The 144,179-nt window shown below is 38.2% G+C and overlaps 4 protein-coding genes across 5 annotated transcripts in view; all 4 read right to left on the minus strand.

Annotated features, from left to right (window-relative positions):
- Positions 1 to 7,751: 7,751 nt before the first annotated feature.
- Positions 7,752 to 33,625, minus strand: gad1a (glutamate decarboxylase 1a). Its single transcript, XM_079618697.1, has 17 exons — positions 33,482 to 33,625; positions 32,067 to 32,202; positions 29,961 to 30,020; positions 28,225 to 28,377; positions 26,433 to 26,675; positions 26,263 to 26,353; positions 22,038 to 22,150; positions 19,551 to 19,666; positions 15,937 to 16,016; positions 15,803 to 15,857; positions 14,863 to 14,979; positions 14,701 to 14,765; positions 12,675 to 12,753; positions 12,330 to 12,479; positions 10,552 to 10,659; positions 8,986 to 9,075; positions 7,752 to 8,235 (listed from the first exon to the last, which is right to left on the minus strand). Exons 2-17 carry the CDS (start codon positions 32,155 to 32,157, stop codon positions 8,062 to 8,064), a joined length of 1,785 nt encoding a protein of 594 aa, XP_079474823.1. The 5' UTR covers positions 32,158 to 32,202; positions 33,482 to 33,625; the 3' UTR covers positions 7,752 to 8,061.
- A 5,900-nt stretch (positions 33,626 to 39,525) lies between these two features.
- sp5a (Sp5 transcription factor a) lies at positions 39,526 to 42,508 on the minus strand. Its single transcript, XM_079618712.1, has 2 exons — positions 42,146 to 42,508; positions 39,526 to 41,254 (listed from the first exon to the last, which is right to left on the minus strand). The coding sequence occupies exons 1-2, from the start codon at positions 42,194 to 42,196 to the stop codon at positions 40,196 to 40,198; spliced, it is 1,110 nt and encodes a 369-aa protein (XP_079474838.1). The 5' UTR covers positions 42,197 to 42,508; the 3' UTR covers positions 39,526 to 40,195.
- Positions 42,509 to 44,607: 2,099 nt separating this feature from the next.
- Positions 44,608 to 113,686, minus strand: LOC307002319 (myosin-IIIb-like). Of its 2 annotated transcripts, none has more exons than XM_079619834.1 (11): positions 113,606 to 113,686; positions 109,842 to 109,953; positions 107,136 to 107,298; positions 105,892 to 105,972; positions 100,946 to 100,997; positions 94,500 to 94,551; positions 93,198 to 93,291; positions 64,654 to 64,754; positions 64,115 to 64,161; positions 62,619 to 62,779; positions 44,608 to 45,106 (listed from the first exon to the last, which is right to left on the minus strand). In XM_079619834.1, exons 2-10 carry the CDS (start codon positions 109,920 to 109,922, stop codon positions 62,647 to 62,649), a joined length of 804 nt encoding a protein of 267 aa, XP_079475960.1. In that variant the 5' UTR covers positions 109,923 to 109,953; positions 113,606 to 113,686; the 3' UTR covers positions 44,608 to 45,106; positions 62,619 to 62,646. The 2 variants fall into 2 exon arrangements, with proteins under 2 accessions (XP_079475960.1, XP_079475959.1); XM_079619833.1 differs by lacking the exon at positions 113,606 to 113,686 and adding an exon at positions 113,065 to 113,173.
- Positions 113,687 to 140,984: 27,298 nt separating this feature from the next.
- The window catches only part of LOC307001208 (myosin-IIIb-like), a gene marked incomplete at both ends in the record, with an annotated part of 18,970 nt that continues 15,775 nt past the window's right edge, over positions 140,985 to 144,179 (minus strand). Inside the window, 4 exons of the mRNA XM_079617429.1 lie at positions 140,985 to 141,025; positions 141,953 to 142,082; positions 142,873 to 142,961; positions 143,249 to 143,402. Coding sequence (XP_079473555.1) covers positions 140,985 to 141,025; positions 141,953 to 142,082; positions 142,873 to 142,961; positions 143,249 to 143,402 — 414 coding nt within the window. The remainder of the gene's footprint in view (positions 141,026 to 141,952; positions 142,083 to 142,872; positions 142,962 to 143,248; positions 143,403 to 144,179) is intronic.

The raw sequence follows: 144,179 nt of genomic DNA on the forward strand, positions 1-144,179 counted from the left end.
GCAAGTTGTGCCACGAGACCACTTTTTTCCCAAAAGCTATATTTCTGAAACAATTTATTTCAGATCCAAAGTTATTGTTCTCAGGGATGCAGCACATCCTGAAATATATGTACATCTTTAAGTTGAAGGCATTACTGTCATGGCCTCACTTTAAAGTCACTTTGAGTAGAAACTGGCACAACTCACCCCACTCTCCCCTACATATTTTCACCTACTGGCTTTTTTTTTATAAGACATTAAGTCAAGTCAAGTCATCCTCATTTATATAGCGCTTTTAACAATGTAGATTGTGTCAAAGCGGCTTTACAGTGATAAACGGATAATTTAAGGTAGGCCTAACCAAAGTCCTTTTAGGCAAGTCGTGCCACACGGCCGCCATCTTGGCAACGCCTCCGGGCAGCTGTTACGGACTAACAAGACCAGGCTCCTATCTAAATGAATGGGCAGAGAGTCCGTACTGCACTTTCACTGGTCACCGGGACATAAAAACTGCATGTATAGAAACAGCAGTAAAATATGATAAAAATCGCTGAAAAAGTTTGATGACTTTGCCCCAAAATAAGGTTTAAAACGCCTTTTTTTCCACAGGTTATACTTTTACTACGCATGCGCAAGGGTTCACGACACCAACAGACAAAACCTCAACTGTGCGCATGCGTCAGTGGAACCAGACGATAGGCTTAAATGTTTCCCGGCTTGACTGTTAAAAGCAGATGATTGGCTTTCCAGCGGGAGGGGCGGGACATGTGCATACAACCGCCATCTTTGCCGTTACGGGTTTTCCTTATATAGTTGTATTGAGGAAGTGGCATGTCTCTTATATAAATTGTCTCTGGCCTAACATAGCTTTTATAGCTTTTTTGGCTTTATAGCGGTTCTTGAATCAAGATATTTTCCAGATAAAGTTAGTTTTGATTGATTCACTTCCGTCGCAACGATCATTTGTTATTAAATTAGAGAGACTAAGACGACACCGTTCTCTCTACACAGACTTTAAACGCGAACCTGTGAGAAACACTGATGGCGCTCACGTGTGCATCAATAATTAATTCTAGAGTTATGCGCATTTGAATATATGTGCGCATGTTTGTAATTCGCTACAAACCAAGCCTTAACATTTTATACAGAACTTTATCACTACGGGGGATATACGCGAAACCGAAATTATCCCGACAATGCTTTATCTGTAGAGTGGTAAAGGGATCCTCCATAGGGAGAGGCTAGTTGGCACTTCAGCACTGCGTTGTCATCGGGTCCAGGCGAAGGTCCTTCCTCAGATCTGGATACGGCCTGGATCCGGCAGGCTGCGGGAAAACCTCGGGATAAACGAAGACACTAAAATTAGCGTAGATGCCATTCTTCTTATGATGTAACGAGTACATCAGGATTTAAGGGAAGTGTTCCCAGTTCTGGCTGACCTAATCTATGCAGCCTAACATTGAGTTATAGAAGTCTATAATGCATTATGTGAATGCTAAATGTCTTTAATCTAGCTTTGAACTGACAGAGTGTGTCTGCTTCCCGGACAATGGTAGGAAGACTGTTCCAAAGTTTTGGTGCTAAATAGGAAAAGGATCTACCGCCAGCAGTCGATTTTGATATTCTAGGTATTATTAAGTCAAGTAAAACTGCAAAAGGACCAAATCTCTGTATGTAACATCATTGGCATAAATCCACTGGCAGTGTACATATGATATAACTTCAAGTTTACAAAGTTACAGTAAGTGTAAAAATGAAAAGGCCCACCTAAACAGGAACCCATTAATATAATGAACACAAATAAAATAAAATAAAAATGTTTTATTGTAGGCTAAGTATTGCAATTCATTCTAAGGGAAACATTGAACAGAAGTCCTCAAAGGCACTACGGTACTTTTATAAGGTACTTTTAGGTTATTGTAAAAACAGACATAAATTGTAAAGAGGCAATCTATTTTGGTTTGGGTGGTTATCTTATGAAATGGCAAAAGCGCATTTGTGTAAAAGTTGCCTTGCGGTGTCAAGACAGAGCAGACGGCTGGTATGTGTGTGTGTGTGTGTGTGTGTGTGTGTGTGTGTGTGTGTGTGTGTGTGTGTGTGTGTGTGTGTGTGTGTGTGTGTGTGTGTGTGTGTGTGTGTGTGTGTGTGTGTGTGTGTGTGTGTGTGTGTGTGTGTGTGTGTGTGTGTGTGTGTGTGTGTGTAAAAGAACAGAGCCAAGTTTATTCTTTCCAATGCGGCTCTAAGTTCAATAATGCTTGTAATTGGAATAGATGTGAAGAGGAGCTCTGCTAAGACTGAAGGTAATGTAAGAGCTTCTTTGGCTGCTTTCCACAAGGTTCCACATGGCTAATCCATTTGACATTTTGGGGAAATAACATTCATAGGTGTACCAGCAGTATTTCAAACAGAAAGAGAACAAAATTGAGTTTCGTTGTTTTAAAATTCGCTGTTAGAAAAATTAAAATGCTGTCATCATTCATGCTGTCAAAATGCTGACTTTCGTTCATCTTTGAAACACAAATGAAGAACTTTATAATAAAATCTGAGCGATTTCTGTTCCTCCATTGACAGCTATGCAACTACCACTTTGACGTATTAAAAAGTTCATAAAGAGATCGTAACACTAATCCATATGAATTGAGCGGTTTAGTCCACATTTTCTGAAGAGACTCGATCGCTTTATATGATGAACAGATTTAATTTAGGCTTTTATTCACATAAACATTAATCAACTCACACATCAGTTGTGGTAAATGGAAGCTCAGGCATGTTTGTTCACGAGCAAGTTGGGTTGAGCTTCTGTTTATGTCCATTGATCCATGTTTAAATGTGAATAAAGCTATAAATTAAATCTGTTTATCATATAAAGTGATCACTTCTTTTCAGAAAATTTGGACTAAATCGCTAATTTTTTTAAGGATCAAATAAATTTTCCTTTTTGGGTGAACAATCACTTTAATTTTATACACGCATTACTCTTTTAAAAAACACATAATGATATATCGACATAAAATAATATGAAAAATTATCTTAGGTTTACTCCACCTGGAAACTAATTTGGGTTTCACTGGGATAACACATTCTGTTGTCTATAAGTAACATTGGCCCTTCATGTCTACTAACTATCATTTTGAGTGTTAGTAGAGCATTAGTAGACTGGTAGGGTTAGGTAAGTTAGCATGTAGTTGCAAAGTTACTTATAGTCAGTAGAGTGTCTGTTGGAGGAGCAACACAATAAAGTGTTAGCAGATATTAAGCAGACAGTCTATTAATACTCTAATGAGAGTTAGTTGACATGTAGTTGCACAGTTACTTTATAGTTAACAAAATGTTCAAAAGGGACCATTAAAATAAAGTGATATTTTTCACATCACTGTCGTAAAGTCAATTGCGGCGCGCCGGCGCCCTCCTCCCCCTTTCTACCGCTGCTCATGTGCTTTTGTTATGGTCGGAGCCGGTGTGGTGAACAAATGAGTCCCAGACGCACCAACTTTATAGTGTGGAGCTATGTCTACCGAGGTGGGTAATACATCATACACAGTATCATAAAGCAGTTCGTGTTTCTCGTTCTTTCTCACTCGTTCTCGCTTCTCACGAGACTTCCTATTTTCAATTTACCGGGACGTTAGTCCCAATGTTGCAAGGCTGGTTTTCCACCTGGGAACGCTGGGGGGAGCGGGGAAAGTAACCATTCTCACCAGAACAGAGTATTTAACCATCCAAATGATTTTTGAACGGATTTATTAAGTTGAAAAAGTTACCAAGTGCACCTTTAAAGAGGTAAATGAGCAAACCTGCTCCCCAGACGGCTGGAAACACTTCACTGCTGAGATCACTCCTGCTCAGGGTTAATACTGTGAGAAGTGAAGAGTGACAGAGGAGATTGAGGAAAGAGATGCTGGATATAAGATGAGATACTGAGTTTCTTTTCTTCATCCTTAAAGTCCACGTGAACCGGAAGTTGCAAACGACTTTTCTCAAGTGTTGTGACGCATTTATTTATTTATTTTATTTTAAAATGTATTTAACAGGGACCATGCAAGCAAACATAGTTACAATACAAAGCCTGCAACTGATGCGCAGCATATAGAGTTTATAGCAAGTGCTAATTTTCAACTCCTGTCCCTGGAGTGAAAGGGAATATTGAACAGAGGGCAGGGTTTTACTTCAGCGCTCCTCCTCTCCATCTCTCGCCCATATCAGAGTAACGGTTTGAGGGTCGTGGTTAAGCGATTAAACAACCCAAGCCGTCAAAACCTACGTCATCAGAAAAATAACCATTCCAGACCCGGAAGTAACTTTTCAGACTTTGATTAAAGATAATTTGATTAAAGATGTATTAACTTGCACGGATTAATTGTTCACCACAAGACTAGTAATATCCACTAACAAAGTAAATAGGGTCAATTTTGATTTCATGCCGACTTTAAAGGGATACTTCAGGATTTAGCATTAAGCTTTGTATCAGTTCAAAACCTGTAGTATTTTCAAATTACTGTGCTTCACGCCCTCATATCCCCTGAGACAAGAGATTTATGTATTTTTTGTATGTAAAAAATCCTCAGATGACGCAAAAATCGTCATTTTGCGTCCTCAGAGGCTTTTTTGGTCAGAGGCTAAAAACTACAGCCAGTAGAAGGCGCTAGATCCGCATGTTTTCAACCGGCCCATAGAGGGTGGGATCTCACTCACAGAATGTACAAATAGTGTCAGCCATTTTTTTTTGGAAGCTAAGCTAACAGGCTCTTGTTCTGTGGAGAAAGCGGAGTAGTAGCGGTTACCATCCTCTTTTTCCCAGACATGTCCGGCCGTCGGGATTCGGCTTTTGCTTTCTGCTGTCACCATTCATTGTTTACATGCACACCTTTTGTTTCCATCTAACTAAATTTATTCCGATTGGTGAAACTGAATGTAGTGTTTACATGAACGCTAAACAAGTGATGGGTTAATGTGCGTTTTAACATTGCTAAGAAAATTCCCGCTCCTCTGTGAGAGATTCTCCTGCGGCCGTCAGTCTCGTCCTGCTCGCTACAGTAAACATCATGAATGGCGACTGTAGAACGCAAAAGCCGAATCCCGGACATTTTGGGTGGTCTCGAAATCCCGGGCAGACTCGTCACGGAGACTCACTAGTAGCCTAGCCTTGTTGTTTAACTGCGCTAGTGCGCTCTCTTGCCGGTAGGCGTGGCCTCGTAGGGCAGCGAAGCAATTGCATTCTGGGAGTTGTTGTCTTTCATCCACATGAGCCACAAATACATTTTCTGGCTTTTCTCAGTCTAAAAGGCTCCAAATTAAAAAATAATTTCACATTTCTACTACATAAATGACCCATTTTAAATACACATTCATCTTTCCAGAGGTGAAGTATCCCTTTAAGCAAAACACTTTCACTTACGGCAGAGAGCTTTCTTGAAAAGCTGGCTGAGATCTGCTTTCTGAATAAGGTAATGGTGCGTTTTGTAGTGATTGCATTTCGATTAGTGAGTTGCATTAAACGCTGCAGCTGTGTCTCAACATTACATCCAATGGCTGTGAAATCCACAGATAATCCCTGTGAAATGAGCTGGAACATGGGAATTCAGAAGCTTATGCAGTCTAATGAGTGAAATGGCTTTTCATCTGTTACAACGAATGATGTCCTCGCCACTACTGGACCGTGTCTCTGAAGGGACCGATCCAACGGCACTCTTCTTCAGAGAAAACCATAATCACACAGAACACGGCATTCTACGTCTCAATAAACACAAAACAAATCAACATTTTTTAAAGCTGAGTGTTTATTTGTATTGGTGACAGTGAACAGCAATATTGCACATATACTGCAGGCCATTTAAAATGCACATCTTTTGGCTAGTAAACACTCAGGGCCTTTAATAGAGATCTTTAGCTTTACATCTACAGTGCAGACTGAAGGAAGCGTACACAAAATAGTAGCATAGTTTGTTGATTCAGGAATGTGTTTGGCCAATACCGAAGAAATGAAACCTAATTACTAATACTACAAATAGCAGCTAATAAAATACATTTCCCTTTCTGGAATGTCATGTTGCTGTGATTCTCTCTTAACCAAATAAATACTTAGACTTTATTGTTAGCATTCTTTCTTTTTTTAAGTGTATTAATTGGTTGTAAACCATTCACTGCACTATGGTTATAAAATGCTCTGTTATATTGATATCATAACACATACATGTTTTAGACTAAGTTAGATACACTATATAGCCAAAGGCACTGGTGTTGGGTACGGCGAAGTGGCGTTCACATCTGGGATTTTTGTAGACCCATCAAAGTCTTCTTTGTAAACCATATTTATATGGACCCTGTTTTTGGCACCAACATTTCTCAAGAATGTCATTGTGATGTAGCGTTAAAACGTCTTCACTGGAATTACCGGAATAACCAAACCCATTAACCCTTAAATGCATGAAAGTTTCGCCAATCATTATTACATATTCGGGTCTTTAGTGACCCGATATATCACAATCACGCGGATGGATCTCTAGCTGCCGCAATAATATAAAACTTTCTTGATATTTTAGTAATTACAGAAGTTAACTTCTTGTTAACTTTTGGAACTTGGACGGGTTTGATTCGAGCAGATGTTTTTTACCACTGTCCTCGTCAGAGCTCATTTCCCAGTACATTCAGCATCTGGCTTCAGCAAAACTGTCATTTTCAACATCTTCAAAATCAAACATTTGATCGCTGACAGCTTCTTCACCAGGCCCACCATCGAGAGACCGTGACACTAATATTTGATTGCATATTCAGTTATTCGCTGAGCCTAAGAAGGTTGATGTCTAACTTTAGCGAATGAGTCCCGGGTCGCTAAAGACTCGAGGTGTGGCTTTAAGGGTTAACTAGGATCCACATACTTTTGGCCATATAGTGTAGTGTTACATATATGTAGACTGACAATGAAATGTACTTTTTGTTCCATGTCTTTGGTTAATAAAGTAATTAAATTTCTAATGCACTGTTTTAAACCATATAGATAAATATTGTCTCTCGAAATACAAATGAAAAGGCTATAAACAGAGGAGTGATCTCGATCACACAATCATTCTTGTGAAATCTCATCAAATATCCCTATTTAATTACCACTACTCAAACATTTCGTACTGTAAAACCATGTTATATATGTTTGTCACAAACAATCACTATTTGCACAAAGAGTCTAAAAACACAGCGTGTCATACAGTGCTTAGTACAATGGTACACACTTCAGTTACAAAGAAATGACAGTATGCATCTGACTAATGACTTGGATGGTCCAGGCGGCTGTTCGATGGTGATACACAGTAGTACCGTGTATTAATCTAAAACTCTTTTTTTTTATTGAGATATTAGACCAGTTCTGGATTTTAAATAAATGTTCCTGGTTCAAAAGTTATGCACTATTTCCACAAAACACATTTATTAGATTCATCCCTCAGTTTATAAATGTTGTGTTTAAATGAATGCACTTGCAATAGAAGTCTGTTGGGCAAGACATACAGGTTTTAAAGCACAAATCTGAACCTATTATTATTTTTGTTAATGTGCTTATCTTAATTATTATGAACAAAATGTGAGCTGTGAGTTGTCTAAATCGTATGTGTGAGTATATATGTTTAATGCAGTGTGGTATTATGACCCTGATGTAATGCCTTGCTCCTTATATTTCCATGGTAAAAGCTATAGTGTAAGCACTTTTTTTTTGTTTCTTTGTACAAATTGATGGACAAATTATTTCTGAATTCTGTGGTAATCAACCTTGAGCGTTCCTTGTTGTGCAGTTTATTGTGAGGATAGTTCCAGTTAAAAGAAAGAACAGAACACAACAGACAGACAGACAACTGGGAGAAGTGAAGAGGAGAAGACATATAATGTCATTCTGGTCCTTCATTATGAAATTAAAGCTCAGAGAGCTCCTCGCCTTAACATTCTGGAATGTTCAATTTCCTAGTGGAACATTCTAGAACATCTGCGAGTTTCATTATTCCAGAGCGCTTCACTGGTCTAATACTCTGGAATGTCTTCTCCATTTCCTATATTCCTACAGAATCTACTAACGTCTACTGGGCTTCCACCCTGCGCACTCTATAAATCCTGCGCCAGTCTTTCTATCTCGTCTATCAGGAAGTCAATGTCAGACCTGGTCACAGCCGCATTGGAGACGACCATCCTGAAGAAGTTGACCTTCTCCCCCTGAGGCTGGTAGCCCACCATTGTTGTCCCACACTCCATCATCAGTGCCTTGATCTTGGGGGCAACCTAGATAGAAATCACAAGACGGAAGTTTATGAATTAATGAATACTTGTATTTTATAGTACTTGTAATTTTACTTGTATTTTGTTGTACAGTATTATGGGAACCATGCTAAATTAAGTGAGTTCTTTGTGGTGAAATATGCAGCGTACCGGCCAAAAGTTTAGAATAATTACTTTTTTATGTTTTTGAAAGAAGACGTATGCTCACCAAGGCTGCATTTATATTAGGGCTGTTAAACGATTAATCGCATCCAAAATTTGTTTTTGTGTTTACATAATAAATGTGTGTGTACTGTGTTTAATTATTTTATATATTTAAATACACACACGTTCATGTATATAAATATATAAAATAATTATACGCAGTACACACACATTTATTATGTAAACACAAACTTTTATTGTGGATGCGATTAATCGTTTAACAGCCCTAATTTATTTGATTAAAATTACAGTAAAAACAGCAATATTGTGAAATATTATTACAATTTCCAATATGAGAAGGCTCACGTGACACTGAATACTGGAGTAATGGGTGATGAATTCAGCTTTGCCATTTCACAGTACTGATGTTTTACTGTCATTTTCATGAAACAAATGCATCGCTGGTGAGCAGAAGAGACTTCTTTCAAAAACATTTAAAAAATCTTAATTATTATTATTATTCCAAACGTTTGGCCAGTAGTGTACACATTTGTACCGTATCAGTCAGTGTATATAAGTGTAGGAGTGAGTCTTTGAGTATCATTTCACCTTATGAAGCCGTTGTCTTTTCTCCTCTCCGTCTGGCAGGAGTCGCAGGCTTGGAGGAATGTACCAGAAACACACATTGGTGTGCTGGGGCTAAGAAACACACAGAAAGACAGCACACAGCATTTAAGAAAACGGGACATCTTCTGGGCAGCAGGGACAATTCTAGGATTTCAATATTAGGTGGCCCCAAATGAGGGTATGGTTTAAAAAAATGATAATTTATATTGTTTGAATACTAGGGTAGGCATCATACAATACAGTCGGTTCTGCACTACCTATCAAGTCAATACCTGAATATTGAATTCATTTCTAATCATTTTAAATGACCAGCTAATTTTCATTAATGTTCATTGAGAATATAGAAAAACTTTATATTACTGTAATATGTGGGTAATTTTTCACAGTTTCGCAGACGAGGCTTAAGATAGTCCCAGACTAAAATGCATGTTTGAGCTGTTTTAACTGAAAGCAACTTGCACTGACAGATCTTAAAATATGTCAGCGTCATTGATTTGTCTCAAGATGAACAACAGTAATGTTTTTTTTCTAAGGCATGTTTATAAAAGCTACTTAAACGTCCTAATTGAACAAGGCCTAATCCTGGCTTAATCTAAGCCCGGTCTGTGAAACCGGTCCATAATGTTTTAAACACTATCATTTTTTAAACTCTACATTTGTGCAGTAAAATTAACTTTAAAGAAGATATACATCTATACTTTTCATTCATGGAGATAACATGGAAAATGTGCCATGCTTCAGTGAAGGATTTCTGCCACCTGCTGGAAAACAAAGACTTTTAACATCCTGAAATTACTACTATAACCAGTAGATGGCAGCAGATGACCACTCATGAGCTCATGTGCCATTTCAACTCCCTTTTATATTTTTTTTACGCATGTTTTGCTTTTGGATTTATAATAAAAAGAATATTATAACAAATTTGAGCAATTTTATAGCATCGAAGTATGAAATAACGCGCTGAATAACAGACAAAAATACGGGGATAAGCTGAAGCCTGCCACCGGTTTCATAAGAGTTTTAAAAGGGACTGAAGTGATCATGAATTAGTGTACATACGCTAACTAATTAATCACAAACTTTTAGGGGGGCTGGGTGGAAATTTAAGGGGGCTAAAGCCCTCCTAAAATGGGCCTCTGCTAAGCAGACATTTGTCAAAGTATTCTTTGAACAAATTATACCTTTGTGAATCATAATAAACACCTCATTTTCTTTGCTACATTCTTTGCTTCTGTGCAATGGGAGTGTTCATTTTCAACATCTCTAAGGCCGTCTAAGGTCTGATATGTACTAGTCTACACAAGCACATGGACGTAAACACTTTGAGCAAAACAAATGCCATATTAAACGTGAATTATGCAGGTTTTTTACCTTGACGTCATTAGGAATAGTTATATTACTTTTTTCGGGTTGAATGGTGGTCGTTTCGCACCCCCCCCCCCATCGCATGGGAGCGGAAAAAACACACTTACAACTTTGAGCCGCCGGATGCGGTGTCAGTACTATAGTATAATAGACCGTGGTAAACTCTGTTGTGTTTTCACTCACCTCCCCTTGAAACACCATCTCATATCCTTCTCGGTTCTTGATCTTGTGGTAGAGATACTCAGACAGCTCCAAACATCTGTCAATGTGTCTCTCAAAGCCAATAGTGCCCTGTTAAAGACCAAAGATCAATGACAGGACAGCTGATATTCATCATCCATCCATCTATCCACCCATCCATCCAACCGTTCACCTATCCATCCATCCTATCTATCTATCTATCGATCCACCCACAAATTCATCCATCATCCATTCAACCGTTCATTCATTCAACCATCCCTCCACCCATCCCTCCACCCATCCCTCCACCCATTCATCCATCCTTCATCCAGCCGTTCACCTATCCATCAAGTCAAGTCACCTTCATTTATATAGCGCTTTTAACAATAAAGATAGATTCAATTCAAAGCAGCTTTACAGTGACAATAGGAAATGACAGTAACAGAGATTGTTTTGGCTTTACAGCAGGTCTAGAATAAAGTTATTGTCCAGCTAAAGTTAGTTTGGATTGATTCACTTCCGTTGCAAAGATCATTAGTTATTAATAGTTATTATTAGGGGCCGATTACACAACACCATTTCAACTGAAACCTTCAATGCGTTCTGGCCACTCATTCGCACATCCCTCCCTCCCTCCATTCATCCATCCATCCATCCATCCCTCCATCCATCCATCCCCCCTCCCTCCATTCATCCATCCATCCATTCATCCATCCATCCATCCATCCATCCATCCATCCATCCATCCATCCATCCATCCATCCATCCATCCATCCCCCCTCCCTCCATTCATCCATCCATCCATCCATCCATCCATCCAGCCATCCATCCCTCTCTCCCTCCTTCCCTCCATCCATCCATCCATCCCTCTCTCCCTCCCTCCCTCCATCCATCCCTCTCTCCCTCCCTCCCTCCCTCCATCCATCCATCCATCCATCCATCCCTCCACCCATCCATCCATCCCTCCATCCCTCCTTCCCTCACTCCCTCCATCCATCCATTACCTCTATCCATCAGTAACAGTGCTTGCTCATTTAGCCCGGCTTCCAGAAATGAAATATGGACTCGTTTTGTGTTTGAGAAAGGTCTTCAACATGTCAATACATACATCTGCTTTTCTAGGGTGCCCTGACAACTATGGTCACAGGGGTCATTGAAGTCTATAGTTTAAGGGATCATTTCTTTGTTAAAGCCTTACTTTCCATTTAGATTAAAGTGTTCTCTCCTTGAGAGAAAAACACATCTTGATGTTGTGAGTTAAGGAACAAGTGGCATTATTGGAGATTGACTGACTCTTCGACATGTTGGCGTCTGGACAACAGACCATGGAGGTGTCTTGTGACCTCGGCTCGGAGGGCCACTCGTACATGACTCAGGGTCCTGGTGGCAGCCGTACAGACCATGGAGGTGTGCTACTGCCTATCAATCCAAATTAATGTTTATCTATTTCTTAGCCAACCAGAATCATTCAACCTGAAGCAATGACGTAGCTTCGACCTTGAAGGGTATAACTGCTGTGATCTTTGTCACTGTAAGAGGCCTATACGAACTCCTTGAGTCTTGAAGCCGACTTCTGCTGATGAAACTGCAAACTCTCTTCAGTAAAACTTTTCTTTAATTTATTATAATTCTGACTCTTGTCATTAATTGACTGCACTTCTGACACTGGGTCTTGATTAATCATATCTGGTCTTTGAGTCTTTGACTGTAAATTTTAGTTTGATTCATTCATGAATAACACACTATCAGACACTGAGGATCTCACGAATGTGCACACACACCTTTGACTTCCACATGAGCCAGAATTTGAAGATGTCTACATGACGGCCACACTGTATGGCCTTGTCCCCCGTGTCATAGGTGACATCATACTGTTTATCCGGCTGAAAGAGATATCCAGCACACATGGAGTTGCAGCCCTGTAGTAGACCCTGTTAAACACACACACACACACACACACACGTGAACACAGTGAGATAGCATGAGCACTTAGCAGAGATGAACATGATCACATGTAAATGTCCTGTCTATCGCTCTTTTACTTTCTTGTCTTCAGAAGATTTTCTGTTCTATTAGTATTGAGACTCATTCATTCTGCTGCCCCCATTCCTGTCATCCTCTCTTACCTTCTCCCGGACCAGAATGGCGGAGCACTGCAGCGGGACGCCCATCATCTTGTGCGGGTTCCATGTGACAGAGTTAGCTCTGCAGAAACAACACTGATCAGAACACTGCTGGCACACAGTTTAGTTGCTTATAGAGGCAAGAGCATAGTAGAGTATGTACTTAACAGGTGTGTAGCAACCATTATAACAGTTAGGGCCCTGTTTTAACGTTCTGGAATGCAATTATCAAACGCGAAACGCAAGTAAGTTTGTGGGCGGATCTGTTGCTATTATACCGGCGGGATAAATGACTCTTGCGCCTGACGCAAATCTAAAATGTGTTGGTCTGAAGTCGCTACATTATTCATAGGTGTGGTTTGGGCGTAACGTGCAATAAACCAATCAGAGCGTCCTCTCACATTCCCTTTAAGAGCCGGCGCGCTTGTTCCATGGCGGATTGCTATTTTAACGGCGGATTTGCCCGGCGCACACAACTTACATGATGGTAACGGTGATTTCAATTGTGTTTCCTGGTTCTTGACGGATAACCCACTTTGTCAGATGTCCTTATATACCGATGTGTCTCACACTATTGGACAAACAGGATTGATCCGTCATTACTACAATTAGCCTGAATAATTTGAGTAAATGTGTAAGCTAGATTTATGCCTATTTTTTCACATCTTCATGGACACCACAATGATTTCCCTCGTGTGGTAATATTTTTCCTTGTAATTATGTATTATTTGCATAAATTTGAACTGCTGCGTCTGTGTAGATGAGAGAAGCAAAGTGTATGTGTGTTGTACATTATGGTTAAGCATGCACCCTTAAAATAGCATCTAAATAACGCGCCACTGACTTTAGACTAGGTTTTTCCTGGAATTGTTTTCTGGAACTGTAAAATAGCAGCAGGGAACGTTTGCGCCGGAACACGCCACTTTTCGCTGAACCGCCCCCCCGTTCATTCCCTAATTAACCGACGTGCGTCTGGAGGGAAAAGTCCGCTGTGCGTCGGGTGCAAAATAGGAATGATACATGCGTCGGCGAACAAAGTCATTTGCGCTGGGTGCAAGATAGGGCCCTTCAAATTTTCTAAGTCTGCCCCTCCCAGTTTTAGGAATTCCTTTTATTATAATTGAATTGTGTTTGACTGCAGTGCAAGGATGTAGCTGGCTCATAAAACCAAGGACTTTAGGACCAAACAGAAACCTCTATCAACTGGTTGAATTGGCAGTGGACAGCTGTTGTGAAATTAGTACTTTTTACAGTAATAGTATACTTGAAGGAATAGTTCACCCAAAAAATTAAATTATGTCATCATTTACTCACCCTCAAGTTGTTCCAAACATGTATGAATTTCTTTGTTATGTGGAGCATAAAAGAAGATATTTTGAAGAATATTTGTAACCAAACAGTTGTGGGCACCAATGACTTCCATTGTATTTGCCTTTACATTGTATTTTTCTTCCATACTATGGAAGTCATTGGTGCCCACAACTGTTTGGTTACAAATATTCTTCAAAATATCTTCTTTTGTGTTCAGAATAAGAAAGAAATTCATACAGGTTTGGAACAACTTGAGGGTGAATAAATGATGACATAATTTTCATTTTTGGTTGAAACATCCCTTCAAGTGCAAACTGAATATGATATTTTTGGACTCTTAATTACATGCTAATTGTAATTAAATTAAAATGAAGTTACATTTTTTTAAAAATACAATTAGCATTTGACAAGCTTTTATGGTAAACAAAAATATACTTTAATGTAATTTCTACTATAATTTTGTCATATATTTAAATATATTTAACTACACATTTGTAATGATGAAGTTGCAATCTAGTAGACTACATTTAAAATATATTAACTTTAAATGTAATATTGAATAACACACTACAGTTAAAATTAAAACCAAGTACTTTACATGCACTTTAGTATGTTAGTCAACACATCAAAATAAGGGTACTTCTATAAAGCATCACAAATGATTATTAAAACATAATTATTTAAAATGTACTATACAATATTCATGTATGTATGATACCTCTCAATGCCGTTGAGCTTGTGTCTATGTTTCCTGGACATCAGCAAACCTCCACCCCACGCTCCCTTAAAAAACACATTCACACCATCAGTTCCAAAAATAACGTATTCACAGCATTCAATACGTCTGTTTAAGAGAGTAAAGAAATCATCACAACCGTACATCCACATGAAGCCACAAGTTGTATTTCTCACAGATGTCAGCGATCTCATTGATTGGATCAAAGGCTCCATACACTGTAGATCCAGCTGTGGCGTTCACAAACATCGGTACAAACCCCTGGACAGCACACACACACACACACACACACACACACACACACATACACACATACACACACACGCACACGCACACGCACACGCACACGCACACGCACACGCACGCACACACACACACACACACACACACACACACACACACACACACACACACACACACACACACACATACACACACATACACACACACACACACACACACACACACACACACACACACACACACACACACACACACACACAGTTTAACTTCATATTAATTTTGATTTAATTTTTTTGACCCATCTTCAGTAGGACTTAAGTATTACACACTACAGTTAAAATTAATATCAAGTCTTTACATGTGCTTTATGCAAGTCAACACATTACAATAAGTCTTCTTCTAATTAAAGCATGACTAAAGGTACTTTAAAGGTATTTAAAATGTACTTTAAAGTAAATAAGTGCACTTTTTAAGAAGCACAGTCATAAACATTTTTTTTTTCTTAAAGACACTTAAGTGGCCTTTTATTTCGTTATTATTATCTGCAAGAACAGTTTTTAAGATTTAAAGTAAATTACAAGTAAATGTACTACAATTAAGCACACTTTTTCTTCACAAGTATAGACTTCAAGAAGTGCGTTGCTGTAAACATGATAAAGAGAATGATTGTATGTGGTAAATGAAATGAGAGTACACCACAGACACGTCAGGAGGACTTACATATTTAATAAACACTCCATGAATCAGCAATGATTATTGCAGTCAGCAGATTATCACGTGTCTTTAGTGAGCTGACAGAGAGGTGTACTGAGGACTTTATTCATGTGAACGGGACACTCACCTTCTGCTTGGCGTCAATAACTTTGGCCTCCAGATCAGCCGGAATGACTCTACCTCTAACAAAGAGACACAAATGTAACACACACTCTCGCTGATGAGAGGATCCACAAACACACAACACGCACACACACTTACCTATCATCTGTTCTCAGCAAGATCAGATTCTCTGTGCCAAAACCCAGCACTGCACTGGCCTTCTTTATAGAGTAGTGGCTCTGGGAACAAGATAGTAACAGACTTGTAAGAGTATGATATATTTTATTTGTTTTTTTTTTCTTAACCACAAAAAAAAAAAAAAAAAAAAATTTATGACTTTCATTCTTCTGTGGGACCCAAAAGTAGATCTTCTGCAGAATACCCTGGCGCCTCTATTCCACACAATGAAAGTGAATAGAAATGAGGTCCGTCGAGCTTCAAAACTGACAAACACGACCCATGAAAGCAGCGTCCAGCAGAGCTCTCGCACCTCATCTGCATTTGCACACATTTAAATATGGTGACGCATCACTCAGGTCGGACATCAATGATGATCCGTCAAGGAACCGAGAACGTTTGATGTCATTGATATCTCAATGTGTGGACATGAGATGCGAGAGCCGCGGCAAATGAGCTTCACAGAGAGCAATGCTGGCCTTTTGATCTCACAAAACGCTAGCTTATGGTTTCAGAAGACTTACAGTCAGTGGTCGTGTCACACTTTCTCATTGTCCTTCATTTTGATGGAGATGGCAGTAAAAATTCCGTCATAATCAATTATTACCCGTCATTTTAATTTTAATTTTCATATTTTAATTATAATAAGGCATTGAATAGCTTTCGTAATGTTTTCATTCACATTTTTTAATCATGGTTTTACAGGATGAGCATATAAGATAGATTATACATTTAGTTATTTATGAAGAGAACTGATTACCACGCATCATTTTTCACGTTCAACACCACGCAAAGCAGATTATTGTTTGTTTGCTTTTTCCGCAGTGACAGCCACTAAAACACGACCTTTGTGCCTGAACAGGAAAATAGTAACAACACAATATTGCAAAATACAATTACGATTAAAATTTGAACAAAAAAACTTACAAAATGAACTGAACTAAACTCTAATCGACTTTCTGTATCCGCCTGAAGTCAAACCTTCCTCCTGGTCCGCATGGTGACTGGATGATGACATTCACTATCTCTATCACTAACACAGTTCACTTGAGTGAATGAAAACGAGTGAGCCAATGCGGATGCTTTTGCATAGTTTGTCCTTGCTGTTTAATAATTATTTGAAACTGAGCAAATTAGCAGCTCCAGTAGTAATGAAAAGATTTATCTTGATATCTGTAATGGAAACTGTGTATCAACCTCCATTAAACAATTGAAGAATCAATTAAAAATAAATGTATAGCTGTATGATATTACGCTGTAGCCACATTGGACCAGTGGTTTGGAAAATGTATGGATGATTTATCTGTGGGGCGCCATCTTCTGCTCAAAGGGCATTATGGGTATTCTCTAGCGTTGAGCGCATATACGGGCCATTCTACAGAACTGGTGCAAACTGCTGTCCCACAAACAAAAAACACATTTAAAAAGAATTTAAGTATTAAAATTTTAGATTTTTACAAATATCCTTCTATTATCTACTGAATCCCACAATAATATTTAAAATATCAGTAAGCTTAATATCTATAAAATCATCATTTATTGGGTACTTTTAATTGGAAGGGGGCTGTCCCGAACCCTAACCACAAAATTTCAACTTGTGAAAGTGATATTGAAATGTTTTGGTTTTTCAAAAAAAAAAAAAAAAAAAAATTGCATTTCTTTTTGAAGTTTTTAAAACATTTTAAACGTTTTGAACATTTATTTTATTTTTTATTTTTAAATCATGAAACTTTATGTAAAAAAATGTGTGTGTGATCAACTGTTCAGAACTGAGCTAATGAACCATGTGCTGATTAGCATCTTTGAACTAGGCTCAAAAGCATCTAAAATTGTCACTACCGAAAACTTTATGACCGAAACATGTCATCATTGTTTTGGTATAGTGACAAAAGGGAAACAAAATCATTTATTTGAGGGAAATAAACAAAAATGTACTACAGTTATGCAAATCATTAATATCTTAGTATGTTTTAGCAGTGTTTTAGTATGTGAGTTCAAATTCGCTCGCTAGCATTACTGTCACTAAATGTGCCGTCACGACCGACACATGCATGTTTTGTCTAAAATAAAGTATACTGAATTATCAACCTAGATGTTATTATAGTGTTTGGTTCAATGTATATTCAAACTAATGAATCCTTAACTTTGAAATCAGTATGATTAACTTAATGCCTTTTACAAAGAAAGATTGGATTAAAAATACAACAAATCTTATAAATTACACTTGAAATATTGTTAAAATTGTAATTGTTATAGATTTACCTGAGTAAACTTTTTTTTTAAAATAGCAAAAAATATATTTACAAGGTAGATGTAAACAAAATATTAATAGGCCAAAATAAGCCTTCTTATTAAATTATTTATTATTGTGTTTCGGTAGTGACAAATTTGGGGAGAGAAAAAATATTCCAAAACTTTCTGAAAATACAATATGATAATTAACTGCACAATTACTTGAAATGTGTACCTTGGATATTATACAATTTGCATACATACAACATTTGTGAAAAAAGACAAAAAAAATTCCAGATATGTAGTAGTAGCTTCCACATTCGACCACTCCAGACACGTCGACGTGCGCCGCTCACAGTAAGAATAAATGATGCCACAACATTGCGCAGCTTCTGGTTGTGAATCCTCCGTGATTTAAATTCCCAAAGGCTATCCTTTCACAGGTGATAATGTGTTGGTTTGTGTTTTTTATATGTATTTACTCAATATTACAGGTTTTTATGGTAACTTTTTAATGCCGTGTTAGCTGATGCCTTCGTCTTGTTGTATCGTGTTTGTATAACAAAATCATCTGCTAAAATCTATTGAAGATATAGATATTCATTTATGCGTCTGACTACGATTGCAGACGCTCAGTCAACTTGATGTCGAGTGTTCATGGACCGTTCCAATATGGCGGACGGTTTAAGTGTGACGGCCCATTGATACAGCCGCTAATGAGGCATCTATGTATATATATGGTGGAGCGTACATCGGTTGTACACTTGTTATTGTGGTGCATTGTGGGATTGAATGAGTGCACTCGATAACGTCCAACACTACAAATGGCTGTTCCCTCAAATAGTGCCCTATTTAAGGGTATAGGGGGGCATTTTTGGATGCACCCGTTGTCTGACGTTTGTCCTTCATCCTCCACCACATCCCTATCAGTCCCTCATTTTTCCCCAAACATCACAACTCTTTGGCCGTTTGAACTGAGATCAAAGACGAGACAAGATAATAGCTCATTAATATGCACACTCTCCACCAACTGGACAGGGTGGGAATTACCTTTACAAGTTACAGTAGATCACCCTCAGTGTAATCTGTCAAAATCATGGACGGTCTTAAGATTTGTCTCTCAATGGTAACATTTTTTTTTATCAATGACGGGAAAATATGTTAAGTTGTATGGATATATGTATGTATATGTTATAAGTTGTATGGACTACTTTCATAGTACTTTATGGTGCTTATTTTATCAGTTTTGTAGCTCCCTTGATTCATTGTATGGAAAAGAGAAAGAGAGAGAGAGAGAGAGAGAGAGAGAGAGAGAGAGAGAGAGAGAGAGAGAGAGAGAGAGAGAGAGAGAGAGAGAGACCTACATGTTCTGAGGTGAACAGCACCAGTCTGGGAACCGCTGCCATGCCTTTGATTTTCACCTCAGGATAGTGTTTATACCGCGCCACCATCACGCTGTACATGTTTGAGATCGCTCCTCCTGCAACAACAAACATTTTGCTACATTTAACCGATGAGTAAGTCTGTAATTAACAATGTGTGCTAATTATCTCAAGAACCGACAGACACATTTACATGTGCCTTTACAAATAGTTGATATTATCAGAATTATTGTGTGACTGGATTTTATTGGGTAAAATTTAAATTTGTGCATGCATGTGCTTATAATTGTCTGCAAAATTAGTTTTAAAGGGCCCCTATTATGCAAAATTCACTTTTACATGGCGTTTGAACATAAATGTGTGTTGGCAGTGTGTGTACACAACCATCCTATAATAATAAAAAACCACATAAATCATAATCACTGTCTCAGAACAAGCCGTTCTCAGATTCAGGGCAATGTGACGTAGATTTGCACAAGCCCCGCCCACAACTGTTGATTGACACCCGCCCTGAGTGAGCTAAACACAGTCCGTCATTGTTTCGACGCCGGAGCAGCTGTAGACAAGAATGTCTTCTTATAGTATTATAGTAAAAAGTATTCTCGTCGCTTGATAAACTTCAGGTTCAGCCACTGTAGTCACTTGGACTATTTTAACGATGTCTTTAATAACTTTTCTGGACTGTCAGAATGAAATTACCTTCAGCCTATGAAGGCGTGAGCCAGCTCTCATATTTCAACAAAAAAATCTGAATTTGTGTTCCGAAGATGAACGAAAGTCTTACGGGGTTGGAACAACAAGAGGGTGAGTAATTACTGACAGCATTTTTAATTTTGGGTGAACTAACCCTTTAAAGGTACACTATGTAATGTTTTGCTCTCTAGCAGGATAAAAAAAAAAACTGCAAGCATTTTGCAGAAGAGCATTGTGCTTCGGCTCTGTGTGACTGTGCAGATGAATATGACCCTTCACAGTAGATAATGCTTTACAATGAACTTTGTTAGAGAGCAACAATTTACCTGTTCAATAAAACACAATACTCACTGGTTGAGTAATACAAATTCCATCATCTCTCCGTCACTTTTACAACATTTCAAATCCCTCAGTTCTCACCATCTCTGAAAAGCCAAGCCAATGTTGGTTCTTGTTTTATTACGAGATCTGTCGTGTTCTCATTTTGCCAGCAGACTCTCCTCCGTACAGCGTTTGTTTAAAACAGCTGATTCCCCGGAGGTTGGAGATTTTGCTCTACGTTAACCTTTCTTGCCGGAGCAGCTTTTCTCGATTCACGGATATGACAAGACACGCACAGGCGAGTGACACATGTACGCAATTTCGAGTGAAAACCAAGGTCTAAAATACAAACACTTACCATAATAAATCATGGATCTGTCACCATTTTTAATGTTTAGAGCCATTCATCAATAAAGGCTTTTTAACTTTTTTTCACATATTTCGAGTGCCTTGGAGTTCCTAATTTAACTAACTAGATTCTGTATCCCATCCAAAGAGCACCGAGATTTTACACCCTGAAGCAGCACTTCTATTTGCATTCTTTGCTTTGATAAGACAAAAACATATTTTGGACAAATATGTATTGACTCAATAAAATTTTGTTAAATTCGAACGAGAATTTTTTTTTTTCTTTCTGTTGTTTAAGGGCCCTTTCACACCTACCTTGTTTGATCCGGATTTTCTGTCTTTTCAGTTTGATCCGAACCAAAATGACAGGTATGAAACCTCCCCCGGACCACAGTCCGGACCAAACAGACGAAATTTGGTCCGATGAAAAGAGGTAGTCTCGGTCCGGATCAAACTGAACAAAGGTTTGGTTCGTTTCTAGTGTGAAAGCATTTTCTGTAAGGTTCGGACTTTCAGAGCATTTGCAGGAAGTAATAATGGTAATAATGGTTCCCGTGTAGCCGAAGAGACAAAGATAGCAGGAAAAATTAGCCGTGGCAGCACATGGGGAGAGGAGGAGACAAGGTTTTTAATTGAAATATGGTCTGCTGACATAAGAAGAAGTCAACTGGAAAAACGCTTGCAGTCTTCTCCTCATTTTCTGCCGGCGACGATCAAATATTCGCACGACGAGGACGTTCATTTGGCGAATTTGAACTAGCCTCGTGTATAGTTGGCGCTGCAGGCAGTAATACCATAATAATAACAATATAGATTCAATGCGTCTGTTCATTTATTGTTGTCAAAGTTACCCACCGATTTGACAACACGCTGACGTCAGATGCACGCCCGTTTACCAACCAATCATCGTCGAGATGCAGCCCGCACAGATGATGACGACAGGACGCAAGCACGTCATGTGAAGTTCTTTAGTGCGCTCGCATAATTGCAGTGTGAAACCAAACCAAAACTTATGACGAATGTATGTAAAACAAACGAATGTATAAAGTGACATGAACTTTGGTTCAGACCTTCAGGTGTGAAAACGCCATAAATGTATGTCCATACCTGGTGAAAAAATTCCATCGCCCTCTCCATTTGGCCAGCCAATAATCTCTCGCATTTTCTTCAGGGTGAGCTGCTCCATCAGTACAAACACTGGTGCAATCTCATATGTGAACCTGTAAACACACACACACACACCTCATTTTCTACTTGTCCATTACATTAATGAGCGTCTTGACAGCAGGAGGTAATTCACTAACTACTGTATTTATGTAAGTCTGTTCAATCCATCACAGAATCATTCTGAGGCATCTTCAGCCTTTTAGCACCAGTCAATAATCCTCCGCGGTGATTAGTAATGATGAGCAACTCATTAGTACATGCAAATGTCAAGTGCTCATGCATTTCTGTCTAATCAATATAAACAGTACTGACATATAATTTACAGACAGCGGGAACATGTGCAAACATGAAAGGTGAAGTCACATACTAGGGGAGACCGGGGCTAGTTGTCACATGGGGAAATTGACACAAGGATGTAAATTATTGTACGAATTATAGTAAATACTAGTTGCCTAGTTGAAAAATAGGACATGAACGCCTTCTCAAGTCGAAATTTTAATGCGATGAGCTCGTAATCACGACTTCAGAAGTAGGAAGTAGGAAATGTCCGATAGCACGTGAAGGCAGCATTAGTAACAGTGAGGTTTACTGTCAAAAGTGCAATTCTCCAGCAGGTTTTTCTTCTTCTTGGATTTGACATTTTTTGTGCCATCTTTTTAGTATAATGTCCATATTAAATGTATTTTTTGTAAAAGCTGTTTTAAAGGTAGATTATATATGTCAACATTAATGCGTTAACGCTGCTTGAACATACTTTCGTGCTTAAACGGACAAAACCAAATTATGTCAACAATCCCATTTTGTCGAGTATCCTCATAAGCACAGTTTAAAATGAGCTAAAAAGTGTTAAATGAACATGAAGAGTTGTGAGAAAATAGGATGTGTGTCAGATCCGTGTCTTAAAGTGACAGCAGCCTAATAAACCTGCTGCTGTCTGTCATTAATGTTAATCAAAGAACAAAGGCGTTTCTCAATATACAAGTACGCAAAGTTCGGATTTGAGTCCTTGGTAATTCGGACTTGCTGGTTATTCTCCAAATAAAAACAGCAGTGTTCTTGATAGCGTCACTTAGCTCTCTCTGACTACTCCGGTTTCCTAGTTTTAGGTAACAATAAAACTAAATATGTTATAAAACACCACTCTGCCTTTTCGTTTTCTTAAAAAAAAAAACTTAAACATATTAATAGCCACACAAATGTGGTTCAGGCAACGCCTGCATTGATTATATTCACTGCTGCATGTCTATTTATAACAAAGCGAAATATAAAACACAACCCTGCCTCTTTTCGATTACATTTGAAAAATATTAAACATATTAATATGTTGTTCAGGCAATATGGGCGGATCAAAAACACATCCGGGGATTTGAACTATAAATAAGCTGTTGAACGAACTTAAATTAAGTAAAACTTTTCCACGAAATCGAATTACATTTTTCCAACAAAATCTAATTTGTCTGAAAGGATTTGTTGTAATTTTGTTGTATGAACTTAAATTAATTTAGTCAATCCTGCTAGATAAAGTTTAGTCAGGTTAGTTTTTGTCCTGACTAAAATTGCCAACATTATAATTTTAGCTAATTTGACTCTACAATCACGTCTAATGCTAGATGGTACTAGTGTTCTATTTAATTAAAACCACTTTTTACATAGTAATATTAAATATTACTGGTGCAGTTCTGCAAGTGAGGTTTATTGCAAATAAAGTGTAGTGCCCACAACCCTAAACACAACTCGTCTGCATAATGGTAACCAAAAAAATTCAAAAACATTACAGAAAGTCCTAACTGAACATTAAACACTAACATTAACTAACAACATCTTTCCATTTACTGAAAAACACATAAAATAACACTTTAATCCCCAAATGTATGCAGTACATTGCAAAGCAAATTTAAATATATTGGGTTGATTGAACACAATTAAATTAAGTTGTGACAAAATATTAAACAATCGTGTTACTTTTGCTTATTTTAACTAATTAAATTTAACAAGACGCCAAAATTAATTTTTTGAGTGTGAATTGGAACAGTTCTTAGATGACGTTTCACAAGAACAGACAAGAACACATATGAGAACGGCCAAAGAGAAAATCACTCACTGCTCTTGACGGAATAACTTTTGTAGCTTTAATAAGGGTTAATCTAAATCTAATGTTTAGTGTTTGATTATTTGATTTCTGCATATTTACCTGACCAACCTGAAAATCTTAAAGCACTGTTTACAAGGTCAGAAACTAATGAAAACAATAACTTGTTTAGTTATATTTTAAAACCTATTAAATGTTTAAAATGATAGCTTTCAATCACTATAATGTTGAAGGGTTATAATTAATGGCTAATCCTTTGAACAGAGACATCAGTAGCAGACTGCTATCAGTGATACTGGCCTTCCTTCATAGTGCTTAATAAAAAGATGCCATTAAACACATGTTTAAAATATACTATGTTGTTTCTACATAATTTTGGAGATTAAATGTGAAAGTATTACAAAATAAAAATATATTACTTTAATGTTATGTGTGATTAATTTGCTATTATTTACAGAAAAATGTGTGATTAATAAGTTAATTATTTTTAATAGACTGACAGCACTAATACATTAAATATATATACAAATAGGTGGAAATATATGGAATACATGTGGAAATATATAAATATATATATTTCCACAAGTATTTAATGAACTGTGCTATAACTGTGACATTTTTCAATATCTTTTTATTGAAAAACAAAATTTTAAGGACTGATAAATGAGGCAAACCGTGTGACTATCCCTGGAATAAAACCTTCTGCTGCTTTTATAAAACTATTAGTTCAGTCATAAACCTGACTGTTGGCCATTATAGGCGTTAAGCAGCAGTGTCACACACTTAAAATCCCCGGGATCCATCATTCGGGGAAGAGGGAAGTCAATCGAAGGATGAGGAGTAAATCTTTTATTGATCAAAGGAGAATTCGGGCATGGACTGTGAAAGACATCATAAAATCTCTGACCCTCAGAGGTCAAGCAAGACCAGGGTATTCCCTGCCGTTGTCCTCACATCAATGAAGAATTTCCCAGCGGACCAATAAAAACACTCCGAGAGTAGAATTAAACTTCCTTTAGTTGTGTAATCTGACATTAGAGTAGATCATTCCCTCCATACGTGCCATATAACTGTCAGATATGCCTCACAGAGACCAGTCCGCTGGGACGAGTGGAGGAATGGATGGATGGTTGGATAGATGGATGTGTGTAAGGGATGATGGGGGTGTGTGTGTTGTGTCGGAGGCTCAGCTGGCACTGTGTCTCAGCGTGGAGCTGTAAATTAGCCTTGGCCAATGAGCTGTTACTCTACATTCTGGACATTTCCATCCGCACGCTGTCACATATCACTGGAGCTTCTCTGAGGAAAACTGTTATGTTGTCAGCACACTCGGGTAAGTGCCGATCACAGGACACTTTATTCCAGTCTCCAGAGGAGCAACATTACTCTTGATTTGCTTTAGGATTAGTTTCAATGTATGTTTTTGATTCTCTGTAAATGAAATGTCGCATCAGCACAGTCATGTTTTCTGTCAGCTGTGCATGATGTAAAGATGACTTTATGTTTAAACACTGAATATGCCACTGTCACTGATGTTAGTTAAAAGTTTAACGTTCAACAGCAAGCCAATGGATTTTTTTTATAGCAGATCTAAAGCTAAAATGATCTGACAAAGTTTGAATTGAAGCAGTACATTATACTAAATAAAACCCCTAAATAAAAGTGAATCTGTAAGTTTCTCTGCTTCAAGAACAGCGGCGTTATTTCCTCGCTAGTGAGAAATGTCATGTAGCTTTAAGTTGCTAAACTGTTTTACTGATCAAATTTTAGTTTGTGTGTGCGTTTTGAGTAGGAGAGAGAGTGGGAGAAAGAGAGTGTGTGCTGTCCGTCCGTACATAATACAATGTAAAGTTGTGGCAAAAAACATGGAAATAATTTGACCTTTTTATCCTGTTGTTTACTATATTTATTTGCTGGATCAGTGTCGCTGTGCTCGCATTCGTCAACCAATCAGAGTCAAGCATTCAACAGTCCCGCAGTATAATGAATGTTTATGCTGCTATACAGATCCGTCATCTTTCTACTTCATCGAAACGCTACACAATCACAAGTGAATGGAGGGAAGCTGGAACTCACATGTTAGTGTTGGCAGTAGAGGTTAGCCACTCTCCAGCTAAGCCAATGATGTCTAGACCCGAAGACAACTGGTTAAAAAACCTTGGGTGACCTGCAGGGAGAGAGAAAGAAGGAGAGAATATGATACTGGTGCTTTTTGCTACCGGTCAACAGGACTGAGCGAGCGTCACCTGTGCGGACTCCGTATTTGAGCGTGTCCCTGCAGTCCACCAGGATCTGCTCCAGGCTCTCGGGCTGATCGCACAGCTCTAGGTTGAAGCCCTCCATGCCCTCCAGAAGCTGGTGCGGATGATGGAAGTCCAGCACTTTAGTGGATCTGTCGAAGGTCTTCCGCACGTAGTTCGTGAGGATCTCCACCACCTCCAGCAGGAACTGCATGGTGTACTCCTCTCCATTCTTAGCCGGAAGCAGATCTGTGACCCATTTTGTTACACAGTCAAATTGCTGTTCTACACAAATGCTGGTTACACTTCATTTGAAGGTGTCCTTGTTACAGTGTAATTATATATAACACTTTATTTTACAGTGTCCTTGTTACATATGTTACATGTTTACAATAGTATTAACAGTTAATTATGCATAATTACATGCAACTAACCCTCAACCAATCTTACCCTAACTCTATAGTAATGACATGTACTTAATTAATATTACTCAGTAATTAAATATATAATTGCACTGTAACAATGAGACCATAAAATAAAGTGTAACCTACAGTATGGTCATTTTAGGGTTTAGTTTAGTGTTAGTTGCATGTAATTATGCATAATTTATTACTATTGTAACTACATGTAACATCAAACAAGACAGTCAAATAAAGTGGGTTATCCTTAAAATGTGGGTTATTTGGTTACACTTTATTTTAAGGTGTAATTATACATTTAAGTACTGAGTAATTAATTAATTAACATGTACTTAGGGTTAGGATTTGGTTGAGGGTTAGTTGCATGTGATTATGTATAATTTTCTTTTATTACTATGGTAAGTACATGTAACATGTATCAAGGACACTGCAAAATAAAGTGTTACATAAAGTGTAACCCACATGTTTTTGTTTTCCTGTTATGTGTAATTATATGTTATTGTTTGTTATGTGTAATATGTCATATATATATATTTGTATTATTAGTGCAAAGCAGAATATTTTAAATGAAGATAATGTTACATAAATGTAATAAAGGTCATTCATGCAAGGCATTTACATAAATGTGAATCATGGTGACATTTTTGTCAAATCTTCTGGCAGAAAGATATTTTACAAAGGAAGAAACACAGACTCGATAAACACATCAAGTTTAAGAAGGAAAAATCTACTCAAACTACAACAACGACAACTTGTGAATTTACTTTTGGTTTGGCAAACTATTTACAAACTATATATAGATGCATTGATGTAACAGTCTCTGCTTTTATACCATGAAATTTCATTTTTAACCTTTTTTCATTTATTCTAAAACACAAATAACTTTATTTAATACAAACATTTTCTTCTAATATAAAGTATCCAAATGCAAATTCTATTTTCTATACTTTTATATTATGAACAGTTCTGGAATAACCAGAAATAGTTGTTTTAAAAGGCAAAAAAGAAACCTAATCTTTGCGTTTTCTGCGCATATGGTGATTATACTATAAACCAGCATCTTGGGTTAAGTTTTAAAAAGTGAGGCTTATGTAAAGCTTCAGGTTGCCTAATAACTAGGAGGATTCTGCAGGAAAAAAAAGTTTAATGCATACATTTATTTGTCGGCTTGATACTTGACAGAATGCTATTATGCTGTTTGTCAAACCAGGCAAAATTGTGGTGCGATAGTCATATGAGAAAATATCGTTTTTTTTTTTTTACTTTTCTTTTTAAATATTTTTGTATTGTTTGTAACTGTTTTGTATTGTATTATATTGTGTACGGTCTGTTCCTGTTTCTTGTCTCTAATGGTCTGTAAATAAAGTGGAGTCTCTCACCTCTTGCGTGCAGATTGGAGAAGTCCGTCTCTGAGCGTCTGAAGCCGGACTCTCGCTCGTTGTCCCGTGTTAAAATGCTCTTGGGCTGCTGGTCGTTAAAAAACCCGACAATTCGGCTCTTGTCGTCAACATTATTGTTCTTCTGCAAAAATCCTACATTATTACACACAGAGGAAGACTGAAATGAGCGACCTCCGTTCCCAAACATTGCAGCAAATAATTGAACACGAATGAAATGTGTGTTTGAACGAGCAGTTGGGGTGTACTGTCCGACTCGTGTGTGTTTATGGCACAGGTTATCAAGGGGGAGGTCACCACTGATGACATCAGAGTTAGTGATTTAGATGCCCAATGAACCTTCTTCATCATCATCCTCATCATCATCACCACAGAGAAGCAGAAATGAGCGCGGACTACTGATGATGGCAGGGACCACCGCAGCTTATAGCCCACTAAAACCAATCAAATAATTGTACTTTTGTATAGGTTAGGCTTCAACAGGCAACTTTAAATCTTAAAATAATTTAAGGTCTCATAACATTGCATTATATAAATTTGTCAGATTAAACATCGAGACAACAGAAGCTCTTTCCATCCGCGCCGCAGATTGTTTAATTCTGCAGCTTCCTCATCCTCCTCCTCCTCCTCATCTTCTTCAGCTCAATACGGGATCATTCAAGCGGTGCTTATGAACACTTCTCTCTAGGCTACACGGCAGTGAGAGCGACGTGATGTAGGCTATGCCAAATCAACCTGTGGTAAATAGCGTAATATTTCATTTGTAAAATCGTTTTTCAGATAGGATGAATTTGATGTTTTTTATGTTATTGTAATTTTATAGCAATAGCCTAATTATTTATATTTGTCTATTTATATTTTAGGCCTACATTTTCATTAGTCTGCAGCCATAAACCGATTTATAGCACGACTAATTCATGGAAGACCATTTCTTTTGAAAGCATGTGTAATTGTGTTATCTCGGAAAAACAGAGGCTTGACGGATTGCCATTTAATAGATTTCCATGGAGCATAAATTCTCTTGGGACACAGATTTATCTGCTCACGGACAAAACAATCGTAAAATTGCTATTCTTTGACCCTTTCGAGGGGATTTTCTCTTCAAATCATGTGGTTATGTTTAAGCAAATCAACACGCAAATTCTCTAATATTCAGAATATTATGTTTCCCCCCCCCCATAGGTTATTTAGTCTTCGGTCTTTCGGATGATCAGCACGAGTCACACACTCACCCCTTTAAATTTGGCTTTAAAAGGAAACGCATTTGCAGGCTTCTGCCTCAGTTCTGCTCCATTCATGGTATAATTGAGCCCAAGGGTGTAGATTTGGTTTGAACATTGGGGGGGTTTTCATGTGATCATGGTATAAATATTGGGGGTCTTGTGGGGGGGTTGTAATGCATAGATTTAAATATTGGGGGGGTTATCTCCCCCCCAACCCCCCCACAAATTACGCCCCTGATTGAGCCTAATTGAGGGGCTGTTGACCGTCACTGGGTGACAGAGCTGAAACCATCGAAAGGGGGCGCTAGATGACACGTCTGCTCATTAAAAAGCAATTAATACAGACATAATGCACTATAATGCAAAGGTGCATTTCAAAAATAAATGGCACGTGCCATTAGGGTTAGGGTGGCACACTACTGTACAGTAGCCTATTTCAATGCGAACCCCAAACACGTCCACCAGTCACTGATTTGTTGAACAAAATCAACTTACCGCATATCTTCATTCCAAGTTTCCTTGTACATCCATGAGCGACTCCACTCCAGTCATAGTCTACGGGGAGAAAACGGCGGATCCTCTGAGTGATCTTGCTTAATAATAAAGCGATGGCTGAATAAGGTTCCCGCCTATATCCACAAAATTGAAACCATCTTCCTGAATTTACCCAAGCGGTAAATGCGCCATCCTTTATGCTACTAATATGAAATTAATGTGGGCAGCTAAACAGAATTCATCAGGCCAGATCAGGACAAGAGCCTCCATCTGGTCCCGCCCCGCCCCCGCGGCCCAAAGCCTGAGTTCAGCCCCATTTACCAGCGCATTATCTCTGTCGGACCAGACACGGCTCCTGTCCCATTCTCCTCTCAATGGAGAACTCCTCTATTCATCTCACGAGCATTCACACGTTTTCAACTGACATTTTGATGTTAATAATTGCCATGCTTGGTATAAAAGTGACATGCAGAAGAAGAAAAAAAATATTATTTGAAATCTGATGAAATTATATATTTCTAAATATAATCTTCACAAATGTCTAAAACAAAAAAAAAAAAAATACCATAGGCTATTTAAGTAACCTTTAGACTATCTAAAAGCCTATATATTTTAACCATTTTACGAACATCTCATTTTGAAAAGTTTGACAGACTTAAACATTTCAATTTCAAGATAATTTTATTGAATGAGTAGCGATGATTTTTAGGTATCCAAAATGCTAAAGGAAAATATAATAAATAAAAAATTATGTGAGATAAAGTAGCCTATTATTAAAATATTATTATTAAAAGCAAAAACTTCGTCTTATGTTTTCATTTTACTCTTATCAGTGAACTTTTTTAGAAAATAAGGCATTTCAATAACTGACTAATAACCTTTTAATTGTCATTAAATTACAGAACCTAAGGAGCCTTATAATAATGCTCATAAAAAAATCATATAGAGGTTTTTGCATCTGAAGTCTATAAATACTATATGCAAAGAAAAAGAATGAAACGGGGCTCACGGGGTGAAAGGAAGATTATTTAGCATAACCTACACGAAGTCACAATATGCCGTGACTCATTTGTGAAGAGCGTGTTTCTGTCGTAAGGAACTGAATAAAGAGCGCGCCTCCTCCACACACTGAAGCCAGCAGAGACATTAGTGCTGATTTACACTGAATTACAGATGCACTGCATACAATCACACACTACTGACAGACTCGCTCCCGTTTTCTCCTTTTAGACCGAGACGACAAAAATATATTTAATTCAATAGCCTACTGACGCTATAGAATTGTCCTGTATTCATAATGATGATATTATTAATACTAATAATAAGTCATTTTAATGGTAAATAATTTTAAATAATAGCCTACATTTAAAAAGGCCTAATATTGCATGACAGCATAGCCTACCTGTTATACATCTAGCAAGGCAAAAAATATCTGACAATATAAAGTGGATAATGAGGGATGAGAGTTGTCTCCTCTAATTGCTCTGAGCAGGTGTGTTTACTGTTTATAGGCCATCAGTGCTGACAGCGGCATCGGTCTGTCTGTCTGTCTGTCTGTATGACTGTCTGTATTTATGTCTGTCTGTCTGTCTGTCTGTCTGCCTGCCTGCCTGTCAGCCTGCCTATCTGTCTGTATTTCTGTCTGACTGTCTGTCTGTCTGTCTGTCTGTCTGTCTGCCTGACTGTCTGTATTTCTGTCTGTCTGCCTGACTGTCTGTATTTCTGTCTGTCTGTCTGACTGTATTTCTGTCCGTCTGCCTACCTGTCTGTCTGACTGTTTTTCTGTCTGTCTGTCTGCCTACCTGTCTGTCTGTCTGTCTGACTGTATTTCTATATATGTCTGCCAGTCTGACTGTCTGTATTTCTGCCTGTTTGTCTTTCTGTATGTCTGCCTGCCTATCTGTCTGACTGACTATATTTCTGTCTGTCTGTCTGTCTGTCTGTCTGTCTGCTGGCGCGGGAGGTCCGACGCTCAATGCTGCGGTGATTTGTTGGTCCTGACGCGTAGCGAATAGCGCCGTTTTCCCGCCTCACCGACAAGATTAATGACGTTGGGCACAAAGCAAATAGCCGGAGTGAAATAGCGGTTTAAGGTGATGGACCTACTTGAGGAAGGTGGCCGTAAATCTGTCGAGTTGGGATCCGGATCGCCGCCAGAGGAGGAAGAGGAGGAAGAGGAGGGTGCCGACGCAGCCATCACCACAAGTGTTCAAGTCCTCAATCACTTTCAGAGAAACTGCTCCTGTTTCAGCAGACAACACAAGTCAAGCTGATCTATATGGAGATGCATGAGGATGAGAAGAAGCAATGCTTCTTTATAGCATTATTACATTCAAGCAGATTGTTCATCTTATAGCCTGAAAGAAAACGTCGTTACGGTGGTTTCATAGCAGGTCTGTGGCACATTATTTTTTTCTTTAACATTCCAAACACTAAGTTCTGTGGGTTGCAGAGGTGGAAAGTCCAGGGGTCAGAAAGTAAAAGTCCTGCCATATGTTTATTCCACCCATGAACTCAGTCAGCTGATCTCCTGGCTGAAAAACTGCAGTTTGGGTTGTAACAATAGCAGAAGTTCTCCAAATAGAGCCATAAAGTGCATTAACAGAACCTGAACAAAGACCCATTTCAGCATGAAGGATTCTTTCAAATCAAACTATTAAAATCGTTGAACCCTGAAGGAATCCTCCTTTTGAACAGTTTACACACACAGGTTGTCGAGCCCTAAATTAGTTTTTTTTTTTTAAAGCTATAACTTCGCTAAATAAGTCAGATAAGCCCAGAACAAACAAACCCGTGATAATTATGTTTTGTTTGTTTTACTGAGAATGAGAACTACAATAAAAGTTCTTTATTAGAATCTGTGGTTCCACAAAGAACATTCAACATGGAACCTTTCCATTCCACTAGGTTATTTATAGTGGAAAGGGGTTCTTTAGATTCGGTTCTTTTAAGAACTGTTCACCGAAAGGTTATTTTGGAAACCAAAATTGTTATTATAGGATAATCACTGCAAAACCCGCGTTTTGCGATCTAAGAGTGGATCAGTGTATTTGTCAAATCATTTTAAGACGTCTGCATTGAAATAATCCCCGTGAACTGAAACAGGGCTCTGAAAGTTTCTTTCTCAGAAATGGATTTGGCTCATCATCATCATCATCATGCCAATAATAGGAATCACACATTGTCATGATTAATAGCCCGAACACGTAAGCATTGATTAAGAAATGGTGCGCATTGATTTCTCAATTCAGATGACCATGGATGATTGAAATTGAAGATGTTGGAAGATTAATAGAAACCTGACTTTATGTCCTTATGCAATATAGATTGCCATTATGAGGTTCAAACAGGCAATATATATTTTCCAGAGAATTCCCCAGACATGATACACAGTTTTACCGATTGAAGGCACTGAGATTTACTGAACGCATGACTGTGTGAAGCACCTGTTAGATGAATAATGGACGGTTTTACTTTGACATGATCAACAGAAACATGTGAAAGTAAAGAAAGCCGCTTACCTGGTGAAGAGAGATTCGCAACAGTGTCCAAAATCTGCACGCAACTAAATGTGCTCGCGCCTCACTCCTCAATCCGCTGAAACCCTCAGCGACGGATCGCGATGACCTTTCCGAGGCAGTGTGTTACTCGCTGCTGCTGTTTATGCGCAGACGCACGGCTGTGATCCTCGAACCTGCACAACATCACACTGCCTCTGAGACACATCTCATGGCAGGAGCGCTACGACAGCTCTGGCGCGCGTTCCCGCAGGACTTTGCGCTTTAATGAGAAAGCAAGTCACGAACAAACACTTTTCAAGTCGAACACAACAGCCACACACAACCCAACACAACACATGCCTGTTCAGAGGACTCTGTGTCGTTCTGACCTTGACAGATCAAGGACGACGGTGTTTGCAGAACACTAACTATCGTGTTTCATTCGTGTGTTTCAGCGCCTGTTCTTGAACTGATGGGTTATAATGAACATCCATGCTTTAGCATTGAGCTCGGAGGTTTATATGGGACAAGCCGTCCTCTTAACCTTGAAAAGACAAGCTCGTGTCTCAGAAGTTTTAGTCCTGAATGTTGGCAACGGAATGAACTGCTTTTCAGACTGATGTTGAAGAAGGATTCCACATGGTGGCAGCAAGCGTTCAATTACTGGAGTTAAACTCACTCGCAGTTCACGCATTTTACATTTTTTTCACCAATGAACCCGCTTAGATTTCCTTCAGCATGAATATCCCTATCTTTATGTGATTTGACACGCAGCAATGCATCGACAGTGTGGGAATATAAAACTGATCGTGTTGCATGAGTGTGTGCAGGTTTCAGCAGCTGGACAGCTCCCTCTCTTCGTCACTCACATCTGCACAGCGACTCCAACACAACACAACACAACACAACACACATTCATACACATTCATTTCTTCAATGGTTCCTCAACTCACATAACCCTCTTCAACGATCACTTTCTGTCGAACTCTGGCTGGTTCCTCAGAAAACCATTTGTTGTACAAGAGAATATATATTTAAACATTCTTTCTTGATAAGAGAAACATTTATTGGTCATTTTAAAACCGCAACTATATGTGTTTGCTATCAAACATTTTTGAATGTAGAAACTGGAGTCATTACAAAATGAAGAATGCTTTGAATGTTGTTTGTTTTGATTTTGCAGGTCTATGGATGTGATTAAACGTTATCTTGAGAGAGAGAGAGAGAGAGAGAGAGAGAGAGAGAGAGAGAGAGAGAGAGAGAGAGAGAGAGAGAGAGAGAGAGAGAGAGAGAGAGAGAGAGAGAGAGAGAGAGAGAGAGAGAGAGAGAGAGAGAGAGAGTGAGAGAGAGAGGCTCATAACTAGCGCTGCTGAAGATAATGTCCCACAAGTCTCCGCAAGATGGCGCTGGTATATTAATAGCTGTCCGCAAAGCCCAGTCATTATTTGCACCTGCTTGTTTTATGCAAATGCTATGTCATCACTTATATAAAAAACCCGATACACACTAAGTATGTATCAAGCAAAAACCGTCAATCCATCAATCAAACAAACAAATAAAGATTTGAAGTTATGCTTGTATAGCATAAAAGAGTGTTCTTTAATTTAGACTAAGCCATTTTTTCCATGTGCTCAAGTGCTATATGTTTTTCAGTGATTATGATATACATATATTTTTACACACACACACACACACACACACACACAGAGATACAGATACACACACACACACACACACACACACACACACACAATAGTAGTACATTAATCATTTTGTTGGTGTCTTATGTTCTTTCCGAAGGCAACTTGTTTTATTTTTGCAGTTTCAGTCTAATATAGCAGTTTATTCATTTACAGACAAACTCTTTACATTTTTTTTTAAATGAACAATGACTCATTTCTTTCATTGCACTGCACAGTGCCTATAGCAGATTGTTACTTTTTTAAAGCACAAAACCACTATCTTTCAGTGGAAGGATGCTGCTAAGTCAATTAGCTTAATAAAATGTTTATTATTTGTAATATTGCATATGTAGTAGCTATTTTAGAAATGCAATTAGGCAGTCAAGTAACATGTGTTGTTTTAAAGGAAAGAAAGAGAAAGTAAAAGAGAAAGCATGGGACGTTGAGTTAGATGTAAATGCGTTCATCTCTTGACGCAGTGTCACTCCATCCGCGATGCTCTTAAACACCCCAAACAACCTTTGATGCTCAGCTAGGCCTGGGTGTATTCTTTTATATATTTATTTCCCCCCCACATTTAATACTCTAAAATAAACAAGCACATGTTAGATTTGAAGTATGCATGCTTAAGTATGTGTGTCTAAATGGCTGATTCTGCCAGACTCTCGACAGACTCACATCAAAGGAAGATCAGAGTGTGGCATTCAGATCAGGTCACGCTGAGGCTTAAACACACACTCCCTGCAGCAAACACACATGTGCTGTTGTGATAGCCGGACCATATCTCACTCTCTGAAGGAGAGGAACAGCCCGCTCTGCCCCGTGGGAACTCGCAGGGACACACCGAGATCCTTCAGCTTTTCTTCACAATGGGACATTTCCATCATTTGAGTTATTGTTCGTTCTCTGACACCAGTCAAAACAAAGCTGACGCATTTACTAAAGCACATGTTATTTTGTGAACGAAGACCAATTTAGACACACATGGACCCTTTTCACATTTCCAGGCTTCTCAGAAGCGGAAGTCGTCAAAGCTGTGTAAACTTCTGAAGCGATGAAAAAGCTGTGACATTTTTGTATTTTGCTGCACAAGAAAAGAAAGTTTCCATAACTTTCCGGAAGACAGATTGATTGTGTTGGTCAGAAGAGAGAAAAATGTCAAATTTGTCATCACTCGTTGTGTTAGAAACATCACAGCAGTCGTTTACTAATGAGGTAATACAACACAATATATAGTGTTATACATGTGTATTAAAAAAAGAAAGAAAATATAATACTTTACTAGATTTGCAATGTTGATAACTGTGTAAATGCGTCATCGAAATACTCTGCTTTCTTTTGGCTTATATTTTCAATATAATATAATATAAATATAAGTTTCATCTCGGAAATGTGTGAATTTAGTAACAACATGATTAACTGGCCATTTTAACCAAACACAGTTATTTCTATGAGCTTCTCATGGTGTTCACAAATGAAAATTCTGCCATCTTTTACTCAACCTCAAGTTGTCTCAAACCTGTATGAATTTGTTTCTTCTGCTGAACACAAAAGAAGATATTTTGAAGAATGTCGGTAACCAGACAGTTGATGGACCCCATTGACTTCCGTACAAAAAAAAAACTATGGAAGTCAATGGGGTCCAATCAACTGTTTAGTAAACCCGAATAAGTTGGCAAAACTCAAAACATTTAAGGCAATCAATTGCCTCAAATTTTTTAAGTTAAGAAATTCAAAGTTTAAGCAAGCAGAACTAGCAGATTTTTATTTTGTACTTACACATTTTAATTGTTCTTAACTTGAAATGTTTGAGTACACTAATTCATACAATTAACTTAAAACAATCATGTAATCTCAGTGTGAACACTTTTATCAGTATAAACTTAGCTAGCTTTAACAAACTAATCTGCTAGCATACTAATTTGTTAACATATTAGCAATACTATGTTATACAGAAGCACTTGCTGTATGAGTGCAACAATATAAAGGTATTATTTGCTCTCATGAAGATCATGCTCCACTCGTCACCATGATGGTCACTAGCCTAAAACCAACATTAACAGAAATTCTTCTAAATTAGCATAACAAAACATTAATCACTACTAAATCTCCCACTTAACATTAATCTGGCACAAAAAAAACACATTATATTACCTTTCATTTTAGCATTTACTCTCCCTTTCGAGTGCCATCGGCAAAGCATGCTGGGAAATAGACATCCCAGCCGTTTCAGTTAACCTTAAGTTTGTCTAAATTAAAAGAAATAATTTCATAAAACTCAAAACAAATGAAACAGTTCAGTTTACTTAAAATATGTCAGTTCTGTGAACTTGAAAGAAAAAGAAAGTGCTAAATACTCATAAAAGTTCATTTGACTTAACTAATTAGTTTAATTTAAGTTAGTCCTACTCAAACCATTAAATTAATACTCTAAAGTAAACCAGCGCATGTTAGATTGAACAGAATTGTCATTTTTAGGTGAACTATTCTTTTAAGGCCAGACTTACTGAACATGTATTTCTGTGTGTCACTCTGGAAAGAAAGTACTTGCTACAAGCATGAGTGTGAAGAGACAACTAAGAATATCTGAATAATTTTGCATGTACAACAACAACAATAAGCATTTTCATGTTGACAAAAATAAGTATTCATTATAATAAAGTACAACAAAAAGTTGCTGCCTTAAATTTTTAAGTACAATCAACTTGGATGTTGAAGTCATTACAACTTTAAATACATTAAAATGAGTTGAATCTTGTATAACATAAGTTGAACATTGCTTAACTTATTTTGATGAGTTATAATGTAAAAACACATGTTGTAATATAATTTTGTGTATCATATAATTCAGTGTAAAATAGCTGTTTTTAACAATACAGTTTAAAGCTATTTGTTAAATCAATATATTTATAATTAAAGGTAAAAAAAATAGGGCTTTTCTTCTTTACATAATTTAGAAGGTGGTTGTAAAGATATTTAGCTCAATCATGTTTATGTACAGTATGAAGATCCAGAAAATTATTCTGATAACATAGAAACAAAATGCATAAAAACAGTTTTTATAAGTAGTACTGTGAGTTTGGAAACTAGATTTATGGCTTTCATGGAGTGGTTTTAAGAAAAAAAACAATAATAATAATAATAATAACAAATATTGTTTTCCCCCTCAGAATACAGAAAAAACATTTGAGGAACACATTACAAAACATCCAAGCAGGGGCGTAGAATTTAGTAGGGACGCTAGGGACGTGTCCCTACCAATATCCAGTGACATTGATATATATCCCTAGCAATAATTTCGATCAAAACTATATAATGATGTCCCCGTCCCCACCAATATCAAAATCAAACCTATGCCACTGCATCCAAGTGTCCGAAACTTGAACTCAAACACAATCTTCACCAATAAGAGAGTGGTTTTATGAATCCGAATAAAATGCGATTTTTATGATAAGTGGTGTTTAATAAACAAAAATAAGTGGGATATTAAAACCTTTTACAATAACTGCAACAATTATATTTGTAATTGAAATCATTAAAGCAGCATGGCACTAGTTAAGCTGTTGCTGTATATTTGCACTTATATATCTGAAGAGACAACTATACTGCTGAAAACACCTGAGTTATAGATGCTCTGAACACAAGTAAAGTGGGCAAACACTAGAGAAGCGTTTAGTGATTTGACCAACAGAGGCGCTGTTGCTGGAGAAGCAAACACATGATCTTTCGAGGTGCCAAAACACCCCTTCCAAATATCATTAATAAACATATTCATATATTCCAATGTGACTTAGCAATGCTGGTTTTAGATGTTGTCATGTGTGAAACGTTTTGTCAAGGCATGCCAGATTATATAAATTGTAAGAAAAAAAAAAAACTTAATAACCAAATGTTTACTTTGTGGGCTTTCTGTGCAACTATGTCTTTCTCCATGCAAAATGGTCAGTACAATTCAGACATATAATGAATTATTACCATCATACTCCTTCTGAAACTGCCAGAAACCATTGAGTAAAAATCAAAACGCATTGAGATTGAGGTTAAAATTGACTTGATTTGTTATCAATTCAAAACCGCATTAGGATCCGAGTGTGAGCACATCAACATCTGCACTGAAATCACATTAGCTATGCAGTGCATCTGAACATGTTATATCTGAATGGAGCAGATTTGTGCGGCAAGAAATTATATTCTATTTTATAATTAATACCATAGATGGTATTAAATGAACTTTAGATGACATGATAGTAACAGTTCGTCACGTAATTTTTTCATTCATGCGATTCTGAGAAGGTTGTGTTTATAAATTTTACATATCAAACACTGACAGCATCTGCAAAATGCTCACGAGTGACATGAAAAACAGAAAAATACAGCTGACGTCAGTTAATGTTTGCTTTATTGTCATTTTTGCTAACTTAAAAAATCATAATGCCGTCCTTTGAACTCTACGTATCCTAATAAGTGATAAATCTCACAGTGCTTGATTCTCAATCACAGACGCCCAGCAGAGTTTCACTGTTTCTCTGTTAGGCATTTCTCACACACTCACACACTATAAAACTTTGACATCCATATGACTCGCATTTTTCCTCTTCAAAAAATAAATCTATGCACTTTTAATAACAACTCCACCTCACCGTCTGATGTTTCGATGGCATGTACAAGTCATTTTCTTTATTTTCACACAATAATTTTGGAAGTTTAACAGATGGTTTTTAATAGCATGCTAAAACACCCCACAAGGAGCGAAAAACTGACACTTTCATTCAACAAAAGCTATCAATATATTTACAGGATAAAGAAATCTTCCACCGAAGACAGAGATCTTAACACAAGTCAAAACTTGTTAATGTTTAGAGTAGCTCAGGGACGGGACACATTATCCAGGGATCTTTTAGGAACGACTTGAAAATGATATTTACAAGTCCAAGAAAAAAAGACTCCCAGTCTAAGTCTCATGAACCTTTTTAATGAAAAAATAAAAGCTTGCTTTTCACTTCGTTAGGATCCTGAAGATTATATTGCACTAGTCTATGTTCATCTAAGTCCACTACACAGGTCTCAGGTCTTCTCTTTTCACGTAATCAGTCTTTTCGTGACTTTTGCTCTTCTTGTTCTGGTGCGTCTTCACGTGTTTGGCCAAATGGTCGCTCCTCATGAACCTCTTGCAGCAGTCCGGACACACGAATCGCTTTTCCCCCGTGTGAGTCCTCAGGTGCCTCTGTAACTCATCCGATCTGGTGAAACTCTTCCCGCAGAAGAGCCAGTTACACACGAAGGGTCTCTCTCCCGAGTGCCAGCGCAGGTGCGCCTTCAGGTGGGACGTTTTCCCGTATACTTTCCCGCATCCGGGGATGTGACAGATGTGCTGCTTCTTTTTCCCGGGCTCGTCGCTGGAGCTGGACGACTGACAGTTGGGACACCGGCATCTCCGGCAGCGCCGGGCCGTGGCCAAGGGGGATTTGGTGTGGAGAAGGGCTGCGATCTGGGTCTGGTACTGTGCAAAGTCTGTGTGTCCCAACACCAAACCCCTCTGGATTGGGAAGCGGTGGGGACCGAGAGGCGACGGGTGGCTGACGTGGTTTCCCTGCTGAAGGCTCCACCACGGTATATCCTCGCCCGGGTTTGGAGAGAGCTGTCTCGGCTGCTGATGGACCAGGCCCGAGTGTCCCGGGACAAAACCGGGAATGGAGGGTGGGATGGGGGCCGGTGCGGCGTAGGTGACGGCGGGAACGTAGGTTGGCGGACAGCTCGACTGTAACGACTGCATTGAACATGGCAACATCTTAACCGGAGAGAAGTCATATGGATACGTGGGATCGGCCGGAGGGGTTAACGGGAGCTCATGGTGGGAGGCGTAGGAGCCCTGCAGGTGAGATTTGGAGGATAGTCCAAAGGAGGTATTGCCGGAAAGCGCGGATTGGTGATTCGCCTCGTTACTCCACGGGTGGAAAATCCGTGACGGCGACCCGAGGGTCGTGTCGTAGGGAACTTGAATAAAGTCCGTGTGGGCGGATCCGTGATGATGACCGATCCGGTTACACGTCGCCGCTAAAAGTGCCAGAGGAGAGTGTTTGCTGTTTTCCGGCGAGGAGTTTGGAGTGCGATCCTGGACCGTGAAAAAGAGTCATGTTAAATATTTACACATGACACATGGTTAAAAAAAACACCTTTTGGCACGTTTTGCTCAATAATTCCTACACAATTATCATGCAAATGTACTTTATTTTACAGGGTTTATGAAGGAATTGAAGCAATATGCAGATATAATTTCAAAACGAGCCAAGCAAATTATTATGGACAGACATTTAATTACAATTTCTATAACTTTAGCTGCATTGGTGAAATATGTTTAGAATCGATTTCAAGTAACCATTTGACTCATTATAAAGTTCACACATGGTTTAGCATTACATTTACGATTAAAGGCTAAATTAGTTACACTTACAATGAGTTTGTTGGCTTGCTCCAAAAACCAATCTGCGATGTTTGACACACTGTAAAAAACAAACAATAAAAAACACTAAATTGAATTTGAATTGCATTCAAAATAAAAGTAAAAAATAAAAACTACAATAGCAAGTTTATTGCACTTTTTTTTTTACAACTGAATTTAATTAGAGATGATTCAAATCGAACTGTAAGTTCTGTAAAGTAATAACTTTTACAGTAAAAACTGTTAAATCGAACTGTAAGTTCTGTAAAGTAATAACTTTTACAGTAAAAACTGTTAAATCGAACTGAAAACTCTATTTAATTAAAGTATACCAATGATAACTAATTAAATTCACGGAAAAGGCATTCTCATACTTCTAATGTGCACACGTTTGCTTAATGATAAATCTGAAATCGTTTAAATAATAGTTCTTGGAATAAAGCAATAATATCTCGTTATCGTTGGTTCAGAGACACTCGAGCATCGTTTCCTCGCGTTATACCAGTGACGCGCGTCGCGCTTTACGAACGACATTTTCAACAATATCTGAAAGTTTTGACGAACCTGCAGAAATGCCTGTAGTGTGTCGTTCCTCAGCACAGCCACAGCTGCCATGGCAACACTTCCTCGAGTTCCTCAAGCTTCTCGATTTAAAGCAGCCAAATGCAATTCTTCAAAATAAAAAAGACTTGAGCGTGTAGTGCGTGTTGTGCGCGGTGGCGTCGCGTCCTCTCCTCCAGCTATCCCTGGACTATCTGAGGGAGTGAAGGATCACTTCTTTGGATTTGATAAGGACTTTGGTGGGCCGCCAGCCAGTCAGGAGTGAGATTTATGACTTTGAAGTTCGCCGCTGCCCAATCATCAAAGAAGAGCGGCTCTTTGAGAGGGGGAAGCAAATCCTCTGAATCCACACAAAGCTCCTATGGTGTGTTTGTTGGTCTGGATAAAAGGGCTGATTATTAGTGGGGGGTGGGACGGGTGGGGATAAAGGCGGGACAATTAATGAAGTAATCACTATGTGGGAAATGTATATACACAAATAATTGGATTTTCTTGATCAAAGACCCCCTCGCCGCCTGGAGACCCCCGCTATTGGATGCCGGAGTCACCCGATCCCCCTTTCTGTAATTAAGGATTTGTTGTGCGACAATGCGACTGTGTGTTATCTCCAGAGATCTCGCGCGGGCTTATGAGATAACTTCAAGAGGAAGGAACCATTTGACTCAGTATAAAGTTCACACATAGTTTAACATTTAATTTACGATTAATGGCTAAATTAGTTACACTTACAATGAGTTGGACTCCAAAAATCACAGAGAACAAGCCATATCAGTCAGTTATTATAATACACAATGTGAGCTAGTAGCCTATAGATACGTTTGCAATGGTGTCTTTCAAAATAGAATTGTTCAAATATAATCTAGTGATTTAACAATTAGAAATTGCAAGTTGTCCTGCATGTGAGAAAATGCAGTAGGCTAATACAATTTGCTCACATTTTAGATCAGGGTCCAATTCTCACTATTAACTATGACTTTGCCTCACTAAACTCATAATTACTGCTGGTTAATAGTTAGTAAGGTAAGTTGCAGTTAATAGTTAAGTTTAGGTATTATGATTAAGGGATGTAAAATACGGTCATGCAGAATAAGGCATTAATATGTGCTTTATAAGTACTAATAAACAGTCAATATCATAGTAATATGATGCTAATAAGCAACTTCTTAATAGTGCGCATTAGACCCTAAACTGTTACATTTTAATTGAATTACAAATAACCCAACATGAAATTGGGTAACACTTTACAATAAGGTTTTTATTAGTTATCATGCACTAATAATGAACTGCGCTTTACAGCATTTATTCACATTTGTCAATGTTAATTTCAAGATTTACTGATACATTATTAATATCAAAAGTTGTATGTGTTAACATTAATGCACTGTGAAGTTACATGAACATACAATGAAACGCTGGATTTTTAAATGTTAACAAAGATGAACAAATACAGTAACAAATGTGTTTCTCATGGTTATGTTAGTTAATACATTCACTAATGTTAACTAATGAAACCTTATTGTAAAGTGTTACCAAATATGTCGACAGATAACACATTTTCCCAGAGCTTTTTTAACAAATAATAAAAAATAAGGCTGTCAACAGAACGGCTCTCAAATCACATGCACTAATTGATTGTGACTAAAGAACAAAAAGAACAAGTGCTTGCTTATTGTTCTCATAGTTGAAAAGACAAATGATTTAGTAAAGAACAGTCCCACAGCACCCTGAGCGTCGACCCGTCGGGGTGTGGAGATGACACGACGATGATGACGATGATGATGATGATGATGTCTTAGTTGTGTGATTTGCAGGCTGGCGAGAGGAGGAGATCCAGTCTTTGAGAAAGTCTGAACATTTTCCAGTTCTCCTCCCTCTTCTCCACCCCGAACCAGTCAAGCTTTCAATGCAACCCAGTCTCCGACACACGTGACGCCTCCACAAACATTACAGGAACCAAGCATCGTAAACGAGTGCTCACGTGAAAATTGCTTCAAAGTTTGGCAGTTTCGAAGTTTTGCCGGCGAGTAAACTGTCATGTCAGTGAGCGCAGCTTCCAATGTGAGCAGTAGACTAAATAAAAACAAGACAAGCAAACTCCCACAGAGAGATGCCTCTAATCTATGACTTTTAAACTGTCCCTTTCCAGCAGTTTGGAGTGCTTGATGTTGAAGCAGATCAGCTCTTTTGATGGGATTAAGGTTTCTCACATAGTAACGGGGGAAGGAGGGGGGATCCCACAGGGAGGAGGTCTCAGTTTTCCCAAAGTCCTTAGAGAATCGCAAGGGGACACAATTCTGCTTATTCTTCTTAAGTCACTGTTTTAACTAAACATCTCTCTTTACATACGAGTATATTCCTGGGTCCAGATAGGTTCATAACGACCACAGATTTTAATTCGGGTTATACGGTGCGTGCAAAGAGTTTTAAAAGAAGCAGCACACGATAAATGACAAAAGTGCAAACTTGATTTGGTTGACTTTATTTCTCAGACATATTAGGATACAAAACAGCCGGTGAGATTGGATTGAGAACACCAACCCAAGCGCGCTTGCCATTCACAGGATCGATTACCAGAAAAGGGAGTTTTATATCAACACAAAAATGAGTGATGCAGAGAACAAGGTATACACACTTTATGGTCAGTCGCTCATAAATCCCTCAACTTAAAAAATAAATAAATAAAAGCGGCACAGTGAGTCAGCCATCGCTCATCTAATCATGTTGTTTGGCAACAAATTATTGTAAATATGAACAGTTCAACAGGCTGCCTTTGAGAGTCCTTATATAATTAACCATAACATGTGTTTTTCATTTTTATTCGAAGAAAACTGATAAATAGCACGTTCGCCTTTCATAATAAATACGCAAATCCAAATACTGAGAAAATAATGCATACATAAATAATCGTTCCTCATTATTTTATATGTACAGCACATTTCGTAGCAAAACAGTGGAAAAGGCAATCTGTAAAAGAAGAAAGAAAGAGCGTGATTAGTTTTAGCAGTTATACATAAAACATAAACGCACGCATTTGATCCTGTAAAGCTTGATATTAAATAACAGTGCGATAAATCTAATTTGATCAAATGGAATAGTTTATCGAACCTTTATACAAAAATATGACAAAAAAATACAAGTTTGCAGTGCACATGTGTTTGTTGTTGAGCATTATTTTTGATGGCTCATACTCGAAGAGGGGAAAAAAACACCTCAGTTTGCCCAAAAAGAGCAAAAAATATGACATTTGGTGAAGTTATATGGCCAAAAAGAAAGATGAAGTTCGGATAGCTTGTAATGTAAATCAATGAGATCTTTATAACAGACGACATGCATAAAACGCATATACATATCAGCTGTCAATCTCAACTCTCAACAACATGTACAGATATATATATATATATTGCTCACTGTTCATTTAGGTAACAAATGAAACCTTATCGTAAGGTGTTATAAAAATGTGAAGGGGGACTTATATAATTATGCTTTACGGTCTTTTACTTGATAAAAGTATATACTAACAATCAGATGACAGAAGATTGTGTGCAACAGGTTTTTTTCAGCCAAGTTTTCATCATGTTAATAATTTAGTGACCAAAGAAACCGTAGGCTTTAAAGGGTTAATGGGAGATCTTAATCAAACCATATGTAAATATTGTGAAATATCAGGAGTTCTCTGGTGACACACAACTTTAAGTGACGTCTCCTGACAAGATCACGGCGCTGTCTGCGAATTTTTGATAAAACTGTCAACAGTGAGTTTCTTCATTTGTGGCTCTTCCCCGGACAGGTCAGTGCCGTGTCTAGCTTTTCATGTTCTGTTGGACAGACAGCAGAAGAAAATAAGTGAAAATAAGTCTAAAGAAGAAAAAAGGGTCTCCACATCTGTCTCGCACACAAGAGCAGGAGAGATGGAAAGGCAGAGAAATGCTCGGGGCTACCGGGTACGAGAGCCTCTGTAATGGTGTCTCGTATGAGAAAACATCTGTGAATTTCCTCAGTGATCTACAACAAAGTCCAACTCAGAGTAGTCACTCAGCGGGCCTTTGAAGTTTCTCCCTGACAGAAAGCTGCCATTGTGTTCTGCCCTCGACGCGGTGTAGCCTGACTCTGCTCTTGCTAATTTCCAACATTTTCCCCTGAAACCTGATACTGTTGCCTGCGCTCGGGCTGCGCGTTTAAAAGGAGCGCTGCGCTGACGGGCCTCGGGTCAGGAGATGAGGGAGAGGTCGTCCCTTAACCAGCCGCTCGCCGCTGTGTGTGGCATCGCTCGGTTCCCGCGGTAATTGTTGGGGTCACGTCTGGCTTCCTCGAGCGGGATCAGAGGTTTCGGATTATACCGAGGGGGCTGGACATATAGTTCATGGATATTTACTAATTTTAGATTCAGTCTGACGGGGCTTGAAGTTCTGTGCAGATGTTTGTCCTTGGGAGAATTGTGGCTCTTTTTTTGTTTTGCCGAATTAATCAAACGCTCCAGTTTGAGTGCAGAGAGCGAGATAATTAACATTCAGATTTCATTATAAACTCATATCAACAAATTATTTTGTAGGCAAATTAATATTAAACAATGGTAGGCCAAATGGAATTAGATATAATGTTTAAACCATTAGAGCTGCAAAATCCACAAATCCCAGAGGACAAAGTGTTGCTCAGAGCTCAAGAGACTTAAAGGTAGGGTAGGCAATTTCAGAGCAGCTAGTGATAGTGTTTACACAGATATACACAGAACAGCTCCAGGTAGAACATCACAGGTTGCCATGTCGTGATTGACCCTTCGCAGGGAGTTTGATTGACAGGTGATCTGACCAATCATACTTCGCCATCCGCCATTTTGTCCGACAGCAGTCAGGAGAGTTAGTAGATTAACATGGGAGGATTTGAACTTGAGAAGCGGAGTGTACTGACGCCTTTCTGCGGTTAAAACAACATTCCTTCTGATGTTCATTCATGTTTATTTGATGCTATAAATGAACTAGAAGGAAGAGATGATCGGTTCACGAGCAGCTTTAACTGAGGTGACACAGCGATCTGGCAGACACATTAAAGAGCCACAAAACTTTTTTTTCTTTCAAAAAATGACCAAATTTGAAAGGTGAGACATTGTTTAATACATTTAATATAAAGTAAAAGTTACCGAAAAGTAACCTGGTCTGTCTCCTCTCTGCTCCGCGATGTGTTTTTCACTGCGTGACAAAATGGTGTGTGTGTGAGAGCGGCGTAGCTTGTCGGAGATAGCGACAGTAACTAAGGGGGGCGGGTCTTTGCGAACGGTCAATTACGGTTACAACGTGGCGTGAACGCAGCGTAAGCTGGATGTTTTGGTTCAGCAGGAACTGTAAAAGACGGCTGCGGTTTCGTTTGTGGCTCTCAGTGACTGACGTCTAACTCTGCATTGCATGAAACACACTGATGACGTGTGATGTCTGCGAGAGCAAGTGTGCGGAGGTGTGGAAATGCATATATGTTGACAGGCAGGTAGGACATTTTTTGGTCATTTGACTTCCACAGAAGATCTATGTACATGTTTTAATATTTAGATCACTTCTATTATTGATTGCTATCAGGATGTGAAGAGAGTTTCAACCAGAATAACCAAAAGTGTTTATGAAAAAAAAGAGCTACCCTACCTTTAATTGAGCTTTTAGCTGTGCTTCAGAATCAACTTTATCTCAAATGTTTCTCCTGAAATGCATATATGAAAATGCATGTAGACTCAAATATGTTAATAATAGTCAATAATGCATATAATAATAGAGCTGTAAAGCAAATGTAGAAGGCAGCTCAGATCATCTGGTCTTGGAATAATTTGATATTTTACAAATATCTTAATTGGTGAATCAGGAGACTTAAGCAATAGACTTCATTTGATTTTCATTTCATCTATTTGAGTAACGATTCAGATAGTAAAGAGATCGAGTTTAGTTTAGCATTTTAATGCATTTAGGGCCGTGTGTCCACCAAAGCGGTTTTAGCCAGATGAAAACTGCTAGCTGGAGGCGTTTCAGCCGTATATTTCACCGTTTTTTCAGTTGAGACTTTTGGTTTCTATAATATGGAAAATCTGCAGGAGTGAATCTGATTTCACAGATAGCTTATTTCTGAATATAAAATGTCGACAGAATGTGAAGTGCTTGCTCTGGTCCTTGTTTAAGTGACTTTGTGCATTGTTGTTGTCATCTGTTGATGTTGTACAAGCAGGATGTGGTGGTTAGTCGCTTTGGTATTTGTCCCGCCCCTCCTCCACTGTGATTGGATGGCTGGGTAAAAAGTGACAGTGATGAGCTCTGATTTTTATTCAAAGTCTCGTTGTGTTGCTGCTAATTTTTCTTTTTTAAATACACAGCGTTCCCATTGAAATACTTAAAAAAATAATCTGGCTTTGGTGAATAAAATGCTTTGGTGGACACACAGTGGTTATATTGTTTTAGTGGTTATATTGAAGTGATTATATTATATCCTAGTTATCCAACCCAGGGTAGGTTATTACAGTTACAGTAAGTATATGTTAGTATAAGTTAGCTAAAACAAAAACTAACAACATAAAAACATGTTTCATTACTAATAACAATAACTGAAATAAAATATAATTTGAACAAAACTTAAAGTTTTTATTTGATTTAGTTGCCAAGGAAACATTTCTTAATTGAATTTGGTTTAACTTGTTGCACTTACATAACTAAAACTAAACAAAATGACTTAACCTTTAAGTAAAATTAAAACCAATTAAAAATATTAATAAAAACTACAATGGTATCTCTAAATAATATAATAATATCCATGATACTGATCCAACCACTTTTTCTTTACAGCACCGCTCAAAAGTTTGGAAACATTAAAGGTTTATTAATGTTTTTGAAAGAAGTCTCTTAATCTCACCAAGGCTAAATTTATTAGATTAAAAACACAGTAAAAACAGTAATATGAAATATTATTACAATTTAAATTAATTGGTTTCTGTTGTACTATATTTTAGAATGTAATTTATTCCTGTATTCAAAATCCATTACTCCAGTTTTCAATGTCACATGATCCTTCAGAAATCAAACTTTTGACCGGTACTCTGTCCTTAAAGATCTTTTTATTTATGTATATGATGCCAGAATTGATATTTTGATAAACAGGAAAAGCTTAGCATAGAGAAGCTAAGGATTCACTCTGAAATAGGTCAATTACTGTCCACAGGTATACAGAGATGAGTCCGTCTACACGAGTCGCTGATTAGTTGTTTCTCCTGCTGAATGTACACCTCTCTCAGCGCCTGCTCAGTGGCAGCTGCGAGCACCATCTGGGAGGGCTTCGGCGAGGCCAAACAAAACAGGTTACACCTTCGGCCATGCCAAGTGCTGTCGCCTATTCCTGGTCTGCAGAAACAACAGGGGCTAATCGCAATTTCATGCTCTGATTTTCCCCAGACCTCAATCCAAGCCCCGCAGGACAAGAAACTTCAGCTCATTTTCAGGAGATATGGGCTACACGCGCTCCCATATGGCCGTGCGCGGGACAGTGTTCAGCTCATACCCCATGATTACAGAATTCAGCATTTCAGCATCACTTGTCTCTATACTTCAGTTTTGTACTATCAGTGTCTCAAAGTAGGTTTGCATACATCACAGGAGAAATCGGTCTCACCGTCTTGTCACATGTCAAATTATATATTGCGTTTAATAGCATTCATGGTAGAATGCCATTATTTATTTTTTAAATAAAATGGACAACTATGCTTATTTTACAGCTAGCATTTTATTTGTCCTACATACACACAAATAAATTACATTTGAACTATTTTATACATACTTGCACAAAATTAACTTGTTTATTAAAGAATAAAAAAATATATTTTTTTGTGTTTTTTTTTTTTTACATTGAGTCTCCTTTTTAAACAAGTAACTCTGCTGGTCTGACTGCCAATTAGTGTACAATCTGATACAAGTAATTTTCACATACACTACACCTTTAATTGATCAAATGTGATTTATAATGTTATAAAAAAAGTATATTTCAAATAAATATTCATTAAAATTCACAAAAATATGAAGCAGCACACCTGTTTTCAACCTTTATAATAATCAGAAATGTTTCTTGATCATCAAATCATCATATTATAATGTTTTCTGAAGGATCACATGACTAAAAACTGCAGTAATCTGAAAATTCAGCTTTGATCACAGGAATAAATTACATTTTAAAATATATTCACATAGAAAGCAGTTATTTTATATTGCAATAATATTTCACAATATGACTGTATCAGCCTTGGAGAGCATAAAAGACTTCAAAAACATTTAATTTTTTATTACTGACCCCAAAGTTTTCAACAGTAGCGTAACAAATATTGAAATGGTTTATTTATATTGTTTGCCCGTTTAGATTATCATAGTTTTAACTACAAAACTGTTTTTTTAAATGATTTTCATATTTTAAGAGCAAGATTTGAGGTACAGTGATAAGAATTAAAACATTTGCAATGCAGCAAAAATAAATGAAGCCACAGTGAAAAGCTCTCAAAACAGTTTTAGAAAAAAGTTGGAAATCAAGTCGTCCCGGGACATAAAAGAGATTGTCGTTAAGGAACCGGAAATCGATTGTCAAAGTATAGACTGGTTTGGAAAACCTTAAATCTTTCAGACACAGTTGAGCTAATAGCTCAGTTACTACAGAGAGACAGATGACGAACATTGGCAAGATTTAGGCATATTCAAGTCCAAATGCAGCGGGGTAAAATCTCCCACTTTTATCCCTTCGGTATTCACTCAGTGCTCATGCAAATGTGGGTAATTCAGCGGGGCATAGAAAGCCCTCAACAAATTGCAGGTGTTAGGAAGCCGAAACAAAGGCCACTACAAGCCCTAATGGCATCCACCATCATTAGCAAGTCTTTGATGTGCGTACTCCACTCACTCTTTTATCTCCTTCTCCCCCTCTCAGCCCTTCTCTTTCTACATCTTACGCTATAGCTCGCTCTCTCCTTCTGTCTTTCTCCTCGCAACCCTCTCTCTTTCCGCGGTTCTTCATTAAATCAGTCTTTAGGGAGGGCGCCCACCCCTGTACCCGACATCTGTTTGGCTCTTATGCCTGTCTGTCTGTCACACATCAGTCAGCGTAAAAGTGTCGCGCTGCTAATCTGAAAATATCCTAAAGTACCTGTTTATTCGGAGAGGCGGCAAGCAAAGACGCCAAAATAAAGTGTTTACTTTCATTCCCAGCTTTATTATCCCGCCGCGATTAGGAGGTGCAGCTCGCGGGAAGCGTTTACTAGCAAATGAACATATATGGGAGTGCGGGAGTGTGTGTTCTTGTGTATCAATAGCAGGTTACCTGCTTTACATCCCAGCAGGTTTGAAAGAGAGGCTTTGGAAACACTGCTATTCAAAACTCTTCCTTTGAACTCTAGAGGATATAGAGACAGGACAATGCTAGTCTATTTGTGCTCCCCCTTTGAAGTCCACCCTGTCTATTAGTATGAGAGAGTGTGCTGTCTGACAATAAATACTCCTCTATCTAAAGATTACGTCTGCAGAATATCTGAAAGGTGCCACATTGCTCTGCATACTTGGGAAAGAAAACACACGGTCTAGAACAAACAGTTAAAAGCGAGGGGGAAACTCTTCGGCGGAGTGCATACCACATTAAAAGAGAGCGTCAGGCGCTCCAGATGCGGAGGGCGCTTTAATGAGCGCAAAGAATAGGCAGTCCTGCGTTTATGGAGAGTTATTGAGATATTAAAGAGCACAGGTGCAGGGCCAAGCTTGAGCTTCTGACACCAGATCAGCTTTGCTTGTCAATAAAAGGACACATACTTTACGCCATATACAGTGTTTGATACAGTCTCGGTTAAAGAATGTCTTCTGGAGAACAGTCCCCGCCGTGGAGGCAAACTTCAGACGGGTTCAAAAACTAGAGAGCTTGTTCAAAATTGATTTCCATGGCAAAACAGGGCCAACATAATCTAGGGAACAAGATCTCTCTTAATGGATTCGATGTTCTTTAAAGAGGCACTCGCGGGTGTTAGAGTGACCTATTTCAGCCGGCGCTTTTCAGAGGAACTAAATATTCTCAGACGGGGAATAATGCTCGCAGAATATTCTCATTACCGCCTCATCCGAGCACAAGAAAACTGGACACGGACAGCTATGATTAGAACTAGAGCTGGTCGGTATGCACACACTGACACACAAACACTGACAAACACACATTCACAGGACTTTGTGATGATCATGTATGTATATTGTCTCTGTCACACGCATTACTGCCTTTCGAAATTAGGCTTCAAGTAATCGGTTCATTTTAGTTCAGTGTTTTAGAAGGAAGTTGCATGGAAAGTTGAGTATTAAATCGACACTTTCGGTAAAACATAACAATGAATTCTAAAACCAAAATCTGACAATGAGACATTGAATCGGTGAGGCCATTTATGAACAAGGAGGATCTTTATTCACTGTAATACATGGGAAAGCACTCGTGTTCACAGAAGTGTGCATAATGTGCCTGCTTGAAAATCACTCACAGTAATATTTGTCTTTAAAATGTTTTCCAAATATGTCACAAACTTGGCATAAATTTAAAGATCAAAATTTCCGAAAGCCTACCCAAAATTTCTGGAAAAAAAAGTACAAAAGCTGTCACTGGGACGGCACCCTTTCAAAAGCTAAAGAGTGACCTTAAAGGTTCATATTGGTACCAAAAGTGTATATACAGTATTATTATATTATAACATTTTGAAAGGTACCGTCCCAGTGACAGCTTTGTACCTTTTTTTTCTGAGTTTACCAATCTCTAACCTCAAAATAGTTCAGTGGGAAACTGCTTTATGATGCATGTAAAAAGGAAAGAGATGAGAAGGTAATAAGAGGAAGCACTTTATTTTACAGCCCCATTTCGGATGTACACACTATATACTTATTGTTGCAATTACAATAACTGGGTAATAACTAGGTACTAGTCCTGAACCTACCCCTAAAACTAACCTTAACCCATGAGGTTACCTTATATTACTCAGTAGTTTCTTGGTAAGTACACTGTAATTACATTGAAAGTGCACGTGTGAGGAGTTTTTGCTCTGAGGAAGGAAAACGGACATCAGCTAGATACAAATGAGGACATTAGTTGTAAAAATGAACAGAGGAAACTGGACAACACTAAAGAAAGATCATGAAAATTTAGATAACTGAAAAATCTATTTCTACACACTCGTCTACGAAAACAACAAAGTATGCAACATTTTGAATATCCACGGACCATTAAAATAAATAGCAAATTTAGATCAGCTGTTTTCAAATTCATCTCTTCAGGACAAGCAAATTTCCCAGCATCTGAGAGCAATGTTTCATTACCATTATTTGACTCTAATTATTAATATGGGATATGTGTAAACCTGCGTAAAATACAAGAACAAATTCATCCACTTTTTTATAGTGACAGAAATTTACTGAACAAATGCCAAATTGGCTTCTTACCAAAACGTCACACATCAGATGAGGCATCCACTCGGTGGATTGTAATTGATTAACAAAGCAACCGAAATGTTCCTCTGCTTCATCGATTTCAAAGAAACAAACCTTCATATAGTGTTTGGCATGAGAGTCTTCAAATCAAAATGACTGACAGCAGTTCTGAAGGAAAAACCTCATCAAATCAACATAAACTACTGTTACAATTGGCTACAAACAAACAGATCTCCTCACTGCAATATATGCATCAATGAATTAATGAGAACCCGATCCAGAACAGACTCAACAAACATAACGTGCCATAAACGGACAAAAAAAAAGAGATTGTACCATTACTGAACTGAAATATCAAACCACCAGAATCATTTTGATATGAAATCTACCTGCAACATGCAGACGTAACATGCAATAATACAATTTCATTCTTTGAAAATATTGGAAATGTAACCTTGCCAACTCCAATAAGGCAAGCATGCTAATAAGGCTGTTCTCTTTCAGCTGAAAGAGAGAGCCAGAAAAATATAGAGAGAGTTTGAGAGAATAAGATCAGTCTACATCTTCACTAAAGATCAGATTTTCTTCTGGGCCCTGAGGGGTCAACAACTTCAGATGAACCAAATGATATGCAGATTTCATTAAACAGCGCCACAAATTGGCTTGTGTGCGCTGTGCGGCCCTTCTCATCTGAGAGAGAGATTTGTCCAGAATTTCTCATCTAGAATCTCGTCTACACCAACATCACGGCATGTCCGCCAATGTTGTGTTGAAAAAAAAAAAAAAAAAGATTTAGAAAAAAAGTAAAAAAAGAAAACCATGTTTAAAGAACAAAGTGGAAAACAATTTGAAATGCAAGGCATTCATAACAGTCTTATCTTGCTCTCTTCATGTCTTTTTGTCTCTGTTTCTGTGAGAGGGGGGATCAAAAGCAAAGAATCACTTTTCATGTGCTAATGTTATCTGCCTCCTTGAGGAGAATTCAAATTAATGATTGTATCATTATTGGTTTGATAAACTGTGTTTAATGAAAGAACTATATCAAGGATGTGAATCAAAAATAAGAAAGACATTGTAGAGTATTCCTCAAACTTTCCATAACCATGAGAGGCTTTGAAATGCAGATATTGCCTGACGCCATGAGATAAGGTCAAATCTATCTGTGAGTGAGCAGGGCTGCCCTAAACATCACACAATATTCAAAAGGACAGTTCAATATTTGGTTCATAGGGCCTTAAAAAAGTAGGTTAAGACAATAAGGACCATTTAAAAAAAAGGTAAATAAATGTATTCTCTGATCTTTCATTGTTTATAATTCAAAATATAATATTTCATTTGGGTGAATTATTTTGATAACTTTACATATAATTAATCTTTATATATAATACTCATGTATTATAATAATCTTCATGTATTATTTAATAATACTGTCAGGTACAGGTGTTATGAAAGTAGCGAGGACTCAGGTGCAGAGTTTATGGGCTTTTAATGATAATAAAATAAAACAAAACAGACAACAAAAACTACACAGAGGGGGAAAACAGACTTGACTTGAACAACAAGACTTGGCTTAAATTGACTTGACTTGACAGAACCAGATAACAGAGAAACACACGGTGTACATACGACGACGAACCAGCACAGTACTGAAAACACAAGGAGAATAAATAGGGAGAGCAAACAAAGCAGGTTAAGAGGGAGGACAGGTGGGGCAAATTATCAATAATCAGGAAACAAGATGGGCCGGGCAAGACAAATTGACAGGAGAGGACATGGCACAAGGAAACACATGACAAGCCATGTGCTCACACCAAACAGGAAAAAAACACAAGCACATGGCCAGTAAAACAAATCATAAGCCATGTGCTCATACAAAACGAGACATGAACATGCAGCCAATGAGAACACTCAAAAGCCACGTGTTCACACAAAACATGACAACATGAAAGCACACAGGTAGTGTAAAACACAAGCATTGTGCTACACAGTACGAGACCGGCATGCCAGTTTGGTTTCGGTTCTGTCGGGATTCGGACATTCACGTTGTGATCCAAACACCACGCCCCGCACATGTAACACGGCATACAGACAAGAGAGCGCACGGCTAGAGAATGCTCGAAGCCGCACGCCCATACAAGACAGATGAACAAATGAAGACCCGTTAACAGTTTGTAGCAGTAAACGAAAGGGTGCTATATCGATCACAAGTTCAATATGGAGCACCCCAAGGCTCAGTAATAGGACCGTTGCTTTTCAACCTATACATGCTACCCTTGAGAGATATCATTAGGAAGCATGGCGTTAGCTTTCACTGTTTCGCTGATGATACTCAGCTCTATCCTCGCGCCCTGACGAAACTTACCAATTCTCCGAATTAACAGAATGCATTCTGAATTTTTCTGAAATGATCAATTCTGAAAAAAACTGAGATTTTGATTATTGGACTATGTAGATTATTGGATTATATAAAACCCTACACGTAGTAAGTAACCTAGAATACTGTCTAATACTTCTAAGTCTTCGTCGTCGGTTAGGAACCTGGGTGTGCTCTTTGATACCAATCTTTCATTTGAAAGCCACATTTCTAGCATCTGTAAAACCACATTCTTCCATCTTAATATATCACTGATTCTTGAGAGTCGGGACAAAACAATTTAAAAACAATTTTAGACAAACAATGTCAGGTTCTATGTCTGACAGAGTTGACCTGTACGATGACGGAGTTGACAAATCCACCAATAACCTCTTAATGTGCGAATATAATATTATTTGTGAATATAGTGAAGGGTTAAACTGTTATTTCAGGGTTTTATTTACACATAAATGCACACACATAGCATGCATTACATTATTTAACCATACGCATCTGACTTGTAGAGAATGGGCAGGCAGTGGTCTGCTTATTATTGTGTAACGTGTAACTTTGCCAGCACTTTAATATATATATATTTATATATATAGAGACAGATAGACAAATGAGAAGCCAGTGTAGGGCTAGGCGATATGGCCAAAAAAAATGATCACGGCAGAGGGTAGCCCCTGGTTTCCCTTATTGTTTTTTTTATTGTTTTTTATAGTTGGAAACGGTTTAATTTAAAATAGTTGGAAACGGTGTATGTGCAATATGTTTATTATAGTTTGCTTTACAGTAAGTTCAATACTCCAATAACAAGGAGTAGTTTTAGTAGAAGTGTTTAAAGGGCACATCTGTTCAATAATCAGCAATGCACACATTTTGTGTCAACACCGTCAGTTTTTCGTCAACACCGTCAGTTTTTCGTCAACACCGTCAGATCTTCGACGTTTGGATGTATGTTTTTGTTAATTTTTTTGGGAAAAAAATATTCTTCCCTCAGGTGTTGTTTTTGTAATAAAGGACCATCTGATCTACATCCTCTTAGGTTTTATTTATTTAAGGAATTTGTTTTTACAATATTGAAATTAAAATCAAAGTTTGAAAATGCAAATATTTAGAAATCTGAGTTTTCAGAATAGTGTGAAATCACAACTTAAGTTTATATATTGTATTTTGTTTACATATCAGAGTAACTAAACACTATTACAATATACTTCATAACTTTAGATTCTTGTTGGATTGGAAGAATTTAAATTGTTTACTTTTTAGTGTGTCTGACGGAGTTGACACAAATCCAGTTCTGAAGGGAAACATGTAAATTTGTTTAAAATGTGTTTTTATTTAGAACCTGTTCCTTTACATGGTTAAATAGCTAAGACCTTTCTCTGCAGAAACGTATAACTCTAATTGATATAGTGTGTATTTAAAAAAAAAGTTTTTTAAAACGTGTTTTGTCCCGACTCTCAAGAATCAGTGATTATATATATATATATATATATCAATTACGTCATATGCTCTCAATAGCCACATTTCCACTGTCGGGCCAGTGCAAGCCAGGGCTGTAAACGGGCCGTGTCGGGCTAATAGCCTCGGGCCAGTAGCACCGGGCCCCAAATCTGCTGCGTTTCCACTGTCGGGCCAGAAGCTCTGCAGCGCTTCACTAAAAAACGCCCGTAACACGCTCTCTGGAACAACTTCACACTAACTCATCATTTCACCAACAAATGGAAGTTTTATCAGAAAACTAATCAGAAAGAAATCACTGGAAACAGCATGATTGCAAAACAAACGTGATAAAAGCGATCGTTTGGTGGCATTTTTGTTGTTAACTTGAATATTTAAAACCCAAGCATTGATGTTTTACCACAGGTTTACAATAAAAAGTGATACATTGATCACAATGAATTAATTTATGTCAAACATGGCTAATGACAACTGCAGAACAGTTAGTTCATGTGTTCATGACCTCAACTAGATTGAGCTAGATTATTGTAATGCTCTACTGGGTGGTTGCACTGCATAAACAAACTCCAGCTGGTCCATAACACCTGATGTACTCGTTACACATCTATGCTAACTTTAGTCTCTCTGTTTATCCTGAGGTTTACCATAGTCAGCCGGACCCGGGTCATATCCAGATCAGATCTAATACTTGCGCCTAGAAACGACCACAACGCAGCCCTGTAGTGTCAGCAGAGACCGTGTCAACAAGACAAAAGTTATTTTTTTCACGACAAAAAGTTTTTTCCTCTGTATCAAAATATTATCAAAATGATTACCATTCACCATCACCATTTTTACAGATTCACGTTTTTGAAGTTGACATGGAGATGATAACCGTATCTTTTTCAAAACTCGTTTTTAAAAACTTGAAACATACTTAAGCGGCCCATGGGCCCTATTTTAACGATCTGAAACGCAAGCATCAAACGCGAAACGCAAGTAACTTTGTGGGTGGATCTCGGCGCTATTGTTTATTATACCGGCGGGATAAATGACTCTTGCGCTCGACACAAATCTAAAATGGGTTGGTCTGAAGTCACATTACTCATACTGTAGGTGTGGTTTGGGCGTAACGTGAAATAAACCAATCAGAGCATCATCTCTCATTCCCTTTAAAGGAGAACTCCGGTCAATTTTAACATTGAGCTCAATTTTTAGTAAATTTGGAGTGCTGTCAATACAGAGAACAACGACAAAAATCAGTGTTGCCTACACCGTGTTATCCTCTTTTTAAAATGTGCACCCTGTTGACTTGAATTGGGCACGTTTTAAACCTGCTTTTATTTCTCTTATCATCCTTAATGTGTCATTACAAGTGCCCAGCCATGTTGAGTGATTCCTTAAGAGTGAACACGAGTGAATCTGACTGCAGTAGATGTGAAAGATATGAATAAAAATGATGTTAATTCAGCCAGCGCAAATACCTGTATTTAGTTCCTGTTTACTAAAAATTGAGCTCAATGTTAAAATTGACCGGAGCTCTCCTTTAAGAGCAGGCGCATTTGTTCCATGGTGGATTGCTATTATAACGGCGGATTTGCCAGGCGAACGCCAGGAGCGGTTCACAGCTGAGGAGACCGACGTTCTCGACAGGGCCGTAAAAGACAGAGAAGTGACATTGTATGGGAGAAACCCACCCAAATAAGCTTCGGTTAAACAGGCGTATAATAATTTGGGTAAACGTGTAAGCTATATTTATGCCTATTTTTTTCACATCTTCATGGATACAACAATGATTTCCCTGGTGTGTTCATATTTTTCCTTGTAATAATGTATGATTTGCAAAAATGAAAACTGCTGCGTCTGTTAGATTAGATAATCAAAGTGTATGCGCGTTGTTCACACGCTACATTATGGCCAACATGCGCCCTTAAAATAGCATATGACTAACGCGCAACGCGCCACTGTCTTTAGACTGTTTTTTTCCTGGTCAGTGGCGGAATTGTTTTCTGAAATTGCAAAATAGCACCAGGGAAAATTTGCGCCGGAACACGCCTCCTCTTTTCGCTGAACCGCCCCCGGGAGCGCAAGTTCATTCCCTAATTTACCGACGTGCGTCTGTGGAGGGGAAAGTCCGCTGTACGCGGGTGCAAAATAGGAATGATACATTCCTATGTATCATTCCACGGTGTACAAAGTCAATTGCGCTGGGTGCAAGATAGGGCCCCATAAGTTAATAACTAATCATTTTTACAACCGAAATGAATCAATCAAAAACGTACTTAAGCTGGACAATGACTTTCTTCTAGAACAGATGAACAGCCAAAACAATCTTTGTTGCATTTATTTCCTATTATCACTGTTAAGCTGCTTTGAAACAATCTGTATTGTAAAAAGAGATATTTAAATGAAGGTGACTTAACTTGTCTTAAAATGTCACTTGCTTTTCATACATCAATGAAATTCATCTATTTTTTTAAGTGTGTCTTTAGTGTCCAAGTACTTTTGGGGGCCACTGTATGTATATGGGTAGAAAGTCAATAGAAAGTCAGGGCTTCTGAAAATAACTGCTGTTGTGTCCTGCGTGACTATTATGACACCACAGGATGCCAACGTCTCCAAAATCAGTGAGCTCTGTCATTAAATTCTTCATTCATTCATGCCATGTGACATCTGCACTGTCTGTCATGTGTATTAGGGCAAAACGTGTCTGATCTGACAGTCTGCCACAGCAAACAAGACTACAATCACAAAAAGAGGTGGAAAAAAAAAGAGTACAGAAATAAAGAGACAAAGCAGTGTGTGAGCGATTTGTTGTTTCTCTGAAGAGCAGTTTTGCTATATTTTTTTAAGTACTCATTTATCTGTGTTTGAGGACAGAGAGAGACACTGACACTAGTCCTGTGCCAAGGCCTGTTACCATTGTCAAAAAGTACAAGCTTTCTTCTGTGGCCAGGTGTATAATTCATCTTTATAAAACAGATGGTTCAGGTCTAAAGTCTGACTGGATTAATTAATTACACAATAAAAGATGTGAATTTGTGCTATATTGTGATTATATTCAAGGCTAAAAGGGTCTGAAAGCAATCATAGTATCAACTAACTTTTTTCTCAATATAAAACATTTATATATTTATACATTATATATTCAAGAAGATATTATTTCCTGTAACTCAGTGGTAAGAGCATTGCGTTAACAACGCAAGTTTGTGGGTTCGATCCCAGGGGATTGCACATACCTATGTATAAATGCATAGGATAATGCAATGTAAGTCGCTTTGGATAAAAGTGTCTGCCAAATGCATAAATGTAAATGTAATGATATAGTTCCTGACGTGTAAACGAAGGTTAGTTGGTGTCTGTGGGTGATGCTCATTGATATACAGTTTAGCAAGACTGGAATGCTGGATCGACCAATCAGCATCCCGGAAAGGAAGTGTCCATTTTACAAGAGCTGACCACATATAAACTATATCAATTAATTATATATTAATTATCTACAATATACAGTTCACTAACCAAATACTGGTACAAACAATATTATTAAATAAATAAATATGACTACTTTTAATAAACACTGGTGGTTGTTATCCTATTTCTGTTGCTCTTTTAAAAAAAGCAATAAGCTACTTGATGCTGGGCATGATTGAATCACGCTTCACGCTTATCAACACCTCTTAAAGACCCCATAAACGTCAGTCCGAAAACATTTTCATTTACTGGGATGGCATATTTTCTACTGAACAGGATGTTTGGGCTGGACAAATCAAAGGTATTGTCCTAAAATAAGGTAATTATTATTCATTTAATTGGGTTGGGACACCAATATTGGTAGAAGAAGTGGAAAAGAAGTGTGCATACTTGTAATGACTGTACTTCAAGTCTTAAAAGTATAAAAAAAAATGTACTTGCAGATAATATTAATGAAATAAAAGGCCACTAAAGTGCACTTAAAGGTTGTGTAGGTAAGAATTGTCTAAAGAACTTTTTTTCAAATTGGCTTAAACTGTCTTTATATACCAATACATAATTAAAATGTAAGTACTTTGAAAAAGAGAGTATAAAAATTGAGTGACTCTAGTGTATTTAATCTTCAAAAAACACAGCTCATTAATTCCTACCGGGACGAAACAAGTGATTGGCTTGCGCGACTGTCACTCTCCGTCGCCATGACTACCGCCGCTATTACTGGCTCTGCCCACGTGCGCACAGTCGCGCACCCGTTATAGAGCTGGTAAGTCCCGCCCCCTCCGTAAAACCCCGCTGGACCTCAAAGTTGAAAAAGCGTCAATGCAAGTGAATGGGAGAAAATAATTATTTTCTGGTCCCGTTTGAATTGTGCCATGAATGTGAACATATGTTGTCTGTGAATTTTTTATATAATCTTTCATGTTACAAGTTTGACAGTATATGGTATGATTCGTCGGCTAGCAGTTGTGGAAAAGACATAACGAGAAAGATCACATAAAGTCTACCCGTATCAAACTTCTACCCGCTAAATTATAGCATTCTTCACACGAAAGATTATATAAAAAATTCACAGACAACATATGTTCACATTCATGGCACAATTCAAACGGGACCAGAAAATAATTATTTTCTCCCATTCACTTGCATTGACGCTTTTTCAACTTTGAGGTCCAGCGGGGTTTTACGGAGGGGCGGGACTTACCAGCTCTATTAGATGGAAGTGAATGGAATTAATGAGCTGTGTTTATTGAAGATTAAATACACTAGAGTCACTCAGTTTTTTATACTCTCTATTTCAGAGTACTTGCATTTTATTTATGTATTGGTATATAAAGACAGTTTAAACAAATTTGAATAAAAGTTTTTTTAGACAATTCTGACCTACCCTACCTTTAAAGAGAGTGTTACAGTGTACAGAATGTGTACTTTTTTCACAAGGGTGTAGATGGCCTCGGAGCTATCAGATATGAACTAAAAGTAATGCTTTCATGTCATCTTTAATCATGGTAAAATCATTGTAAAGAACAACCCGCAATGGCTTATTGTCATTGCTTTTAAAGGAATAGTTCTGTCATCATTTACTCACAAAACCTGTATGAAACTCTATTTTGAGTAATGCATCCAAACAGGTGACCATTGACTTCAATTGTATAGACAAATAATACTAATATTTTTTTGGTGAACTATCCCTTTAAATACCAATAAGTTGGTGGTGTGTGTTTAATGGTGTACAGACGCAGTGGTGGGGTGTCTGTGGAGCTCTTACCAGCTGTCAGCGGTGGGCGGGGCACAGCTCATCTGGATGAGATAGTGGGAGGGGCCGTAGAGTTTGGGGAGGGGCCAGATACAACTTCCTCCTCGGGAACCGACTCTATTGTGGACAGTAGTTGATAATATTCATCCTCTCCATCCAGGAGCTTGATTTGCCTGAGAAATGAGAGAGAAACGTGATAAGAGTCGCAGACACATGAAGTCAAACAGAGCGTACGCTGTAAAAATATGCTTTATGTAATATCTAAATTAACTGGATCTATCAAGTCAAAATTAAGAATTAATATAACTGAATTCACTTAACTGTAAGGTTACAAGAGCAAAAAGTCATTTTTAAGAGTGAGATAAGGTAGTTTCTGGAGCTATGGCTCCAACATGGATTTTTTTTTAAATCATATTAATTATATACTGGTGTAAATGGCAGAGATTCGCTGAGAGAAATCTAGTCTAGTTCGGGACAATTTCCAGCCCTGCCTTGTATCACATAATAAGAAAGATGGCATATTTTAGGTGCTATTATTTCCTTTAAAAACACATCCGAGATTGCACTTTTTACGTAGGCTGTGCTTTTATGGGGTTGATAAGAAAAGTGTGTTTTTGTTTTATGAAGCTGTTGTATAACTGAATGGTCTGGGAATCATACTGTGAAGTTGATACACTGATACAGAGCTCCACATTGTGAATGAAATGAGTTTAAGAATTAATTTATGGCTGTATAAGTACATATGAATAGTAATTCAACTTGATTAAATATGTTTTTACTGTGTCCTTAGTAGTTCAATGAAATGATTCTATGGTGAGTTAAATTAAATAATTAAATTAAGTGCAAGACTTGAGCATAATCTCTCAACCCATAAAAACTGCATGCATAATAATTATAGAAGAATTCAAAAAATACTGTCTAAAAATAGCAAGACATGTCAAATTCCCTAATTACATCTAAACTAAATTGGCTGCATGTCTCGTTTCCACTACAAGATACTTTAATGACCTTTCGACTGTTACTCTCTCTCTCTCTGTCTCATGTCATTTGCATGAAACACCTAAAAATTACAGGCGCTAAAATTAATAAAACATATTGCTATTTATTATTCCATTAGCTACTCTTTAACTGTGAAAAAAAAAAACTAAAGTAACAAACTAAGAACAAGAAAGGTTTTTCGCCGGGGTTAAAAATATGAAATAAATAAAAGAAAACGCGAGCAGCGGTTAATCCTTTAATAAAGAGCGCTGATATACAGCCTGCTCGAGGTATTAGAGGAACCAGGCTTAACTTCACAGACTGTGAGGTCACATATCTCACAATTAATACATGCATTCTTATACCACGTCTTCTCTCCTCCCAAAAATAATACACATAAAAAGGCTTCTTAAATAGCTCGTATTTTCAGCTGCAAATTTGCATGAGAAGCAAACAGAGCTGTGGTCTTCTCGGCTCCCCTCCTGAGCTGGTGGGGTGTTTAGATACGAAGAAGGAAAGCTGTTATTTACCCCAGTTTTCTGGGTTTCCTCTTGCTCCCCTGATAATCCAGACTTCTCTGCAGAGAGGACACAGAACCAGCGCACGCAAACACACGCAGACAAACACACACACACACACACACACACACACACACACACGCGCGCGCACTCGGAGTTAGAAAAGCTTCAGAAAAGACAAGCGCGAAAGCAAGGAACATGCGCGAGAGAATCATTAATTTTTAATTCAAAGTGATTTTGTGTTGAATGTGTGCAGATGCTGATAATATCAGAAGTCACAGCATAATTTTTCTTGATCAAAGCGCGTGGGGCTGAGGCTGATGAGGCAGGCATCTTGCTCGGCTTTGATAAACCACATCAATTATTCACCGTGAAGGGAGACATCCTCACATGAAAGCAACAGATAAAGCGCCAAAGCACATGGTGGAGACAACAGAACGGCAGAGCGGCGTGGGGGTGGGGGCTCGGGGGTCTGGCACAGGTAGCTTTAATTGTATTATCATCTGGAAACAAAGTTAGACAAAGGCTTCCATGAAAGGCTTTGAACTCACGTTGAGATGGTTGTAATAAAGACTGTCTTCCGGGCTGTTCAGGAGCTTGGGCTGCTGTCCTCTACGCCGAGGGGATCGGTGATGCAGCTTCACCGTTGGACCTGCGGGACACACACACACACACACACACACACGGGACGGATCAGTGACACGTCTCCCATTGTGTCGCCCTGAAGGAATTGTATAAGCAGAGCAGCACAAATAAAGCTGACAGCTGCAACATAAATACATCACATGCACACGCTCAACAATAGTACTAGAGATTTCTACATTTTGGAAGAAAAAGTGAGTGGTGTCCATGCTAAAGATGTCATTGCGATACTGAGGCCGTTGCTACGCGGTAGCAAAAATGATCTGACTGATAATTAGGAGGTAGGCCTTGTTTACAGCTGGTATTAAGATGCGTTTTGGTCGATCGGATCACAAGTAGACGAGGGAGACACATTCCCGTTTACACCTGGTGTTGTAATCCGTCTCTTTTGTCCACTTTCAAACACTTATGTCCTGATTTCTTCGAGGGGTGGGTCTATGGGCGGGTAAATGCATGGGCTTTTTTTATATATTTCGGTCTTATGGACGAAATAAGCTTGTGTAATTTACATATGAACGCAGACGGAGACGACGGAAAAACATACGGAGAGCATCAGCTTTCGTTTCTGAGACCAGCCGAACGCTGTGAGTGTGTGTTAGAAATCAGGAATGGCGAGAGAACATTGTGATTGGTGCGTTTTTCATCTTCAAACCAAACTTGTGTCTCCAGCTGACAAAGTTTAAATCTCGTCTGGCTAGCGCTCTTCCCATAATGTTACTCATGAGGTCAGTAGACGGAGAGTAGACGGTGTTTTGTGTCTATTTGAACACATTCGATCACATGAGTGTTTACACTACGAAAGCAATCCGGTGTTTACCTCTGGAAGTGGTAAAGTGGACAAGCTCAAAATGTTTTACACCCCGTTTACTCCTGTATTTAGAGACACCAATGTGTCCCTGAGCAAGACACTTAACCCCTAGTTGCTCCAGAGGCGTGCGACCTCTGACATATATAGCAATTGTAAGTCGCTTTGGATAAAAGCGTCAGCTAAATGAATAAATGTAAATGTAATGTAAATTTAGCGTCGTCCACTTGTGATCCGATCGACCAAAATGCATCTTAATACCAGCTGTAAATAGTGCCTTAAGGTCCCGATATACTTCAAACTAAAGCGAAAAACTAACTGATGTTCGATAAAAGTATATCGCTGCCCTAAATGAAGAACGAAAAAGAGCTTCGCCGTGAGTATATCGGGGCCTTTGGTCCAAGTCAACAGGCTTCTCAAATGTAAGTCTATACAATTTTTTGTAACACTTTATTTAAAGATGACGTAGTTACACATTACTACATGTACTTAACAGTAAATTATGCATGATTACAAGTAACTAACCCTAAACCAAACCATATCCCTAACTAATCTCATATTATCCCGTAACTCTATTGTAAGCACATGTAGTCAATCAAAATTGCTCCATACTAATTTGAGTAAGTACAATGGCCCTCATTTATCAATCTTGCGTCGAAACGGGCGTATATGTTGGCGTAAGATTATGCTTACACTCCTCTCACCGCCTGATTTATGAAGCTGTGCGTACCTTTGAAATGCAAGTGTACGCAAACCTGCCTCTTGATAAATGCCGCGGCTGAAAACGATCGTCATTAGATTAACACGCCCCTATATATTCACGTCTCCGCCTCCCCACGCCCTCATTTTACGCCATGGACACACGGAAGACGGCAAAGAGGAGAAACTTCTCCGGTGGAAATCCAGTTTAAATCGCTGGTTGGTTGAGCAAATTACCTATCACAAACAATGCATTATTTTACAGCACGTGTTTTGAAACTATTAGCGTTGAATTTCGTATGACGTCACATGTAATAGGGTGTACAATAGTGATGATGATGTGAATAATTGCATGACAATTTGTAATATTTTTCTTATTAGTAGCCTATTATGATTTTGATTATTAATGACGCTTATTGTTATTTAGAAGAAGAATGTCTTTGTCATTATTATTATTTGTATTATTATTATTATTTAAAAGAAGAAGAATGTCAAATGTTTTGCGCTATTATCTAAATATCGATAAAAAACTATTGCGAAATGACGCGTTTCCATTAACCGATATGCAACTAAAACGTCCTTTTTTCTCGCGCGATAAGTCATTCCAAAAATCACGGCAACGGACGTTGGTTTATATAATATCACAGCCACCGCATTAGACATTATTATTATTAATGGAAGGAGACGTAGGCTGTTATCCAAGCATTAATGTCAGGGCCCTTATAGGCTACTCCGAACGATATATAAGGAGTTTCTGGGTGTTTCCCCTCATTTCTTCTCTGAGGTTTTGATTGTGACATTTCTTTGAGGTTTAGAATCCAGTATTCCTATAGGCTAATTATTGTTTATTTTATTAATTTAATAAAGAACTCTGTCTCTTATTCCAAAAGATCCATGTAGGCTACTTTTGTGTCTATTCGTTTTTCCTTTTTAAACCCGTAATTGAAAAACTAAAAATTAACGGTTGTCTTTTTAAAACGCAAAGTTGAACACCAAAAGTTTAATTTGAACTGGCAACACCAACTGCTGCGCAAAAAAGTAAATATCGACGAATTTTCAGATTTTTGTTTAATGACTTTTTGCCCCTTTATTAAACATGTAAAATATACACAAATTAATATGGAAAACATGTCGATTTTACTGGTTTTCTAAGGTCAAATTAGAATCTGGAATTGATATTTTCCCGCAGTGATGAATGAGAAGAGCCAATTGTTTTCTAATGGTGCGTTCACACCGGACGCGAATAGCGCGTCAGGCGCGAGTGATTTCAATGTTAAGTCAATGCAAAGACGCGTTACGCGCGTACGTGTGTAGCAGCAGTTAGAGAGAAATGTACCTTTCATACGGATTACTTAATCAGAACAAAATGTATTAGCTTTCGATTCGAATTTGTTCGTTTTAAAGTGGACATTTCAAGCTTTAGATAGGCTATATTTTGTTTCAGTTATCGCGCTCCAGTTCACGGAGATCATGAAACTGATTGTTTTATTTTATTTTACAAAAGCACAACGTTTTCTTGTAGTTACAAATAATGTATTATTATTTTCAGTATGACCAGAAATGATGGAGTATTTTAAATTGTTTCACTATTGATAGGAAAAAGTGTTCGCGCGCGCGCCTCCGTGCCATCCAGTGCGCGTTCCACACTCCGCTCCACAAACCCTTGGATATGCGTCAAAATCTTGTGTTTATTTGTGATAATCTTAGTCCTGTATTATTATTGTCTAACCCGTATTATGAATGTCATTTGACGAATTGCTTTGTTCCTTTTTTGGATAAAAGCGTCTTCTAAATATAGCCTAGTAATAATGATGATAATTATTATTATTTGCGGACACGGAAATAATAAGGGTTTAACCCTTATTTGCGGACACCGCGTCTTCAGGTGACTGTAAATGCGCAAAAACTGTTTCCATTGCAGTTTTGCGAAATATTCCTTTTTCGAATTGCCTGAAAAACCACCTCATGCGAGCGTAAAAACTTTTTTTGCGATAAACGCGAGTTTTTGCGAAATTGACGTGTTTCCATTGGGCGTATTTTCAATTCGCAATTTCAATTTGCACAATTTGAAGGGTAATGGAAACGCATTACTGAACCCAGTCCGTGCGCGCATGCCGGGCTTAACTCACAAAAATAAACACTGAAGTTTATAATTTCTGTGTTGTTGTTTTTTTACAGTGGGTCATAATATATCATATCTTTAGTTTGTCAGTGCGTTTTGTGGTGTTAGGAATTGTTTTTCTGCGCATTTCAGCACTAACTCAAAACGTGCGTACATGTACACCACCTCCTGAGCTGGCGTAGGATTTGAGCGTGCCGTACGCCAACGTCCATATTGATAAATCGCAAAGTCACCGTGGTTTTGGGTGTACGCCAGGTGTACGCTGGAAATTTGGTGTACGCACTTTTGATAAATGAGGGCCAATGTAACTACGTCACCTTAAAATTAAGTGTAGCCAGATTTTTTTCTTCATCCATTTTATCCAACATATTGCCAAACTCTTCCACAACAAGCCATATGATTGGAGGTGTGATTCATGACATAGCCCAACGATGTGAAGTGCACACCAAAGCTTGTGTTTAAACTAATTTAGGCATTAAAAGTAATCAAGGCTGCATTTATTTGATCAAATACAGTAAACAAATAAAATACCAGTTTTATATATATTTTAAAATAATTTAAAAATAATAAAAAATCATTACTCCAGTCTTCAGTGTCACATGATTCTTCAGAAACATTCTAGTATCCTGACTTGCTGCTCAAGAAAAGTTTTTTTATTATTACCAATAATGACAACAGTTCAAATATTTGTGTATAAACCTGTAAACCGCTTGTATAATAACTCCTGTTATCACATGAAAGTTCAAGTAGTTTTTAAATATGTACTTTTCACAATCAAACATGAGTGCCAACATCTGATCCTCCAAAATTCTATCGGATTACAATTATCGCAGATCAAACGGCGCGTCAGGAAGAGGAGAAGTCTTGCTTCCTCATGTTCACTCGTAACCTTTCAGATCTACAAACATGACAAAATGAGCAGAAATCCAGGACACCTTTCTACGCCAGCATGTATATTTAATATCTGGGCCTGTTTCATCTCGACGCGGCAGAGCTTCTCTACTCATCATCTTTCCAGATCCTCTGTAAACCGTCTCTAAAACATGTACTCGTTCTGCAGAACGCTCCGGAACAGAATGGCGTGATGGCTTTGAACAGACCGAAGAACATCTCTATCCTTCTAACACTTCAAAGCACTGAAGTTCAGTCTTTCTCTCGCTGGGTGTAATTCAGCTTTGCATAGATTTGACTTTCTGCTGCTTCAGAAATGTTTAAAGAGCGGGTGGATGTGCTCTACTGCGGTACATCGGTGCACTTATAATGACTGCACAGTTCTGGTCCACAAGTTCTCCAAATGGGTCAAGAGCACTCAGTGTCACATGAAGCTACTGCTTTTAACTTTAAATTCACATTTTCTTTCTGCAAAAGTTGACTTTTCCCATCAAGGACCTGCAACCTTCCCATATAACAGAACAGAACTGGCTCTGCAAGTCATTTCACGATTGAAAATCAAAATTCTGTTTGGACAGAAACTTTAATTTTGCCTGATGAGCGGAGATCAAACAGAGAGCATAACTGTTAAGAATAAGAATAAGAGATGAAAAACACATTTATGAACAGATTTGTTCTGACAGCAATCCAGTAATGCCATCTAGATGCTAAACACACAGAAGAATATTCCCTCCCAGCAATAATATGGAATAAAATACTGGGAAAATTGTTTAATAAAAATATATTCCCAGGGAATACATGAACTAATCAAAGTGCATCCTTTTTTAATATAATGTAAGTTGCTTTGGATAAAACCGCCAAATGCATAAAAGTAAGGTAAGTAAAAGCTATTTCAAAGGCAAAACATTTTTTTATCTTAAAAAATATTTTTTGTTATCTAGCCTGCAACTGTCCACTTTTCCCAATCCAATCAATACACAATGAATAAAATCCCTCATAAAGTCTTTCACACTTTTTATTGTTGAATATCCTCTATCTAGTTCACAAAAAATTAAAATCATGTCATAATTTTCTCGCCTTCATGTCGTTCCAAACCTGTAAGACTTTTGTTAATCTTCAAAACACAAATTAAGATCTTCTTAATGAAATCTGAGAGATTTCTGTCCCTCCATTGACAGCTACGCATCTACCACTTTGACGCATTTCAAAAAGTTCATAAAGAGATCGTAAAACGAATCTATATGAATTGAGCGGTTTATTTCACATTTTCTGAAGAGACATTGACGACAAAATCAGTCACATAGGTCAATTTGTTTAAATTGAGATTTATGCATCATCATACAACATAATTTCCATTGACGTATGGTTTATTAGGATAGGACAATATTTGTCTGAGATACAACTATTTGAAAATCTGGAATCTGAGGGTGCAAAAAAAAAAAATCGAAATATTGAGAAAGTCTCCTTTAAAGTTGTCCATTTATGTTTGTGATTGTGCTGCATTCACTCACAAAAATACATGTTTTATATATTTACGGTAGGAAATTGACAAAATATCTCCATGGATCATGATCTTTAATAACCTAATGATTTTTGGTATAACAGAAAAATTGATAATTTTGCCCCATACAATGTATTGTTGGCTATTGCCACAGATATACCCGTGCGACTTATGACTGGTTTTGTGATCCAGGGTCGCATCAAGCTCAAACGTGCTGCGTTACACGAGAATACACCTCATTGGTTCTCGCACGTCAACCGAACACGCTTGAACTAAATTAAATTTGTTCAGCGAATAAATCGATCAAGTGTTTCAGACCACTCAAACCGCTCAATTCATATGGATTTATTTTCACAATCTCTTTATTAACTTTTTGATTAGTCAAAGTAGTTGCGTATCTGTCAATGGAGGGACAGAAATTTCTCAGATTTCATTAAAAAGTTCTTCATTTGTGTTCCGAAGTTGAACAAAAGTCTTATAGGTTTGGAACGACATGAGAGAGATTAAATGATGACAGGATTTTCATTTTTGGGTGAACTAACACTTTAATAAGTTGTGCTACTGAAGCAAAAAAAGATTTCGAATGAAGTTTCATGTAAAAAGCTGAAATGTGATAAAGTGCAACTGAACTTGCAAGTCAAGTGAATGCAGTTAAACCACTGAGAGAGACAGAGAGAGAGAGAGAGAGAGAGAGAGAGAGAGAGAGAGAGAGAGAGAGAGAGAGAGAGAGAGAGAGAGAGAGAGAGAGAGAGAGAGAGAGAGAGCGCAATGCCTTTCAGTTGGATACTCTCCTAACACAGCCTTTAAGTAGTTTGACCTTGAGCTATTAGTGATATGTAAGTCCCACTACCACACACATGTGGGTTAGTGCCTGATCCTCCCCCTTTGTCTGGGAAATCAGCAGCATTTGATCCAGAGCTCTCCCTCAGGGCTGCTGCTCTTCCTCTGATAGGCCAGCATCACACAAGCAGTCAAAAGCCATCTAAACGCTCTTCATCTCGCCTAGGGCCTGTGTACCACACTTCTGGAGCACAGAATCACACCCCAGACAAAGACGGGACAACACTCCAGAAAATCAGGATCAAATGTAACCTTTTTTCTTAGAAAAACGTTACACAGAAATGTTTATTGAACTGGCCAGATCTTTAATCTGGTTTAAAAAATGAAGTATGATATGAAGCATGGGATTTATCTGCACCTTCTAATAATCAGGCAGTCACTTTATTCAAGCATAGAAACAGATGTCCGTGCGAACGTAAATATTTTAAAAGCATTTTGCTAATTTTGAGAGAAAGACTCAGTATGTAAGGAAGAGAGCATTTCTTGCACAGTTTGCTCACAGTGGCCCTCATTTATCAATCTTGCGTCGAAACGGGCATATATGTTGGCGTAAGATTATGCTTACACTCCTCTCACCGCCTGATTTATGAAGCTGTGCGTACCTTTGAAATGCAAGTGTACGCAATACCTGCCCTTGATAAATGCCGCGGCTGAAAACGATCGTCATTAGATTAACACGCCCCTATATATTCACGTCTCCGCCTCCCCCACGCCCTCATTTTACGCCATGGACACACGGAAGACGGCAAAGAGGAGAAACTTCTCCGGCGGAAATCCAGTTTAAATCACTGGTTGGTTGAGCAAATGACCTATCACAATGCATTATTTTACAGCACGTGTTTTGAAACTATTAGTGTTGAATTTCGCATGGCGTCACATGTAATGGGGTGTACAATAGTGAAGATGATGTGAATAATTGCATGACAATTTGTAATATTCTTCTTATTAGTATTATGATTTTGATTATTAATGACGCTTATTGTTATTTAGAAGAAGAATGTCTTTGTTATTATTATTATTTGTATTATTACTATTATTATTTAAAAGAAGAATGTCATTTTAATTATTTTGTCAGTCTGAATAATTTTTTGGTCATTGAAAGCCTTTCATTACTGAGCCAGTCCGTGCGCACCGGCCGGGCTTAACTCACAAAAATAAACACTGAAGTTTATCATTTCTATGTTGTTGTTTCTCTACAGTGGGTCATAATATATCATATCTTTAGTCTGTCAGTGCGTTTTGTGGTGTTAGGAATTGTTTTTCTGCGCATTTCAGCACTAACTCAAAACGTGCGTACATGTACACCACCTCCTGAGCTGGCGTAGGATTTGAGCGTGCCGTACACCAACGTCCATATTGATAAATCGCAATGTCACCGTGGTTTTGGGTGTACGCCAGGTGTACGCTGGAAATTTGGTGTACGCACTTTTCATAAATGAGGGCCAGTGGCTCTAACTACACTGAGAAAGGCCAGTTTCAGGGTATCGATGCAATATCGGGACATAAATAATTGTGATATATCGATATATGTCTGTACCAACAAAAACCTATGGTGCAATCTATTAGCTATTCGATCATCCATCTATTACATCCAGGACAAAAAAAAGTTGAATCCCATGGCGCAGGACAAAGCAAAAAAAAACTTAAGACTTGTGAGCAATTAGTTTGTCATACTTTTGTCAAGAAAATATAAAAAAATATATTGGATGAGAATAATTTCAATTATTATATACATTTCTATAATACGTGTAGCCTAAATTTATGCTTGCAGTTTAAGTGTTATCTATCTATCTATCCATCCATCCATCCATCCATCCATCCATCCATCCATCCATCAGTCCATCCATCCATCAGTCCATCCATCCATCCATCCATCCATAAATCCATCCATCCATCCATCCATCCATCCATCCATCCATCCATCCATCCATCCATCCATCCATCCATCCATCCATCCATCTACAGTATCTATCTTGACCTTCACATTATCTTAAATGTTAAGAAAAGATCTTGCCGGGCTGGGCAGAGTATTGTATATTTGATGTCACTGGATGGCAAGAAACAATGACTGGATCACACACACATCCATTAAAGCCAGTACAAGCCATCGCATCTTTCCCATTGTGCATGTTTGTGCGGGGAGGGACATCAATCTAGGAAGATTTGCACAAATATAATCCTTTATTCAGGACTTATTGATTTGTCTAGACTGTTGGGTGGAAAAAGAAGAAAGAGCAATAAAATAAATATATTTATTTTATAAGGGGTTGAGTTTTATTTTGTACCATTTGCCTTGCATTTCGTAAATGTTTGTATTTGATAGATAAAAAGGCTGAGAATTCTTCTCGGAGAGAGGTTTTAATTTGACAAGACTGTTAAAAAGCACCTCTAAATCCCCTGAAAATCAGAACGAGCTTCAGAAACTACATAAAAGAGATGCTAAAAGGGTTTTTAGTCGTATAAACGCGGGAGGCGTATTGATTCCCGTCGCTCACGTGCGTGATCACCTGACACGTCTCGGGCCGGGCCGAGCCGTCGGGGTTTGTTTGTACAGATGGAGGAGAAGGGCTGGATTGTAAGGCAAAATCATCAGCAGTGCTCTTTGATGTCTAAATGAAGCATGTGCAGACCAGACCATACACACACACACACACACACACACGCAAACACACAGATAAAAGCACACAGAGACAACACTAAACCACATACCTATATACACACACAAAAACCCCATACACACACCAACACAGGTCTGTCCTCTAAGAGTGTATGCAGACTGCATTCTTGAACCCTCCCAAACAAAGCTACTGCACAAAACTAAAGTGAGACACTCGGGAGGATTTCCAGGCCAATCTGGAACTATTCTGACATCAGGCTCTCAGTAACGTCTGATGATTGGAATGGATAAAATATAATCCCGGGTGCTTAAATTCACAAAGAACACACGCGCACACACGCGCACACACACACACACACACACACACACACACACACACACACAAACAGATGCACGCACACAGTAGCGAAAATCATAGACGCAATTATATTTTTATTAAAATTAAAAAACATAGATAAACAAATTACATTTAGCACAAAAAGTATGTATTCTCAGATTACACACACCTACACTACCATTCAAAAGTTTGAGGTAATATTACATTTTTTAAAACTCTTATGCTCTCCAAGCCTGCGTTTATTTTTTACAAAAAACAGCAATATTGTGAAATAGTATTACAATTTAAAATACAGTATCTGTTTTCTATTTTAATATATTTTAAAATGTAATTTATTCCTGTGATCAAAGCTGAGTTTTCAGCATCATTACTCCAGTCTTCAGCGTCACATGATCCTTCAGAAATCATCCTATTATGATGATTTGCTGCTCAAGAAACATTTCTGATTATTATCAATGTTGAAAAACAGTTTTTGCTGATTAATTTTTTTGTATAGACCATTATACTTTATTTAAATAGCTCTAAATATATATATAAATATCTCCACGTGTAACACACATCTATCCCTATAGTGTCTGTGGTCACAGGAAATCTGACTTTGATAAGAAGAGTCTTTAACTCAAAACAGTCACACCTCAAGAGGATGAAGGGAAATCCACGCAACTCATCACCAGGACTTAAACCATAATACCATGGATGCTAATATGCTAATAGATGGGACAGTATAAGTATCTTTTTAAAGTCTCAGTCTGTTACTGTCCCGTGTGAAAGTACATCCTGTTAAACTCTGTTAAAGTTACTCTGTTTCTCCCTGACATTAAGAGGATTTCAAAAGTTGGCACCAAGTTAACTAAACTTTCCCACGATACAGTGCTCTGCCTAATCTCACCTACTGAAAACAGCTGGAGGAATGAAGAGCGGCGTTTAGCGGGAGCTAATCAACGTAGCCAACTACTAAGAGACATGTATTACATGACAGAATTATCAGATTATGATTCAACACTGAACATTAACACAACATCTTAATTCATACTTCTGAAATAGAAACTTGAAATATTAATGGATTGATGAATCAGACTTCCTAATGCTTGCGCAAAATAATGCAACAAAACAGCGATTTAAAGTTGTCATATTGCTAGTAGGCTACCATTTGTTTATATAGAAAAGCTCTTATGAAATCAGCAGACAGATCTAGTTAGGTTAGTATTAGGGCTGTTGACTAGTTTTCCAAGTCTGCAAAATAGGGCCCAATGTGCCGTGTTAATATGATGTAATTTTCTATATTGATTTTTCACAGGTGTTTTACCTGTATTTTGGATTATGCATTGCCTTTTGTTGTGTTTTAGGGTTAAAGAAAATGTCTGTAACCTTAACGGATAATGTCCTGGCAGATTACAACTACCTATTCTGTTTTTCTATGCATTTTCTTCCTTACAATGAACCAACTAGGTAACAAGGGAAGCCAACTAGTAATTTAAAAAGAGATTCAGTTCTCAAACGATTTATAAGTTACAGGGGTGTAACGGTTCAAACTACAAGCAACTGAACAAATAAATACAATACAATAAACAGTGCTCTTCAGGAGATTTAGGTTTATCTAACTGTAGTAATAATAGGCTACGTCTATATTAATCCGGATACATTTGAAAACGGCGTTTTCGTTTAAAAGCGCTCTCCGTCCACACTAGTGTTTTCCGACGTTTCAGTGTGGATGAGAAACTTCTAAATTCACCTTTACTGGGCATGCGTGAAAGCTCACAAAAGTTAACTGAGATGATACAGATGGAAAAATAAATAATAAAGTTATCGCAAAATTCTTTTAACAGGATCATTTTATTTAGCAAAATATCTCACCATTCACTGATGCGTCCAGGTCGCACTCAGTCACCGTATGTTTGGTCAAAAACGCAACTGCTCTCCTGTATTGCCGCAAGACAGCAATTGTGAGTAAATTTTCTGAAATTGAGTAAATATGAAGAGTGTGCAACACGAAAACGGCGTTTTCAAATTGATCCGCTTTGGAGAGTGATTTCCAAAAGCAATGTTTTCGTTGACTTAAAACGCCGTCTCAGTGTGGACGGAAGGCCAAAACGGAGAGAAAAATATACGTTTTCAAATGAAAACGTATTAGTGTGGACATGGCCATAGTGTGTAAATATGTAGTAAATAACACTGCGTATAATATTCACTGTATAAATAAATAAAGCTTCATCATTATTAAAGTTTCAAAAGCTTTTTTGGATTTTGTTCTTTGATTTATATTAAAAACACAGAGAGGAGGAATATTAGTCTGTTGTCACTTTAAGAATGATGCACGGATCCAATACACTGATACACGTGTTCCTTCACGTCTGTTTACGTTCACTTAAGACATATACTATGTTTGTTTTGATACTCCCCAAAATGGGCATGTTGACAATTTTTGTGTGAATTTGTCCATTCCAGCGCAAGACTTAAAAGAGATCACAATATCTGCACGCTGTCTGAGACATGGCTTTCTGTGTGTGTGTGTTTCGGATGAGTGCACACGCAAATCTTTTGTGTCTTCTTGCGACTGAATGTTTAAATTGGCAAGGCTTAAATGAGTTTAGTTTAAAGACAGATAGCAATGTGTGCTGTTCTGGTCGCACCTGCGCTCGTGCGCTATCAACACCCGGGTGATGACGGCATAAATGACTACTCATATATGGCACTCGCATTGAACAAAGTAAGAGTGACTGGAGAACGGTACGGTTTGATTTTTACTGAGAACCGTTACACCCCTAGTGCTAGAAGCTTTAACAGCCAGCACAGTAAAACCTTCTCTGAGATGTTTCTCTTTATACATTTAATACATCTTTATTGATTCAAGTTTATGTTCAAATTCACTTCAACAATGAATTTCAAGATAATCACTGTGGACGAATCCCCTGCTGTGAGCAATGTTCCCATTAGTATGCAGAATCCACAGGTTTATTTGTGAGATTAAAGCAGTGTTTTTTCTAAAGTCTGTTGCTTATTCATTACGGTGTGCTACTCACTCGCGTGTCTGTCAGAACAGAACAGATGGCTGTTTTAATAAATAGCTGCTGTAGAAAAAAAAAAAACTCAACAAACTGTTGGATCCCACAAACTAGCCACAATATTTCAGACCAAACAGTAATACACTATATGTGGCTCAGTGAGTTCAAGTGCTCAAATTACATGGATCGAAAGTGCATCGCTCTGCAACCGAAGTGTTTTGTACCGGCAAGTTTTGGAGCATTTCTTATAAAGGGCCCTATTTTAACGTTCTGAAACGCAAGTAACAAACGCGAAACGCAAGTAACTTTGTGGGCGGATCTCGGGCTCTGTTGCTATTATACCGGCGGGATAAATTACTCTTCCCGACGCAAATCTAAAACGGGTTGGTCTGATGTCGCTCCATTACTCATAGGTGTGGATTGGACGTAACGTGCAATAAACCAATCAGAGTCTCATCTCCCATTCCCTTTAAATGTCAGTTGCGCTCGCGCCATGGCGGATTCACTTTTTGCATGCCGTAATTTCATAGTGGAAAGACCGAACGTGTCTCCAAATGTTCCACCATTGGCTCAGACCTTTGCCTGTGACTTGTCTCCTCCCCATTGTTGGTCCACTTTTACACCTGTGACGTTACATGACATTACCTCTCTGTTCCATTCTATGAAATCGTCATTTTGTCCTATGGATGTTGTCCCTACTGTGCTGTTTGTACAAGTTTTTGACTACATTGGCCCCTGTATTGTTGAGATGCTTAATTCTTCACTCTTAAATGGTGTTGTTCCTGCTTTTTTTAAACATGCCGTTGTTAAGCCTGTACTTAAAAAAACTAACCTGGATCCGCTACAACCAAAAAACTATAGACCAATTTCGAAGCTTCCTTTCATGTCAAAAATTCTAGAAAAAGTTGTAGCTGAAAAACTCACCCTTTTCCTAGAGAAACATGAGTTATTTGACAAATTCCAGTCTGGTTTTCGCAAAAAACATTCCACAGAAACGGCGTTACTTAAAGTTTCAAGTGATATTATGATGTCAGCTGACTCTAAAAAATATACTGTGTTGGTCTTATTGGACCTCTCATCAGCTTTGGACACAATTGATCATAAAATTATGATTAATAGACTTCGTGATCTGGTTGGCATGTCGGGACCAGTTTTAAAATGGTTTTCATCCTACCTGTCTGGTAGAAGCTTTAGTGTCAATGTGAATCAGATCATGTCTGAAACTGCAGAGTTGTCGTGTGGGGTACCTCAGGGTTCTGTCTTGGGTCCTATCTTGTTCCTCTTGTATATATTTCCTCTCGGTCAGGTTATTAGTCAGTTTAGCGACATATCTTACCACCTGTATGCGGATGATATCCAACTGTATTGCTCCTTTAAGGAAACTGAGTTGTTTAAATTGTCTTCGTTAATTAACTGTCTGACTAGTATTAAAAAGTGGTTATGTGAGAACTTTTTGCTTCTCAATTCTGACAAAACAGAAACACTAATCATCGCCCCTGAAAGTAAAATCCCAAAGATAATACAATATATTGGTGACTTAGGCCGTCTGTCCAACCGAGCCTCAGGAGCTTAGGTGTTGTCTTTGAGTCAGCTATGTCCTTGGAGCTTCATTCGAAACAATTAGTTAGAAACTGCTTTTTTCAACTGAGGAACATTTCCAAATTAAGACCATCTGTGACTAAAGGTGAGTTAGAGATGATTATTCATGCGTTCATCTCCTCCCGGTTGGACTATTGTAACAGTCTTTTTACGTGTTTGAGTAAGAAGGAGCTTCATCGTCTCCAGGCTGTTCAGAACTCTGCTGCAAGGCTTTTAACCCACGTTAAGAAAAGAGACCACATCACACCTGTTTTAGCATCACTTCACTGGCTACCAGTCCAGTATAGAATTCATTTTAAAATCCTGGGCCCGTATCCCTAAAGATTCTGAGAATCCTCTCAGAGAGCTCATAACTTAACCTAAAAATTCCTTGCCAGGAATTTTAGCTTAGAAGTGATTCCAGAACATTTTCAGTGAACTCTGAGCAAGGAATGGATGGAAAATCCTATCTTAGTGAGGAGGTGTGGTTGACCCCGTTGCTAGGTATGAGTCATCATTTCAAAAGCCGTGATTGGTTGATCCTACAAGTTTGATGAAAATGAACTTTTGGTGATAATGAGCAAAGGATGTACCCTCAAATCAATAAACATAATTATACACTCTAATCTTATGCAGACTGTAATTGTAAATAATATTTCACAATCAAGAAAATATCTGGAAAATGAATAGTAAGCTGTAGGGGTTATAGCCTAACATTAGAATCTAAAATATGTGAAAACTTAAGCTCATTACACCCTGTTCAAATAATGATTTGTGTCTTATTTGCTCATATTAATATCCTAGCTGGCATATTTTGTACTTTCACTCCCATATGGACCCCATTGAAAACAAGATGGCCTATCTCAAGGGGCTGTCCTTAATGAAGTAGAAATTGCAACGTTACAACTCAGTGTGGTCTTAACAAGGGTCCACGGCTCAGCTTTTATCAATGTCTGTGATTGTCCAGTGTTTGCAGGACATCTCTCCTGCCTCTGTTGGCCATTTTGTGCAGCTGCTTAGGGGAACTCCTAAGCCACTAAAAGTCCTCTTCCCTGCTCTTAGCAGATCTCGCCTTAGGAGCCCTTTTAAGCGCTAGGAATCTTGAGGAATAGCTTTTATATTAACTGGGATTTTCATGTCACTTTTAGTGGAAATTCTAAGAAAACGTCATGACTCTGAGAATTTTCTTAGAATTTGGCCGCTAGGAGCCACTTTTTGCACAAAAATTCTTTAGGGATACGGGCCCTGGTTCTTACCTTTAGAGCCTTGCATGGCCAAGTCCCTACCTACATCACTGACCTGATACAGCTTCACACTCCTACCCGGAGTCTCAGGTCTTTAGATCAGATGTTATTAGTTGTTCCCCGTACTCATTTTAAAAGTAGAGGAGAGCAGTCATTCCAGGCAGTCGCTCCCAGGCTGTGGAATGCTTTGCCTCTTGTTTTACGTTGCGCGAACTCAGCTGATTCTTTTAAAAAACAACTGAAGACTTTGCTCTTCAAGCAGGCTTTTGGTTAGTCGAGGGGTTGTTATGGTTGTTTGTTGTTTGTATTTTGGGGAATGTATTTTAAATTGTTCTTGTATTACATTTTACTGTGAAGCACTTTGTGATGTCTATCTGTGAAAAGTGCTATATAAATAAATTTTACTTACTTACTTACTTACAGAGTGCAAATGGATCTGCTTGCACGCTTTAACCTCCCGCACGAGCAGATCCGTTTACGGGACAAGCCGGATTCCACCATATCTTTATGTACACAATAATAATCTTTTACATTGTAATCCTCTTTTTTATTTTTAATATTTTGCTAGTTTGTGTGCTGCTGCGCGTCCCTATGTGTGTAATAACTAAGCAGAGTGTACGCGCGTTGTGGACCCTCCTATAGGCGCACATTACTTATTTCCTCTTTAAATAACAAAACCAATATAGCGCCATTGACTTTAGACTAGGTTTCAGTTGGTCAATGGCGCAGTCTATTTCTTTACTTCTTTATTTCATTACTTACGCGCACAATAAATAACAAAAAAATTTTTGCGCCATTGACTTTAGACTAGGTTATTTATCTCTATTTCAGTTGCATCAAAATAGCAACGCGCCAACAATGTGCCGGAACACACCTCGTTTTCAGACCAGCAGCAAATGGGCGCACAAATGGGATCAAATGCATTTGCTATAAACAACGTGGCGCAGGACGTGAAAATGATAACTGTGTCGGGCTGAAACTAGCAAAAACACTTGCGTCGCGCCTGGCGCTGCATTGCGCCGGGTGTAAGATAGGGCTCAAAGACTTTAACAGTGTTTGGCAATAAAAGTTAATTTATCTGTTTATTTGTTGAATATATACTTGTTACCCTATTGACGGGCTGCACTGAATATTTATATATCCCTGATCAAGAGCGGCGGACATGACTAATTATACAGGGCTATCTTAAGACTGAAATAACATTCTGACAATCCAACTAGCTGATTATGAACATTTGTAGTTTTGCCAAGTTAGTAGGAAGGAGGGAGTGATGTTGCATGAACGAGAGAGAGAGAGAGAGAGAGAGAGAGAGAGAGAGAGAGAGAGAGAGAGAGAGAGAGAGAGAGAGAGAGAGAGAGAGAGAGAGAGAGAGAGAGAGAGAGAGAGAGAGAGAGAGAGAGAGAGAGAGAGAGGGCTTTCTGGCTGGTCTCCAGATAGTCGGTGGGACAGAGATGATGACTATGGCGTTTACAATAATGGCCCCAAAATATAAATTCCAGATCTGTGTTGGTCTTGCATGACATGACGTGTTCCCTGCGGCCGAAACGGTCAACAGAGCAGCCAATCACACACAGCCAATGACTTCAGCCCTACACGGCAGCCTGTGTCTAACACGTGATATGATCTACAGGAACAATGTCAGAAGATGTTCAAAGATTTAAAGGTTGATTATGATTTCACTTTTCTAACTTTAGTTAGTGTGTAATGTTGCTGTTTGAGCATAAACAACATCTGCAAAGTTACAACACTCAAAGTTCAAAGCAAAGGGAGATATTTGCTTTTACAGAAATAACTTTTTAAGGACTACAACAAACGGCTACAATGAGCTTCTTAACACTAACCCTAAAATTTACATAAACCCCACCCCCGGGAACACGATTTAGATTATCATGACAGAATATGCAAATCAATGACTAGAAGATAGTTAACTCCACATCAGCAACATAAATTCATCAACAAACCATGCATTCGCGCAAATTACTTTGTATGCCGACGCATGTATAATTCCTATTTTGCACCCGACACACAGCAGAATTTTCCCTCCAGATGCACATTGGTAAATTAGGGAATGAACTTGCGGTTCAGCGAAAATTGGAGACGTGTTCCGGCGCAAACGTTCCCTGCTGCTATTTTGCAGTTTCAGAAAACAACTCCGCCACTGACCAGGAAAAACGTAGTCTAAAGTCAGTGGTGCGTTATTCAGATACTATTTTAAGGGCGCATGCTTGGCCATTATGTACAACACACACTTTGCTTCTCTCATCTACACAGACGCAGCAGTTCACATTTTTGCAAATCATACATAATTACAAGGAAAAATATTACCACACGAGGGAAATCATTGTGGTGTCCATGAAGATGAGAAAAAAATAGGCATAAATCTTATTTACACATTTACTCAAATTATTCAGGCTAATTGTAGTAATGACGGATCAATCCTGTTTGATCAATAGTGGCGAGACACATCGGTATATAAGGACATCTGACAAAGTGTGTTGTCCGTCAAGAACAAGGAAACAAAATTCTGAAGACTGAGAAATCACCTTTACCGTCATGTAAGTTGTGTTTCACGAGTGATACTTTCGCTTCAGATCGTTAAAATAGGGCTCTGAAAGTTCTTGAAGCTCCGCCCTCTGTGCCGGGAGCAGCAGCTCATTTGCATTTAAAGGGACAAACACAAAAACGGTGTGTTTTTGCTCACCCTCAAAAAGTGAGCATTTAAACATGCTGTAAAAAATATCTGTGGGGTATTTTGAGCTAAAACTTCACATACACACTCTGGGGACATCAGAGACTTATTTTACATCTTGTGAAAAGGGCATTAGGACCCCTTTAAAAAAATATTGCCAGGTACTCTCATTGCAAGCAACAAAGTTTTCTAACGCTGGCCCACAAAAGTATTTGGACACTTAAGTCACAGTTAAAAATGTTATTGATAAGATATAAAACATTAAATCAAGTGAGAACAACTGCTTTTCTCTTCATTAACTTCAGCTTTCTTCATATTTTTTTGATCAGGGTGTTTTGGTGTTTTTTAGTGAATGTATGAAGTCAGTCCTCTAGTTCACACAGCTGTCCTAGGAACCACAGGTCTAAAGAATCACATTAACCATCAACACGGTCCTCTAGTATGTCAAGCAAATGTGCTTGTGATATCTTTTTAAACGAAACTTGATATTTTGTTATCTCATTCATAAAAGGATGGCAAAGCCTGAGATGTACATTTAAAGTTGCTATTCCAAAGTAAACTTTAATGATACGATGCTTTATATACTGATGCTTTAAATACTGAAAATAAACAAAACAAAGATAGTAATTACAATAACTAGGTATTAAGATACTGAACCTGTACCTAACGTACAGTACCATGGGTATTCATTAATTTCTTTTTACTCTCAAAGTGACGCTAGCCATTGACTTAAAATTAAATAAATTAACAGCAAAATGAAATGTGTGAACTATCCCTTTAACCCATTAGTTACACACAGACACATATATATATGATTCATTAATAATGTTTGCAAGTGCTACCATAAAATCTCATTATTTTGATATGATGGCTTCGTCTAGATCAGAGTTACTTATGTAACAGTTTCGGAACAAATCAAAGAGAAGATTTTGGCTTCATCCCAAACCAAGATTAAATTTATTTGGGCACAAACTACCTAAAGGAAATGTGCACTTCCCAGAACTTAATCCACCAAACGGAGTGAAGGCACACTAACCAGGGATGACACTATCTGTTAGTGTGCACACAGTCATTTGTTTTGTTACTCATTTGTGCTAATCCTGTAAAACTTTTGATCTTGCACTCGATGATGCATTCAAATGACATGTTCAGAGGTGTGTTTCACAGCCAACACACTGAGTAAAGCCCAGATCAGACTATTCTAACACTCCCACTCCCCAGAACCCTTCAGGCCAATGTGCAGGCCTGCCATCCGCACGCAAATAAATTAGAGAAGGCAGCATAAAGTGTTTCTTTCTACAATTTTCTTTATGCCTTTCAAGCTCACTTATATATGTGGAATAACACATCATTGTCTTTATATGTCCATACTTCATAAGTGCAAGTTAGTTCTCTTCTGTTGCTCCCTCTTCTAAAAAGGATCAGACTTCATGGTTTATGAAAGCTGAGCTCCTTATGGTAACCCGCTTTATGAAGATTATGCTTTCGGTAAACATACATGTCAGTAGTGAGAAAACAAGAAAGGTAAAGTGTGATGCTGAGGGGCTGGAAAAGAGAGAGAGAGAGAGACCTTAACTTTCCATCTCTACTTTGAAGGAATATCCCGGTTATTTCCAAACTCATTGTCTATTCTTCACTTGCTGTCGATTAGGACTAGTTCTTTAAAAGAAACAAACATACAACAAGTATGAGAAGTACTTGAGCATACCTTTAAAAAAGTACTTATTACGGAAATAATATATACTTTTAAATAATATAATTAAGTGTGATCTGAATGTAATGATTTCAGACACAAGTTATGTGCAATCAAATGCATATTTTGTGTAGTTTACGTTTATATTTAATGCAGTTAGCTAAACCAAAAGTGCTATTTTGACCCAATTAAGTAAGACTTAAGTACATAATTTTATGTAACTGTCTTTTAAATATGTTTAAAATGTACTTCTGAATGTACTGACAAGCATTTATGGTAAACGAATATATACTTTAATGACATTTCTATTGAAACTTTTATGTTAAGCTCAGTTTTATCGGAAACATACGAGTGTGAATCTGAATCTAGCAATGTTTGATTGCGTTGGTTGTTGTACGTATCGGGGCGGTTCGGAAATGAAATGTCCGGTGAGTGGCACTAAAAGGTTCATGTATTATGTTTGGAAATAGCGTACCACGTACACTAAACCCTACCCTAAATCTGACCGATAGTGTTAACAAAAGCAGACATGAAATAAAAATGCATTTGCTGAAGCAACCATGCCATTTTGTCTTGCTTTGACAAGTCTTTGAACTATTTCATCGTGACTCATGTTTCACTCATGTTTTTAATATGTCAGAAAAGATTAGTTTGCAAATCATGCACTATACATATAGTATTGTGCAAGGAACTGCACAAAAAATAAGTCTTTATTAAGGTGAGACACGGCAGGCAAAAACATAGTTTTTTTTCCCCACTGGTCAATTTTGAGCTCCGTGATCGCTCTCTGCTTCTTTTAATCTCAATCTCATGGACAGTATATTTTTATTTCCTAATAAAAGCATATATCCTGAAATCCCTCTGGAATTTTTTTTTTCATCTTGTGTGTAAACAAAATGAAAAAAGAATTTCGCCTTAATTGATAATCTGCTCGTTTATTCATAATTTGTTGGCAAAAATGCAGGTAGATGCACATTTTCCAACGAGCAGGTTGCCTTTAGTACGTTAGTCAACACACCAAAATAAGTGTTTTTAAGTAGAACAAAAGATTTTTAAAACAATTATTTAAAATGTAGTTTGGATGCACTTTATTTCGATGGTCCATTTTAGATATTCTACTAACTAAGTAATTTTGCGATGTCAACTAGCAGTCATTAGAGTATTAATAGACTGTAGTAAACTGTGAGTAGACTGTTAAGTTAGGGTTCGGGTAAGTATAAGTTGGCATGCAGTTGAAAAGTTACTTATAGTCAGTTGAATGTCTGTTGGGGAGCATCAAAATAAAGTGTAACCTGTACATTAAACAAATAGTTTTAATTTGAAATTATTACAAAAACAATCATGAAAGTGTACCTTCTTTAAGTACACTTAAATAGCTTTTTATTTGATAAATATTATGTTATCTGCATGGACAGTTTTTCTTTTAAAAGGGATTTGAAGTACACTACAAAAGTGCATTTAGTACAATCACACTTTTTTTGCAGCAACAAAAAGTGAAAAATGCAAAACTATGGCACATAATCATTGCACACACTAGTATGACACTGGTGCGCAAACGTTTAGCAACCTTGCTATCCGCAAAAAAAAAAAGGTAAACCCAGATAGTATCGCTTGCTGTCTGCTTGAGGATACCTGGGAAGGACGTGATGCAGTATACAACTGAGTACATAGTACAGAATACTCCATCCCATAATGTAGTGCACTCGCCCTGTTTCCAAAGGTCTTTCCGAGCCCTACAATCTTTCTCTCACTGGAGGCTGGCAGCAGAGAGAAAGGCAAAGGCACGATCACCTCTAAATGAAAGGAACCGCAAATGTCATGAACGAGCCAGAATCTGCCATTTTTAACACCCATGTAAACTTATTTATTCTGCCAGAAATGCAGGAATATTTATACAAAATTTTAACTTCAAAATCCAAGTTAATGGATGCTACTTGCTGTAATAACCAATATGTTTGCACATTTATAATTGTTGTTATTTCTGTTTTGACCTGGAAATTAACGAATAATCTACTACTGATTTCTGGATCAATACATCACACAAAACAATAAAACATATATTTTTTGTGACATCACAATCAACATGTCTGTGGCCGCCCATGGTCTCTTTCATTTTAAAAACAAACTGGCACCCATGGCTATCACGTGACGTAAAATTATGAATATGTGTTTATACAATAGTTTTGACAAAAAGGTATATTTTTTTTATAATAAAAATACATTTGTCAGTCTATCTCTTGAAAAAAAAAAGGTTATGATTTGTGATATTTGGCTAATGTAATGCAATTTAGTGTTTAAAGTACTAAGAAAGCCTGCAGTCCTTTAAAAAAAATCAAATAAACTAAGGGATGAATCAAAATGATTGTCTGTGTCCATAAACATTAAAGGGCTAGATCTGCTAAAAATGGAAATTGTGTCATGATTCACTCATCTTCCTTTTTTTTCCAAACCCATTTGACATTTGTTCACCTTTGAAACACGAATCAAGATATTTTAATGAAACCTGAGAGACTTCTGTCCCGCCACTGGAAGTCTATTCCACCAAAACAATGAGACTTAAAAAGTAAAACAATATGAATCGAGTGGTTTAATGAAGTCTTTTGAAGAGACATGGTCACTTTATATGATTAACAGATTTAATTTATGCTTTTATTCACGTTAAACATTGATCAACACACATATATAGAGCACATGAAATACTGAAAACCGTTTGACAAGCAAAAACCATAAAGGCTTGTTCTTGGGAATCACACAATCATGTTTGAGCTTCCGCACAGATCAATGTGGCTTGTTCTCGCACCTGGGAGGATTGTGTACGGATTATTTGTAGGATTTCTTCATTAACTTTTTAAAGTGTTAAAGAAATCTCTCAGGTTTCATTAAAATATATTCTGCAACACTTTAAAACGAGATTATATTTGTTAACTTCATTAGTTATCATGAACTAAAATACTTCCTAACTATTTATATATAGTTATTGTTCATTTTAACTGAAAATCAAAAGTTAATATTGTTTCATTGACATTAACAATGAACAGTTCATTTTTATAAACAAATTTTAACAAAGATAAACACTATAACAAATGTATTGCTCTTTATTAGTTAACATTAGTTAATACATTAACTAAAGGAACCTTATTGTAAAGTGTTATCATATCTTCATTTGTGTTTCATAGATAATGAAGCTGAAGTAACCGTTTAAGATGTGAATAATCCAGCATAGGCTCTAGTGTGTGTACTACATCTACATCCTCAGCGTAGAGTTGACATCATAGCATGTGAAATGGTGATGATTTTCTGTCCAGTCAGAAGCACACACACACACACACCACATTCTGACACAGCTGGGATCAGATCAGAGACTCAGCAGCACTTAACGTCCAGTAAAGACAGCAGAAGAGTGTTTGGGTCTCAGAGTAACACACCGGCCATGACCTCCCGAACATTTGATATGGAGGGGTTAGACGGGGATAATGTGTGTGTGTGTGTGTGTGTGTGTGTCTCTAGGGTGACAGCACCAGGATGAGAGGCAGGAAGTGAGCAGAACTCCAGACATCTGGCACTGCCGTCTCCCCTGACACACACACACACACACACTCTGATCTCCTCCGATCAAAGTCTGCCCTGCTTACTCTTCCACAACACACACAGCATCCACACACACTTACACGTGTTCTCCTCACAGACAGAATCAAGTCTTTAGCTTAGCCAACAGCTCCTCTGATGAAGGCATCAAACTGTGATCTAAAACCACTCTCGGTGTGTGTGTGTGTGTGTGTGTGTGTGTGTCTCTCTCTCAGGGCAGTAGTCAGCAGTTCTGTTTTTTGCATATTCAAGGTGAGGTAATTTGACTTAAACTGCTTTAAACAGCGAGAAAGAGTCATGCTGAGAGATCTTTATCCTCCAGCACCACATGAATGTAAATATACAGTGAGTGACAGACTGAACTGTGTGAACAGCACAACTAGAGCTGGACGGTGTTGGTCATCAACTCAATTTAATCAACACTTTTAGCGCGAGTGGAAACTACTGTAGCACTAGCAGTGGCGAGGCTGGAAGTCTCCAAGTGTGTGGATACTTGTGAACCCCTATTCTGTGCCTCTATCCAATCATAATATTTAGAATATGTCATTGTACAGAACTCAACTGAAGAAGAATGAATCACTTTCCAAAGCTACATTTGAGAGAGAGATCGATTCACTATCGTCTTGTCACTGTTTATAAATTGAACAAAACTACACAGGTTTCATATCCTTAATATCAACACATAACACATTCAAATTCCACTGTGGTGAAAATCAAGCTTTTAATGTATGTCTTTGTGGTGTTTTTAATATGAACCGGGCTCTATTTTAACAATCTGAAACGCAAGTATCAAACGCGAAACGCAAGTAACTTTGTGGGCGGATCTCGCAAATCTAAAATGTGTTGGTCTGAAGTCGCTACATTACTCATAGGTGTGGTTTGGGCGTAACGTGCAATAAACCAATCAGAGCGTCCTCTCACATTCGCTTTAAGAGCCGGCGCGCTTGTTCCATGGCGGATTGCTATTATAACGGCAGATTTGCCGGCGCACGCAACTTGCATGATGGTAACGGTGATTTTGCAGTCTTCAGGATTTTGTTTCCTGGTTCTTGACGGACAACACACTTTGTCAGATGTCCTTATATACCGATGTGTCTCGCCACTATTGATCAAACAGGTTTGATCCGTCATTACTACAATTAGCCTGAATAATTTGAGTAAATGTGTAAGCTAGATTTATGCCTATTTTTTCACATCATCATGGACACCACAATGATTTCCCTCGTGTTTCCATACATTATTATGCTAATTTTATGAAAAATATTAGATATTTTTCATAAAATTAGCATAATAATGTATGATTTGCAAAAATATGAACTGTTGCGTCTGTGTAGATGAGAGAAGCAAAGTGTATGTGTGTTGTGCATTATGGCCAAGCATGCGCCCTTAAAATAGCATCTGAATAACGAAATTGTTTTCTGAAACTGCAAAATAGCACCGGGGAACGTTTGCGCCGGAACACGTCTCCTCTTTTCACTGAATCGCCCCCGCGAGCGCAAGTTCTTTCCCTAATTTACCGACGTGCGTCTGTGGAGGGAAAAGTACGCTGTGCGTCGGGTGCAGAATAGGAATGAATAGAAATGCGTCGGTGTACAAAGTCATTTGCGCTGGGTGCAAGATAGGGCCCTGCATGTGTAAATTCATAAGTCAACAGCATTGCTGAGTATTTTCTCCCTAAAACTGTCTCAAAAACACGGTTTGAAATCGCTGGTGTTTCTGACGTCACACACTACCTTGTAACCAATTAGATAAACGTGTGATCGTCAACCAGTGGATCTCTAAGCTGAGTGAGTGAGTGGAGGCGGGGATCATTTGCATATTCATACTCGACTCAGCTTGCTACATATGTGTAACAGTAGCTGCATAATTACAATCTGTAAGTACAGGCTGTTCCATAACTTAGTTACATGTTAATTACATTTTGTTACATGTTATTACAACGTCCAATACTAAGTAATTAATTCAGTAATTACTCTGTATCACGAACACCGTAAAATAAAGTGTTACCAAATGAATTAATCAGAAGTCTTGCACATTCACAGAAAATATATTGCGCATTGCAAGATAAGGTGGATATTATTGCTTAATTTATCAAATTAATGGGCTCCTTTCCATTTTTTGGCTGAGACAATAATCAAACACTCTTCACACTATCATGTAGCTTTTGGACTCATTTTAGCATTGGTTTGTAAAATGGTTCATTTCAATAATTCAACGAAACTTAGAAACTTATTACTGATCTATCATCCAACAGAACTTCCCAGAAGTCCTTCTGTTTTGTAGTCAAATACATCTTTAAATACTGCTCTTTATCGTTGTTTTTGATTCCATTACATTTCAAGACTTTTCAAGTAGTTCAAGTTTAATATTGTATTTCCTAGTTTGAAAACCTTTTCGTTTTGCTGCCAGATACAACATACCTCCAGATAACCAATCATTCATACAAAACTGTATTAATAATCATTCAAATGAATGATTGAGTCGCATACAATCAGAAGTGTTTGTGAGTCTGTGTGAGAATATGATGACGAGTATGTCATCTCAATGTGTGTGTGTGTTCAGACAGACAGGATGAGTGGGGTCACCTGTTCTCAGTCTCACAGAGTTAGCGCGGCTGTCTAACCCAGGCATGCTGTGGTGATCTGACAGTAATCCGAAGCCACTGCAGTGCGGAGTGTGTGTTACATTATCTGTCTTAATCCGGTAATCCGCGGACACACAGCTAATCTCAATCCCACCCCCGCACACACCTTCCTCAGTAATCACTCTAATGATGGACCCCGGCAACTGATCCCAGCAGCGCCGCCCCTGATTGACACACCTTCCCTCTCTCTGTGTATCTCTCACACTCACGCACTCACGCACACACACACACACACACACACACACACACACACACACACACACACACACACACACACACACACACACACACACACGCACTCACGCACACACACGTTTACTTAGCAATCTAAATGGGGACATTCCATAAACATAATGGTTTTTATACGGGTACTGTACAAACTGTATATTATCTCCCCTTTCACTAACCCGAACCTTAGACCTAGCCATCACACAAAACTTTCTGCATTTTTACATTTTCAAAAAAACCTTTAATAACTTTATTTTTATACCATATTTACAAATGAGGACGTCCCTAAAGGGAGGTTTTTGGAGATTTTGATCACTTATGGGTACACATTTGTCCCCAAAATATAGTTAAGTAGGCACACACACACACATTAGGTTTTATGTTGACCTTCCATATACCTAATTTTTATACTGTACAAAATGTATATTCTCTCTCCTTACACTAACCCATTACACAAAACTTGATGATTTACCAAAAAATGTCCCCACAAGGACAAGGATTTCAGATATTGCCATTTTACTGGCCACACGCACGCGCACACACACACACACACACACACACACACACACACACACACACACACACACACACACACACACACACACACACACACACACACACACACACACACACACACACACACACACACACACACACACACACACACACACCCCTCCCAGGCAGCTCTTATTAATGAAATTCGCAGCCCAGGGCGAAACACAAAGCAAACATATGTTCAGCAAATATGTGTGTTTTGGTCTCTGTGTCACTGTAACTGGGAGTGTGTAATAGAGTCACAGGTGTGTGCGAGTCTTTGATGTGATTGGTGTGTTTTGTTACCAAAAAAAAAAAAAAATTCTTTACAAAGACACACACCTCTCATCCACTGCCTGGCCTGAAACTGAAAGCTCAGCCAAACCATAAGCTGATATGACAGAACATGAATATGAGAGAGAGAGAGGGAGGGAGAGAGAGAGAGAGAGAGAGAGAGAGAGAGAGAAAGAGAGAGAGAGAGAGAGAGAGAGAGAGAGAGAGAGAGAGAGAGAGAGAGAGAGAGAGAGAGCGAGAGCGAGAGCGAGAGCGAGAGCGAGAGAGAGAGAGAGAGAGAGAGAGAGAGAGAGAGAGAGAGAGAGAGAGAGAGAGGTATTAAAGGACGAGTTCAGCCAAAATAAAATGAAGACTGTCATCATTCACTCACTCTCATGTGGCTCTAAATATTTGTGGCTTTCTTTCGTCCATGGAACAAAAAAAGAAGATATTTAGCAGAACATTTGTGCTGCTCATTCAGGTCAAGCTTCAAAAAGCACCATAAAGTAGTCCACTTGACTCGTGCTCTATACAATAGATTTGTGTGACGCACTGAAATTTAAGCCGTTATTCACTAAAAATCTTCTTTGCTGTCGCTCTCAGATCTCCTTCATCCATACCGAAAAAGAAGTATGTTCAATTGTATTAAATGTGCATCTGTAGTGTATACTTCTTAAAGTATATTAACTTAAGTCTTACTCTAGTGGGTCAAAAAGCAGCTAATTGTGTTTAATAAAATTTAAACTATAAAAAAACTTTAATTTAATTAGAAATAACATCAAGCAACCAATCAGAAAATATATAAGTATATTACTGAGTACTCTTTTTAAAAGAATGCGTACAGTAAGTGTACTTTTTTCACATGGGATTATTTAGTGTATTCAAACTTTGATTTCAGTGATTATCTCGTGTGTGACGATTGGTCATGCTTTCATTTTATATATATATATATAAAAAAAAGGGCAGCTTGGAGGTTTTTCAAAATTTCTTTCTTTTTGGAAGAAATAAAGTCAGTTTAGAACAACACGAGGCTGAATACATGTGGAATAATTTGTATATCTGTGTTTTTTTAGTCAATGTAAATGTGCGCTTGTGTGTGTGTGCATTTGGGACAATGAGAATGTTGCAGACACACACGTGAATGTGCGTGTGTGTGTGTGTGTGGACTCACCTTGCTTGCTCAGTGCCGATCGCCCCTGCAGCCCGTCTCTCTCTCTGCTGTCACTCAGTTTGTCAGACGCGTCACTGTAGCTGACAGACACAACCTGAAAAGAAAATGCGCACACACCCACGTCAACAGAAAACACATCAAGAAACAAAGCGCACTAATACAAACAAGCGCATCATAATGAATACAACAGCAGCAGTCTTTTGTGTGAATGAATTGAAGTGATTTATTAAGAGCCGGCTGGCTCTGAGCATCCATTAACACAGTGTTTTTGCAACAGTAAGTGCTAATGCACTGGTACCCGAGTGCTCTCTCTCTCTCTCTCTCTCTCTCTCTCTCTCTCTCTCTCTCTCTCTCTCTCTCTCGTCACGCTCATTGTAATGCAGGAAATAACGGAGGCCGTCCTGCAGACTTCCACACACATTTAATTTTATCTTTGAATAAAAGAGCTATAGGAAAGAATTAATCTGCTTAACATTTCTAAGTACACCCTCCAAAGGAGCGGGCTGTTTTAATCTTACATATGCTCAGCAGAGTTACTGGCAAAAACTGTACGTTTTCTTCATCTCATCCTTTCAACATCAAATGGCGAGCAGCAAAAATTGGATCAGACTTCAAAGCTCGGCGATGTGCTCCAAGTCACAGAGTGGCTCTACTATTTCACATATTGAATTCGAGTAGGATATCAAAGTCCTAGCAAAGAACCTCAGGTCTTTACTGGAAAAAAGGGGCTCCAACATCTGTAGAGAGAGCAGCGAAAAGACAAATCACCTCAGGGAGAAGTCAGCGTTTACTCTCTACCACGCTTTTCCAGCCTTTTGATTCACTCCTTCTCTCTCTACCTCCCTGGGTTCCTCTCTCTCTCTCTCTCTCTCTCAGTGGAGAAGTGAATTCTCTATGAGGGAACCGTCTCTTTTGTCTCAAGGACCGCGCTGTTTGATCTGAGGGTTGCTCGGTGTAATATTCAGTGCAGTGAGGTGACAGTAGAGTTCATATTAACATGAGCCGTATCAGACGGGCAATTAAAGGAATAGTTCACTTTGAAAAATGGGATTTCAAACCTGTATATTTTGAGGATGGTCATGCTCCACACAATAAAAGAGTAAACCAGTGACCAAGGGCAAAAGGACAAGAAGCACCATAGAAGCGGGGGAACCTTGTGGTGATTTTTTTGAGTAGCCCGGAAAAGAGCAACATGGCAGTTCTGCAAAACGTCTCTTTTCATGTTCCACGGAAGAAAGATAATTATACATGAGAGAGTGAGAGAACGCTATTCCTTTAAATTCTGGAGTGATCATATCTGACCTTTTCATCCGAGATGAGATTGGTGGAAGATCTTCTTTCAGGTGTGGATTGTCTGAGGACAAAAATAATCATAAAACAATCAGAATTCCTCATTAATTTCTATAATTCTGAGAAAAATATTTGGTTAAATCAGATTACGGCATTCATTTCCGTACTTTTATTGTGAATGAGTCTTCTGTGTTTCCAAAAAGTTGGTTTAACTTAAAAAAGCAAGTTACATTGTTGCCTTAAAATTTTGAGTTCATTGTAATTAAAAAATTTGAGTTGATACAATGAAGAAGAATGTTTGGTCCCACTTTATATTAAGTGGCTTTAAGTACTATGTACTTACATCGAAAAATAAGTACAATGTTTTATTGTAAAACACTTTTGCTGCTATTGAGATGTGATATGGGTAAGGTTAGGGACAGGTGTGGTGGTATGGTTAAGTTTAAGGGTGGGTTAAGGTGTAAGGGAAGGCTCAACTGTGTAATTACAAATGTAATTACATACATTAATTACAGCTGTAATAACATGCAGGTATTTTAAATATATAAGTATGTAAAAACATGTATGTACACAATAAGTCCATTGTATCAAATGATTAATTTCAATGTAAGTACATAGTACTTAAAGCCACTTAATATAAAGTGGGACCGAATGTTTAATAAACAGAAACTCAAAATAGTATGTTATCTTCACACATTAGTTATCGAAGTTTATTTGACAAAAGACTAAAAGTTGTGATAACAAATCATGAAAATATTTTTTTACAGTGTACATTGTCTGCTGGATTACATCTCCTTCAAACCATTGTAAACCTCTGTTCGGCAATCACTGTGTGGCACTGAGAGAGCCAATGAAGTCTAGTCTCATTCTATGCACAGCGAACCAGAAGAAAGGCCCAGAACATTACGAGGAACAGCTCATGTTCTCCACCAGGTCCATCTGCTTCCTCGCATTACGCTGTGTATGTCATTGTATTTTATTCTGGTCCTGGTTGTTATTCCACTAAATTATTGTTTATTTTGCAAGTTGTATATTTTAATCATAAATGTTGTTGTTCATAACAATGCTGTGTATAGCAGTTTCTGTGTTTCTTATGAGAAAAAAAAGACCCCCTGAGGTTAAAATGTTGTTTATGTGTCTATGTGGTGTTTTTAATATGCTTTAAGACAAACCATGTACAAATTCATAAGTCGACAGCATTGCTGAGTATTATCTTCTTAAAACTGCAGTGAAACAATTACAGTTTTAAAAACGTGGTTCGAAATCGCTGGTGTTTCTGACGTCACACCACGCCAGAACCACGTATACTAAATGAGGAAAGGGTGTAGAGTTACATTCAAGCTAGAAAAATCTTTTAAATGTGTAATTTCGGTGATCTAAGATGAGTATCAAAAATGCCTCAGTGTGCTCAGATTCGCCAAGACATTCTGCAAAAGCCACTGTAAACTCAGTTAACCAAAATGAAAGACTTAAAGTTCCCTATCTGTCAGTCACTTCGACGAGGTGTCTTGATTGTTACGCCGTACTAGTCTACCCAGACTTGGTTTTCGGAGCTCATGCTCCTTGAGACAGCCCTTCCCTGGCTCTCACCCCGAGGAAGTACCTTCTTCCTCCGGGACGGGGCACAACCTGTCACCCGTGCCCATACCTCTGAAACCTCCATGTCTGGCTCCTGGATGAGACGCAGAAGACTAGAGTGATAGACACTATTACTCAGGCTAAAACCCCCCTATACGAGGCGTGTGTTCTAACTGGTGTGCTTCCCGAGGGACAGACCCACAGGGATGTGTAGTCGGGTCAGTGCTTTTCTGCAGGAGAGGTTGGAGGACCGGCTGTTCCTCCTTCCACATTGAAAGTGAATGTGACTGCCATAGAGGAGCATCATGATGCAGTGGATGGTTAATCTTTAGGGAAGCACGACCTGATAAATCAGGGTCCTCAAAGGTGCCAGGTGGATAAATGCGGGATGAGGCAGACTCAGCCTTTTTGTTGTGTGTCCAGTATGTGCCCTGTTTTGGAGGAAAGCAGAAGGGGAAGGTTGTCTCAAAACAGAGGATGGCCCAGTGGATTGTGGATACAATTGCCTTGACATACCAGGCCCAAGGCATGCCGTATCCCTTAGGATTGTGAGCACACAAGAAGTATTGAATCCTCCTGGGCTCTAGCAAACGCACCTCTCTAACAGGCATCTGTAGATCAGCAGGCTGGGCAACACCCAATACCTTCCAGAGATTTTATAATCTCCAGGTTGAGACAGTTTTGTCCCGTGTGCTATTGGGTACGAACAGGTAAGTTACGTCAAGTAATTTGTAATTTGTACGCCAGGCCCAGTACTTGTGATGTATGCCCTTTAAAGGCCAGCCTGTATACTTGGGATAGGTGCTCCTTATGTAGCGATTCATTGATGGTAATCCCATATGATGTATTGTCCACGATACAGTTTCCCTAACGGTAAACCCGTTTCATCCCCTAGGCCGAGCTCCGTCTGTGCAGCCAATCGCTGCGTTTGTAGTACTTCCTCCTTTTTCAGGTAGGACCTACCGCAGGGACATCTTTCCATGTGTGGTGGTTCCCAGTTGGTGAGTCCAAGTGATGTATTCTCCATATATTAACCTCCCTTAGGGCAGGATGTGGTCTCTGTGGTGTTCTTCCTCCTATCCAGGAGAAAGAGCGCTTCTCCAGTGCTAATTCCAGTCTACACAGATGTGAGAGAAAAGGTCAAAAAGACTGGCTGAAGTGACCTATTCCCATGGTAAGTACTGTCCTCTCTGTCCCTGTGTGGTCCAAAGGACTACACTGCTTACATGGGGCGTAATGTTGGTTGCGATGTTGAGAGTACGCTTATTACCCGGGGATTGCCAACTTCTGCACTGCCAAAACCCTTGTAACACAGTTCAGCTGTTGAGTCCCCGTCCCCCTGCTTTTTTTTTTTTTTTTTTACTGCTGGTGATGTCTAATGATTTTAATAGGTCCAATGTTGTTTGGACCCCAATGTTCTTCAACATATCTATTGTTTTCTGCAGATAAAATTCAGGCTTGAAATGACATGAGTAAGACAAAATTTCCCATTTCTTCTACTTTCTGAGATAATTCTTCTGAGAAAAGACCCAGAAGTAAATTTCACATATGTCTCCTCTAGGATTTCAAAAGAGATCTTAATAATGTGCTGAAATTTTCCAAAATAAAATAAAAAAGCCTGCAGTCAAAAGTAAGAAATCTCAAAATGACCTGAAACGTTTTTTAATTCTTCTAAGACCAATTATCCCAGTTATTTTTTTATTGTTTGTTAATATTTGTGTATATTTGTTCGCACTAAGGACTTTTAGGACATAACACCTGATATAAAGTTGATGATCAAATAAAACACACAGATAACTTACATGTCCACCAGCGTTCAGCGCATTAACATCACAACATGTGCTGATGTATGAATGTTGCAGTTGTTCCAGACATGTGACCCAAAGATGCATTGATGATGAATTAGAAATAAAAAGATTCCCCTTGTGTGAAAAGCTTCATAACTTAATAACTAGATGATATTCTCAGTACATGTGACTGCCACAACATTAATGACATCATCATCATCATGTTTCTCCGAGACACCATCTGTGACATAACTATTTATTGCAATAACTCTAATGCGCATTGGAACATGTATGATTTAACTGCACAGACACACACACACACACACACACACACACACACACACACACACACACACACACACACACACACACACACACACTGACGTCAGCTGGCACTCGAACGGCGTGATAACATTCCTGTCAGCTAACGAGCATGTAGGTAGGTTTATGAACTTTACAAGGGAAAATTGGGCCAGTTGATGTCAAAATAAATCTATAACGTTCCTCTCCAGCTCTGATGAAACAGAATAGCAAAGTGTGAGGTTTGAAGTTTCACCACTGAGACTTCTGATATAAACAAGCATTGAGAATCCCCTCTGATAGGCCAACTGGCTGGAGGATACACACACAAACATACATACACACACACACACACACCCACCCAAAACACTGGGAGGGTGGATGAAAACTTTTTTCAAAACCAGTTATTACGATATGATTGTCAGCAATCTTTGCATTCTACTTGCATTCAATAACACTGATCATCAGTTCATTTTTAACACCGCAACATTCTGTGAGAAACTGTGTGCGTGCGTGCGTGCGTGTGTGTGTGTGTGTGTGTGTGTGTGTGTGTGTGTGTGTGTGTGTGTGTGTGTGAGAGAGAGCGTGTGGATTGTCGCTCACTAGTATTTCAGCAGAGGTGGAAAGTAACGAATTACATTTACTCGCGTTACGTAATTGAGTAGTTTTTTTGTGTACTACTTTTTTAAGTAGTTTTTAAAATCTGTAATTTTACTTTTACTTAAGTATGTTTACTTAAGATAGATATCCAATTAGGAAAAAATGTGGATGCAAAGTGGCTGCAAAAGGAGGAAACATAGAACACCATCCCTCCTGCAGATAAAGGTATATCCCGCTTATAACTTAAAGGACAAGTTCGGTATTTTACACTTAAAGCCCTGTTTACAGATCGTATCTGATGAAATAGAACGGTTAAGATTAAACTTTGGACAGATGCTGCTGTCGCGAGAATTTTAGGTTTATATCGCTTTCCCCCCTCACCCCCACAATGGTTGTCTATGGCCACTGGAAGATTCCTTCCTAAAACACATTAAACTTTCGTTTACAAAGACGTGAAACTCACCGAGTGGTCAGGGGTGTTCACTGATACGGTCCCCAAAAAAATCGCTGAAAAAGATGCATTCCAACAGGTTTTATCGTAGTTTTTGTCCAACTCCATGACTTGTATTGAATGTGCTGTGTGAGGTGCGGTATTACTCCGCCGCTTGAGTGTCTATTATTCAAGCTCTCAACGAAAGAATCACGGGTGTGACACGTTTGGCAAAATAGGTCCTAAATAAACCTAAAATTCTCGCGACAGGAGCATGTGTCCAAATTTTAATCTTAACCGTTCTATTTCATCAGATACGATCTGTAAACAGGGCTTTAAGTGTAAAATACCGAACTTGTCCTTTAAGGCCGAATGATTTATGTGATGCAGAGGGAATCCCGGAATCCAGTCATGAAAATGTAATTTACATAACGCAGATGTCACGTAAAACACGCAAAATGATGGATGGATGAATCAATTGAAAGTAGAGCTGTGCAATAAATCCAATCGCGACATGGTCTGTGAATATTGCAAAAGTACTGCTAAGTAAATATATGATCTGCTTGTTCTGCGTGTGTGTGAATCGGTGTGAATGAGCTGCGCTTGCTTCGTCTACTACATACTCAGGTAAGCTTGAGGCTCATGGTGTTTTCAGCCTCTCACAAACAATTTGAGGACATGAACACATGAACATTTCCAGAGCTGCTCTGAGAGAACGCCTAATGAACATTTTCAGCATTTTATTTGAGAAAACCCATTGTCAAATACACTCTGGAACAGGTCTTCACTACAACCCGCCAAAATAAAAGTTCGGTTTAACTAGGGGCAATTATGACAGAATATTACTATTGTAGGCATACAATAGAACGTACTTCTCAAAATTATAATAATAACAATAATAATACAATTTATTTAAACATTATTTAAGGAATATATTTTTTTGTCCATGGTTTAATTTAGTAAATATGTTCTTACCCAAAACAATAAAAGGATAAAAGTTTAAATTTTCATTTGATTTCCACCGCTTTTGATAATATATTTGGATTAAATCATAAAAAGAAACATTAAATTTCTGATTAAAATACATTTCACAGGACTTTATTATTCTTAACTATTTTAATAAATTATTAATGTTATAAATAAGTTGTTAATCTAATTCATTATCAATTATTGAATTTAACTGATTAGACATGTTTTATTGAAGTTTTAATAAACAAAACAAACAAATGGTTTCAAGTTTGTCATAATAAAAGCATTTGTTCAACCAAAAAAAAAAACTGTCATTTTAACTGATGATAATAATAATAATAACCATAATTTAATAATACCGTTTATTTAATAATTTATTAATACCGTAAACCCTGATATTTTCTGAGACGTTATCATACTGTGAAAATCTCATACACTCTAAAAAATGCTGGGTTGTTTTAACCCAATTGTGGGTCAAATATGGACAAACCCAGCCATATTTGACCCAAAATTGGGTTAAATCAACCCAGCATTTTTTAGAGTGTACCATTATAACCCTTAACGGGAGTACTTTTTACTTTTACTTAAGTAAAATTTCATTGAAGTAGTAGTGCTTTTACTTGAGTAGAATATTTTATCACCTTTCCCACCTCAGGATTTAAGGAATGTGAATGAATACAATGTTTTGCATCGATGGGAACGTACCGTATAGAACAAACAGACACAACAACATGCACAAATACACAATGATAACATACAAAGGAAACAAACACAATGAACACACCCTGACTTACCCTGTGTGTCGACTCTGTTTGTAGTCTTTCCTGACTCTGTAGCCTCTGTATGCTGGAACACATATAATTGCCAAACAATGAATACAATAACATCATATCAGAAACCAATTTTCTAGTATTATTGTTTATACAGTATGGGAAATCATAAGTCTTAGAAAATAACAGCACACATATTTAAGGAATCTGTAGTGCAAAAGGTGCAAGCAAGATAAATACATAGAGATGGTTTGTTCAAATACTAAGTTTGAGCAATAATGTTTAAAAACCCCATTAATTAAAACAAAAACAAAAATCCTAAATTAGTATGACTAATTGCATATATTGCTCGGTTGTATCAAATGTAATGTAACAGTTTATTACTTGCATTCAAGCAGCTTTGATTTTGATTCTGTTACATACATTCAGATTAATGGATTCCTTTGATCAGACACTAAGTGCATGTTTAGGATAAAACACACAATGAGCTCTGACTGAGTAATTAGTAGTTTATCACACACACAAATGAGTGTAAATCTCAGAACGGATGAAAGCAGCTGCTCGAAAATGCTAAAGTAGTCATTTATTCCACTTTCAACGAGACGCCCAATTATAAAAAACTCTCTAAATGTATGCTTTAATCAGAGCGCAACCATGCGAACTCTCACTCACACACACGGTGGGACTGTGCAGTGTGTCATGTGTTGATGGGACAACATTGACCTCCATAGTATTTTGTTTTTTCAGACTATGGAAGTCAATGGGGTCCATCAACTGTTTGGTTACCAGCATTCTTCAACACATCTTCTTCTGTGTTCAACAGACGCAAGAAATTCATACAGGTTTGGAACAACTTGAGGGAGAGTAAATAAATTATTTAATTTGTGGGTGAACTACCCCTTTAAGTGTTGTTTTAAACAGCCATAAGATATAATATATTTTATATGACACATTTGCTTTGAATCTTTTATTGTATATCGACAAAACCATATTTCAGATGTAAATGGGTTACCAGTTACTCACAGTGAAATGAACACTGGCCTCACTGGAAACTCTCATAAATGAACAACCTCTCCTAACCACTCATATGATGTAGTAAGACACTGCAGATTTTAAATAAACAACGAAAAAAGATAAAGGACTTATAAAAGTATTATATAATGTATTATAACTGTTGCTATGGTTATTTGTGAGATGATACATCATAGTTTTATTTTTCATATTTTTTATATGAGCTATTATTTATGGAAGCTTGTTTCCGCCACTGAATAAAACAATTTAAAAGATAACTGCGACTTTTTAACTCACAATTCTGACTTTTTTTCTCAGAATTGTTAGATATGAACTCTATTGTTAGTTATAAAGTCCGATTCTGAGGGGGGAAATTATTTTTTCACCCTCAGAATTGCACGTTTATATCAAAATTCGGACTTTAAAATCCGCAATTACCTTTTTTATTTTTTATTCAGAGGCGGAAACAAGCTTTAATTATTCATCATACATTATAATGGCTTAAAATACCCTTTTAATGCATTATAAACACAGGCTTCATCGAATGGCAATACTTTATAAAGCCTTTATATATAATGCATTAGTATTTTTAATGCATTAATTATGTCTTGTGATGTATGGTCTCATCAATAATTATAACCACAGTTGTAATACATTATAATACTTATCTATTCACTTATCTAAAGTATAATTCAATAAAACACATGACAAACATGCAGTCAATTTTGGCTGTAACAAGGAACCTGCTAATATTATAAAGCATTTTAACTCTGGTTACAATTATTTAGAGAGAAAAAGATATAATGCATTTTGCGCATTACAAATACTGCATTATACAAAGTCTTTAAGTAGTGTTACCCATACAATTGTTAATATTGCCATTTAATAAACAGCTTGGGTTGTACAAGATGAAACTCAGAACAGAATGGTCACAGAAACGTTCCTACTCTGAAGAAAAGATAACATCTACATTTCTACATTAAACCTAAAACCTCAATGTTAGAAGTCTAGTTCATTTACTAGTCAAACAATTGGTTACACTTTCACTTAAGGAGCCGGGTAACGAATACTGGGTAATATTACTTAACCACATTTACTGGCTACACTTTATTTTACAGCGTAATTATGTATTTAAGGTCTGTGTAATATTAATTAACTATGTACTTAATATAGGATTAGGGTTTGGTTGATGGTTAGTTGCATGTAATTATGCATAATTTATAGTTACTACTATAGTAAATACATGTAACGTGTAACACATTTACCCATTTACTTTATAATTATACTACAATATGCTACCACTACTATACAAATATATATATATATATATAATTACGATTAGGGTTTGGTTTAGGGTTAGTTGATTGTTGATGTTTTACTATAGTATTAGTACTGTTTAGTAATACCATGTTATTACTATAGTAAGTACATGTAAGATGTGTAAAAGTGACACTGTAAAATAAAGTATTACCCCCCAAAAATAATAATTGTATAGCTGAATCTCCTTAAATTTAAACCAACAAAATTTAATTTTATGGGTTAAACTAAGTAAAAAATAGCTCTTTAAGGTAACAAATACAGGTTGCCACTTTAAGTTTTTTTTTTTTTTTCATAATGTATGGATATCCTACAGTATGTATATAGAAAACGTTCCCCACTGAAAGCCTGTTTTTTTCATCTGCACACTGTGCTCAGCATATTCTCTGCATATGGATCTCGAACGTTTGAAAGACGAGTGTTTATTTTAGAAATGCTAATGCAGCCCACCTCAAAGTGGATACACACACCTCTACACAGCTCTGAACATGTGCCGTACACCGAGCCACCTGCACCAGAGCGAGAGAGAGAGAGAGAGAGAGAGAGAGAGAGAGAGAGAGAGAGAGAGAGAGAGAGAGAGAGAGAGAGAGAGAGAGAGAGACGTCTGCCAAAAAGGGGAACTGAAGTACTCCAGAAGAGGAGAGGAGAACAATAGCATCACTCCTCCCTCTCCTTCCTCCCCCTGGACCCCTGCCTCAGAAGACGAGAGAGAGAGAGAGAGGCGATGGAAACGCACCCCGAGAAGGTTAATACGCCCGCTTTGATCTCCGTCAGGCCACACTGAGGAAGAATTCATTTACATTTCAGATGAAAAGGGTGACAGTATAAAAAGCCATCTTGTTTCTGGTATGTGAGAGTCTGTAATGGGCCGGGAATGTGAGAGAGGAAGTGGCAGGGAACCCCCAACACCCCCCATCTCTCTCTCTCTCTCTCTCTCTCTCTCTCTCTCTCTGGGAAACAGATGAAAGCAAAGAGAGCTCAAAATGCAGCTTTCGACTGAAACATGGGGACCAAATGCTGTGACCCAAACTTTCAAAAGAGACGCTGGCTCCACACATTATTAATTTAGCAGCTCTGTTTCATGGGATTGTTTGTTGAGATCAAAAAAGGTACTTTGTGAAAATGCTGAAAATTATGATTGGAGGAAAAAAAAAAAAAAGTGCAAGTTGGAAAGATTTGGGAAGACAGAGAGAGTAGCTGTCTAAGCTCTTGTCTCATTCACTAAACCTGTTTACATGTTTACTACTGCTGCTACTTATTTCTCTCTCTTATTTTTTTCCAAACATTTAACTTTTAACTTTTAGACTTTTTAAAATGTTTGTGAAAGACTAGAAATAATGTGGAAAAACTGGTACAATTTAAAGTATTTGGATTAAAAAATTTAATTTATTTGAATTTTCATTAGCCTGTATTTAGTGTCACATGATATTTCATTAAATAAATCTAATATGTTGATTTGTTGCTCAAAACACATTTATTAAAACACACTGTTGTGCTTTTTCATGATTATTTGATGACTAGACAGTTTAAAGGAACAGTATTCATTTGAAACAGAAATCTTTTCCCAGATTATAAATGTTTTTGCTGTCACTTTTTATCAATTTAATGCATCCTTGCTGAAAAAAAGTATACAAAAGGATTAAAGTAATTTCATACTTTTTGTATAATTTTAAATACATGTTTAATAATATTAAATAATAGTTAAGTTTAAGTAAAAATTTTGCTATGATCATTTTAGACCCTCTCTATGACTCTTATAATTAAACTGGTCATGTTTTTGTTGCTGTGCTATTATGAACTAACAAAGAGAGCTCCACTGTGTTCACAGTAATAATTTTTAAACGGTCTCATCCATTAATAATAGCCTCTTTGTAAAGCTGCATTAACTTGATAGATTCAGAAATGATTCACCTGTGTTAATAGATCACCCTGGATTACTGATATCTGACAAATATACAGATACACACTGATCAGCCACAGTATTAAAACCACCTGCCTGATATCGTATACAGTAAGTTCCCCTCGTGCTGCTAACACAACAAGACCTCTGAACGTGTCCTGTGGGATCTGGCCAAGACATTAGCAGAAGATCCTTTAATTCCAGCAAATTGCAAGTTATGGCCTCCATGGATTGGATTTGTTGGTCCAGCACAAAGATGATGAATGAGCCTTGGGCGCCCATGACCCTGACGCTGGTTCACCGGTTGTCCTTCCTTGCACCACTTTTGGTAGGTACTACTAACCACGGCATATTGAGAACACCTGACAAGACTTGCTGTTTTGGAGATGCTCTGACCCAGTCACCTACCCATCGCTATTTGGACCTGGTCAAAGGCTCTCCGATCTTTTCTCTTGCCCTTTCTTACCGCTTCCAACACGTCTGACTGTTCGCTTGCTGCCTAATATATCCCACCCTTGACAGGAGCCACTGTAGTCATATAATCAATGATATTCACTATATAATCAATGATAAGTCAGTGGTTTTAATTTGTGGATGATACGTATAGATGCATAAGTGTTTAGTAACTGTTTATTCCAATAAATCAGACAACCCTGAAATTGAGAGAAAGGAAAAGTATAGAGTAGAAAATCTCCAGGAAATATTCCCACGACTTTGTGACATGAATTGTATTGGTGTGTACCTGACTGGATCTGCACAGCTGCCTGCTCACGCTCTCTCTTTATCAACTTCAGATTCTGACGGGCCACGTGACCCCTCCATGCTGAACACAGACAGAAGGAAAGAGATGACGGGAATAAAACAGAAAATTAGTTCCTGGTAAACAATTTCTAGCGGCCACAGCAAAGTAATACAAAATCGGAGATCAACAATAAGGATTTTTTTTCTGTTGACCTAGTTCAACAAGTAGTTCAGATATTTCCTTACAATATTTTCCCTGGATAAGGATTCATATACAGTATATGAAAAAGTATTTTTTAGTAATATTTTAGTATATTTATAGTAATGTTTTTGATCCATTGAACATTCATTTATCATAATATGATATACACTACTATTCAAAAGTTCGAAGATTTTAAAAGAAATGAATACTTTTATTCAGCATTAAAGGGGACTTATTCACAAGATGTAATATGAGTCTCTGGTGTCTCAAAAATGTGTCTGGAGTTTCAGCTCAAAATGAACATACACAATTCCCCACAGATAATTTATTATAGCTTGTCGATTTTTGCCCCGATTTGGGTGTGAGCAAAAACACGCCGTTTTTGTGTGTGTCCCTTTAAATGCAAATGAGTGGCTGCTCCGCCCCCTTTCCAGGAGAAGGCGGAGCCTTTACAGCTCGTGCTTCGGATACTCCGGCAGCAACAAAACTGGAGAATCTCACACAGCCAAAAACTTAGAAATGTCAAAAAGGGAACCATTTCCCGAATTTCTGAACCTCTGCCCCACCTGTACCTTATCAGCCACCAAAATCAAATACCTGACCTTACAATTTTACCTTGAAAAATCTTGTATCTTTCTAGTGCATTACTGACTGTTGTTTCCACTGCTGTTTTTGTGTATGACCGTGCTTCTCCTGTGTTTACCCCTTTATTTGTATGCCTGTTGGACTGTCTAGCTGGATTGCACCCTTACATATCTTACGTACACCCTTAAATACACTGTCCTTGTATTTGCCCAATAAAACCTCTGCACATGAACCCCGCTGTGCATCCCAAGTCTTCTGTGTTACAATCACAACTGACTTCTTTAAAAAACATACAAATATTGTACCGACCCCAAGCAAGTTATCAAATTATAAATGCAACTTTTATTGCAATTATATTGTCCTTGAAAATGCAACAAATGTTTTCTTACTGCTGAGCCCTGCACATATACATCTGTCATCAGAAGTGTCATTTTGTAATGAGTTTGAGTTATAAGAACCTGACTGAATGATAGTTGCCCCGTTGTTTCGCTTCTCTCTCTCTCTGCGGTACCGCCGAGCCCCCAGCCAGCCCTTGGTGTAGGCCTGAATCAACACCACTCGAGCCATCACTTCCCGCAGCATCAGATTGAGCTGCTCCACGTGATAGTACTTCAGAAACACCTGCAAAGACATGTACACACATCTGTTCAGATGCAGGGAAGCATACTTATACCTCACACTGAACACTCTACCTCCATGTGTCTGTCCGAATATAATCACAATCAATGGGTTCGGGATGAAAGAGGACACAAGAATGTGAGGAAAGAAACCATGACCTGGAAGTATTGGTCTGACAGGCAATGCACTAAAGGAGAAAGCTAGATTTGTTTTCTGTGCTATTAAAGGTAAATTACATTACATATTAGGGATGGGACGATTACCGGTTTCACGATAAACCACGATAAAATGTACGGACGGTTAGTATTATCGTCTAAAATTGAATTATCATTAAAACCGTGTTTGATTATCGCGATTTTAATAACTCACTGTAAATCCTGTCCAGCCAGCAACAGTCTGACGCAGATGCAGCGCGCAATGTTGTTGTTTTTTTATTCGAGAAGGAATGGCGGATGGCAGCGACCGTGCTCGGGAGATTTTTCAGCCTTTTAAGAGGACCAAATCTGAGGTGTGGTCATATTTAGGCTTTTACAAAAGTCCTGAGGGAAACTTCATCGAGGATGGTCACCCTGTCTGCAGAACAAAAACGTCGCTGCAACAGAAACACTTCAGATCTGCCGAGTCGTCTTGTGTGACCATCACCCACTGTTGCATAGCGAACGCAAGGCAAGTTAACTTTGACCTCAATACCAAAACTACGTCTGTGAAATAATTGGGTACAAAATGTTGTTTTGAGTTCACTCACAAAGAAAAGTTTGCAGCAAGTGGCTTTGAGCCAAAGACGAACAAACAAGTTCAAACAAGACTATTATTAAGAGTGCCATTTAAGGGATACTAATGTGTATAGATTCATTGTACACTTATTACACAGATTTTTTAACCACATAATTACGGGGACATATTGAATTGAGATTAACGTTAATGTTTTAAATCTTACATGTTTATAAATCAATTTTGTACAGCGAGCGTACAAAACAATCGTCCCGTCAAGATGATCACAACAATATGATCAAACTCTGTAAACAATAAATCAACTCTGATTTCATTTTCAATACAATCAAAAACGGAGACGCAAAACGGCAAGTTGTATTTGAATGAAACGAGAGCGCGCGCCTGTTGTGATACATGGATGTGCGCTGTGTTATAATGCGTTGCTATGACGACGGTCATTATAAGAAAGGAAATGCCACAGAATAGAATCTTGCTTAAAAAAGTGCATAGAGCTGCTTGTTTTATTTGTTGTTTGTTGATTTTCAAATATAAAACTTGTTGAAATGTTTTCAATGTGAGCATCAGTTATTTTTGAACATATTCATCACACATTTTGTTTGAACATTCATCACACATTTTGTTTGAACAAAACCGTGATAATATTGATAATCACGATAATTTTGGTCACTATAATCGTGATATTAAATTTTCATACCGTCCCATCCCTATTACATGTATATCTATAGTAGACATGTCACTTAACCTTCTCTGAGACACAAAATCAGACATGTGTACAGCTTGTTTTGTTAGTTGTCTTCCTGCTGATCCGCAGCTCTGGGTATATATTCTAGCAGACATTCAAACAGCTGTTAGGAGCATAATAATGAAAGGCCATGATACAAGTGTCCTGACATAACTGTCAAACGCCGTAAGTTGTAAAAGTTTTGTTTAATCATGTTTAATGCAATGTGTTACATGCCGATTCTTTGTAATTACTGAGTGAAAATAGTTTGGTCCGGATTTTCTGACTTTTCAGTTTGATCCGAACCAAAATGACAGGTGTGAAACCTCCCCTGGACAACGGTGAAATTTGGTCCGAAATTTGGTCCGATGAAAAGAGGTAGTCTCGGTCTGGATCAAACTGGTTTGGTTCGTTTCTAGTGTGAAAGCATTTTCTGTAAGGTTCAAACTTTCAGAGCATTTACAGGAAGTTCCGGTGGTTCTCGTGTAGCCGAAGAGACAAAGATAGCAGGAAAAATGAGCCGTGGCAGCACATGGGGAGAGGAGGAGACAAGGTTTTTAATTGAAATATGGTCTGACGACATAAGAAGAAGTCAACTGGGAAAAATGCACAAAAATACAGACACTTTCCAAGTATTTTCGGAGAGGATGAGAGAGAGAGGGTTTGAGAGGACGGGAGAGCAATGCCACCTGAAGATAAAGAAACTGCCGGCGACGATCAAATGTTCCCTCGACGAGGACGTTCATTTGGCGAATTTGAACTAGCCTCGCGTATAGTTGGCGCTGCAGGCAGTAATGCCATAATAATAACAATATAGTTTCAACGATATGCGTCTGTTCATTCATTGTTGTCAAAGTTACCCGCCGATTTGACAACACGCTGACGTCAGACGCACGTCCGTTTACAAACCAATCAATGTCGAGATGCCGCCCGCAGAGATGATGACGACAGGACGCAAGTACGTCATGTGAAGTTCTTTAGTGCGCTCGCATAATTGAAACCAAACCAAAACTTACCGAATGTATAAAATGTATCAAAACATGAACTTTGGTGCGGACCATCAGGTGTGAAAACCCTAAATCACAAACTCTACCTTGGTCTTGCCCAGGACCCAGTGCTCCAGCTTGGCTTTCTGCAGAATAATGATGGCGTTCTCTTTACTGCCTTCTGGCATCTGATGGGCACGAAAGGCCAGATAGTAATACCTACAAGAACACAAGATGATCAGACTCAGATTACACCAGTTAAAAAAGCACAAAAACAAACCTCAAACCCAAGCTCAAACTTTCATTCAACTTGACTGATCATAGTGTAAGTTGTACTGGGGAAATATGTACCGGTAATTGTTTTGATGCTTTCTTCTATACACGTTTAATGTGCAAGTAAGTTTTAAGTCAAAGGTTTGAATGTTGCTCTGTTTGCTTGCAGAAAGCGGTAGTTTGGAAACGATGGCTGTGTTCAGAATATCATACCATACTATTACCGTACTATTTCTGAAGTATGTGTGCTGTGCACAGTACCCAACATTTCCACCAACTTTTACCTCTACATTTACCAAAATGTGAAGAAAACAACCAGAGCACACTGGACTCAAGGAGGTCTACTGTAGATAATACTAGGAGAATCGGTCAACTGCTGCAATATTAATATGAACACTATTAAGTAAGTTTTGCTCATGGTGGCTACATGCACTCAGTTATGTGGCCAGGTTGTGATATGCGTCATTTAAAAATGGCTTGCATATTGTAATTTTAATCTAATATTTTACTTATATATAATTAAATAGAGTCCTGTGATTCCAATTTTCCAATTTTTTTCCCCAATGAAGTTAGCATCACCCTAAATCCCTCTAGCATTTTTCCATCGGCTTTTGGATTATTAATAAGCTCTTTGACCAAAAGTTCATATTTCTTACATGTTTTGTTTATCATGATAATCTTCACAAATGAACACAACTTCTATTAATTAAACACAATCACCAGAAGTAAACAACTAAACCTAAGGCTATAAAAAAAACACACACCACGGTCACATGACTTCAACGTCACCATCATGAAGTAAATAAACGTGAAATTATCTTGAGTTAACACTTCCATGTTTTTGCCTAAACAATTAACAATTAAACGCGATTAATCACATCCAAAATAAAAGTTTGTGTTTACATAATATATGTGTGTGTACTGTGTATAATTATTTTGTATATATATATATATATATATATATATATATATATATATATATATATAAATATACACACATGCATGTATATATTTAAGAAAAATTTGTTATTTATATATAAAATATATATTTTTATATATAGGCTAATCAAAATTATATATACATATATACAGCATATACATGTAATGCAAATATTTCTTAAATATATACATGCATGTGTGTATATTTATATATCCAAAATAATTATACACACTACACACATACATTATGTAAACACAAACTTTTATTTTGAATGCGATTATTCGCGTTTAATTGTTAATTGTTGCCCATTTAACTAAATATATTTCATATTTTATAGTTTATTTGGTTAAATATTAACATGACAGCATTCACTAAATGAAGTATCACGTACTTAACAGCAACTATTTTAGCAATTCTACTAGTGGAGCAGAAATAACACAGCTCAGATAAAAGAGCACGGTGAGACTATCTTTCTAGATCTCACTATGATAGCATCTTTCTGCTGCAAAAACCCAGAAAGGTAAAGCGTCACACGATTCTCTGATAAAACGATAAATATGGGGCTTTTGTAGCTTTGTTGTTATTGTCTGGGGGCCTTCAGTTATACTTCTGAATACACCTGCCTATAAATAAACTGGTATGAATCTCATAAACGAGTCTCATCGAAACATCTGAAGCTTGCGGTTGATCCGGGGTATTTATTTACTCTGAAGAGGAAGATTTCAGCCTTTGTGTTTGAGAAAGAAAACTGCCTTTGATTCCACTTGAACCGTGCTCTTTCATAATTATGCTCCTGATAGCTCGTACGTCTCTGGTAGAAAATTACAAAAAAAGGCTCTCCTTCACGACATCAGAGAAGGTTTTCCAGAGGAGATCCATTTGAATCCATTTCTTCATATAGAAGCTGTTATTTTTACAAAGTCAGTGTGGATCAGACAGAAAGACTTTGTACGACTATAAGGACACGCAAACAGAACGGTCACAGAGTATTTCTTTTTCATGCGAACTGGTCGGGGGAAGTCTGGGGAAAATACGGATAATCAGGACACTTCTGTGATCAAAAGGACGACAGAAAAAAATAAGCCTTGCATTTGAGCGGCTCCTCTGAGTGTGGAGAAATTGTCTGGGATGTTTATGTAAAAGAGATGACCTACATGTCCACCATCTCACGGCCCACGAGAGAAAGACGATGGATGGGTTGAAAGAAAACGCAAAAAAGCGAAAAGTTTATGGAAAATGAAGTGCGATTCCCTAAGCCTCGGAAAAGTAAATTTGGACCATGAATTTGCTGGGCACTGAGAAACTTTCAGCGGATTCACTCTGCCCCTTCAAAGTACCGTTTCACCACTAATTACTCAACCAGAGTCTAATTTAGCATCACTTGTATTCTCAAAGGCTTAATGACCTATTATTGATAAGATTATGCTGTTATTTCAGCACTATCAAAATATAGATAATAAACCTGCGTTGTGAGTTTCCCAGGAGCTTTGTGGAGCACTGTAGGAGGTGTATATTCAATATGCGCTCATGGAGCAGCTTTGATCTCTCTTAACTGTCTGTCTGTCTGTCTGTCTGTCTGTCTTCTTTATATGAAGTCCAAGCACTCCAGCTAATTAAATCTAATAACATTCCTGTAGTCCAACAGGAACACCCAGAATAATGTCATTTTGACTGCATAACTGATGAAGCTTGGACTTGGAGTCAGAATGTTTTTTTTCTTTTCTTTGCAGGATAACATAATCATTATGACCACCGTTGTTAACATAACCTCTGTAAAATGGAGCAGGAAAGATTCTGCATGGTTTCTTTTTGACCCAAGTCTAAAATATTATGAGTCTCTCTTTCGAGTCTCTCCTTCAATATATCCTTCAATATATCTTTCGAGTCTCTCCTTAAATATAAGGCCTCATCCACACTACTGCATTTTAGTTTAGAAACGGAAAATTAAAACGAATACGATCTCCGTCCACACCAGCATTTTAGCTGCGTATTAGAATTGATCTCAGTCCACATTAAAACGACTGAAAACGCGGATCACGTGACCATTCACCAACACTGGGCATGCGCGTGCCGGTGTAAACAGGCGCATGTAGGCAATTGTAAAATGCATGATTTACTTGCACAACAGCTGCTAGCAAAGACATCAACGTCAGTAACGCTTGTAATTTGTTATCCATGTTGCAGTCACTAACGTTACGTAGTCCAGGCTGTTTTTGTAAGTTTTCTTCCCGGGGACGGGTCATGTAATGTGTGTCTGACGAATCAGGGAAGGATACGCCATGACTGATGACAACCAATCATAGAGCCGAGCGTGAGCCTCTGCGCCATCGTTTCTAAAGTCCTCCGTTTTGACCGTCTTCACTAAAACGCCCTCCGGAGATTCAAAACGCGAAACGGGGTCGGCAGCGTTTCTAAACTTCTCCGTTTTAGGTCTTCGTTTTTGCCGTTGAAGTCTGGACGGGAGGTGCAAACGTGGCAAAAGGTCTCTGTTTCTAAACGAAAACGCAGTGTTTATGGGGCCTAAGTCTAATTGATTTTATTGTCCACCAGGTGAAAATCATAAGTCCAGTCACTTCACAAGTTACATGCCAAAGCTTACTATTCAGGGCTAAAGGGATCGTTCATCCAAAAATGGAAATTCTGTCATCATTTACTCACCCTCATGTCGTTCCAAACCCGTAAGACTTTCGTTCATCTTTGGAACACGAATGACGACATTTTTAATATTATCTCATCATTTTTGCCCATCCTTTGGAAGTCCAACCAAAATTTTCAAGCTTCAAAAAGTAAATAAAGATGATATGATAATCCATATGAAGTGGTTTATTCCAACACTTCTGAGGAGACACTATTGCTTTATATGATGAATTGATTTAATTTAAGGCTTTTATTCACATTTACTAATTGATCAGCACATGTACATAGAGCTCAATATGGTAAAACATGCCAAATGAAAGAATAAAACAATTTCTTATTTTGTGTTCTAAGGATGAATGAAAGTCTTAGAGTCCCCCTGTGGTCAATCATTTCATCCCTTAAAACTCATATTTGATCACCAAAATTACATTTTTCTGAGAAAATATTTCTTCATGCATTAAAATAGCTTGAATGTAACTCTACACTCTTGCCTCATTTAGTATACACGGTTCTATGAAAATGCTAATTAGCGCCGCATCCACTTGCTTTCTCAACTTACTGAGGAAAACGCTGCACAATTGTATTGTTCTTCACAACGTCGGACACATAACGATAAATAATATGATTAGCCTTTTGCTTGACTGTGTTATCAAACAGCGAATAATGTGTTGCTAATGTTACACAAACTATGTTCCCGTTCGCCATCTCAGTTTGCCTTCTAACAATCATCAGAAATGCTTTGAACAACTCAGAAGGTCAGTGGAGAAAGGCATATTGTTCATCATAACATCGTAATATACATCATACACCCGCTATATATTTCTAAATCTACCTGATTTTTCATACCAACAGAAAAATATACCGGTATAACCTTGCATCTCTCAGGACTCCCTGCTAGTTTGCTGTTATTGATATGCTAAAGCCCTCCGGCACGATGACATGATTGGTTAAAAGGTAGTTTTTGACGTCAGAAACACCAGAGATTTCAAACTGTGTTTTTGAGACCGTCTTTGGTTCACTGCAGTTTTAAGCAGAAAATACTCAGCAATGGTGTTGACTTATGAATTTACACATGGTTTGTCTTAAAACATATTAAAAGCACCACATGGACAAATAAACAACATTAAAAGCTTGATTTTTTTTTTACCACAGGGGGACTTTAAGGTTTTGAAACTTATCCTTTAGGTGTTTATTCAGATCCCTAACCCTAAATATGAGCAACATCACTAATTAAATGAACCACAAAATGAAAAAACAATCTTAATTTTAAGTAGATCTTGTAACATAAGCTAATGAAGTGCATCAAAAATTGAACTCAACAGTATTCTCCCTGTGAATTGTCAGTCGTGTTGTGTCATTCCTAATCTCTCTCCTCCCGCTCTCATTAGCAGCTTGTTTTGTGTGATCTTCCTTGTTTCTCGGGCCCTGTGGGACAAGCGCAACACTCATTCTGTGAGCGCTATGTTACTCTGTGGATGTTTTCTACCTGTTAACAAACTCCTCGATGAGTATCCGGTGAGAATAACCCTGCCGGCGGATGTTGACAGTCTCAAGGATGCCGGTGTAACGCAGCTGAACCATTACACGCTCCTTGTTGAATCGCAGAGCCTGGCGGTCATCATTGGGTTTGATACAGCGGACGAAATGAGGTGTGCCGACCACCATCTTAGACAGCAGGTCCATGAGAGAGTACTGAAAAACACACACACATGTTGGGTTTTTGTATAGACATAATGACGAGAATGAACCTCATTGGTTCTTGCAGAAGCTCAAACAGCTTTCGTTTACCACAACTGATGTGTGAGTTGATGAATGTTTATATGTGAATAAAAGCCTAAATTAAATCTGTTTATAATATAAAGCGATCGAGTCTCTTCAGAGAATTTGAACTAAAGCGCTCAATTCAAACGGATTTGTTTTAAGATGTCTTTTTGAACTTTTTAAAGCGTCAAATGGTGCTTTTCCATGGTGCGGCTCACTTTTGGGGTACGGCTCACTGTGTACAGTAGGTTACCTAGTACAGTACCAAGGTTCAAAGCGGTACAAAAATGTGACGTGTTAACACTGCAGATCACGGATTGGTAAGAGAGAATCGTCACTACCAGCGTCATTGAAATTTGTGACACGAGACACCAAACCAGCTAGATTTAAATAGCCAGCAACAGCCACCACAGTATCATTTGTTCGCACAACTTTTTTAAACGACTTGCTTTAAATGACACGTCGCACGCAACTTGACAAAAGAAATGGCTGTATCGCGGTCAGTAGACACGTTGCTCTCGTTGGTAGCTGATGAGTAGAAGCGGCGCAACTATAATGATCAGTCTATAATCGTAACACTTTGAAGTGGTGCTAAACTGCAGTGGAAAAGCAAACCGAGCCAAAGTAAAGCGAGTCGAGTCGTGCTACGTAGTGGAAAAGTGTATATAGTTGTAGTTGCGAAGCTGTCAATCAAGGGACAGAAATCTCTCAGACTTCATCAAAAAGATCTTCATTTGTGTCTCGAACATGAACGAAAGTCTATAAGTCGCACTTTTTTTCATAGTTTTGCTGGTCCTGCGACTTATAGTCAGGTGGTGCGACTTATATATCAAAATGAATTCATACTGACAGATGAACCAAGAGAAAGCATTACCGTCTACAGCCACGAGAGGGCGCTCTAGTTAACGGAGTTGTTCAGAAGCGACACAGAAGATGAAGAGTACAGTGATGAGGAATGAGATCGGGAGCTTGGTGAACTTGCTTAACGGTAACTTGTTGGACTCACTGGCTAATGTTAATTTAGTCTATTCAGCCTCAGGTATATGTTCTTTATGCTATTGTGTCGCTGAATAACTGTTAATGTGTTACGTTAATATACCGGACACCTTCAGCCTGTTGTTCTGTGTGCTGTTGTGTAGCTGAATAATTTGCCTTTCCAGATTAAATGTCTGTTCTTGGTCTTGGATTTTGTGAAATAAATTTCTAAATAAATGCGACTTATGGTCCGGAGCGACTTAAAGTCCGGAAAATCCGGTACTTTAACTTTTGGATGAACTATCCCTTTAAAACACAACGATAAAATACAAAACTGATAATGTGATGTGCAGAGGATTCACCCTGAAATAAGACGCCACTGTCTGTCTCCTCATGTTAGTGGTTTCCTCAGGGTGACGCATCATTTCCATTGTGTCCACCTAAACACACATAAACACACTTACTGTAGCTTCATGCACACATCACCAATATACAAGTACACAGAACTGGTCACATAGAACAACATCCACTGAATTATCGTTAGCACTTTACAATTAAAATAAGGTTTCCTTAAGAGTCTGGTCAGGCATAGGAAGAGGAGATGGAGATCTGGCTCTAAAAGAAGTCATATAACGTTACTTATAAACAAAAACACAGAAGATAACTCAACATCTTGATCCAAGCAACGATCTCTGAGCACGGTTGGTTTAATACTGCAAAGATGTTCTTTGATAACGAACTTCACACTTTCAACGGTTCCTAACAAGGACAAGATATGATGTGTATAACAGCCATCTCTACAACAGACCTCATGAATTTATCAAGGTGATGCATAATTTAGAGCAGGTCTATACCAGCAAAGTGTGTCTTAATATTCTATTTCATCTGAGTGCGTGGAGGCAGGTGTGTGTGATCTTTATGAAAAACGGCTGAGAAACTGAAGGGTTGGACATGAACCCTGACTGAGAGACAATCGAACTAACCCAGTGTTTTAATAAGACATCTGTCCCACTTCTGCTTACACACAGGGCTTTTTACAAGAGCATCTCATCTGTGACTGAAGCGCTTTAAAAGTATCTGCAATATTAACCAGAACCAATTAATTGGGTTCTGTGGACTGGTGTCTAATTATATTTCTCTAAAACAGCAGGTATTCTGCAGGACTGTTTTAATCTTACCCGCAGAACAGAGGAAAAGGGAGAAATAATGACCCAGGGTGTTCCTTCATGAGTACAGTAACCCATAACTGTAGTTTGGACACATTACTGCAGCATTAAGCAGACTGGCCAAATCCAGCTTTATGAAGTCCTCAATCTGCAAACTTCACCTAGCGCTGTCAAGATCATTCATTTTGTGCTGGTGATTCATTGTAATACAATTAGTTGTGATTAACAATATAATTCTGTTTTGTTTATCTCAATTACAGTGCAAGACCAATACATTATTTTTGTATTGAATCATTTATAATAATAATAAAAATCATAATAAAATTGGTGCATACGATACATTTTAATGCAGTTAAAATAATATAATATAATATAATATAATATAATATAATAAACAACGTGGAAAAGAAGACATGATATTGCATATTTCTTTCAGCCTAAATTTCCCTTACTTGAATAAACTGTGATTGATATTTAAACAAGCACAATTATTGTGTTCTACAATAATTAGGATTAGATCAAATAACCCCACTCAGATAATTAATCAATTAATCGAGGCAGGCCTAACATGGTAGAGCCATACGGACCCTCGTATCTCCCAATAATAAGACCATCTCTGTTTATTCTTGTCATAGAAACGCATGATTCCCAGTCCGAGGATGTGAACAGCTCCGGATAGATCGTCCAGGTGTTGTCATCTCAAGAAGACTATGGTAATTATAACATATGACATTATGACATGCAGCATATGTTTCTATTGCTAGTCTATTGCAGGTGATAGGTGGTCTGTCTAGGGAAGGAACAATCTCAGTTTATAGAACATTTGATTGGACCAAAATCTAGACTGCAAGAAAAAAGCACTGCAAAATATTGTTGTTCCACTTAAAAAAAAAAAAAAAATTTTTAAATGCATAGGCCTACTTTATATCTAAAAGTGAATTTTGTAATATTTTAGGTGTACATTAGCCTTAAATGTTTTCAAAGCTAAAGACATGAACTAAAAGCTTTAAAATTAAAATAAAAGAGAGAGAAAAAGATTATGATTGTTAAAACCTTCATTAACATTATAAGTGGACTTAAAAAGAATAGGACGTGACCCCTTCAGAGCCACTTTCCTTAAAACATCGATTCATAGTCTAAAGATTATTTAAAATAAAACTAATTATAGTTTTTAGATAGATTTTCGTCCATTGGCTCAAATAAAAAAAATGAAAATGAAAATAAAGTAGTGGAAATTACATCAGAAAATATGAAGATGGATATGAAGAAATTCTTACCTTTAGCAGGTATTTAGGAGACTGAGAGGAGAAAGGATAGTTCAGACAGATGACAGATAAGTACAGAACAGTGAAGAAAAGGGTCTTTTTCAGTGAAAACATACAAGAGGTTCTGGAGCAAATGCACTGGCAAAATAACTACATCACACGCCTCATCAGTTGCAATACATTCATTCAGATTTTGTACTTGATGCAAAGGTGTTTTACATGTGCCTGATGAAGTAACTGGTACTGACCATAAACACGTCACATCTTTAACACAAAAAAAAAATATTGAAGTCTAATATCATGACTAAGCTTTGATTTAACAACAAGACAAAACTGTCCAAAAATCAGAAAAGGAACTAAGATATGTGTTGTGTAAATCCTTTTTATCCAACTTAATAAATAATACTATAAAACCGGATACTTTTATGATGAATGTGCAGAAGACACAGTGTGATAGTCACAGAGCCGCTCAGACCTTATTCCTCCCGCTGCTCAGTTGTGGAGGCAGAGATCTGGACGCTGCTGTCACTCTTGCCCTGGATGTGGCCAGGTTTCCTGTTCAGCAAAGAGGAAACACAGATCAGTGACACGTCAGTCTTCCCTCTCTGAAGCATGAATGAATAAAACAATATGGCAGTGTAGTGCTCTGGGCTTGCAACCCAAACAGTGCATGTTTGAACCCTGGAGGAGATCAACCCAAAGACAGGACCGGACTAGAATTACAGAGACTGCGATCTTGATCAAGATTGCTCTGCCCTTATGGACAGTCAAAAATGCCACAGATGGCCAGTTATCAAACTGTTATTGCTTTCATAATCATATTAATCATTAAAAAAAAATGTCCTGATGGAATAATACTAAAATTGCACATTTTTCAATAACAGTAAAGCCCCCGATATACTCACGGTGAAGTTATTTTTCAGGCTTTTCTCTCAATAACAAAATAAACAACTAAAATTACAGTAATGAGAAAACAGTAGTTGAGCCACTGATCCCATCGATGTGGATTTGCAATTCGGCACTCCATTAAAGTCATGTCACGTTTATTTATATATCACTTTATTTAATAGATCATTTAAAAGCAAGCAGCTTTACAGAATTTAACATGAAAAAAGATGAAAACTCTTTCAGAATTACAACAAAATGTCCTGCTATAAAGCAGCTCTCCAGTCTGTTCATGCTTTTTCTAATGGACATCCGGCATCGAGGGACTGAACCGAAGACATGAACCGGCGAAGAATTCCACGTCAAAGAAGGCGGAGCTTCAGAAAACACTTACTTCCTAATCGCCACGGTCACGGACCAATGGCAGTTCGAAGGTGTTTAGCAGCCAGAGCAAACTTTTACGGAAAGTTCGCTTTGGCAAGTTGTTTCGAATTCACTAAATGACACAATGACACATTTTTTGTTTGAAATGACGTCACACCAGTTGGTTCTTCGATTTTGCTTGAAGTTATATAAGTTTTTATGGCTGTGGTCCCTGCGGTGTACCCTTGTGAAAAAGAAGATCACTTAATTGTATTGAATTTGCACTTGTAATGTACTTAAAAAAGTAAGTATATTTAAACAAGTACTTGCAGATTGTCACGTGTGTGGCTGTAGTAAATGCACGACGCATGAGATTCAGAGAAATAAACAGTCTTAAATAATAAACCAAGAGAGATACTCAACCATGTTAGTCAGATAGAATAGAATAGAATGAGGCTTTTATATAGCGCTTCATATGTACTACTGTACACCCAAAGCGCTTTACAGTCATATCAGGGGATCTGTCCTCCACCACCAGTGTGAGCATCCACTGGGATGATGCGACGGCAGCCACAGTACAACAGCGCCAGTGCGCTCACCACACACCAGCTATAGTGGAGAGAGGAGAGAGAGTGATAGAGCCAATCCAGTGGATAGGGATTATTAGGAGGCCATGATTGGTTAGGGCCATTGGAGGGAATGTGGCCGGGACACCGGGGTTACACCCCTACTCTTTACGAGAAGTGCCATGGGATTTTTAATGACCACAGAGAGTCAGGACCTCGGTTTTACGTCTCATCTGAAGGACGGTGGTCTTTGACAGTATAGTGTCCCCGTCACTATACTGGGGTGTTAGGACCCACCGAGACCACAGGGTGAGCGCCCCCTGCTGGCCTCACTAACACCTCTACCAGCAGCAACCTGGTTTTCCCAGGAGGTCTCCCATCCAAGTATTAACCAGGCTCAGCCCTGCTTAGCTTCAGTGGGCCACCAGTCTTGAGCTACAGGGTGATACGGCTGCAGGCAAGATAACCTCTGGGTGGTCCTTGGCCAATGAAAGCTGCTGTGGAGAGTGGAGACCAGACTTTCTGCCATCAGTCTGAAGGTCTGGCTATGCAAGACTAATATATTTTAAATGTGCTTCATTACAAAGGTGTTTAAAATACATAACATACAAGTTTCATTTTAGTTTAGTTTCTTACACTGTTCGTTCAATGGCTAGAGGAGAACTGGCCTCGGTTTCTGAGAACTGGGCACGGTTTCTCCCAAGTTTTTATTTCTCTCCATTCTGTCACCTGATGGAGTTTTGGTTCCTTTTGGCTTGCTTAGTTGGGGACACTTAATATTCAACAATATTATTGATCTGCCTGCATTGACACCATTATATGAGAACTGAACTGAGCGGGATGATGAAATCACTGTTTTCTCCAGGACGGCCTAGATAAATGAACTAAATTAATAACTTACAAATAACTTTCTACAAGAATTTACAACAAAAAACAACCATCACTGAACTTCTTTAAGCTGGACTATGACACTATTTTCTTCTAGATCTGCCGTACAGCCGAAACAAACTTTGTTGCATTATTTTCCTGTTATCAAAGCTGCTTTGAAACAATCCCCATTGTAAAAAACGCTATACACTAAAACAATCTTGGGTTATTTTTTCTACCCAATTCCTGGGTTGAGCCTTTTGGGACATTTTTTGGGGGTTATTTTTTCAGTATTTGGGTAGTTTTTGTGTTACCCAGCACCTGGGTCAGATGTACTATAACACCCAGTGTCTGGGTAATTTTCTAGTGTAACCACAGATTTTGTGTCAGACATAACGACCCAGGGATTGAGTTATTTATCGCGGGCTTTTTGCGACCTCTTCAGGAGAGATCAGTGTAGCTCCGACAAAATGGTGCATGTCTTCGGTAAAATACAGGTTTGTGTACATTCTATTTTATCCATAAATTCGTTATTGTGCTGTATATCGTTTAATTTTATACAAAGCAACATACAGGGGCGCGATGTGAATCACCTACACGAGTGTCGCGTGACTCGCGTCAGTCTTTTCGCGTGATGGAAACGCATAAAATGTTATGATTTTATTAAAAAATATACAGAATATAAATACCGGTAGGCTATGAATGATGATATGTTCTCAGACCATAAATGCTTGTTAGTATATTTGGCAGTACAATTGAACCATATTTTCAAAGACAAAAGAATGATTAAAATTACAAATAAAGATCTACTTAAGTCCTACTTATATGATGGCTAAAGTTTAGTTTATTTAATGTAAACTTAAATTATACTACATTTTCATTTAATTCTAAATAACATAGCATTGAGTGTTGCATTCAGTTCACACTTAGGCATAGGCTTTTAAAGTATAGTATTTTAATAATAATTACTCTTCTAAAAGAATGCAAAAGTGTACTTTTTCACAAGGATAGCTTCTTGTAATAAAAAAAAACATCTTGTATTGTCATGACAATGACCTATGACTTAAACACAGTCATAAACTTTCATTATTATAATGGGTCGTTCTAATAAAGCAAAAAAACAACACAAGAGTCTTTGCCTTTCTGGACATGTAAAGTACGACCACATTGTAGACCTACAATAACCTTCAATTACCCTGTAATTTAACTACATCAGTGTTTACAAATAAATAAAGACAAAGTTATCTTGTGAAACTCTAGATGGCGCAGGCGGAGAGTTCCTTAACTCAATCCGTTAGTGATCACATTGTTATCTACATACAGCTGATTGGTTGCTGTGGCATCAGCAGCCAATGAGCTTGCTGCTCAACATTCAAATACTTGACATTGTTTGCTTTCAGAAAGCCTCCCCCTTCCCCAGCTCCACCTGTTTAGATCTGCTACGGGGGTTATTTCATGTATGTTATAAGCGAACTAGCATAAGTGGCAGTAGCTGTCTGTACTTGCTCTGCAGCAGACACATTAACATTATTCATTACCATGTCAATCTCTCAGAGAGTTGTCGTGACAGAACAAAATAAAAAAAATACTCCTTTAAGTGCACCTCAACAGACCACCTCAAAAGGAGCTGTGCTGACCTTGTGACCTATGCACAGTCTAATATCCAAGTGCTGAAAGTATTCAGGATCAGAGTAAGGCATCACTGTCTATCATCTCTCTTTTTCCCTATCGTTAATACACTCTCTTTCGGCTTCCTCTTAAACACGCACACACACGTCTTTGAGATATGAAACCCCACTGTTGCATATGCAGCACCGTCTGAGCTTTTCAAAAGTTTCTGCACAAGATGTCCAAATGTTTTCCCTGGCTGGGTCTTCAGAGACTAAACTCTGATTAATGGTACTGAAGGAGCCTTTGAAGCCGGATTGGTGACATCAAAGTGCTAATCCATGGGTGGCAGGAGTTTTATAATGAGTGGGAAGCATTTTAGCACGTTTCAAAGGCTCCGGCGCATGAATAAACAATGGCAGCACAGATGTGCCACACACCTTTAGAAAAATACCCACCGCAGAAACAGCGAGCGGATCGCAACTGTAGCTGCAGCGCTTTAGTGTGTGTGTGTGTGTGTGAAGTCTGAAGGAATCTAGGGAAATGAAACATCTGTTGTTCTTGTAGTCAGCGCCCCAGTAATACAGCAGATGACAGATTAGAAAGGGTCACAGGCTGAAACAAACAAACAATAAGTCAAGAAAACAATTATCGTTTTTCTTCCCATCGCCACACTTGTTTCGTAATGACCGTCTCGTGTGAATGAGCACGCATGGTTCCCCGCGTTCAGAGCAGATCATGTTTAATTGCTCTATTTGTCAGGGATTAATTGAGTTGTTTCAGATCTAACCATAGCTCAGGAATCCCACGCTCCTTCCAATGGGATTACAAGTGTAGGCTGCTGGTTAATGTTGTCTCTGCTGTAGTCAAAACACTGACACAGCACTGGGAACTGGCTCCCTGCGTAACGCCTTTCCACTGACTGGTGCTGGTGCTGGATCCGGCGCTCATCTCATCCCGTGTATTTCCAAAAGGAAAAACCGGCTCAGATCAGTATCAGAAACTCTGTCTGCACATGAATAAACTGATGCTATTGTTTCATCCTGCACATCTACACTCCAGCAAAAAAAAATATAATTCCCTGTTCAAAAGTATCTTTTATGAATACTGATTGGTATACAGTTTTATTCATTAGATATTTGCTTAAAATAATTGACCATCATATCAAAAGCGGCTTGTGATAGCATAAAGATGCTGAATCAACTTATTTAGAAGTTGATATAAAGAATTGGATGATTAGTAATCCAATTTTACTAGATTATGATTACTAGACTAGTAATCTGCCACTTAAAGGTACAATATGTAGGATTTTTGCAGTAAAATATCAAAAAACCACTAGGCCAATGTTATATATTTTGTTTAGTTGATTACTTACAATATCCCAAATGTTTCCAACTATTTGTAAATCGTGAGAAAATTGCTATTTTAACCGAGGAAATGGGGCGTGTGAGCAGGGGTGAGGGTGTCGCCAGACAATGGTGTCATATCCGCGTTAACCCCGGTTTCCACTCGTACTGCCATAGTAACCCTGGCGACAGGCGTGGACAACTGGGTTATGCCTAGCAGGACGCTCACGCATATGGACCATGGCAAGCAGACTTTGAGACAAAAAGAGAACTAAAACAAAGATCAACATCTTTCGAGATGCCGAGAGCTCCGCGACTAACTTCGACTTGACAGAGACGCAAGTGTTGCATGTACTTTATTAGACAGGAGAGCAAATGTACATACAACTAATCAATGTTATTTAGTTCAACATGATGAAATGTTAGAATATGATCTGTATGTTATTTTAATGTTGATCTAGATTACTGCTAGTCTCATATAGCCACAAATAACATTCAACACACTCAAATGCCGTTTAGTGTGATAGTGTAACTGTTAGAGCGAGTGAAACAGCGCTGCGTTACCACACACGTTTAATTCGTCTAATAAACTGACCTGTGTGAGTAGTAATTCAACACTTGCATGTAGTTTGGTAGAATGAAATGTCCATATTCCTTTATATCCGTGGGACTCGCGTTGCGTGTGGCGCTGGTATAGGCTACGTCTCTCATTAGCAATCGCGCCCTGCTTCATACCACAGTCATGTTAAAACATAAATGTATTCACTCATCCATAAAAGATCCATCAGCTTGACGACAAGATCCATAATTCCGCTTAATTCTTTGCGTCATCAATATACGCCTTTGTTATTGTAAGAGGTTAGCGACCCCTGGCAGCCAAAAATCCTACATATTGTACCTTTAATTCTGAAAAAAAAACAGATATTCTAATTATTGGACCAAAAACCTCCGCACGTAATAACCTAGAATACTGTCTGGTTCACACAGAACGCAGTTTTGGTCTAGAGGCGCATTTTTGAGATGCGCAAGATACTGCAAAAGAGGCGAGACACAAGCGCAGGACAAGTAGTGAGTGCATTGGAAAACCATGATCTGTGTGAACTGTCCCTAATACTTGATGGCTGCTCTGTCAAGTCTTCGTCGTCAGTTAGGATTAGGAGCCTGGGTGTGCTCTTTGATACCAATCTTTCATTTGAATGCCACATTTCTAGCATCTGTAAAGCCGCATTTTTCCATCTTTAAAATATATGTAAATTATGATGACATATGCTCTCAATGACAAATGCAGAAAAGCTAGTTGAAAGTGTTCACGACCTCAAGGCTAGATTATTGTAATTCTCTACTTGGTGGTTGCCCCGCACGCTTAATAAACAAACTCCAGCTAATATTCAACAATATCATTGATCTGACTACTGACTCTGTTGAATGAGAATTACATTAAAAACATTAAACCTGCTAAATAGTTGGATCGCCTTTTATGCTAAATGTACACCAGCTGTTCACACAAGCAACAATCTTTTTATGGTTAAAGAGACACTCCACCCAACAAATAAGAAAAATGTAGTGTGGGGACTTGGTTGTGTCCATCAGATTTTGACTGGATGGACGCAATACTGAAGCTTGCTGAACAACTTTAGAAAAAAGAAAAGAACCATACATGTGAATGTATAATATTATCATTTCTCACCGGAAAATTGTCCGAATTCTTAATAGTTCCTGATCGCACATGACCTCTAAATGGTAAAAATGCTTATTTTCCTAGAAAGGCTGTATATGTGAAAGTGACTATAGTCAGTCGTCAGCATTACTTGTGTTTGTTGGTGGAAGAGGTTTAAAAGAGACACTATAGCTGGGATCATTGAGCGAGTCTCAGGTACCGCTGGTCTAATTGCCGTGATAACGTGTCTGTCAGGTCACATGACATCACGCTAAACACAAATGAAAGAACTTCTGTTTCGCTCAGCCTGTCATTTTTCCTAACCACTCTCTTTCTCTTCCCAGTCCTGTCTGTCTGTCTGAGACGCTCTCCTCCTCCCTCTCTCATCTCTCAGTGCAGATTATTAAAGGACATTTGTCAAAATGAATTAGTGCAAGTGGAACAAGCATGCAATGCATAAGTGCATTTTCACGCTTTTCACACACACATCATGGTCTGATGAAGGGGATCTACCCTGAAGTCAGCTTATAACGCACCTACGCACACTGACACACACACATAGTGTCTGTGTCACACACACACACACACACACACACACACACACACACACACACACACACACACACACACACACACACACACACACACACACACACACACGCAGCGGTGTCTGTGTGTGTATGTAAATTAATCACATAATGACTTCTTGATTTCTTGACACCCACATTCCAGTTCATGACACGTCCACCTAATATTTCTTTGTAAGTTCCCAACTCCCCAATATTCAGTGTTAAACGAACACAGGGTTTTCAATGGTCGTTTGCTAAACTATTTCCCCCAACTCCAATTAACTCTATAAGCTTAACCCTGAAGCACAACATCATTTCAACCCCGTCACAGTAAGTTTTCAATTCATATTCTTATAATTTGAATAGATAACCGAGTAAATTGTAGTAGAATCACTCCTGTTTGTGTGCCTTGTAACAAATCACACATTATAAATTAAAAACGAATAGCCTTTCATGTCTTGCGCAAACAAAAAATATTTTAGGTTTGAAATTGCAGAATTGCTAAAAGCACATGAAAAAAGAAACATGAACCAAAAAACCTGGACTGACATTCAACCAACATATAGAGCGAACAAACACTGTCTTGAGTGAACGCAAGCATCTCGCTGATGTGTGACGACACTTTGGAGGCCAAAACGCAGAAGCTAGTTGCATTTTAGCACATTTGTTTCCATCGTCCCGAAGTCAATGGTTTTTTTAAATGGGATTTTGGTTTAATGGCTGAAATAAGGTCTGTGGTAAACACAAGCTCAAGACACTTTCACGTTTTATTCTGTAAAACGAAATGCATCAGTATTACGCCACTCGTGATGTTTTAAGCTGTTACGTGTCTTGAAAAAGGCGGTTGCTAACAACTGGCTAAATGGGACTAAAGAGGAGATTAAACACCATCACGCCGAACATGTGAGCTCAGTCCGCTTTTACAGCATCTTCATGCTTATATAATTGTGCTCTTATAACCCAAGCATTCTGGGAAAATGTTTTAGACAAAAACTGAAAGAGTTGTCGGAAGCTTAGTGACGTTGAAATCGTGGGACCGTAGTGTAAATCGTTTATAGCAGGGATAGGCAACTCCGGTCCTGGAGGGCCACTGTCCTGCATAGTTTAGCTTCAGCCCTGATAACAACTCGCCTGCCTGTATCTATACATGATGAATGTATCTATTCTAGTAATCTATTGTTTTTTTCTCGAGGGAACCAGTGTGATGCTAACTGCCAGTTGGCCTACAAAGTGAAGTCATACCAGCGCCACTCTATAGTAAACCCATGGGTGTCGGAAACATTGTATGTGGGTGGGACAAGACCCACCCACTCTTTAAGACCAATGATATTGGACCCACTCACTTTTACCGTCTCTAATTCAGCACTTTTCAGAAATCCAGTCAAATCCATTCCACTTGAGGAATGCCCTGATAAACTCCACGTTTTGTCTGCAGACTCCCACGCTGCTGCTTCCTCAAATCCATTCCACATCCAAATCAAATCCAATGGCTCATTGAGAGAGTCTCATCAGAGTCCACTTACATTAAACTCCATTCCGTGATTTCACTTCTGATTTTCTTTTCCCACGTATCGTGTAAGCTAACACCGGCTAAACACACTCTGCGTAAACCAGTAGCCGAGCCCCAATAATATTTATATTTATAATATAAATGTATAAATATATACATGCGAATAGTTCTTAAATATATATATATATATGCATATGTGTGTATTTATATATACAAAATAATTATACACAGTACACATACATATATTATTTAAACACAAACTTTTATTTTTGATGCGATTAATCGTTGCCCATCCCTAACTGGGAGGCTCAGCGTTTACAGTTTTGGAGGTGATAAACATGATGAATGGCATATAATAGTACTCAATGAACAATAAACTGGGGTAAGAGAAAGTATTTTAACATAAGAAAAATCATACTTCACCTTTAGAGTGGGAAAGAATTACCTCTCATTTAAATGGAGAGATTATATAGTTTTGTATATAATTCATCACATTAATATTGCGCTTTTCTCAGCACTCAAAGTGCTTATCAATGGAAGGCATATTGCGCCAGAACGCCCAGCTCACTGGTGGAGAGGAGACGGTGATGAAGACCATCAGTGTATGGGGATGATTAGGAGGCCATGATGGACAGAGGCCAATGAGCAAGTTTGGCCAGGATGCCGGCGTTAAACCCCTACTGTTTATTTTCAAAGGACATTTTCCTAGGATTTTAATGACCACAGAGAGTCAGGACCTCGGCTTAATGTCTCATCCGAATGGAAGACAAAATGTGACATATATTTCAATGGGTATGTGAATAATGTTTTTAGACATCGCTTTCAATTTTCCTGTAAAGTTGAATGGCTATAATTACGCAATTTAATTATGTTTAATTGTGTTTAAATTTAATTAACTATAATTACACAATAAAAAAGATGCCATTAAACATTATTAAATATTTCTACATTCATTTAGAGATAATATATTTTTGAATATATATTTTTGGTTAAACATTTTAATGTTTGGTGTGTATAATTTTACATTTTTACAGAAATCTATACGATTGATTCATTTTTTTTTTTTATTAATTGATCAACAATCCTAATATAATGTGAGGCTGTTTTTTATTCTATATAATACAATTAAAATGCAATAGTGATGAATGGAGACATGCTAATTGACAGATATTCTAATACAATTACATTTCATAATTTATTTTAATACCACTGTTGTGGTAAAAATTCACTCAAACAATAGGATTTCATAAATAAGTCAAATACAGTATATTTAGAAAAATAATGTTTTATGTCTATGAACATAATACATTCAATATTAACTTTGGGGAAAACATTATTACAATAATTTACACTGTGAAGAGAAAAAAAAACCTTCCAGTGCACAAGGACGTTTCTACAGAGAGAACACAGAAACCAAAAGAGAGGTCAGGACATGAATGAAAGGAAATCGTGTGTGTGTGTGTGTGTGTGTGTGTGTGTGCGTGCGTGTGTGTGTGTGTGTGTGCCGTGCATGTGTGTGTGTGTGTGTGTGTGTGTGTACACTCTTCCCATCAGGTCAATCTGTCTGTTAACTCACAGGCCTGTGAAAAAGGATGACACCCAGCATCTCCTCACATGTGCTTCTGACACAAGCTGCCGAATGAGAGACAGGGGGAAAAAAGAGAAAGAAAGCCCTGTGCATTCACTTTGAAAATTAAGCCCAGCAAGATTCTCACAGAGAACAGCGGCCCAAGCTGCCACTTGTGTTGCCTTTCTATTGACCAGAATAGTCAATGTGCCCTGGATTATAAAGCAATCCCTGCTTCAGTATGACACCTTTCATCCCAGCGCATGTGTGTGAAGCTGTCGGCACAGGGGACAATCAAAGTTGTCAGACAGCAGTCTCTACACGAGCCCACTTCTGCTGAGGGAAGCGCATTCGTATCTCCTGGCTTTCCCTTGTACTTCATCTCTTATTCAGACGCTCTCTGCTCTTTTAAATAAATATGAAATATTCTTGAAACTCAGCAGGGTAAAAAGGCAAATGTGATCGTTCCAGTCGGAGATGCCCTGCCCACATCTTGACCAGAGGCGGCTTGAGAGTGGCATTCCTTCTGTCCACTTTAAAGGGCTTTGGGTTCTCCTACGTGGGTCACTTTAATCAGGAGATGGTCTGCTGGGCCGGTTTAGTGTGACTAAGACCCAATATCACAGTTGGAAAAGCAGCAAGGGATTTTGTCGACCTAACACAGCGCTGCCCTGAGGTCAAGCTAATGTTGAAAGGTGGCAAACCTATTTGAAAGATTGTAATACTTGAGAGTACAACACCGAAAAGGATCTCTGATCGAGGATCATATACGCTACAATGAATACAACAATGTACTGAAAATAAAGGCTCTGATTTACTCACAGAAATATTTTTTTGTTCTTCGCTTAGGAGTAAACTTTATCGACCTTAAAGTCCCCCTGTGGTGAAAATCCAGCTTTTAAAGGGCACCTATTATGGAATTTTGAAATTTACCTTTCAAGTAGTGTGTAACATAGATCTAAGTGAACAAAAACATCCTGCAAAGTTTGAAATATGAAAGTGCACCGTATATAAAGTTATTGTCTTTCAAAAGTAAGAGTCGACTCGGAGTCATTTTTATGAATCGTTAGAAGACCGAAGCTTTTTCTCTGACTAGATGACGTCAACTTGTCAAGTTATTTGAATACGATACGCCCACTTATTGCGCTCCAAGGCCAGCAGGGAAAACATCATGGCGACGAGACGCTGTGTTCTGAAGTGCGACTCAAAAGCAAACTTTTTTCATCTGCCCAAGGAGGAGCATTTGAAGACTAAGTGTCTACAATTCATATATACAACTATACCACAGAAGTATAGTCCGAGCTTTGTGCTTTGTTCGCGCCATTTTGAAGACGATTGCTTTACCAACTTAAATGCAATCAAACTTGGATTCGCGAGCTGGCTGATATTGAAGGAAGGTTCAGTTCCAAGTGTATTTGCATCAGCTTCCTCCTCCGTATCACAACCTGTAAGTGTTATTAATAATTGTTGCTTTTATGTTTTATGTAGCATGCTTAATAATTATTTTGTTTGTTGTGTAAGCACCGTTTAGCTTCTAGGTCTTCAATGGCAATTGTATTGAGATATGTGAAGTGTTTGTCGTTGTTTTCGGAGTTGTCTTAAAGAATTGAGTAATACCTCGTAGTAACGTAACTGCATTTTTTTTTTGTAAAAACGTTATGTTTATGCATCGGGCTAATGCAAACAAAGACTGATTGTGCTTTTACAATATGAACTCGGGGCTATGCTCGCTAACATAACATTCAATTCTTTATCTTATTTTTAGTTTTTTACTACAAACTACAAAGCAGTGGACTATAATCATTATTATAACACGATTTAATTGATAAAAGCATAATTGTACTCCGTGTTAAACAATAAGTATTATCTCTGTAAACACTGCTGGGTCATCTGACCAATCGCAGATTAGCGTCGCGCAAAGGAGGGGTTTGGAAAAATGAGTCGTTGAAAGAATCATTTGGGAGTCGGTGAGTAAATCAGGTAAAAATAAATGCATATTATACGACAACAAAAGTGTTTTTTGACATTGCATGCATGTAAAACTGTTGTTGGGGACTCCCTAAACAACATTAGGAACATTTTAAATGTCATAATAGGTGCCCTTTAATGTTGTTTATATGTCTTTGTGGTGTTTTTAATATATGTTTTAAGACAAACCATGTGTAAATTCATAAGTCGACAGCATTTCTGAGTATTTTCTCCTTAAAACTGCAGTGAACCAAAGACAGTCTCAAAAACACGGGTTGAAATCGCTGGTGTTGCTGACGTCACAAACTACCTTGTAACCAATCAGATCAACGTGTGATCGTCAACCAGTGGATCTCTGAGTGAGTGAGTGAGTGGAGACGGGGCTCATTTGCATATTCATAGAACTGCGTATACTAAATGAGAAAAGGGTGTAGAGGTGTAGAGTTACATTCAAGCCATTTTAAGACATGAAGCCATTTTTTTTTTTATGTCATTTTGGTGATCAACGATGAGTTTTAAGGGATACAATTATTGACTACAGGGGGACTTTAAGACAAGATCTAGAAAAAACTTGAGGAGAATCTGTGCATTAGGAACATGAACATTTTTCACATTGAGCACTTAACCTAAAAACATTGGTTGTTGTGTGACATGACTGATCAGCATTGAAAAGCTTGCGTGAACAAATACGATTTGAAATGTAAAGTTACAGCTGAAGGAAATTTTTCAACAAATAGTCTTAAATAAAGATAATGGTTCAACTGATAATCGAGATTGTTTTGCTGAAAAATTATAATCATTTGAGAAATTGAATTTTGTACATTTCATCAGAATTACTGTACTTTGCATTAGCACAGATAAAGAGAATCTCGACTCATACACTTTCATGAAAACATTTGAAGATGTTTGTTTTTCACTGCATTCACACCATTTTGACCCACAGCCAACCTGTGTTTCGAACACTTCAATTCAGTGAATCATTTTGTAAATGGTTTAATTTATTCAAAGTTTAAAAAAGCTTTGTTTCATCCATCACTACTAATTGCTGCTTAATTTCAAAACAATAAGACATTGTTCATTTAAAAAAAAAAAAAACGATAATCCAGAAAGACTAAAAGAACAATAATACAAATAACAGCTTTGCATGAAAGTACAAAGACAACCAAAGACAAAGACTGAACTGAAACACAGGGCTATAAATACATTGAGTACAAAATAAGTAACAAAAGGGAACAAGATGAGAACATACTTAGAAACCAAGGTAACACACACAGGAAATAAACAATGAAGCGTGCATGAAAAATCTGAGTACAAGAATATCAAAAATAAGTGTCTTTTGAATGGCGACACAACAGATATTACGTGACAGCCACATTCTGTTAACCATCTCTCACGATATCTTCCCCATGCAAGAAATAAAGTCATACAGGTTTGGAATGACATGAGGCTAATAAAGGCAAGTTCACACTACAGGATTTTAAACCGTCGGGCTGAACTGTGCGGTTCACACTACATGACTTGCTCTCTGTGAAATCAGGAGTGTTCAAGTTGTTGAGCTGTTCACACCACACGACACAACGTGATTGATCCGCAACAGGAGGTAACTCACTACACGAGTTGACAACAACTCTGTCATCCAACGATTATATCTTGTCTACAAACCACGTTTTATCACGAAAAATCACGCGATAAAACGAACCAAAAATGACGCAATACAGCCCGCGCGCCACTACCCAGCGAAGAAGAACACTAATACACAACACGCGAGTCTGTTTGAATATGGACGTCAGACAGAAATTAGTGCTGCAAACTGTTGTGTTTGCGCGATGAGTTGCTCTGAAATAAAAAAAAAACGCGTATTCCCGGTGACCTCAACCCATGCCTTGCTTTGATTGGCTGTAGCTCATGACATCACATGTGGTTGAGTCGTGCGACAGCTCCGGATATCTAGCATGCTAGATATTTTTCTGGGCTCGGCGACACGTCTGCGAGCGTCTTTAATGCGTTGTTGGCTCTTTCATACTAACAGATTGGCGAGCGTTCATCGGCCGCTAATCCCCTGCGATTTGCACGCGATAACACCCCGACCTGTCGGCGAGCTCAACGATTTGCAAATCGGGCTTAAAATCTTGTAGTATGAACTAGGCATAACGTGATGATTGTGTGAAAAAAACATCCTGTATGTTTCACTGGAACTAATCTAACATAAAGAAATGTAAAGGACCTTTCCAAATACAACTGCACACATCTAACCACATGCAGACCTCACAGAGTCGAACTGTACGCCAGTCTGACTCCATATGTACAAACTGCTCAACAATACATTCTGCACTCTGCAAAAACACCAGCAGTTCCTCTCCAGAGACCACGAGAGCGGCCATCTCTAGCTGACAGAAACCAGAACACCACACGGCTCTCTTCTAACACACAGATGTCCTATGCAAATCCGCTGCACAGAGGAGCACACACATGCAGTGTGGCCACAGGCCTGCAGTAAAAGCCCCGTGGAGTTTTCCAGGACAGGGCCAAGCCAAACATCCCAAACCTGCAAATCCACACAAGGGCTCTGGCTTTAGGGGAATTTGTTCATGCAAATATAATCCATTTCCTGTAAGAAAACAGCAGCAGATGGGTGACCCCAGACCCAAACCAGACCTCAAGAGCGTGGCCTTGTGATGGACGCCAGGGTTCATTCTGCAGGTTTGAGGAGACATATAACCTCTGTGGAACTTATTGCAATGCTAAATGTTAATAGAACAGCACTGAGGAGTTCATGGCACTCGATCTCAGAGTTACACATCTCTCTGAAACGTTAATCGTCCTGAGGATCTGAGTAAACTAGAATAGCCTGTACTCTTCAGGGTCACTTGTGGGCTTTTCACACTGTGTTTGACCGTGGGTCATTTTTAACTACTGGGTAATAGAGCTGGGACGATGCACCTATCTCCCGATTCGATACTATCACGATACTTGGGGTGCCGATACGATATGTATTGCGATTTTTTTTAAAAAAGAATTGCGATTCTACAACTATTGCGATTCGATATTGCAATATATTGACCAACACTAGACCATCGGGAAAAGTTAAATCATACACTTAAAGGAGAACTCCGGTCAATTTTAACATTGAGCTCAATTTTTAGTAAATTTGGAGTGCTGTCAATACAGAGAACAACGACACAAATCGGTGTTGCCTACACCGTGTTATCCTATTTTTAAAATTTACACCCTATTGACTTGAATGGGGCAAGTTTTAAACTTAACCAGTTCTTAGTCTTATCATCCTTGATGTGTCATTACAAGTGCCCAGCCATGTTGAGTGATTCCTTCAGAGTGAACACGAGTGAATCTGACTGCAGTAGATGTGAAAGATATGAATAAAAATGATGTTATATCAGCCAGCGCACAGACCTGTATTTAGTTCCTGTTTTCGGTCGAAGTCCAAAGTAGTCGATTGTCGAGTTCACGCGCATAGGTTTAGTTACTATGATCACGCGCGTGAACTCGACAATCGACTACTTTGGACTTCCACCGAAAACAGGAACTAAATACAGGTATTTGCGCTGGCTGAAATAACATCATTTTTATTCATATCTTTCACATCTACTGCAGTCAGATTCACTCGTGTTCACTCTGAAGGAATCACTCACATGGCTGGGCACTTGTAATGACACATCAAAGATGTTAAGAGGATAAAAGCAGGTTTAAAACTTGCCCCATTCAAGTCAATAGGGTGCACATTTTAAAAATAGGATAACACGGTGTAGGCAACACCGATTTTTGTCGTTGTTCTCTGTATTGACAGCACTCCAAATTTACTAAAAATTGAGCTCAATGTTAAAATTGACCGGAGTTCTCCTTTAAGGGGGTCGCACACCGGACGAGAGGCGCAGCGCCACGCCACGTCTGGGACAACTCGAGGTATCGCACACCGGACGAGAGGCGCAGCGCCACGCCACACCGCGTCTGGGACAACTCGAGGTATCGCACACCGGACGATACGCCGCGCCACACCGCGTCTGGGACAACTCGAGGTATCGCACACCGGACGATACGCCGCGCCACACCGCGTCTGGGACAACTCGAGGTATCGCACACCGGACGATACGCCGCGCCACACCGCGTCTGGGACAACTCGAGGTATCGCACACCGGACGATACGCTGCGCCACACCGCGTCTGGGACAACTCGAGGTATCGCACACCGGACGATACGCCGCGCCACACCGCGTCTGGGACAACTCGAGGTATCGCACACCGGACGATACGCCGCGCCACACCGCGTCTGGGACAACTCGAGGTATCGCACACCGGACGATACGCCGCGCCACACCGCGTCTGGGACAACTCGAGGTATCGCACACCGGACGATACGCCGCGCCACACCGCGTCTGGGACAACTCGAGGTATCGCACACCGGACGATACGCCGCGCCACACCGCGTCTGGGACAACTCGAGGTATCGCACACCGGACGATACGCCGCGCCACACCGCGTCTGGGACAACTCGAGGTATCGCACACCGGACGATACGCTGCGCCACACCGCGTCTGGGACAACTCGAGGTATCGCACACCGGACGATACGCCGCGCCACACCGCGTCTGGGACAACTCGAGGTATTTGTCGAATTCATTGTTGTGATAACGCTGCGCAGTTTTACGTGTTCTAATCAATTGTTGTAAAAGTACATTCGAACATACCCACATCATTGGCCAAAAGACTGATTAATCTTTATGTATAACACATGCTATATTTATTTACATGGCCATAAACACCAGACGTGATAAACAATGTCAATAAACTAAACACAAGCCTACAGCAATAATACTTTCCTTACATAAACATAACTATTACCGAATGCTACATTTGGAATATATAAAATTGACCCGTACGTTTCTGGGACTGTCTTTGTCGACAGAACCAGCTGCGATCGGTAAATAATAATTGTGTTCCATAACGACTGCGCGAAACAAGCTAACATTTATTGCTTGATAGACGCACGCTACAACTACAACTTCCGCATTTGTCCAGGACTCCACGCAGTACGTGCGGAAACCGAGGGTAACGCGGATATGACGCCACTGACTGGCGACTCCAGCTCACCCCCGCTCACACGCCCCGTTTCCTCGGTTAAAATCACAATTTTCTCACGATTTAAAAATAGTTGGAAACATTTGGGATATTGTAAATAATCAACTTAACAAAATATATAACACTGGTTGTGTTTTAATGCACAATGCACAAATATTACATATTGTACCTTTAAAACTTGTATGTCATGTATTTAAATATTTGTAATCAAACATTTGTAATGATGAAGTTGCAATTTAGTACATTTAAAATATATTAAATGTATTATAAAATATCAAACTACAGTTAACATTATAATCAAGTAAGCTGCTTTACATGTGCTTTAGTATGTTCAAGTAAATAAGTGTACTCTTTTTAAAGCACAACAAAATATTATTAAAACTGTAATGATTTAAAATGTACTTTAAAGTAAAAAAATGTATCTGACATTATAACAAAGTGGACTTTCTAAAACTGTGTTAAGAAGTGTTGCCATGAATAGTCATGAAATTATTATATTATCAGAAAGTAGTTTTTTTAATCAAACTTTTAGTTTAACCTAAATTGATGCATCAATACCATTATGTAAATAAAAATGTTTAAGGGTTTACATTACAATCATACCATGTAAGATTGTAAAAAAAAAAGAAAAAAAAAAGAATATGGTTATCCATCTGTAAATCGCCTATTTTTTAAATAAAAACATTAAATATTCTAATTATAGAACGCTAAGATTTTACAGCATGTACATATGCTACTGACACAAACAGCATGTACAGTATAACCAGCACAGACATGATCTGTGTTTGATCATCACGCCTGACCCCTAGTGGCCAGAGCTCACTCTGCACGCATGAGGCACATGCACTTCAAGGACAAACCGATTCAATCAGGGTCTGCAGTCAGAAGTTTACAGATAACAGCAAATATAGAGAACAATGAAAATATATGCAGATTAAACCCACCAGGTATTTTACACAGCAGATTAAAATGATTAGGTTATTTAAGTATAAGGAAGATTATGGCTACAATATAAAAAAAAATAAAGGCTCAGTCATTCTTTGTAGCATAATTAGATTAATCAAAAACTAATTTCTTATAGGAAAAAAGTTTTTTTTTTCTGCATCGGGTTCTTGAGTTTGTTGAGGATTACAAATCTTGAAGTTTCATTGCAAGTTCTTCAGGCCAGTGTATTTCTGGGTATCTACGCTCATGTGAATGAATTGTTCTTATATTTAGTTCTACATCTAATTTATATTAAAAGGTAGTGTACACTACCAATCAAGATTTAAATGCTATTGGGTTTGGTAGGCTTTTTTTATTTAAGTCTCTGCTCACTAAAAATAACAGACACCACTGTAATATGCAAATTAATTTGCTGCTCAAGAAACATTTCTTATTTTTGTCAAAGTTGAAAACAGTTGGATTGCTTAATATTTTTTGGAAACAGTGATGCATTAAAGTTCAAAAGTACAGCGTTTATTTAAAATATACATATTTTGTAACATTATAAACATATTTAGCCTACTGACACTCGTGATCAATTTAATGCATTGAATAAAAGTATTAATTTCTTTAAAATGTCTTTCTTACTTTTTTGATGTGGGTTTACATTTAGGCAATGTTAAATATCATGTTCATTATTGCTCAATATAAATGTTTTTTTTTTTTTTACTTTTAACATCAGGAAGCATGAACATAACTTCAAATATTAGTAAATCGTCCATATACTTTTTTCATATTCTTTCAAAAATCTATGATCTGGGATGTGAAATGGAAAGCAACCATTAACTTATCTCTCTCTCTACATACACACACACACACCTCAAAATTGACCAATGAAATGATCCTATCCGTTTAGCGAATTAACCAACACTTTATCGTAAGCTCAACACATTAATTTAAAAACACTCCGGTTCTTCAAATCCCTGAGTTTTTTCACCGGGTTTCCACTACACACACTCATTAACAGGTAGCCGTAGGCAGCGGACAGCTACATAATGGCTTAACTGCAGAGATGTATGAAAATACACATCTTATAATTACCCAGCATGCTCCCATTCACACCTCACTAAGTCTAGTGACCGTCTAGCAACTCTTGGCTTTATTAAGCACCTGCCTGGAAGAACGATAGCAGAGGAAAAGCAGTTTACTGGGCTAAATAGCTGCTTTTCTTCCTCGGGGTATTTGAAAATCTTATCGCTGGAATATCCCAAACTCCAGTAGATAGCAGAGAACCAGCGGGAGCCTAGCGGACAGCTTAGAGGAAATGAAAACACATCCATCCACAGCTCTATCCTTCCAGTCTATCCCACTATTCTTCTGCCTGGAGATCAGCCACTCCAGAGATAATGGGGGGAGAGATTTGTATTTATAAAGAGAGAGAGAGAGAGAGAAAGAGAAACAGAGAAAGAGAGAGACACACAAAAAGTGGCGAGAGTATATGAATTCAGCTGACTTACTTGAGTTTGAACATTTACACGTTCACGCAATCATGCTCTACATCAGACCAGACGCTTTGGAAATGGTGCTGCATTTCCATAAACTCAATATTCGCACAAACACACGATATGGGAGGCACTTTTCACCAAAAGGCTACAAATTGGTGTGCCATTATATTTTAAAGCAACGTTTAGAGAGAGAATTGATATTAGATCAAGTACTGTTCAACATTATATTTTAACAAAGCAAAAAAAAAAGCATTACAATGCTTTTCATGCCATTAAAGCATTTTATTAAATGATTGACAATCTGTCAAATGGAAATTCACTGTAGAATAAATGTGCGTACAAATAAAAACCTCTAAAAGCTGTAATACTTGAATGTTTTATAATTTTTTTCTCTGATGAATATAACTTTTTTGTACCATTATAAATGTATTTTACTGTCACCTTTACTGTCATTTAATGCATCCTTGCTGATAAAAAAAAAAAGTTTGACCGGTATATGAATACTACTGTGTGCTGCATTATTAGATGCAATATAGGCTACCGTGTGTTTACATAAAATAACACATTTTTATGTTGATTGAATTTATGGGACATTTTTTCTATTTTGTACCCTGGAAATATGTGTCACTGCATTCTCTCAGGCCCTGTTTACATTTTAAAACGCATAACTTTTGCTACGGTTCCGCCTGGCATCCACACTACTCTGGCGTATTCGATCCTCGACAACAGAGACTTTTGGTAACGCTGTGTCAGTGGAGATGAACCAAAACTGAGACTTTTGAAAACGAAGGCGTGGCTGCCCACTTTCGCTCCCTGATTGGGTCTTCTGGATCATTGCGTATCCTTCCCTGATTCGTCAAGACCCTATCATATGACCATTACGCTACCAGACCAAGACAATAACAGACCAGCCTCGTAAACAATAACACAGAGACTTTGACTTTGCTGTCCTTTTTAGCAGCCATTGTACAGATAAACTGCATTTTGTAACACTGCAGCTGCGCAGGGGGAAAGCTATTATTACAACAATCGGCAACAGATCTCATTTCAAGCGGCACGAGCCCTACATGGAACGCACATCTTTTCTGAAACGCAGTGGAAACGCCAGTATGGACGAAGATCGTTTTCATTTTATAACACCATGTTAAAACATATCCTCAGTAGTGTCTAAGGCACTGTTTACAGCTGGTATTAAGATGTGTTTTGGTCGATCGGATCATAAGTGGACGTCGCTAAATACAGGAGTAAACGGGGTCTAAAACGCTTGTCCACTTTCGACCACTTCAAGAGGTAGTTGAAAACACATTCGACCGGATTTCTTTCGTAGTGTAAACACTCATGTGATCGAATGTGTTCAAACAGTCACAAAACACCGTCTACTCTCCGTCTACTGATGAACTAATGAGTGAACATTATGGGAAGAGCTCTAGCCGGATGGCATTTAAACTTTGTCAGCTGGAGACCCAAGTTTGGTTTGAAGATAAAAAAATGTGTTGATAAATAACAAGCACAATGTTCTCTAACCATTCCTGCTTTCTAACACTCACAGCGTTCGGCTGGTCTTGTGTCTATCAGAGCAGAAATGAAAGCTGATGCTCTCCGTATGGTTTTCTGTCACCAGACTTGTTTCTTATGTAAATTGAGCAAGCTTATTTTGTCCATTATATCGAAAGATCTGGAAAAAAAAAAGATACATTTACCCGCCCATAGACTCTCCCCTTGAAGAAATCAGGACATAAGTGTTTGAAAGTGGACAAAAGAGACGGATTACAACACCAGGTGTAAACGGGCATGTGTCTCCCTCTTCTACTTGTGATCCGATTGACCAAAGCGCATCTTAATACCAGCTGTAAACAGGGCCATAATGACAAAGAGAATCAATCTTATTACAACAGGTGTCTGGGCTGAAGTGTGAACATCATCACTTTCAAAAGATTGCTTTATGTTTTACAACAAACATTCACACCAACAAATCTTAACATTTTTCAATCCACCATCAGGAATTTTATTGGCCCTGACATGACCCGGTGACCTCTGGAAGGTGAAAATGGGCTGTGAAGCATCTAAAGCAATTGACCCTTCCTTCGCAGGGAGCTTGATTGACAGGTGATCTGACCAATCATACTTCGCCATCCGCCATTTTGTCCAACAAAGCAGTCAGGAGAGTTAGTAGATTAACATGGGAGGATTTGAACTTGAGAAGTGGAGTGTACTGACGCCTTTCCGCGGTTAAAACAACATTCCTTCTGATGTTCATTCATGTTTATTTGATGCTATAAATGAACTAGAAGGAAGAGATGATCGGTTCACGAGCAGCTTTAACTGAGGCTCGACAGCGATCTGGCAGACACATTAAAGAGCCACAAAACGGTATTTATTGTTTAAATTTATTTTAAAAAATGACCAAATTTGAAAGGTGAGACTTTGTTTAATATCAAAAGTAACCGAAAAGTAACCTGGTCTGTCCTGTCTGTCAGTGTGTTGTCAGTCTCCTCTCTGCTCCGCGATGTGTTTTTCACTGTGTGAGAGCGGCGTAGCTTGTCGCACATAGCGACAGTAACTAAGGGAGGGCGGGTCTTTGCGAACGGTCAATTGAGATAAGTTTAACACCATTACTAATTTTTCCAATAAAATGACACTCTGTTCCAACCTCCCAGATGCTTCTTGGCACCACAGTATTTGGACCGACAATCGAGTCTGATTGGCTAGGGAGGCGAGAGAAGGGACACCGCAGGCGTGACATGAACAGCTCTCGGGATGAATGATCCTGGTACCTGTTTTAGTCAGAGGACTGGAAAACAGCTGCTGCAGGAGCTTGTTCTCTGACGTCCTCAAAAGCACCACGATGTCTGCAGGAAGAGTGTCACGGTTCTTCTCCAGGAAACCACTGACATTATACAAGACCTGACAGAGAAACACAACTATTTCAATAAACAGAATCATTACACATCTTTGTTAAAGAAATCAATACTTTTATTCAGCAATGATGCATTAAATCGAGGAAAAACAACAGTCTAATGTTACAAAATATTTATATTTAAAATAAATGCTGTTCTTTTGAACTTTGTATTCATGGAAGCATTCTCAAAAAGTGTATTATGTTTGTCTAATAATTTTAAGCAGCACACCTGTTTTCAACATTGATAATAATAAGATATCAGACTATTAGAAATTATTTCTGAAGGATCATGTGACATGGAGTAATTAAGCTTTGCCATTACTAGAGTAAATTACCGTAAATTAATTGTAATACTATTATAATTGTTTCTATTTTACTGTATTTTTTACTAAATAAATGCAGCCTTGTTGAACACGAGACTTCCTTCAAAAACGTTGTTTAGTTTCTAGTCTGTTTTCATTGTCACTGTTTAGCCTGTGTTTATAGGTTGTCATGGTTTCTAATTAGTCCACACCTGTTCCCTGTTCCGTTGATGATCTTTCCTCTGTGTATTTAAGCCTTCAGTCTTCCTCAGTTCATTGTCTTGTGTTAAAATGTATGGATTGTGTTGAATTCTATTAAATATTGTTCGTTCTGTTACGCATCTCTTCTTTACACCATGACACATATATTATCTATATTATTTAACAAATATTATATCTATTGATTTTGATTTAACTTATTACTGCATTATATTTCATCTTTTAGTAAAACAGCATAAAAGTGAGTGAGATTTTATGAAATCAAGCTCTTTACCTTGCCCGCATAATGCTGGATCCCAAAGCAAAGCTCCACACGCTTGGGTGTCCAGAAGTACTTGTTTCTCAGGTTATCCTGAAACTTATCTTTATTACAAAAACTGAAGGTGAGTGGAGAATCTTATCAAACTGACACATCTTCAGCATTCATCAGAACATGGTACAAAACAGTTATCAAAATAACGAAGTCATCTCACGTACATATCACCTCAAACATGAAGTAAACACAATGAGAACTTTTCAATTTATACTGGCTTGCTATAGCATTATTATTTAAAAAGAATGTATATTGAACATCATATAAGTAACTTTACATGAAAGAGTACTAATGTGACATTTACAGTACTGATGAAACGCTAAGCAGAGAGTCTTACCAACGAGTGTTTGGTCAGTGGCCTGTGGGAAACGGCTCTCCTCGTCCAGCAGAGACAGTAAACCCATGGGCTTCTGAAGAAACATGTCCAGAATGGGCCTGTTGTCCTCGTACTCCACCAGACTGGCATCTACACCCTCACTCTGATACTCGATCTGAACAAACACACACACTACTTCATAACACACGTCTAATGTATTCTGTACCTTAACATCAACAAGAACGTGTAGAGAAGATGTTAAAAGATCATCTTATTTGCTACAAATATTAACAATCTTATTTTAAAGTTTTATATATTACCCATATGTGACCCTGGATCACAAAACCAGTCACAAGTCGCACTGGTATATTTGTGCCAATAGCCAACAATACATTGTATGGGTAAAAAAAAAAAAAAAAAAAAATTTATGTTATGCTGAAAATCATGAGGATATTAAGTGAAGATCATGTTCCATGAAGATATTTAGTAAATTTCCTACCGTAAATATATAAAACATTTATTTTTGTGAGTGAATGCTGCACAATCGTGAACATAAATGCACAACTTTAAAGGGGATTTTCTCAATGTTTTATTTTTTTGCACCCTCAGATTCCAGATTTTCAAATAGTTGTATCTCGGCCAAATATTATCCTATCCTAACAAACCACACATCAATGGAAAGCTTATTTATTCAGCTTTCATGTTATGTATAAATCTCAATTTTAAAGAATTGACCCTATGTGACTGGTTTTGTGGTCCAGGGTCACATATTTGTGCATAAAATGCAGGGCCAATCATGAAATAATCATATACAATTTGAAATTTAAAAATATACGTGAATAATGGATGGTACATGCAGAATTCATTATATCATCATATATTGTGTGGGAAACAAAGCAAAACAATACTTGTCCCCTTAATGTGTGGGAAAAAGTACACTATACTTATTACA

Source organism: Phoxinus phoxinus (genome assembly GCF_949152265.1).
Source record: "Phoxinus phoxinus genome assembly, chromosome: 7".
NCBI classification, from domain to species: domain Eukaryota; kingdom Metazoa; phylum Chordata; class Actinopteri; order Cypriniformes; family Leuciscidae; genus Phoxinus; species Phoxinus phoxinus.

Coding starts and splice junctions, on each gene's coding strand:
- sp5a (XM_079618712.1), bottom strand. CDS start 42,196: ATGGCAGCTGTGGCTGTGCTGAGGAACGACACACTACAGGCATTTCTG. Junction 41,255..42,145: donor CACTACAGGCATTTCTGCAG/GTTCGTCAAAAC, acceptor TTCACGGTCCAG/GATCGCACTCCAAACTCCTC.
- gad1a (XM_079618697.1), bottom strand. CDS start 32,157: ATGGCTGCGTCGGCACCCTCCTCTTCCTCCTCTTCCTCCTCTGGCGGC. Junction 14,766..14,862: donor ACTTGTGGCTTCATGTGGAT/GTACGGTTGTGA, acceptor GTGTTTTTTAAG/GGAGCGTGGGGTGGAGGTTT. Junction 12,754..14,700: donor AAGCTCAACGGCATTGAGAG/GTATCATACATA, acceptor TTGTTTCTGCAG/AGCTAACTCTGTCACATGGA.
- LOC307002319 (XM_079619834.1), bottom strand. CDS start 109,922: ATGCCAGAAGGCAGTAAAGAGAACGCCATCATTATTCTGCAGAAAGCC. Junction 94,552..100,945: donor AAACAGAGTCGACACACAGG/GTAAGTCAGGGT, acceptor TTTTGTCCTCAG/ACAATCCACACCTGAAAGAA. Junction 64,755..93,197: donor ATCGGCACTGAGCAAGCAAG/GTGAGTCCACAC, acceptor TGTGTCCCGCAG/GTCCAACGGTGAAGCTGCAT.